Genomic DNA, 144,179 nt, shown 5'->3' on the forward strand with positions numbered 1-144,179 from the left:
CACATATAAAAAACATTTCTCAGAGCTGTCTCTTTGAAGAGCACTTGAAAAAGTGTTTTTTGATTACTGAACAATACTAAGCGTGGTTGAATCCTTTCTAAAGGACCTCTGATGTGTTACTTGTTTAGTTATTTGAGGAAAACATCACATTTGTCGTCTTTTGAGATCCCCAAGAAGATTGAGAAACCTTTGCTGACTTAGTGTTTTATTTTGTGGCTAGGTTTTATATTGACACATGACTCAACAATTTGAGGAGTTACTAAGTTTAAAGTCTTGTTCATCATACTGAGGAGGGAATTAACAGGTTACAGCAGAAACTGTCACTAAATCAATTTTTTGTTTATTAGTGAAACAGAAAGAGCAGGAAGTAAAAATAAATTAGATGAAGTGTGAAATAAGCTGTTGAAGGCAGTAAGAAAAATTAATATAAAGAGAAGCTGAGCAAACAAGCATCAGTATACAATTGCCAGCTCAAACAAAATTACTTATTCGGCCTTTCTAGCCTCCATTTCTTCATACACATTCTGTCCGTCTAGAATTTAAGTTTAGAAACTGCTCACAGTGGTGTTACCACCTGGATGATTAAGTGGAAGTTTTGTCATTTGCATAGATCAAGGGGGAAAGGTAAATCAATGTCATGAGCCTTATTATCATCTACAAACTATATCTGAGCCTATTGTGGGTTTGGAAACACTGCAGACAGAGGAGAATGTTTAAAGATCTCTTCCTTGCTTTACTGATAATACTCTAAATGAAGAAAATGGCTGAGCTCATATTTGCTGAATAAACTTTAAAAGCAACTGTTACTGATTCCTTTTTTGTGAGGTTCTGTATTATCAAAAACACTCAATACTTGGTACAGCCTCTGATGATTTCAAATCAAATTAAGTCTTAGTGTTTTTCCATGAATTCTAATTGCACATTTCTTAAAGGGCCCATTACCAAGTTCTCCATAGAATTTCATCACGGAATTGTGTCATCACTGTTTCAGTCAAGTTATATTCCACTGATTTCAGCAGAGTATTAACAACCTAAAACTAGAATATTGACTACACACAACAATCATATATTATTTCACTGTAAGCATTTAAACCTCTTCCATTCCCCCACACTCAGCACCCTACCCCACCCCTGGCTCATTCTCATCCATCTTCATGCCAAAGAGTATCAATCTCAATTCTTCCTACTCATTTTAACCACTTCCATGTTAACTTTATGCATTCTTTGAGCTTGTATGTATTTTTTTTTTTGGCCTTTCTACACTTGGTAAGAACCGTACTGGCTGGATTTTAATACATGAATCTTTACTGCAGTCAGTTCTATTTTGTAGTCCCTTTCCAGTTCAGTGATTTCCATTAAAAACATGTCCTCTCTCTTCCCCATATTTAAACAAAAGGAAAGCCAAAGAAAACATTTACTTAGACTGAGAAAATAGTCACAGAAGAGAATACAAGGGAATATTGAAAGGTGTTAAAATTGCTGCTGCGAAGGAAAAAAACCAAACACACGAGCAGAATATTCAAAGGTGAGTATAAAAAATACACAACCGGAAAGAGAATTTTCTCTCTATTTTAAACTATTTTGCATGCTCTGTTAAAGGAATATGCTATTTCCCTCACCGTCATAGGAAGTATGACTCCTGTATAGAAAAAACAAAGTATTAAGTAGACAGCCTGCATTTGGTCAGCACAATGAGAATAGAGAAATGTGTGGACTGGACTCAGTATGAATTTCAGAGTTTGATAAATAACAAAGCAGTGTAACAACATACATAAACAGGCAACAGCCTTGCAAGATAAGAATACCAACTGACAATCTGGATGTGCAGGTATGTTCTGGATTTTGGCAGAACTTAAATTTAATTGCAGGAGTAGCTCAACTTCTACAGTTAATGCTAGTAAATGGTACGTACCAGGCAGTGTCTGGAACTGCCCAGAAGGGAGGGAAGCAGAGCAACACATTGTCACAACGCTGCAAAATGTTAGCACCATGGAAATCCCTATTCTTAACGTTTTAAATGCAGACATGAAGGAAGCAGAGGGCAGTCACAAATAATAGAACATTTCTGTCCCCTCAGTGTACCAGTATGCAGTAGTACAGAGTGCCTCATCTAGGAGCATTGCTTGTTACTCACTGGACTGCTAACATTTTGGAATAATCTACATCAATCACCTCTCAAAAGCAGTTGTTAGGGACCAATATCCTGAAGAATCACAGGACAAAGAAATGGACAGGGCAAGGAAACAGGTCATGTAGTAAGCGGTACAGTTTGAGGTAAGCGACCTCACTCTATTCTTACATGTAACAAGTTAGGTCACTTAGTGTGATCTACCACTAGAAGCACCGATTTAATACACTGATGACAAAGCTGAGTATTAACTCAGTTATTAACTCTGTTATCTCAGCAACTTTGGTGTCAGACTACAGACTTCAGAAAGTATCTGTTTCCAATCAGAATTTATTGCCCTGAACCTTACCCACCCCAATCCTCTCAAGTTCAAAGTTAGCTCCCAATTAATTTTTAAAATCAAAATTACGAGGTAGCATGCTTAAAAGTCAGCTACAATATGCAACATTGCATATTCCTACCCTAAAACACAGATGAGCCAAGATTAATTGTCTTTTCTCCTTGCAAAGTTTCAAAGATAATTTTCTAATCATCCTAGATAATGCTTCAACAACTAGATACACTATTCTACAGTGAGAAACTACTATTGACTCCTCCTCAGGCCATTTCATGTTGCAAAAGAGGACAGTATTAATATAGAGAAGAGTCCTAGGACATAGTTCCATTTCTCCCTATCCCAGCCATATGGTGAATGGCATCTCGCCTCAGAAACCCCGAAGCCAGAAGCAGCCAGTGCTACAGAAGAACTGTGACAACAGCTCTCTCTGAAAGCAAAAAGTGTGCGCTAAGGCAATGCTGAATGAAGAACTAAAGAGCTGGCACATTTCCCATCAATCTCTTACATCATCTGCCCAAAAACAGTACTCACAGACAGGATACAATTTACAGTTATTTTAGGACTTACAACATGTAGGTGGAAGATGCCACTGATTGTAAGGGGAAAAAAACCCACTGAAATAAAAGACTTGTCACATAGATGCAGCAGGGAAAGAGAGCTGCAGATCACAAAATAAAACATGATGAAATTCCAGCACTCACAATCATTCCTCCAAAAGACAGAAGGAACAATAGCCAAATTCATTTGTAGTGCAGCATCACAACCAATAGTCTGATGTAATGAAGAACAGGTATCTCCCACCATGGGATGAGAGACGCAACATACTTAATGCCACACCAATTTTATTGTTGAGGCAGCGTCCCTCATGCTTACCCATAGGCATACCAGCAAAAGCTGTGTACTGAACATCAGCTGTCAAGGCAAGTTTGTGGGGAGAATGCCAGGTGCCTACCAAAGCCGCTCTATCTATCACTCCCCCTCCTCAGCTGGACAGGGGAGTGAAAATATAATGAAAAGCTCGTGGGTTGAGGTAAGGACAGGGAGATCATTCACCAATTACAGTCACAGGCAAAACAGACTCAACTTGGGGAAAATGAATTTAATTTATTACCAATCAAATCAGAGTAGGGTAATGAGAAATAAAACCAAACCTTAAAACACCTTCTACCCAGACTTTTTATTCCCAATTTCTCTACCTCCTCCCCCACCAGCAGCACAGGGGGACAGGGAAGGGGGGTTGCGGTCAGTTCATCACTGTTGTTTCTGATGCTCCTTCCTTCTCAGTGGAGGCACTCCTCACACTCTTCCCGTTCTCCAGCATGGGATTCCTCCCATGGAGACAGTTCTCCACGAACTTCCTCCAACGTGAGTCTTTACCACAGGCTGCAGTTCTTCATGAAGGTCAAGACTCTTCCACGGGCTGCAGTCCTTTAGGAACAGACTGCTCCAGCATGGGTCCCCCATGGGTTCACAAATCCCACCAGCAAACCTGCTCCAGTGCAGACTCTTCTCTCCACAGGGCCACAAGTTCTGCCAGGAGCCTGCTCCAGCAAGGGCTTCCCACAGGGTCACAACCTCCTTCAGGCATCCACCTGCTCTGGTGTGGGGGACTCCATGGGCTGCAGGTGGGTCTCTGCTCCACAGTTAACCTCCATGGGTGCAGGAGCACCACCTGCCTCACCATGGTCTTCATCACAGGCTGCAGGGGAATCTCTGGTCCAGTGCCTGGAGCACCTCCTCCCCCTCCTTCTTCACTGACCTTGGTGTCTGCAGAGTTATTTTCTTTCACATATTCTCACTCCACTCTCTGGCTGAAGTTTCTATTGTGCAGGTTTTTTCCTCTTCTTAAATATGTTACCACAGCAGCCCTACCACCATCACTGATGGGCTCGGCCTTGGCCAGCGGTGGGTCCAACTTGAGGCCAGCTGGGATTGGCTCTATCAGACACAGGGGAAGCTTCTAGCAGCTTCTCACAGAAGCCATCCCTGTAGTCCTCCCACTACCAAAACCTTGCCATGCAAACCCACTACAAGGACTATGGCAGCACTCTGCGACAGCAGCCCAAGTCTGGCAAATGTAACAGTGAAAGTGGCTTAGAACATCGCAGTGAAGATGAACTATGGGTTTCTTTTTTGTCCTAGAGTGCCCAAGGACCATCAGAATCATAACTGTCCTTCAGGATAATGGGGGAACTCTGAAGCTCTCAAAACAATAAGCTTTATTATAAAGAACACCACCAGACAGAATCTTCACCCACATAATTTAATGCTGAGCATTCAAATGAGCATCTGCTCCTACTCTCCACACTACTGCCTGCCACAGAAACACACTGCCACTTCGTTTACCTCATCCTTTTCTCCCTCGGCTCTAAGATAGTTTCTACATTTCACTACTGAAATGCCTATTGGGATTGAGCAGAACAGAGTCTGTATTTATGTATTTCATGCAGCTTCGGGGCTTCTCTGCAGAAGAGAAAGGCACCAGAACATAAAGGATATCAGAAGCTGCTGTTTCACTGCCACAGGCACTACAGCTTACCTACTTTCTTGTCCCACTACAGCCCTCCAAGGCCTTCCTCCCAGATTTGTGTCCAAGTCAGACCCATCCCAGGTATGCTATCTGCGTCATCAGCCTCCCCAGCTGTTCCCTCTGATGGATAAAAAACACGCAGTACCCTGATGAAGACTTCTCCAGATGGAGACAAGTGTTACACCTTCTGCCCTCCCACTCCATTCTCTGGCAGGCACCCATACCAGCACACTCTCAGTACTTGGTCCTGTTACTGACCGTCACATATTCCAGTCCTGCCTGCCAGGCAGCCTTCATTCTCTTACTCAGAGAACCAGCTGAATTGCTAATTCCTTCTTATGCTTGCTACATTTCCACCTATCTTTTCAGATGACCAGTGTGGATCCATTACCTCCCTCCACTCATCTGGTGTCCCTGTTGGGTAGCAGTAAGAGCTTCTCCACAAGGGAAGGCAAGCCAGGAGTCAAGTGAAAACACAGCACAGTCCCACAGGATACGAGAGCAGCCCATCCATGGTAGGATCAACAAGGAGACAGGACCAACATCAAGACTACAACATCAGTCCAAGGTCAGCCAGAAACAAGGTCAGAAACAGACTGGCAACAGGCACACCCCCAACGTAACTCAAGCAAAGACAAATCAGGGCTCTTCTAAGATAGACCAGAGAAGTTCTGTGTTTCTGCACATAAAGTCACCAAAAGCTGATTTGGATCTCTGCTAACTTTGCTGATTACAGTGAAGTCAACACTAATTTAAACAATTATAATAGGAGGTGACTGGCCCTAGCGATTTGCTCCTTCTCATGCCTTGATCACCTCCGTGCTGCTTTCATGCAAAGCATAATTTAACTTCATTTACTCTTTAAAAATGCATATATTGAAGAAAAATATAGAAAATGTGAGGAAAGGGAGGCCAGTCCCAGAGGATGTAACAGACAGTACCAGGTAAACTGCTTCTAAGACTGACTGGCTCTAAATGCTGATCGGTGTGAACTAGCCTGATCTTGTCAGAGCTGCTCCTCTGCAGTTTTCACAGCCTGCTTATCTGGGTGGCATCTTAAAGTCTCTAACTCTCAAAAATGTGAGTAAACACCTGTAAAACCTCAGAGCAGCATCTTTTCTTGTGAGTAAACATGTGGGAACTGAGGCATGTACTCTCCATTGAAGTGGAGAAGGAAAATCCTTTATTATTACAATGGTACATACTTAAGCTCTCACTACCTTAGCTCTCACTTCATGATAAGCTAATCAACAGCTAGATGGTCATCAATACTCTTATCCCACAAACTTCCATACCACACAGGCAGTCTCAGTACTGCCATTTTCTTCACCACACTAGCACAGCCTGGTATCTCTCTTCGAAGGCCTGCTTCTCCTCCAAAGCTTGCTGCTTCCCCAGGCCAGTGCAGAGTAGAGCTGATGCCTCTCCAAGCCAGCACAGGACAGAGCTCCTGGCTGGCTCACCAAGCAGAGTTCTTCTGGGCAGAGCTCTCCACTTTTGCCAAGCTCCACAAACAGAGCTCTCTGGCTGAGCTGATCAGACAATGTCTATTTGGCTCTTAAGTATTGAATCTCCCACAGCCGTGCAGGGCTGACAGGCCAATGCCGACTTGCCTCTTAATCATCTACCAGTAACCCATGATTTGACTCTTAATATATTGAATCTCCCACAGCTGTGCAAAGCTGACACACCCACAAAAACACCTGTAAAACCTTAGAGCAGCATGTTTTCTAGGATGAGGTGTCTCCATCAAGGTGAGAGAAGGGCAGCCCAGGGGGAATGGGAAGGTAGTCTTGGCTGGAGCTTGACCCATGTACTGATGCTCAGTTCCCACTCACCAGGAAGCAAAGTCAGCACATGGAGCAACAGCAGAAGGCTTCTCAATGCATCTTGGCCCTTGTTGGTGCTTAGCTCTTATAGGGCTTTCCAATAGGACCTCTCCAGTTCCCTTTTCAAGAAGCATTCCCTTCCCTAAGCACTGCTCTCACCAGCACAAGCAGCCTTTATGCCCAGGGTACACTCTTGTCACAAGACTAAAGTGGGATTGAGTGATGTCTCCATTTCCCTGGATTTCCCTGCAATCTAAATTGCAAACATGCGGCTGAACATCCTACCAATGAGACAAATGACAGCAGGCCCCTCGTGGACCAGATTCCCTTTCTTTGAAGCAAAATCCTGGGCTGATCCTCATTGCCACTCTGCTTTCTGGTTAAAAATATCTGACCTTGTAAAACTTCACAACTGTCTCTGGGCAGCCTCTCCCTGTCCAGTGAAACACCCCGTGAGGACTGCTGAGGCCCAGGCTCACGTGTGCCTGCCCTTGACCTGATGGCCTCCTGATACTGGCTCTCCCTAATTTTAATCTTCTTCCACAGCTTGATAACCTATTTGTATCGCACCTACAAGGACACAGACGCTGGTTTTCCTCTCTGCAAGATCACCTCCGGGGGGGGGGAAGGGGACAGGACAGGGTGTGCTCATCATCCCCCCCCGCCCAGGGTCTGCGACGCCGCGGTGATGGGGGGACCTACTGCAGCCTCCCCTCTAGTGCGGGCTCGCCATCTCCAGCGATGGGCTTTGCTCTGCTCGCGGCAGAAGTCGCAGGGGCTGCTCTGCAGTGCCGACACCCTTCCCCGGGCCTGCTCCTTATCGGGGCGGGGGGGATATTGAGCATTTTATGTCAATAAGTAATGAAATAAGTCAGCGCTCCCCCGAGGGAAAAAAAAAGCTCTCATGCACCTGCGGGAGGCTGATCCGCTGTGCTCCACTGCCCGCGGCGGTGCAAGAAAACCCCGGGTGAATCGGCAGCTCGGGATCTCCCCGACACCCCCCCGCCGAGCCAAGCCGGCCGGGGCTGCCCGGGGAAGGGGCCGCCGTCGCCGCCCTGCTCCTCCGCGCCTCTTCGCGGCTGCGCTGGAGACGGCGGCAGGCCGGCTGCTCCCGGCGGGCCCGAAGAGGGGGTTCAGTCCGGGGGGTGGCCGTGGGGAAGCGCGGCCGTCGGTAGCGCCTCGGGGTACGAGCCGGCGTCAAGAACCGGGCCCGGCCGTGCTGCCAACGGCCGCCGGTTTTCTTGTCACACCCGCCGCCGTTACGTAACGCGTCCGGCGGAGCCGCCGTTGGTCATAACGGTTTTTAACCGCTCATAACGATGGCTTTAACCATCACCGAGGGCTGCCACGACACGCATACCGCTGTAACCGCCGGGCGGCTGAGCGCGGGCTGCGGACCGTGATCCGGCGGCGGCGGCAGGAGCCTCTCCCGCCCCGCGCGGAGCCGCTGCCTGCGCCGCCCCAGGAGCAGCTCCGCGCTCCCACCTCGGACTCCCCCGCCCCCCCCGAGCTTCCGGGTACCCCCCAGCCGCAGTGCCCCACGGAGTGTTGCGGGCGGGCCCGCGGGGGTCGCCCGTGGCGGCCCGGGCTCACGGGACACAGCCTGCAAGCTCCGCGCTGCCCGCCTGCTGCTGTCCGGGATGGGAGAGGGAGCCCTGTGGCCAGTTTACTCGGGTGTTTTAAACAGCTTTACACCACGCAAGCGAGCAGATTCACTGCCGTTATTACAGCCAGAAGAAAATGCCTTTTTTTTTTTTTCTTTTCAACCGGAAGACCCACCGTTCGAGGGATGAGGGGGCATCCCCTTCACTCAACTTCACCTCACGGCTGGGCAGCGGCTCCCTGTTCCCTCCACGCTGCTTTTGGGGAACGGCGGAGCCAGACTCCGTGAGGCTCGTCGCTGCGGCGTGCGGCTCGCCCGCGGAGCCGGGGGGAGAAGTGGGGGGCTGCCGGGGGGGGGTGTGTGTCTCCCCGCCGCCGCCGTGCTCCCAGGACGCGGGTCCTCAGACACCCACCCACCCCCCCCCCCCCCGCGCCCCCGGGCGGCTTCGCGCGCAGCTTCCTGTAGCGGCACCGACCCGCTCCCCGATGGGGGCTTCTCTCCGCGCTCACGTTCCTGCGGGAGCGCGGCCTCGAGTAAAGGCAGGGGCGGAGGGGAGGGGAGTTCAGCGCGCGCCTAATTAAGAGAGAGCGTTAACCAGAAGAGCTAAAAATAGTCCCGAGCGCTGCAAACCGCGTAACCGCGGGTAGCAGCACCCCGCCCGCCCCTCTCCGCGGAGTGGTCGGGCGCGGGAATTGCGGGGGGGAAGTGCCGGGCGGGCGCACCCCGCGAGGGGGCGCTGTAGCGCTGCGCCGCGCGCGCAGCTGGCAGACCCGGCCGCGCACGTGCCGGCGCGGGGGCGGCTCGGTGTCACCTGGCGGCGGCGGGCGGCAGGGCTATAAAAGCGCCCGCCGCGGCACATGCACACTTGGGGGAAACTTCCGAGCCGGAGCGGCAGCCATGGGAGGAGCACCCGCTCCGCCCTAGGGCGGGTAGCCCCGCGGCGGAGGGCGGCTGCGGCCGGGACACCTGCCCCGACCACCCCCCGCGGGAGGCAGCGCTGTCGGGCGCGCCCGCCCGCTCCGCCGGTACCCGGCTCTGCCCTGGGAAGCGGTGGCAGGATGAGAGTGAACGGGAGCGAGCTGAACAGCTCCGTCCTCCCGCGGGAACCGCCGGCCGAGGGCGCCCCGCGCCGCCCGCCCTGGGTGACCTCCACCTTGGCCGCCATCCTCATCTTCACCATCGTGGTGGACCTGCTGGGCAACCTCCTGGTCATCCTCTCCGTCTACCGCAACAAGAAGCTGCGGAACGCGGGTAAGGGGCGGCCGGTGGGGCGCAGCGCCGTGCTTCTGCGGCTGCCGGTAAAACTTTGCCTGGGCGCGCAACTCTAGGGCTGGGCGCTCTGTGCTTTCATCCCCAGCCAGCGGTTATAGGCTGGGACAGATCCCAAGGGCTTCATCTTTCCTACCGAGTCGGCGATCGAGCGCGTAAGAGTATTTTTAGCGCCTGCCACCGAATCGAGTTGCTATTTTTAGCTCGCGTAAGTTCACACCTAGCAAAAAAGAAGGCAAGTAAGCCTTATTTTAGAATGAAATTTAGGCGTGGTGCTGGGGATCATGCTGTGTGTCTGTGCATGCTGAATGCTCTTCTGAGTGATTTTCTTTGAGTTACAGAAATGTCTCCAGTAACAAATACTGTGGTTGGAGCTTCAAATCAAGCAAATACTAAGTTATAGATATGGCAGGATTCAGACACACACACCCCCACACACACACACACACCCCCCACCCCCGACAGCAATTTCATTTTCTTTTGTTCGCCTCCTACTTGCTATCTAGGTCTTCGGAATGGGGAACATCTGACAGAAAACAGATTTAGGCACATTCTTAAAAAAAAAAAAAATTCTAATTTTGACAGGATAGAATCTGTGATGGTCTATTGAGTAAATCCCTCTTAGTTCATGGATTATTGGTCAGACAGGCAGGAACTTCTTCAGATTCATTCTGCTTTATCATGTCAGACCAGCTGCTGTGCACGTGTACCAAATCTGTGCAGTCAAAACCCTATGCATCTTTCATTGAAAAAAACTATGGGAGCATGTGAGGAGAGCTGCATTGTTAATGAAAACAGAATTTTACTCCATGATGATTGAGGTGCTGCTCTTATTTTTTTCACAAATGGTTGTCAGGTTCTTTATTATAACTCCACTAAGTTCATTAGCTAGTGGTTTAAAATTCATCTGAGGAGGAACTTGAGCCTGGGCTTTGCTATAAACTAGCCTAATAAAGGTAGCTAATACTGGATTCTGGCAAACAGTGTCATGCTTAACTTTTTAAGGTTAAGTCAGGTAATGCAAATGACTGTACGTTTTGGTTTTATTCAGTCACAGTAGAATGCCAACAAACAGTACCAAAACAACGAATAGCAGATTATAGTTTCTTTCTGCCTATGATTGGCACTGATGTAAATTCTAAAAGCTGTATTCTCTTCTCGCTTTCATTGACAGAAATTTCATTCACTGGAGCTGGCAGTTGCGCACTGCTATACTGTATATTTGAGAGGAGAATCAGACTCCAGAAGTCCAAGTTAGCACTTTGCCTTGTTCACTGGGAGATTTTCAGATGGAGGGAGAAAGGGTTGAGATAGGCATATTGCTGGGGTTACTCCAGGGGAAAGGTTGGTGTTCTCCTCCCCCTTAATTACTAAATATATACTTCAGCACTTCTGTGGGAGTTTGGAATACAGACATGCCTGGTAATAAGTCTGAAATAAATGGTGGTGCCTGCCTGTCTTCTGGAAGCATAACTGAATCATTGGACTCTATGCATGTGCGTATTCTCTACTGTAGATCTTGCATAATCCTGCTTGAATCCTGACACATGCTTACTCTTACTGCATTTCTTGTTCTTGACTTTTCTATCATAGTGGCTGTTAAGAACTGCAGCAAACTGACAACAGTCATCTCCTACAGCTAGAGGAATAGAGCATTCTTCTGAACATAAATTTTAGACTGGAACATGAACTAGATACTAGTTTACCCTCTGAAATTAAGAATTAGTTAAAACAAGTAGATAACTTGGTACAAGATGGGGAAATAGTTTATAGTCTGTTTTAGGAAAAAAATAAATAGTAACAAGTTTTTAAAGTTTTAAAGTCTGTTTTTCTTCAAAGTAAAGGGTTTTTTAGTACGTGGATAAAAGGAAACTTTTGAAGACCATAACTAATAAACTTCAAAAAGATGTGCAAAGTGGTTTTGACTAATCCTGCAAAAAGCTATGCCTGGGTATAACCTTACTTATGTGAGCACCGCTATTAAACTTGGCACTGAATTAAGAAGGGGATACTTGGATGAGTAAATTTATGATTAGGCATAAGTATTTAGAATACCCTGGCCTGATATTTGTGAATATGAAGAAGAAAGCTTCCTAAATCTTGCTTACACTAATTCAAATTATTCAGGAAGAGATTACATTGAAAATAATCTGATTTAGACATACAACTAATTTGTAACTTGCTAATTATAAAGACAGTTACAACTTTTTACAGAGCTGTAGTAGGAAAGAAGCTTCTGAGTTTATAACAACCTATATTAATAAGTCTTTTGCTGGCATATTTATTGAGGAAAAAGGACACAGGATGAAAACTCCACTGGAAAAAGGTCAGGGAAGAACAGAAGATACCTCCTGAAGAAAATGTATCTCACTGAAGACTTTCTTCCCTCTTTGCAAGAGAGGACTAACAGAAATAAGGAATATTTAACGCTACCAGAAAGGTGGAGTTGGTGGGGGAAAACATGTTGCATCTCTGTCCTACTCTCTATTATATAAATATTTTTGGAAGATAACCACAAATTGAACCTGTGGACTTAAGATTTAAAAAGTGCATTGGGGAATAGTAGGAAGGCCTAAAAAAACCTTCTCAACAAGTGGTGCAACCTTCCTGACAGAAGGTTAGTAAAAGACACTGATCAAAGCAGAAATCAGTATCTCGAAGTTTGTCTCAGCAAGCGAGGAGTGTCTGATACTACAGACTCCTTCATAGTCACAAGCATGGCTTCAGTAGATGCTCTTCTAGACACAGAAGCTGATGATGCAACTGGTAGGATCCTCTTTTATTTAATGTACTTGACTTGTAATAAGTTTCATAGTTCTGGTCTGTTTCTTTCTTTTTTATGGTGGCTTTGTAATCTAACAGGTGCCTGACACCAATTCAGTCCTGATGGGAGCAGCTGCAGTTTAATGCTGTCCTACACAAAGACTGGATTTGGTTTGATGTCTGTGATTTTTTTTTTTTTAACTTTGAAACAAAGTTCAAGGGAAACATTTAAGGCATAAGGATTTTAATGCCCATAGCTTGATAGCACATCCATGCAGCTTGAACTTTAAACTGATGTGCTTTCTTTAATAATTAATTTTAAAAAAGAATGAAAATAGCTCATTTTAAGTTTGGTGTAAACCATCCTAATGCATCTTGTTTTCCATCACTAATATTAATAGATCAGAAATAAGGTCATTCAACAGTTCCACCCCAAAAAGAGGAAATAACTAGCCTTAGGGAAGGTGGATTAAAGAACTACTAGTACTTTTTGCAACAAGTGGGATTTTTACTTGAAACTATCAACATTGGATTAGACCATCTCAGAAAACTGAAGAGATAGTGATTTATGTAGCATTACACACAAATTCAGTGATTGCTAGTATCCTTATGCCTTTGTTGTTACCCACACCAAGAAAAACAATGCATCAAGAACAAGGTGAGGGAGCAGTTGTGTGTCTCTGATTATGGAGACTAGTTTACTGCTTGTTACATTAAGATGTCAGTTACATGCACCTGTCATTTTGGTGACAGGGGATTTGGGTACTCGCTGATTGCAGGACTGGACCATTCTTAAGGTCAGTGAAGAAAGCTCTCTTGAGTGCTATTACACCTCTTGCTCTTTCTCTTCCTTTTGAAACTGTTCTCTTGGCCTGGTGGGTTGCTTTTGCCTGGGCACTTTATGTGCAGAGGTTCAAAGGTGCCCTGACTTACCATCAAAGCCCTGTGTTGGAAGGGAGCCTACAGCAGGCGAGAGTCCCAGCAGTCTCACCCTCATTCTGCTGTGCCTGTCCTGTCTGCTGCCACCTGGCATGAGCTGGGATAACACAGGGACTGGTGCCAAGCTGGTAACTAGCACCTACCACATCAGGGCAGAAAGCTGCATTCATTCCTTCTCACCCATCTCTGTTCTATACTAGATTCATTTGGGGGTTTGTACTTTTTCCCAGTTTCCCATGTCCTTGGCTCAAATGTTTTGTTGGTAAAACTTGTTACCAGTGAAGAAGGCAGAGAGGAAGTCTGATGTTGCTGAGGCCCTAGAGTAGCAAGATACAGTTAACTTCACTAGGACTGCACACATGCTTAAACTTTTGTATGTTAACTACGTTTCTGAATGAGATGACAATGAAAAAGGAAAAACCAATATTTGTATAAATCTGCCTCAGCTGCATTAGGTCCAAACCGTTCTGTAAAGACAGCTCTGTGAGTGCTTAAAAGAATAACGAACTCAAGAGTAATCTCTGACCAAAATCTGTACGATCAGTGAAGTCACTTATGAAAGAACTGAGGAACACAGCTACTCACGATTATTTTTTTAATTCCAATATTTGTTAAATAGTACAGCCTTTTTAGAATTGGGGGATGGGACCTATCAGAATTGTATTTTGGAGGCTTTTCAAACTGGCCCTGGGTTTTGGTTTGAGCAGTGTAAGAATCTATTTGAAGAGTGTCCTCTCAGTGCATTTTCTAGAATGTAAATTTTAAATATAAGAATGGAACTATCTTTTGATAATCAGTTTGGAGATCTCATCAGTCTTCTCAGAATATGATTGTTCTTGATGATGTTTTGGTTTTAGTTTAAAAGTAATGTTAAATGCTTTACTAAAGATTGTTTTATCTAATAAATGAAACTCCTGTTGTGAATTCAGACTAATGGAATCATTGTTTTTGTCACAGGTGATCCTTGGACTTCTTTTTGTGCCCCGAGAGACAATGGGTAACCTGACAAATATTTGACTCAAACTTGTAGAAGATCAAGTTGTAGCACAAATTCAGGGTTCTGATGAAAACTGAGATGTTGATGGCAATGAACATTATTTCAGACATGAATAACTTCCAGTATTAAAAATGGTAAGCTGTTTGGGAGAAGGGAAACTATCTAGTGGAGATGCTGAACTTTGCCAATTGTTGAACAGAACTGAGCATAAAAATACAGTTTAAATAAAGCTGTTCCTCAGACTGGTTTTGATTATTTGACTGAATCAAAGGCTTACTTCAGAAACCTGTTTAAATGTCACTGTGCTGTCAGTGAGCAGAGATGACTGTTTCAAATAATTAATGCTTTATTCTTACTAATATGTCTGTCAAACTCATTTATTCTTTCTGCAAGATTCTGCATTCTGAAGTTTTTAGAGGCACTGCTTTTTCTATTTTGCTGCTGCCAGCAGACAATGATACTGATATGCTATACTATTTACTGTCTCTTTTAGGTTATTTTTTTGAGGGGTTCTCTTTTCTCATTAAGATTTTTTCATCTTTTTTCATTAGCAATTTCCGATCTGCTTGTACTCTTTTCTATTTCATTTTACACTATCCACTTTTCTGTCTTGTAACACAGATACTTTATGTCTTTCTATCATAAGACTTCATCAGCAAGTCTAGTTTAGTGACAGAAAATGCTACCAACAATAGGCATCCAGTGCTGATATGACAATGTCTGTTCTGTTTGTACAATGGAGGCTTGCTTTCCTAGAGCAATAACCATGTTGCAGTGTCAATTCAATGCTATGCATCACAGTTTAATTTTTCAACCTTAATAAGAACCTTGTCACCCTTGCCATTGGCAGTTTTTCTTCTACTGCATTGATGAGCTGCCTCATATTCCACATTTTCCACTCCTGAGAAACAATTACCAACGTCTGTTTCAGGAGGACAAGTGTTACTAAGAATTCCTTAGGATAACAGAATACATTTTGTTAATGTTTTAGTGTTTGCTTATTTAATGAACAAATAAGCTTGTATTTAACATGTAGTTAAGTAATGCTTAGGACTATAATACAAATGCTGCTACTAAAGAAGTGTTCTTTCAAAATCTAGCCCTCCTGAAGTCAAAGATGGGCAGTATTACAGTTCAGAAAGATAATCAAGGTTCCTACCTTATATGACAGAATAAATGTCTGACTATCTTCTTGGTTTTAAGAATGGATAAAATATGCAAAAAAGCTTTATCAATACCCTTAAATTCAGGTAAGCATGCTGCAAACTCCTTAATCTGCTCTTTTTAAAGTAGAGCAGAAACTAAGGTATAATCAGTAAGTCTATTTACAGCTTTTTAGATAGTGACTTTTGTAGCTTCCTAATAGTTTTGTGGTAATAACTGACCAGTAAGTGTACAAAGTTTTCATGTCCTATAGTTCTTTTTTAATGAAGCTCATTATCCATAAAGAGGAGGAAAACTTACACCCCTTCCTTGAAGAAACACCTTGCACCAGAAGTAAAAGATTTTCAGCTCATTCTTTTCATTTCATAAATGGTCTAATACAGTACCAGATCATATAGTTAGCTGTGCTTTTTGGAGAATAGTTATTACCTTATTGATCATAAAAATGCAGCTCTTGATTATATCAGTCCTATACTTGAGTTAAGGACTTGAATCAGGTTGTCTGGGTTTTGGAGAGGGGGGTGGGTTGGGTTTTCTTGATTGTGGAGGACTCCTCATCTTTTCCATTGCTAGAGTTCTAAGAAAGTCCTTTAACACTTCACTCAGACTCTAATCTCCCCTAAGTCCTAAGGTCCCCTGCTCTCTAAAATGAGAGAGTAGAAGCAACTGATTTCAAACCCTGCTGTGTGTGACCAAGGACTGGAATTCTCTATTCAAATGCATACTAAGCAGCTGAAAATGTTTGTGGATGGTTTCAGGTTAGTTTATATTTTACTTTTTCTGTCCATACCTTTAAACAAAGGTAGCTAAATAGTCTGTTTTGGAAGTTGGGCGGGATATGTAATTTTTCCATTCAGGCTTACAGAAACCTGATTCTGCTTGATGTGTACATGTGACTTTACATGGGATGCTGAAGTATAAGTTCTATTTCTATTGTATCACCTCGACTTTTCTTTTGAGGTGCAGATATAAGGTTAGCAAAAGTAATTGGACTTCAGAGAGAGGTTACCAAGCAGAGATACTCTGCCCCTGTGCTGACAGAGGTCAGCTCCTCCCTTGGTGCTTGGTACTGTGTGAGGTCAATCAGTAACACTGCTTTTTTTTCAGCTGCACTGGAGTATTAGCCTAGTGTCGTTACAGTGCAACTGTCAGTACTATGTTATTTAGCCAGACGAGATGGCCAACTCCGTAGCCATTGGCCAAAGTGGTGAATGGGCATGAGTACAGGGATCAGCCTTGAAAATTGGTATCCAGTCACACCATAGAAAAGTTTTTCAGCAGATACCTATATGTGTGTGTTTTGGGGAAGAATCATAAATGTTCTTCCCCCCACCCCCCGGTGGTAGCTGTGGATTTCATTTGATGTTCCTGTTTTCCAGACTGAGTGATGAGTGGTTCTTTCTCCTTAGTCTTACTTGATTTTTAAGGACAGATTCATCTCCCTGTCTGTTTGGGAGAAAAGAAGTGATTTCATTTTCATAGGTGAAAGAGTATTCTTGGCCCAGTACAGTTAGAATATGGACATTTTTGTGTTAGAGATATTGAAAGGAAGGTACCTCTGTATGTGAATTTTCCTCATTAACAGCCACTATTTGCCCCTTCAGTCAAACATCACAGTCACTCATAAAATGAAGAATTGCAGTGCCTTTTTATCTTCCTTTGGCACTCTATATTTTTTCTTTCCTTAAGTAAGAGCATCCTCGGAGTTATTTTGAGACTGAATATTGTTGAAAATATGCGACTTACCTATTATGAAGAATCAAAGTTTGCATGAATGTCAATGAATCAATTACTTCAGTTGTATTTTTGTGTTGTTTTGGATGAAGAATTAATGTTCTATAAATAAAAACCCACCTGTTTGTATTAACAGCTTACGTGTCTTTTGCATTAGTATGCTCTGTCTTAATTATAGTAATTACTTACATTAAATGTACATCTCCAGATTATCTCTGGCTATGTAATTCTGGGGTCTGCCTTCTGTTATTTGAGTATTGTAATGTACTGTAATGCCTGCACCTAGCATGCAGGTTCATGTAATTGCAACTTATGTAAAAAAACGTAGGTTGTTCGCCACATTTCCATTATGCCATATTACATCTCCAAACCTTCCCTGAATCTCTGTAACTGAATTTGTTCTCACTTAGAACAAAGGATTGAAAGGGACCTTCTTGATCATCAAGTCCAATTTCCAGGTGTACTAGGTGTTCATACAAATCCTTTCGGAATCACCTTTCACCTTAAGTTAATCTTTTTCTCCTTATTCAAACTGAAGAAGGGTATTCTCGCTGCCTAAATGTATTTTCTGTTGATTTATATGCTTTTGCTATTGTACCAGTGTTACTTAACATTACTTAACATCTCTCTATTCTTGTAATGAGTAAGAATAAAAACATCACCTCTTGGCTGTCATTTTGCTAGTCCAAAAAAGGTAGATATCAAATTCTATTAGTCTATTTACAAAATAACCTTTCCCCTTCTGTGAGAGAGCACTACACCAAGGAGTATGCCTCATCTCTGGAAATATATTCCCTAAAAGCAAAATCCTGGTTTTACTGAAATCAACAGCAAACCTTTTACCAAGGTCGGTGCCTGTCGTCTTTCACTTTTTTGGCCACAATGCTTGCCCAGGGGTAAGAAAGCTGCTATACTGCTAATGGCCTTAAACCCAAAGTGTGATAAGCAGGGAAGTCTTTACTGTGATTTTGGAGTAAGAACAGGATTTTTGTTGGATCGCTGATATCCTTGCAATAGAGCTGCTTGCAGATCAGGGTCATAAGTGCCTGATCTGTGTATCCTGAGGTGGGGACGTCATGGGAAGCAACTTACAATTTCCTGTATAGTAGGTGTGCAAGCTATTAAGTCTGAAAATGGATGCTTCAAGAACACCCTTGGGAATAAAGAAAACACGAGACCATCTACTACTGCAATGCTGTCCTTTCTAGGATTTGGGGGTTTTTTTTGTTTAACAAATGGAAATTATGTTACTCTAGGTCAAGGACAGTTTGCTTGTGCTAGAGTTGTCTGGTCAGATCACATCAGTTTATCCTTGATATTATTTTTGTCCTCTTTGGCTTTCTAGGAACTTTGTAGTTCTTGAATATGTTCATTAAGCAGAATAAATTTCAGAATTGGGGCTTTGCTGCTGTAGCCTCGTTGTATGGATTGTCTGGTGGTTCTGTTGCAAAATATGATATCATATATATGTATGATGTTACTTTGGAAATGTCTCTTATCAATCTGACTATCTCCAACCACTATCTTTTCAGCTCTCCTTTTGAATTTTTTCTTCTTGTCTAAAGAGCTGTGCTGTTGAGAACCTCTGCAGTGCCTCAAACTCATTCTCCTTTCCTAATGTAACACATTTCAACACTGTTGCTAAGGATTTTCTTAGCATTAGCTGTGTCTTATTTTGAGGGTACACAGAATCACATTTATATTAAAGCATACATGAATCCTACTGGTTTTTACCATGTTGCAGAAGGTACTCATACCAAAGGTTGTTTCATTTAGTGGTAAACATTGGTTTTATGAATTTACAGATACAGATGCATCTAGAAACGTTTCCTCTAATTATTTGGGTATTTTTTCAAAAAGTACCTTTTCATTTTCCTTTTTTTTTCTCCTAATGCAACATCCACTGGCACATTGTAACTTATATTTTTGTATATTATTTGTGAATATGCATGCTCTCTTTAGAAATGAGGATCTGTCATGTGTAGGAGAACATATTCAGCATGTCTGACACGAAGGAAGGACAGTAGTGTTTCCTTATCTTTCCTCCACCTAGACACAGGTGGTGGGTTCATGGTATAAATTAGAACAGTTTCAGTGTTTCTGTAATTCATGCTTATTGAGACAGTTCCCATGGGGATTTTTCTGTCTCCTAAGTGTCATGTAAACACAGCTTTCATTGGCCAAGCTCATTCTAACTATTCTGCATGTAAGTTCAGGACTACACAGTTAACACAGTAATCCTCATCAGGCTGGGTAAACCAGCTTTTTATCTCCTCTGTATAACGGTAAGTATGGAGAAGACGGCAGAACCAAGTTTTTGTCTTGGTGTATAGTAAATACCTAATGTAGAGCTTAAAATGCAGTCAGATTTTCTTGCACTTTCTTGCAACAAAGTTTTTTTGAACATTGTTTTTAGCAAATAATTGGGCATTTCTTTTGCAGCTTCTCTTACAAATCTTACAAATTTACGTCCTGCTCCTGTTTTTTGCAGCTCTTCTCCACACTCCTTCTCTTGCCCATTCAGCATATCCCACTACTGAGAATCTCTGCAGTGCCTGATAAGATTGTCAACTATGAACATTTTGTTGGTTGCTGGAAACCTGCCCTGATTTGCATAGTTTTTGTGGCATAATACTTGTCTTGTTTACAGACACTGTCCTCCAACAATATTTTGTATCTAACATACCCACTTCTGTTCAATTATTCTTGGCTGTTCCTAGGAATTTGTCATGCTTCTATTCATCATACATTTGCACTTTGGACAGTCTGTACCCACTGGATATTATGCTGAAGATGGCATAAAGATGACCAGTTCTGTATTGAAGAATAACTTTGCACTATCCTTGGTAATTGTTTGCTGCTGAAGTTTGGGGTTTTTTTTCCCTGCATTTTTCCATTGAGGGTAGATCTGTCACTTTTCCTGAAAGGCTCTTGGTTTAGAGTTTTTATTGACTTGGGTCTGTCCCTTATGGGATCTATTACACATTCTGTGAAAGCTGTTTTTTTTACACACTCTGTAATAATAGAATACTGAGGTGCTGCACTGTTCTTAGGGGCATTATGAACACTAGCATTTTAAAAGGAGGTTGAGTGCTGCTTTTGCAGTTATTCCTGGTAAGAATTTCTAATGCATACTTAGTGATAGTCTAGGGGAGATTATACAGTTGTACAAAGTTTGCACTTCCACCTTGTTAACACTGCTTGCAGCTGTCATTATCTAAAACATGCCCTAAAGATGTGGCTGAATCTGACAAACATGTAAATAAAGAAGTGTGAATGGGAAAAAAAGAAGCAAATAAGCTAAGTTGAAGGAACCTTGTGGACATAGAATTTGTAACCTGCTTGTTGTCAGTGCTTATTTTGTGCTGGGGTATTCCAGCATTGTAAGCTTTTCTAGTGGGTTTTCTCTTTTACTTTTCTTAAGCTATTCCAGTGACAGGGCTTTGCTGGAAGCCTAGCTGCCTGAGCACATCTTTCCTGTGCAGAGATAACTTCATAGGCTACCACTGAAGTGGTGAATTGATTTCTAATTTGCTTATATTCAGATATTCATATTATCTCTTGTCCCCATATTTACTCTGAAAACTTTCTTGATCAGATTCAGATTTCACAGATTTCACCTGTTTCTGTCTTTTGAATTGCTGACCTTTCCTTGTGATGACTGGACAGAATGGTTTTTTACTTAAAAACACAAAACTTGCTTGTCTTGCAATTAAATCTCCAAATCATGAATTTGCTTGTGTCATTTTCTGGTCAACTCTCTTATACAGGTATTCCAATGAAGTAAATAGAATTTCCAGTAGTAACAGTGGGTGGCAGCTCCAGTATATGTTGACTTAATCTAAAACCTATTCTGAAGACATATTTATTAAGAATTACTTTTGTTAGGAGCATTTCTATGTGTTCATGTGACAAGTACAAATGTAGTATGTTGTTACCATAAATTCGGTCTCAAAAGAACCCTCTAAGACTTAGTTTGAAGTTTTAGAAGGCAGGTATTCTTTACTGAAGCGCTGGATGCACAGGAAATCATTCCACCTAACATGCATGTCAAAAGACAAAAGCACACTTATTATATACAATAAAAGAAATGAATATCCATGTAATTTCCATGAAGTACACACCTGTTTCCAGAGGATCTAATGCATATGTCAATACATTGTGCAAGCATACTAAAATTTGGGGAAGGGTCTCTAAGGGGCTTCCGTGGGGGTCTTTGATGATCTGTGGTGGTCCCTAGTGGTTGTTGAAGAGGTGTCTCTTAGTGTCCTTTCCATGAACTCTGAGGGGATTTTTTTATATAAGGCTTTGTCTTGGCTCATTGCTCTGTCTGTAAAGTTTCTCAGCTTTCTTATCTTTGACTACCACAGGTGTCTGTTGGTTTCTCTGCCCTCCCCAGGATGTACCCATCACAGTTGCAAAAATTATGTCCTTGGGTGCGTTCTTGTCTGAGGCCCCTTACAGCAGTTAGCACCAACTGCTTGCAGGCATCAGCTAGCAGGCATCAATATGACCAACTACTTTTTCTAGAAACACTAAAAAATTGACATTTTTAGTACATTGGAATGTTACTGGAAATAAAGGACTTTCTAGTGATCATCTATAAATTAAAATAATATTGCGTCTTCTATATTCAGAAACTCTGAGCCTCTACTGAGGTAAGAAAACAGTCAGACAATTTAGAAATGCAGTATAAGTGGAAAAGTTATATTAATGTCAACTCTAGTAGAGCACTAGTTAGGCAGTAATCTTAAAACCAACCTTACTCTCACAGGAGTAAGTGTGGAGTTAGAAGTAAGCTACTCCTCTCTTTGCATGTGTACCTACGTGATCACTTATGGGTAGAGTTTGTCTGTCCTACTGGAGATGGTTCTCAGGATTAAAAGCCCCACACCCCACCCAGTGATTACAGCTGCAATAATTACAGTACTCATGGTGGACAGAAAGGGCCTCACTGCAAACTTTCAGTCATTCAAGGTGATTAGTCCTCAGGGTGTCATTCAGCTAGCAGCCTCAAAATGGTGCTGTTCTCTCTCATGCCTTCTTTGCTTTCTTTTATTTCTCTTGCTCCTGGAAAAGAAATTGGATTCATTTTAGGTTGAGTTTTTCTACAGTTAATGTTATTTGATGAGTATCCTCAGTTTGATGACTATCCTGACTTATTTGCCTTGAAATTAATTATTCAACTTAGTTTTTAGCTCCAATTTGGAATTCTCAGCCACCATGCAGAACAGTACAGCTATTTTAAGGATACCTATGCATCATCCATGAGAGATGGGCATGCATGGTACTAGACCCCATCATAATCCTTGTCACAAGGAGGCTTTCCAGAATGACCTGTTCTTTTCTTCAGGACATCTTGATTCCACCAGGCTTCTGACCGTTTTAGACTGCAGTACTAAGGGAATACATTTGATTCAGTTCTCCTACCTGTTCATTTTCTGACAAGGATAATGAAATATTTTGCTGCTCATAACTAAAGCAAAACTGTATGTTATCCAGGATGCTCTAAAGTACTGAATAATAAAAGTAAGTGAGCATAGTTCATTTTGTCATTTTCTCTTGCCCTTTATTTCTCTGGAGTTTTCAAGCAGCTTTAGGTTGTTTTTCCAGCTCTTCAACATCAAATGGCAGCAAGCTCTCCAATGTTACTTGTGTTCCTTTAGAAGATCAGACTTCTACTGAATCTTCTACTGAAGTTCTAATGAAAGGCCATCAGTTGCCCTTTTCCTCATTGTCTTCCAGAACCATCTTCCCAGTCCTCTGTAGACTTTAATGACTCTATATCCATACTCAAAGTTCAGAAGTGACCTTCTTTCAGTCTGTGTCAATATATTGAATACTAAATTTCTGAGCATTTGTGTACATGTGACTTCTATTTCTTGTTCTTCCAGGGACTTTTGCTTTTAGCACTGTTCTCCTTTATTGTCTTTCTGTCATGACTTTCCTTTCATATTTGTTCCTAGCCAAAGCTTGTAATTCATTACATTTAATTAGATCTCCTCATACATCTTGCTTTATGTCATGGTTTTCAAGCTGTCAGTGTAGAAAATGGCTAAATCCATTGGCTTCTATTGCTTTTTGCAGTCCCTAGGCAATTTTTTTCTACATGTATTTTCTATATCAAACACTATTTCGTTTTAAACTGAGGAAACAATGACTCTAAAAATTACACTTTAGCACTTAATATTTATTCTGTCTCTACATCAAATCTCTTCAGTTTGTAAATCATTGTGAAATATCAGGAATGTTCAGCTATGAAGGTCTTTTCTACATAGGTAGATAGGCTTGATAGCATTCCAGTTAGTAACTACTACTATTAGTATCTGAAAGTGTAGCAATTGCATAACTTCAGTCAAAACAATTTCAGAAGATAAGAATTTTAGAGTTAAGTAGAGAAAAATAGATTTGAACCACCTGAAATTCAGTATTGTTCTGCAAGTGTCTTGGAAAGATTTGCTGACAAGTGTTCTTCACTTCTTGCTGTTTTCAAGTTCTTGTCTGGATTATGACCACTGGAAAAAAAAGTTTGCAGTTAAGCTGTTTAAACCAGTACCTAATACTTTGTTAATTGTCCAGACAGATTACTTATTTTAATGACTCAGCATTGCCTTCAAAATTTCATGGTGTACTGGCACTCTTCTGAGAGGAGGGGCTTTGGAGAAAGGGATTAAAATGAGTCTTGAAATTAGTCTCAAGTTAAATGGAGCAAATGGTAGGATAATATTGAACCTGAAACTCATAGGCACCTGAAATTCCCGTTTGCTAGCTTTGTGAATCCAGGAGAAAAAATCATTGCAAGTTTCTTCTTCACCAGTGACTTTTACTTACACAGCTAACTATTGTTTGGGTCTAAATGGTTTTCTTTGATACATGGTAAAGCCCTTTGAGCAGTAATAGTGTATACATTACACAAACTACTGACACCAAAAAGTAGGTGAAATATGTAATGAAATAAGAAGAGTAAGGCCCTTCTAAGTATGGAAAAAAAAATTCCAACCATATGAGACTTTTCAAAATTCTAGTATTAGAAAAATGTGGGCTCAGCTGTGGTTAAAAGTAGTGACTCTCTTCTAAAGAATCTGTGCATTCAGATTCCCTGGAGATGATTCTGTCCAAGCCTAACTGGACATGAGGCCTTTGGCTTTGGACCTGAAGATGTCACAGATGCTAAAGTATCTTATAGATGCTCAGTTTTCAGAGCTTGTGAAGTTCTGTAACAGTCTCTAATACTTTGTAAATGAGACTTGGACAGTGTAAAACATTAGTCCAGGACAAGAAAGATATTAGAACATGTGTTGATTTAAGATACAGATGGAATAGGCAGTTATGTATAGGAATGCCATAGGCAGAGTTAATCATATATTTGAAGAAGAAAAAGGACTAGGGTGACCTCTGATTCCCTTCTATACAAACTCAAATAGGAATATGACTTTAAGATCCATTTTTTCAACCGAAGTAATGCACAGCATAACCATAGAATTATTTTCCAAGAAAATTAAATATCACCTGGAATTGACTGCAGTCTGTTTTATTTTGACCCATATGGTCTATATATTTGTTGACATTTCTTTGAGGCATATGCAATGCTAAGTAATTTTGTCTCAGCTGAGACTCTTATTTTTTTCTCACGTCACAACTGTCTGTCTCCTGTTACACCTACTGTTGTAGTATTGTAAAAGCCCAGTTCCTAAGCCATTTTGGACTTCGCTGTTTGAATCATGCTGGGTTGTGTGTAGCATCCCAGTTCTGCTGTTGAATTTACTTGTTCCAATACTTTGTTATGTTCCCATGAACATTTCCCAGCTTCATTCTGGAACAGTCTTTTGTCTTAGCAGGGTAGTCAGTGATTCTTTATCTGAAATAAGTGCTCAAGGAATGTAATCTTCCACAGCACCTCTGTGCCATATAGAAGCCTTGTACCAGACTACAACTGCAGCTTTTCTGTCATTCATTTGGTTTTCCATGGAGAGAACATATAGTTAATGCATTTGATTTCTTTCACTAGGTCCTCAATGTTATCTGATCCAACTTGCTATTTTCTGTCACTGCTTTCCAGTGCCTCCTCATATTCTCACTGAATTTGTATCACGTCCTTAGCTATTGCATGGATGCCTGTAATGTCCCTGAATTAGTCTTAGTTCACAGAATCATCAAGGTTGGAAAAGACCTTGAAGATCATCTAGCCCATCCATTAACCTAGCACTGACAGTTCCCAACTACACCATATCCCTAAGCGCTATGTCAACCCAACTCTTAAAACACCTCCAGGGTTGGGGATTCCACCACTGCCCTGGGCAGCCCATTCCAATGTCTAACAACCTGTTCTGTAAAGAAATGCTTCCTCATATCTAGTCTAAACCTTCCCTGGTGCAACTTGAGGCCATTACCTCTTGTCCTATTGCTTGTTACTTCGTTAAAGAGACTCATCCCCAGCTCTCTGCAACTTCTTTCAAAGTTCTTTTGTGAAAGTATTCCACAGCTGACTTTATCCCCAAAAGGATATGAAAAAATGTGTAATACCGTGTATCTTGTGTGCCCGGTTTAGCTGATTCTTCATCTTTTTTTGTCAATATCCATTTTCCCTATCCAGAATAGTTAATTTTTTTTTTTCACCGCCTATTTGATTATTTATCTTAAATGTTTGTGGTTAAGTGCGTAGACTTCTTATTGCTTAATAGCAATGTTAGGATCTTCTAGATCAATACAAATTGTAGTTGGGAGGGTGCCTTAGGGCTGTGCTATTAACCTTTGTCACGATAAATTCACACTACTTATGGTTCTTCCCTTTCTAGGTGTATTTCTGAGCCTGTTGACAAAATTCACTTTTCTGAAACTTGTGTATTATGTACAATGCTCAGGAATGCCCCTAGCCCCTCAAAGAATTTCAGACACTGCACAATTAGATACATTTCATTGATGGATGCATTCGTTCTGAGCATGCCTAGTTTAGCATCTTTAGGCTTAGCAAAAAGGAAGTTTTTCAGCTTCAGTGGCACTATAGAACTTTTCAAGAAAAAGTATTAAAAACTGTCCTTATTCTGGACTGTTGCTTCCACTAAGGTCATCTCACCTCAGGCTTTTTGGATCCCTTCACATCTTACAAGCACAATGTCAGACTACCTTACCTGAAGGAGACCTATTATCTCTATAAAGTGAGTATCCGTAATAACGCAATACATTGGCTTCAGTCCCTTTAAAAAGCTTCAAAGATACATTCTCTAAATACAGTGAAGGATACTAACTTTCTCTGAATTCCAAGCTTTATATGTGATTTATTCTGTAGTGCTTTAGTGCTGACGCAGAAATTTGTGAATTCATTTTTTGGGTGAGTCATCTATTCTGAATATGGCAGATCGTGATTTTGTTTTCCACATTTGTGACCCATTACTTCAAAATTTGTGTCTGTATATAAACTCAGTTGTGCAGACTGTTGTATATATTCCATATATATAATTACATGTATTAATTTTTGACTTTCAAGTTTGGTACCCTCCCTACTCTTTTGTGAGTAGTCTGTGAGTCTGTCAATATGCAATTCAGTCTTGATCTTCCCATACATTTTTAAAACAATTTTTGTGCAGCTTGTGAAATTCTGAAAATGTGCCTTGCATGTTGCAAGAATAACTTTAAAACACTTCAGGTTTTTTCCAAATATGCTTCCTTATAAATGCCTTCTGTTCACAAAAGTGTTTTATTCAGAGAATATGTCCGATACACCTTCAAAAAAATTACCTTGAAATGAACTGTATAATTAGATGTTCTTTCATGATCACGTACTGAGGCAATTTCCTCCTTAAATTTGCACAGCTGTTTTTGGATGAGATGATACAATGACGATAAACATTAGAAGATGTTGGTTTTATTTTTTCTGGAATTGTTCCAAAACATACTATTTTGAGAGGCATCAGTTAGATGGCAAGCTAGTGGAGTCCACGAGACTGTAATTCACCTGATCTGGTGGGTTCCACTACAGGGTAGTCTTTTCAGTATAACTAAACATTTGTTACTGGATTACGGGTATTGGATACTATCAGGTAGATGAAGCGGCTTCCCTTCAAAAAGTTTATTTCCAGAATTTCCATATAATGCCATTTAACATTCTTATCTCCATTTAACTCTCTTTTGATCTAGGTACATCATGAAGATCATTGAATTAAATGTATGAGTTAGTCACTAGTGACACAAAGTTCAAAAGCTCATGTAAATTCTTTTAGTTTTCTGTCAGTCCCTTTAGCCATGGCATTAATTGACTTTTCTGCCTCATATTGCCTAGCTTCAGTGAAAATACAGCTTTTGGAAATTTCCACTCTTTGTGTCTCAAATGACAGTTCAAATAATGTTTAACATGCCCCAGAATGCATCTTCTCTTATTTCTTGCACTAGTTCCTAAGGTTCATGATGTTTCTCACAGAGTTTAGCCCTAAGATCTCCATTTTACCAAGTGAAATACCTGCTGTCACCTCTTCCACCACCTTTCCGTAGCTTTCCATACTGTTGAGATCAGCAACTTCACGAAAGATACCAGACTCTGCTGAAAGCAGGAGATGGGCTTGAGTTGCATTTTTGTCCTTGATAATATTGCTCACATCAATGAAGTTAACGTTGTTTTGAAGTGTACATATGTGCAGTGATCAGCCCCTCAGTTTGGCCAAAACCCACTTTGCTGGGAAGGCCTACAGCGCTTCTTATTTACAGACAGCTTTATCTGTTTTCTCTTAAGACCAGCATCTCTGAAGACCATGTTCTGAAGACTGCAGGTTATGTGTGAATACATTTACAGTAAGAAATTCAGGTCTCCTTTAGCCTATGAATTTTTAAACTTCTAATAAAATGGTTTATGTCCTTGTAAACAAGCTGAAATACCAGTTAATGGTGACTATGCGTGTGTGGAAATTCTACTGACAGCTATAGAGTAGTCATGCTAGTAGTGCCTGCTACTACAGTTATGGTCTTTGCCACATAAACTGCAGACATCAAAACTTTCTAGAAAGTTTCTGTTCTGCTGACGATTCATCACATTGATGTGAATATCATATGTGATGTCATAATGAGTGACTTTGACTTAAAAGTATTATTATCATAGAATTATCATGCTTTTTATATTAAAATATTAGTCTAGGACTAGCAGCCAAATATTCTCTCTCATAAAAGCAACAGCAAATCAGACAGACTCCTGAAAAAATCTTGTCCATGAAGAAACTACATAGCAAAGCTGAGGTCACTTAGAGTAAACCACAAATCAAGCTGTGAGCATGACTCAGAGATTTGTTAATACAGCTGTAAAGTGTAAACAGAAATTTTGTAAAAAGCATTGGAGTGGTCCGTCTTTTGATATGCAGTGCTTTAAATTTTGAAACTATCACAACCATAAGGGGGAAGCACAAATTTGGAAGCAGTCTCTTGTTTTCATTTCCATGAGCCTTATCTACTAATTTGAAAAAGTATTTTTCTAAACTATAGGAAAAAGATGAAAGAGACTTATGTTTATGACAACAGAAATGAAATTACATAGCAATAGGAATAATATTTACCAATTTCATGCTTATCTATACTGCCCGTGTCATGGATTGAGCTTCCATGTAGTAAACATTGCAAAAGCACCAAAAAGAGATCCCTATTGAAAGGATTCCAATCAAATAATTAGGAATTTGGTTCATGCAATTGTTTATTATTTGAGATCTGATCACAGCAGTATTCTGGAATTCTCTGCTCATCGTTCATTTCAGATGTGTGTCATACCTATAACTTGTATTACAATTGGGTAAGAGACGTGTCAGGCTGAAAGCCTGTATAGTGTATATATGTATGTATATATACTAGGCGTATCATATACTATGGGAAATGTATATCCCTGTTACATGACATCTTTTGTATTACCCAGAGCAGCACCCCTTACAGTAATAATTCATTTTTAATTAACACCTGCATACCTTTGGCTGCAGATGTTTAGATTTTCTGCCCTCTTAGTGTGTGAGAATACATCTACTGATGTATTTGCCTTCAAACCTAATTTCAAATGGACTGAGTATCTCAAACTATTCTTTTCACTTCAGTGTCACATTTCATCTATCGGATGAAAATCCAGAGCCATCAGTCCCATCAGATTCAGCTACGCTGTTTTTTTACATTGAATTGAGAGCTTCACAGTTGATTTTAATAGCAGTGGCATTGCCCACATTTTGTTGTGTGAAAGTGGGGTGTCTGTGCTACCACAGAGTTTGGTAGTTTCCTCCTTAATCTGCTTTAAGTCAAACAAACAGATCCTTAACTGATGTTAATGATCTCAGCTCCTACAGCTGTGACAGTCAGCTGCAGCTGATGTTGCACACCCCCCCCGTAATGACCTTTGCCTATTTAAATTCAGTTTCAAACCATAACAAGCTATGGTATTTTCTTATACCATAAGACATCTGCCTACTGAAGCCAAAACAGAACTTGATTGAATACTATCAGGTAGATTAAGTGGCCTCCCTTCAAAGAGTCTTTATTTCCAGCATTTCCATATAATGCAATTTAAAACTCCTTACACACTCTCAGTGTGCTTTACATCATTGTAGAGGCTTCAGAGAGGACACTGGGATTGGCCAAGCAGTCCTCTAGACATCTTTGTTTATAGCTGCAAGCTGTGTAGGGTGGATGAGAGTCACCCATAGTAAGATATGCACCTGAGAAGCTTCTAGAAGTAAAAGACATAAGTTGTGTACCAGGAACTGGAGCTTTGCAGTATGTGTTATCCATGTGCATGCTCTGCATCACCTTTTACTCTCCCTATCCCCTTTTTGAAGTCCCTGACACACCAGGACTCTGCAGTTCAGAAGAACTGAGAGGTGGAAGGCAAGTACCAACTTCTCTATCTCAGCTGCGTAGTAGAGAGAACAGCAGGACAGTTGAGCTCTACGGGAGTATTCTTGAGGTAAAGTTTCCAGCTGTATGGTGCACACACCTCCTCTATTGTTAAGGGCATGCATAGAGTTCTGAAGATCTGTAATTACTAGTGAGTGTCTTCTTTTTCTCTCCCAGAGATAGAGGGATTTGTGGGAACTGCTGACTGGGGAACAATCCATTCTGTCCACTTCAGGAAAACCTGGGTAGGTTAGCAAGGCTTTACAGTTTGCTAAGGACCTTTTTAGAAACATGGTTCCTGCTGTCTTTCAAATGTCACCTCACAGGGGACTCAGATTAAGTCTCTTTCTCTTTTTTCACATTACCTTTTCTGTACAAGTGAAGAAGGTGGAAGGTGGTCACTGCTGGTTTTTTTGTTGTTGTTTCTTCAGACAGTGTTCTTTTCCTGTGCAGTTCCATTTCAACACAAACTTTTTAAGGATGTGAATGCCCCAGTCAAACAATAGTCAGTGACCTACTGCATCACACAGACGTACACAAGTCTATGGGATGGGATACACCTGAGGGTGCTGAAGGAGTTGGCTGGGGTGCTCGCCAAGCCGCTTTCCATCTTTTACCAGCAGTCCTGGCTGACCGGGGAGGTCCTGACAGATTGGAAACTGGCCAATGTGACACCCATCTATAAGAAGGGTCAGAAGGATGATCCAGGAAATTACAGGCCTGTCAGCTTGACTTCGGTGCCTGGGAAGCTGATGGAGCAGCTTGTCCTGAGGACCATCATACAACACGTGTGGGACAGCCAGATGATCAGGCCCAGTCAGCATGGGTTTATGAAAGGCAGGTCCTGCTTGACAAATCTGATCTCCTTCTACAACAGAGCGACCTGCTTATTGGATGAGGGAAAGGCTGTGGATGTTGTCTACCTTGACTTCAGTAAGGCCTTTGACACTGTTTCCCACAGCATTCTCCTGGCGAAACTGGCTGCTCGTGGCTTGGATGGGCACACATTTTGCTGGGTAAAAAACTGGCTGGATGGCCGGGCCTACAGAGTTGTGGTGAACAGAGTAAAAACCAGTTGGCGGCCGGTCACGAGTGGTGTCCCCCAGGGATCGGTTTTGGGGCCACTCCTGTTTAACATCTTTATTGATGATCTAGACGAGGAGATCGAGTGCACCCTCAGTAAGTTTGCAGATGACACCAAGTTGGGTGGGAGTGTTGATCTGCTCGAGGGTAGGGAGGCTCTGCAGAGAGACCTGGACAGGCTGGAGCGATGGGCTAAGGCCAACTGTATGAGTTTCAATAAGGCCAAATGCCGGGTGCTGCACTTGGGCCACAACAACCCCCAGCAGCGCTACAGGCTTGGGGAGGAGTGGCTGGAGAGCTGCCAGTCAGAGAGGGACCTGGGGGTGTTGATTGACAGCAACCTGGGGGTGTTGCGTGACAGCCGGCTGAACATGAGCCAGCAGCGTGCCCAGGTGGCCAAGAAGGCCAATGGTATCCTGGCTTATATCAGAAATAGCGTGGCCAGCAGGGACAGGGAAGTGATCTTACCGCTGTACTTGGCACTGGTGAGGCTGCACCTCAACTACTGTGTTCAGTTTTGGGCCCCTCACTACAAAAAGGACATTGAATTGCTCGAGCGTGTCCAAAGAAGGGCAACGAAGCTGGTGAAGGGTCTGGAGCACATGTTGTACGAGGAATGGCTGAGGGAACTGGGGTTGTTTAGTCTGGAGAAGAGGAGGCTGAGGGGAGACCTCATCGCCCTCTACAGCTACCTGAAAGGAGGTTGCAGAGAGCTGGGGATGAGTCTCTTTAACCAAGTAACAAGCGATAGGACAAGAGGGAATGGCCTCAAGTTGTGCCAGGGAAGGTTTAGACTGGATATTAGGAAGCATTTCTTTACAGAACGGGTTGTTAGGCATTGGAATGGGCTGCCCAGGGAGGTGGTGGAGTCCCCATACCTGGAGGTATTTAAGAGTAGGGTCGACTTAGCGCTGAGGGATATGGTGTAGTTGGGAACTGTCAATGTTGGGTTGATGGTTGGACTGGATGATCTTCAAGGTCTTTTCCAACCTAGACGATTCTGTGAAGCTGAGTTATGTGTAAATGCTTTGCAGATCTGAGGCTCAGCTGTGTATGTCGCTATTGGAATGCCTGGAACTAAAAGCCAATATAAAGAATTTTTGTCTTACTTTTGTTTTGCTTGTCTAAACTGAACTTAGGATTCAACTGTTTTTGAGGGCACAAAATATTCAGGACACACAAAATACTGCCACTGAATTTGCAACAAGTCCCAAGAATACTTCAGTTACTTCAGATAATTCTGTTTTATTGCAACTCCTCCACAAAAGCAGAGCATGATTAATATATTAAACATCTAGGGGAAAAAAAAAAAGTAGCTTCAGTGCCAGTTACACTTGAGAAGAAGAGACAAATGTATTTTATTTTCTATCCAGATGCTCAAGGCACTTTCTGCTTGAATGACTCAACCCTTCTTCTGGTAAACAAAGTATTCAAATTGAAGTTCCTAAGACATGTTTTTAGCAATGGTAACTGGAAGATTTCTTATGTCACTGTATCTACATGATGAGTATATCCATGTTCCAGGCACTCAGATCCATGGATTTATCTAAAATCAAAATCAGTTCCAACACAATGCATTCCCCTTTGGCTTATCCTTAGCTGCTTGAATTATCACAAAAGTCTTATTAATAGAGGCAGCTGCTTTTCATCAAAATAAAGCTTGTGATGCTGTTCTTTCAGTACTGACAGGCCAAAGCTGTGCATATCAATTGCAATCCAAAGTTCAGCTTTCAGTGTTAAATTTTCTGGGGTTTATTTGTCTTGTTTTAAAGTTAATTTCCAGGTGATTTTATTCCACAATTTTAGTATCTGTTTTACCTTATCTTTGAATGTTTTTCATATGAGAGCTCTTATTGGTGTTATTAAGCAGCCAGGGTTTTTCTTGTTTCTAAAGGCAAATGGATGGTTTGCAAAAGACAGATTTGACTGTTTCCAGCAAGGAAATGACTTCACTGTTTTGTGCCAGTGATTCATTTCACTAATCAGGTCTTTTAAGCTAAATAGCACTTTTTGCAGATTTTTTCCTCCCAAAATTTCCAGGAGCATGACTGTCATAAGAGAACATAATCTCTCTTCAGAAAAAGGATGAGGTTACTACCTGTTGGACTGTCAAGCCAAATCTGCCTGACATGTATGCTTTGCCAATGATATCATTAACACCTGTACAAAGCAGAAAGTCTCTTTAGACTCCATCTATATTGTAGTTATCCAGAATGGAAAAATTTCTCACATCAGTATTTTCAACAGTTTGGAAACTACATAGACACAATGATTGCTGTCAGATTTCTACCTGGCAGATTGCAGTGGCTAAAAAATGATCTATGGCATTCTAATGACACTTGAATTCTGAGTGGGACACATAAGCATGACCTTAGAAGAAATAATTTAAGGTGCTTGGGAACTTACAACATGTATCGACATTTTTTTCTTGTTGAAAAATTTGATCTGTTCCACTCTATCTCCCTTCAACCTCTTAGGTCTTTTGTGCACTCAGAATGAAATATTAGTAGCTCTCAAAATACTAGATATGTCAAATTCTATAGGGATGAGACTGAACACCTGTTACAGGAATTTCAAGGGGTCATCCAGTCTGCCTCTTATCCTACCTAACACAGGATCAGCTCTATCAAAGTGACCCTGAAAAAGTATCTCCTAGGACAATTCATTATTGTATTTCAGAATCTGCTTATTTCTCTGCAGTAAGATTATGGAGTAAAGACTGACTTTGCACCTATGCGTACAGTAACTGCTTTCTCATTCTCTTCTGGAAGTGTTTCTATTCCTGCTTCTAATGACATGTAGAATTGATGAAGGGACCTCAAAAGTATTTTCATCAATCTCTGAGGGTTCTATCTTTGCCACATGTCTGCGTTGTGTACAGACATTAAAAACACATAATCATTTTTCAATAACACATAATCATTCTTCCAATGAAATGAGAAATATTCACTCTACCTTTATCCTTCACCCAAGACTTTATAAAGAAAATTCTCAAAAGAGTTTGACCAATTAGAAACCTACTTTGGATCATGTGAATCATCTTGTTGAAGTTTATGACAATAAATGTCAGCATATGTTGGACTGTTTACAGTTTTGGAAGGCAAAACCTTTCATTTCAAACTATATTATATTTTTATGCTTCAAGATAGATTAGCATTTCATTAAAAAAAGACTTTAATATTATTGCATGTCTTTTGAGAAGAATAAGGTTGTTTTATCTATAGTTTGAGAGTGGTAAAATATGGCTTAACCTTGAGCATTAACAGTGAAGGTTCCATACTTGTCCATTGAAAACAATCTTTGTCTTCTTATTGAAGTTTTGGGAGTGTTTTCCCCTGAAAGTTGTTTCCAGCACCCTACTGATGTTAATGATTCATAATTCTGTCAGAATTTTCAGAACCTCATTATGAAAGCGCAGTTTGATATCTTGCCAAATTCACCTTCAGATTCAGATTTGGTTTCTTTTTCTCTGGTTTAGGTTTGGGGAATTTTTTTGGGGTTTTGTAATGATGACCAAGAAGAGCACCTTGGTCTGTTGATACTTGAGTAGTGATAATAGGATTCAGGCCTGGCTGATTACACAGTCACTGTCTAGGACAACTCGGTGTGCTTTTTGCAGATGACATTTAAAAAAAAAAAAAAAAAAACAAAAAAACAGAGAAAAGGAAAGTAAGTCTCTTTTTAATTTCATTTTGCTGATGATAGGAAGAGTAGATGTTGTTTCTTCTATTGCCGGTTTCTGAGAGATTTCATGAATCTGTTTTGTGCATAAGCTAAACAATATCTCTAGAAGCAAAACTTTCTTTTCTACCTAACATCCCCTACATATTTTTTACTGATTCTAGGCCTGACAAAAGTCATCCAGCCTTTTCACATATGTCTTGCCACCTTTCTTACATAAAGTCTTAGTTTCATCAGCCATGATTTTAAAGACACAAAATGACACTTCTGGAAGAAAGACTGTATAACTGTTCTTTGGTAGATAACTCTTACTATTACTTAATATTGCCTCATTTCCTGAAATCTGATTTCAGGCACTCTGTTTTGAAAAAGTTTTGCAGCAAACTATGCAATAATATACAATAATATGCAATAATGTAATAACAAATTATGCAATAAATAATAACTCATGCAATAATATCTAATTGAATCTGAAATTATTTCAAAGACAGTATTAAGATGATGAAGTAAATTTTGTGTGACCCTTCATATTTGGAAAGGAGGAGTGAATGGCAATATTAGAACAATCCTGAATTATGTAGCAAATCATACCATTGTAAAGCTTCAGTTGCTTGAGTTGGGCTAACACATCAACCTTTAGTAAAGAAACTGAACCCCTGCAGTTCAACACCTAAATCAAGGAAATTGTTCCATTTGATCCAGCTTTGTTGGGGTGTTTTCCTAAAGTCTTAACCTTAATCAGCTTCTGCTTTACAGTCAGTGGACAGCTCAGCCCATTATCTTTGCACCATTCAACCTGTCAGAATTCATTAGCTTGCCATCTCAGAGAACTCCCTCTGAAACCAATTGCTTGTTAATTCATCTATAGCAAACTCTGAGGGATTTTGTTAAAGAGCCATTTTAGGCAAAGTATTTGATTTATACTTCCTTTGGCACTATTTAGCCAAAGGTTCAACAAACATCAGATTTTTACAGCTCACCCAAGCTTGGTAAGATTTTTTGCTTCTTGAGATTTTGAAAGTAATCCGTTAGCAGTGATTTTGGCAGTGGGTAAATACCACAATAAAAATCTTGAGTGTTATTGCATCAAACTGTTTAGAACTTTTTTCCCTGGAGGGAAATTATCTTCATTAAAGGATGCTAAAAGTAGTAAGTTGCAGCATCTTTCAATTTGTGTGTTCTGTAAGAGACATTAATTACGTGTTGTACATAAAGCATATTTTGCTGAGATTGCTACAGGGCATTGAAACTTTCTTCTCTTGGAATACAATTTCTTCATTTTTGTTAAGCCTGATATACTTCTGTAAGAATGTCTCCATTGGGATGACCAACATCCTCTTTAACTGAAAACTAGCTATTTGATTTCATTCATATACTGGAATGCTAAATAGTTTAAACAATAATGGACATCAGTATTGTATTTAAGTATATTTATAAACTGTCTCTGAAAATTGTACACCCTTTCTTGTTGCCTTCATAGGAGAGTCATAATAAAACAATTTGGCATATGGAGGAGTTCTTTCTCCAGAATGTACCCTCCTCTACAAATATTTTTTAGGCCAGAAGATACTTAGGCAATTACCTGAACAGGGAAAATACAGTGTTGTATCAAAGGACTAGGCAGAAGTCTAGACAAAAGTCTACAGATCTGTGACAGCTACAAACTTTTGAAATTTGAGTAATATGTTTGGGAGCTTAAACAGCAGTGTAGAAATCTTATCTTAGACTGTTTACTAGTTTTGTTTGTTCATTTGTTTATTATTAATTTCAAACTCTTATATCTCTGCTTCATAAACAAGAATGGGTAGTATTTGGCATTCTTCTTTTCTTGTATCTATGATTTATATCATAGTTGCTCTCTTTTTTGGAGTGTCATTCAAGTCTTCTGCTGTAGAGTACCAACCAAAGTACCTCAGTTAGGAGTACAGTATCTGAGGCCTCTATATACAAAGTCAATGGAAACACCTCAAGAAAGCTGGTCATCTGAGAGAATTCTCCATTATGTTTTTGCACAAGGTCTCAGAGGTTCTTAAGAGTGCCATACAGATGGTTGATGACAATAATATGACTTACAATGATAATAATGTTATGACTTATTCTGAGAGCCATCATTTTCTCATTAAACAAACATCTGGCTGCTCTTTGCTCCATTCCACTAGTAACTATTTCTGGTTTTTAGTTTTGTTACTGGGATAACTACTCATTCTTATATATATATGGCATGCCTGAGTCACTGAAAGGAAGAGGAAGGCCTATTAATTGTAACAGAGAAGGAGCAAGGTGAGAGGTTTCATTGAAAAGGTATGAAGTTTCATTTTTCCCACTAAATATATGACAATATAGTAGATCATTACAAAGAGATCAGAAACCAGAACAATGAATGCTAGACTTACAAATTGGAGCAGAGGTACAGAGGGATAGAGAAAGATTCAACTTCTTGCTTCTCTTTACTTTTTTTTGTAAAATTCATTAGAAAATAAAATAATTGAAGCTGGCACTCTTATTTTTCACCTCTGGAATCTTGTATGCGAACTTTAGAGTCCAGGGTAAAGACTTTTCAGAGATTTTTCCTTTATAAAGAAATATATAAATATATATATATTTTTTAAATAATTGTGTTTGACAATGTTCCCCTCATATAATATGTAATAAATATTACTACTTCTTAAATAGTATGAACACATTAATTTTTTTTCTCCTTATTGATGATCAATTATATTTTTTACTGATCTATTGCTCTGCTTAAAAGCAGAAAAGTAAAAAGAGAGGAGTAATAAGAGAAAAACATATATCTTTATAATCTGGCTAGAGAAGCAGATGGCAGGAGACACCTGACAAAGTTCATCAAGATGTGCAAAGTCCTGCATGTGATTTTCGCTCACTACTGCATAGCCAAAAAAATCCCTGTATTACCTTACACCCTTTGTCAGCCTGAGAGTGGGAAGAGGGAAGAAATAGTGTATGTGTACTTATGTACTATGAACAAATGAACATGAATACTTTTCCTTTTGGCTTTCCTGAGAAAGGTCAGCTGGAGAGTAGGCTGGGTATGCAAGAGTGAGCTTGCTGTCTTTGACAGTCAGTGCATCTTTAGCCAAAAAAAAAGACATTTCATCCAAAAAAACACACAACAAATTCCAAAAAACCCAACAGGAGAATCAATGTTCAAAAGTTGCCGTTAACACCAATTTGAAAAAGTTAAAGAAATTTGGTTATCTGAGGTAAGATTTGTGCAAAGGGATAATAAATTTCACTAAAATATGGGCTGGAGAAAACAGACAGACTTCCAAGAGTAGACTTTTCTCATGAGATCTGACAAGAAGCAGCAAAATCCAGGCTAAGTCTCATTTACACACAAAGGCTTTTAGTTTAATGTAATTAAACACTAGACTGTAAATTCTGTAGGAATATATGCTCCATGCAGAAGATCAGAAACATTCCATTGTTTACTCTGATTTCTTTTTATTTACCACTTTCTGGGTGTATTCAGAGAACTGGTATGTATTCAGACTCTCGGGCCTAAGAGAAAATCTGGTCACTGTAGTGATATTCAAAGCAGCAATTAATGGTTCTGACCATCTATTTTCCAAAGTCCAAAGTCCCCAACACAGACAGGAAAATGCCATATGCAAAACATCTACTGCAAATTCCTAGATTACATGCCTGCTCTTCTCTGTTGACTCTATAGGACTCGGATTTGACAGATACAGATAGCAGTCACTTAGAATTCTCTTCCTGATTTCTTGGATTTAGCTGCTCTAGTGGCAGTATCGGTCTATGGCTCCACTGTATTAAATTTATAGAGCCTAGAGAGGCAAGCTCGGATGGGGCAAATCAGGCTCTGACTGCCAGTTAACAGATGTTGGCTATTCCAAGAAACCTTTGCTTTGTAGTGATATCGATACATCTGAAGGTGTAGAACTTTTCCAAAAGTTAAATATTCACATTTTCAACATGAGTTCCAATCTATATTTGCTATAATTGCTTCTAACTCAGTAGTATGATGTTACTTTAACTCATCTGAAATTTCTGAAGATGTGTCTTTTCACCAGTTTCTCATTTTAATAAGGAATTTAAAGCCCATTGACATCAACAATAAAACTTTCCTTGATTTCAGTATGAGGATTGGGTCTGATATTAATTCTTCACTAGGAAATAATTTCAAAATAACCCATTAGGTCTAACTAAGACTTTAACATACTCATAATTTTAAAAAAATATTTATAAATTAACTAAAATATTGTAATTATTAAAAAAATGCATTCAACTAATTGTAATTTCCACTATCAGACACTAGAGGGGAAAAATGTTCTGCATTTTTAGACCATGGAGATGCAAAACAAACTGTAATGTATTCCATTTTATGCATCACTTCTCAAAATACGAATGCAGTCACACATTTGTTAAAGATTTTCTAGGTGTAGCAGGAAGTGATTAATTTTACTGTAGTAATGTTATTGAGTCATTGAATTAGCAGTCAGATCTGAGACAACATGGGATTCTTAACAGTATTCTTTACTAAGCAATCAGCTGGTATTAAGATGTGATACAGTCTGATTTTTTAATCCTTACAGAAGCTGAAAATCCATTATAATACAGTAACAATTTTGTCCAGGTAATGGTAGCTGGTTCATTTCATTCCCATCTAGAGATGAAATTCTCATGAACATTTTATAGGTGCATCTTCATTCACAGAAACTGCGGTTCATCTTTACTAGGAAACATACCTTAATTTTCATGAGCACAAAGAATTCTTTTATGTTTGTGATCATCTTTCTCCAAGCGAGTCGCCCAGCTTTTTTCTTGAACTCTATACTCTCTATGTTCTGCTTTTCCAAAAATAAAATAAAAAAAAAAAAAAGAAAAGGAAATTGGGCATACTTAGACCTTTGCAGAATCCAAATATTTTAGATATATATATATATATACACAAATATATACCCAAATATATTTTATTTGAAATCTGGAGATTTTAGAAAATTCAGTGGTGTTTTCTCCCAGATAGGCACACAAAGCAGAAGTGTGTAGCAGTCATGGGTAACAGGGAGAACAACAGATGTGTGCAAGTGTACTCCTCAAACTAAGCCAAAAAACATCCTAACCCAGATGTTGGAATGTTTCCAATACTAAAAGGCATATGGCATTATGGGACAGAGTTAAAAGCAGTGGCATGTTACCTGGTGTCTTTCTCTATGTACTGTAAGTTAAAGTTCAGTTATCTCCAGAGTTTTCAGAACCATAATTTTTTAATCATAGGTGCAAGTCATTTCTTTGCTCATTCCTTATAATTGCTAGAGTTTTATAAACTGTCCTTATGGTTGTTTCTATTACAACTGCTTAATACAACCTGCTGTTTGTACTGATGAAAAATGTGATTGAAATTCTCAAAGAAGTTCAAAGAAACTAGATTTCTTGTTCCCACTGAACTTGAGTGAGATGTGGGCATTTGTGTCCCTGAAGCCTGTTTTAGAACCTCAGTCCAGGGTTCTCATATGAAGACATCTGCTACCTTATTACTTTGATTTCTTTGCTTAGATTGACCAAATCTCAGTTGGCTAGTTTCAGGAAAAGGTGTAGGAATACTCTGGGGCAGAGATGTGCGTTAATCTGTTTTTCCTATTGATAGATGCAAGCAACAGAGTAAAAGGGAGGAAAGAGAGATGTCGGCCAAGAGAATTACTCAACGTATTTGGTTACCCCTTGTCTGAGTGCTACAGTATGGTGAGAGATGATGCTGTGCCAGTTCTACTAGGTGACAAAAGATTAATTGACAAGTGAAGAATAATATGAATTTTCATTTGATACTCATTTGGTAGGTGAGAAGACCAGGATGCAATTACATTCAGGGGCTGGGGGGAAGAAAAAGATGACCATAACAAGCAAAAGACTGACACCTTTCCCCAAAGTTATTTGGGTTTGTTTGGGCTTTTTTTTAAAAGAATAAATATAAAAAGGAAAGAATGGCAAGATTTTCAGAAGTCCCCAAATTCCTGATGAAGTTATATTCTAAAGTGTATATCTGAACTTGAAGGAAAAGAGTTCTTCAAACAGATCAGTTGGTTTAGTCATCTGAAAGTAGGTCATTTTATATATAGACAGCCAAATACAGAGTTTAGACAGGATTTTATATAGCTACTTTAAATAATTTGGAAGATTTATTTTTAGTTATCCTTTTACAAATGTAACTTTATAGAGATTTTTCTGACAGTTTTTAGCAATAAAATTCCAGTGTGTCTCTCAAATTAAGGGCTTAATAATTAAAGTGTGTAAATAATTAGACAAACCAAGGCACCACTGTCCTAATTTTGGCTGGGATAGAGCTAATTTATCTTTTTAGTAGCTAGAATACTGCTGTGTTTTGAATTCAGTATGGGATTTGGTATGAGAATAATGTTGATAATACACTGATGTTTTTAGTTGTTGCTAAGAAATCAAAGACTTTTCTTGTCCAGGTGCACAAGAAGCATAGGGAGCATAGCCAGAGCAACGGACCCAAACTGGCTAATGGAATATTCCATATCATATAACATCATGCTCAGTATATAGATGAGGGTTGGCCAGGAAACTGGCTCTTTTACTTCCAGGATTGTGGTTTTGGGATCTTTTCAGGGATCACTAGTGGGGAACAGGCTGGGCACCAGTCAGCAGGTGATGAGCAATCACATTGTGCATTACCTGTTTGTGATTTCTATTATTACTATATTATTATTATTAATAATAATATTTTCAATTATTAAATTGTTTTTATCTCAACCTACGAGTCTCCTTACCTTTACCCCTCCAATTTTCTTCCCCATTCCCTGGGTGGGGGAGCGTGAGTGAGAGGCTTCATGGTGTTTGGCTGCAGGCTGGGTTTAAACCACGACATGTAAAAGTAATCATCTATAATGGAACGGTATATAAAAGGGAGCGCTTCATATGTTTTGGACAGCTTCGTACATAATGTATAGCAAACATGACTACTTAGCAAGACTGAAATGTTCCAGACAATGATTTCCAGAAATTAGTAGTCAGATTATCTGAACACATATCCATACAATTGCTGATGCAGTTATTAAGTGTCATCTTCAGTTTTAAGCGTGCATAAATCACTCCAGTTAATAAGGCTCAACAAGGGGAAAATATATCCCTAATGAATGAGACTTGTCACTGAGATTTCTCAGTATGTTAAATAGCTTAGTTTTGTACTATCCTATCACATTGTTTTCTAACATTATTATTCAACAACTTTGGCTGTGCTATGAGTTATGATCAAATAAATGTACCTAAAAAAATTAACAGAGTTCAGCTTGGTTTGTAATAGAATCAGGCTTCTGCCATAAACTTGATATGGGCTTGAACTACTCTAATATTCATAGAGGTATCTATCACAACTACCTGCATTTTATTTCTTGTGCTGTATTTATACCAGAGACAATTTGGCATTATGTACCTGTATATAATAATATATATGTGTATGTAAGCATCATTGTGCATATGCATCTAATAAAAATTAGATTTTTCTCCTGCAGTTGCATAATTATACACAAAAATTGTAAAATTATTAACCTAGAAGAGAACAAAAAGAGGTCCTTATGGAAAAGACTGTATATATCCAGAAAAACCTTCATTTTGTTCTGTGACTTCTGATTTTTTGTGTCCTCCTATTTCCTAGAGAGTTTGTCAATTGCAAATACAGTGTTTTTCTGGTGTTGAAATCATAACCAATAAAGCTTTTGTTATTGAGCTCTAAGCTATGTCAATTCTTAATCTCTACAAACATTTCTATGTAATCTAGAAGAAACAGGAAAATATATTTTGTTCATCTACTAACAAAGATTAAGTGCAATTCAACCTGGATTAACCTGCATTCCACAAAAAATGAACTCTGCTGTACTCAGGGTTAGGCCTCCTGTTTCATAGTACTGGAGATAATCCTTAATGGCGCAGAATGTTACTGAGAGAATTAGTAGTACAGTAGCTGAGAATCAGAACAGAAGTGTAAATGAAGGATCTGTCATAGTCCTAGTTTATTCATGTTGCTATTACAGTGTTCCTTTCTTTTCTGATGCAGCAATGTGACATGCATACTTCATATAGAAATATCAATTTATCTTTGCCTATTTTAAATACTTTCTACAAAGAAGTACTTCTACAAAGAAGGTTGGTTTTGATATTTTGGGAAAGTTTATTTTGAGTATAGTCCATCGCATTTTTCCAAGAATGTCTCACCTTTGAGTAGATGTGGCACAAAACCCACTTGATTGCCAAGATCCCAGAAGTTCATGCTTATCTTTTCACTATTTTTGGTGCATATTTTAAGCCATCTCAGACAAGGCATGACACTAATTTTCTGAAAATTAAGAACATAAAAAAGAAAGATTCCATTCCTTTCTATAAATTATTTATTTTTCTTCTCTGTGTCTGTTCCATAGCTTTTTCAGACATTCATCTTACTTTCTTAAAATACTTACAAATGAGGTACTTAAACCTAGGTGCCATCTGAGGTGCCCTACGGTATTTGAGACAGATGTCTGCACAGAGCTGGGACATATAAACAGGACCTGCAGGGCAGGCACCTCCTGAGGCAGCTGCAAGAGGCTATTTAAGGCACCCTAGGGCCTCACAAATGACACAAGATCCCTGTGTTTAAGGAACTGAAGACCACCTCCTATCAGTTTTATGAGTGTTCATTATCAAGGAAATGCTGGTTTTTTGTTAAGTAACAGAAATTCACAGAATCACAGAATCATTTAAGATGTAAGGGACCTCCTGAGATCATCTAATCTGACACCCTGCTCAAGGAGGGTCAGCTAAAGTAGGTTGCCTAGGACAGTGTCCAGTCGAGTTTTGAATATCTCCACAACCTCTCTGCCAGTGATTGACCACCCTTACAGTAAGAAAGTGTTATGCTCAGAGGGAATTTCATGTATTTAAATTTGTGCCTACTGCCTCTTGTCCTATCATGGGGCACCATTGAGAAGAGTATGGCTCTCTCATCTTCATTTCGTCTCATCAGGTATTTATACACATTGATAAATTCCCCCTTGAGCCTTCTGTTCTCCAGGCTGAACAGTCCCTCTGGTCTGAGGGATCTGAGCTTCCTGAAGTCTGGTAAAGACTGAGGCAAAGAAGGCACTAAGCACTTCAGCCTTTGACATTTCATTTGCCACCAGTTCCCCTGCCCCATTCAGCAGCAGGCCCATATTTTCCCTGATCTTCTTTCTGCTGTTTATGTACCTCTAGAATTCTTTCCTTGCCAGATGCAACTCCAGTTGGCTTTTCTAACCCTACCCCTGCATGACTGGACAGCAACTTTATAATCCTCCCAGGTGACCTGCCCCTGTTTCCACTTCTTGTACACTTCTTTTTTACATCTGAGTTCAGTCAGTTGTTCCTTGCTTATGCATGCAGGTCTCTGCCACCATTGCTTGATTTTCTAATTGTCGGGACAGACCTTTCTTGATCTTCGAGGAGATGATCCTTGAATATCAGCCAACTATCCTGGACCACTCTTCTCTCTGGGACCATATCCTCTGAAAAGGTTGGAATCTAGGGCTGTGATCCTGCTTTTTGTCCAATTTCTTCTCTTAAGATCCTGAACTCCACCATCTCATGGTCACTGCAGCCAAGGCTGCCTCTGACTTTCAAGTTCCCAACAATTTCTTCCTTGTTCATAAGTATCAGGTCCAGTATAGCATCTTTCTTTGTTGGGCCTTCCATTGCCTGTGCCAGGAAGTTGTCTTCAGTGCACTCAAGAAACCTAGATTACTTGAGCCCTGCTGTATTATCTTTCTGGCAGATATCAGGGTGGTTGAAGGCTTCCATGAGGACCAGGGCCTGTGAATGTGAGGCTTCTTCCAGTTGTTTGAAGACCTCATCTAGTTTGAAGAAAACCTCATCTACTTCTTCCTGATCAGGAGGTCTGTAGCAGATACTGACTCCAACAGCAGACCATGCTGGTCTGCCCACTAATCTTCACCCATAAACTCTCGACTGACTCCTGACCCATGCCAAGGCAGTGCTTCATGCATTCCAGCTGCTCTCTGTCACGTAAAGGGCAACTCCTTGCCTTCTCAGCCTGCCCTTTCTAAAGAGCCTTATCCCTCCATTGCAGCACTCCAGCCGTGTGAGCCATCCCACCATGTCTCCATTATTCCAATGAGGTCATAGCCCTATAGCTGCACACAGACTTTCAACTCCTCCATTTTGTTCTCCATGCTGCATGCATCAGCAAAGAGACAGTTCAGAGAGGCACCCAAGTGTGCTAATTCCCCAGTACAGGCTTAGCTTTCCCCACAAGACTGTTTTGCAGGCACTTCCTTCTTTACATGCCTATGTTCAAAGGGATTCCACTTCAACTCTGTTGCTTTGTTGATTGCTGTGTCTCTTCTGTTCCCATCACCTTGGGCCCTTGGCTTGCCTACCCTATTCTTTTGGCCAGCTAGAATTTTTCACACAACGTGTAGAAACTTTGCAACAGTGTCTTTGAGACCCTCTTTCAAATTTGATTGAAAAGTTCCAAATGTTGGAAAAGGAGGACATCCAGACAGGACTGTCTTTAAAGTGTGTTTCTTGAGGCTTTATGATATCTAAAGATCTTATCTAAAAAAGGATTTCTTAATATTTAGAACCCAAGTTTGATCCTTCTTCTAGCAAGTGTATTTGTCAGTAAAATTTGCCTTATCTTGTTTTTCATTATAGTCTGTACAGCAAAAGACTATCAATAGGTATAAAATATGAAAAAGTCCAGAAATGTTCTGTTTTGCTTTCTTCATATAGATGGGAAAATATTTTTTTCCTCTACTCTTTCTTGTCTGTCATTTTGATTCTAACTCAGCAACTTCAGGATAGTGTCTACTGTAACAGCTAGGACAGTTTAACACAAGCTACTGGTAGAGCAAAATAGTAATTGGTGGATAATATTTGTAAAGCCACTTCAAGCTGCTAGATGGCCAATTCCAATTAAAAATGATGGACAACATCAGTCAAAACATTAAACACAGCTTTCAAAACCTGAACTAAAGTTATAAAAAAGGGCTATGATTTAATCTTCTGCAACTTCTTATCACTGTTGCCTCTACTATCAAATCATTACTAAACCCTCGCTACAAATGTTATAATTTGGCTGTGTAGCCAGCCTATACAATTGGTTCTGTATGTACAGAACTAAAACCTACGTTATGCATAATCTTAACACAGCTGGATGGTCCTTTCTGAAGTTTATATTGTATGTTAGGGCCATTTCAAATACAGCTAAACTCCCTGCAGACTCTTTGAGCCAGTTCCCCACAGAGTAGTAAGAATCATAGTGATGTCTGTGTCCTGGCTAGCAAATAGGTTGAAGAGTACTTCCTTTATAGAAGATGTATAGACATCTTTCTACTGCAGCTTACAGTGCAGGAAGCATGTTTACTTACTGCTTAGAATAATGCACTGAGTACTGTCAAATATTACACACAGCTTTCATAATACCCTAGTTTAAAAAGTAACGGTAAAGATTCAGTGCTACCATACACTGGGTTGCTGCTTTTACACTTATTTCATCAGTTTTGGAATACTATTAAAGTATTTTATTTATTAAAAAATAAAAGTACTTTATAGATAAGTTTTTGGTTTGGGTTTTTTTTTTTTTTTGAGAGGGAAGACTAGTGACTACTTCATCAACTGGTATCTGGTATATCATTTCTCTTATAAAAGATCAAAAACATCCAGTTACTTCTGCATATTCACAAGTCATCTCTCCTGACTGCGATCTTTTGAAGATGGAATGCATTTAAACTAAAGACACAAGCATTATGAGAGAGGTGTCCTGTGTTCAAGTCATTAACTTACTACTTTATTAAAATATTTTTTGTGGACTCTTTTATGGATGCACATTTAAAGTGCTAAATTTACAGAATATTGGCTCGGAAAAGATTCGTGACTTCAACTTGGACATCCATCTGTTTTTCCAACAAAGTTTTTTTTCAGAGATGTCATCACTACTCTATACTTGATTTTTCTTTGCTCATTGACTTTTGAGAGCATGCTGGTTATTAGCCTCACTTGAAATGAATAGAGCTTGGCAGGTATGTAAATGCTATGTGTAATTTGTTGCGTGAGAAAAGAAGCGCCTAAAATGAGGTCTTCCCATATATTTTAATCCACACTTCATAGCTATCTAGGATTTTTTTAACACATATTACAAATGTAAATTTAAACTTCATGAAGCAACGGAAATATTCTTTATGGCAAAATTATTCACTGAATTAATGGCATCCTTGAATTAAACAAAACAAGTTTCTGATGATTGCTCTGGCTGGCTCTTTGCAGAGTTTTTCACAAATAGGATACTACTAGCTCTCAAAAAATCAGTGGGAAGAATTCTGCTGTCAAATATGCAAATTTTGACTGATTTAATCATTTTGTCTCAGAAAAACTTAACTGAGGATCCTGAAGTTAGTCTCCCTTGGATATGACTAATTCCAGAGACATATCTTGCGTATAGATATGATCTGGACCTGAAACAAAGCCTTTATCTGTACACTTTCTAGTTTATGGAGAAGGAGAGGGTTTAGAAGCTTCAGTAAAATTCCCCCAACCTTGATCCTTGTCTATAGCAAATATTTAGGCATATTGTTGCTAGTAGACATGCTCTAAGGACCCTGAACAACTTACTTCTACTGTGTATCTCTTCCCTCCATGCAGATCTTCTTACACTGAGTCATTCTGATTTAGCTGACTACAAGATGATTTAGCTGACTACAAGTGTATAACTCTGTTCCAGTTCACAGTCATCTGCCAAGAAAAGTATTATGGATTAGCAATAATTGCTAAGAAAATAAAGATTTTTTCCTAAATTATAATATATGCTCTCTCTTTTTTAAAATTATTTTAATTTAAATATACAGAGTAAGATCTAAGCCAAAATAAAATGCTGCTAAAGAACAGGATTCCAAATGTTGACATAATTCCAGTATCCTCTGAAATACTATAGTATGTTTTTATGTGTAGCTTAGAAAGGGAAATATTTCAGCTTTCTGTAAAAAGCACTATTTTCCTTAACCTTTGCCAGGAAAACCAAAGAGTTGAGAGATCTTTTTTTAACCTTGAATTTGCTTCAAAGGTTTGTTCAGAACTTTATATGAGTGAATCTGTTGAGGTGCTTTTATTCACTCTTAGAAACACTTGAGTGCAAATAAATTAATTCCATTTGCAAAATAGTTAACTCTACAAGGAAGCAGGTTATGCCTGATTTTTTAATTTTGGAGACTGCATCATAATGAATTAATATGTTGAAACTTAAAAAGGTACTATGTTGAAATTTGAAAAATAGAGCAATTCAGGTCCCATTAAAGTTTTTTGTAACCATGCTACTTTTTCTGAATTTGATTTTAAAAATTCTGAAACAGTTGAATATAGCAACATTTTAAATAGCCAACAGCTAATATTTTAATTCTATTGCTTCTCAAAATTTTCTTCTAGAAAAGAACTGCTTTGAAGTCTCTACACTCTAGTTATTTTTTCTTGGGATGAAGTGACTAAAATAATAAAATGCAGCAATTACCGCTAATGGAAATTTGCAAGTGTCTTCCCTGAAGGGCTTGATTGTGTGCAATAATAATGACTGTGAGAACTATAAAATACAGGATGTATTCATGATGGTTTGAGAATTTCACTAGACTGCTAACATTGGGGTTTTTTGTGGATTGGAATTCACTCTCCATTTTTATGACATTTTTTATGGGTTACCAAAATAGTTACTTCTGCATCATGGTCTGATCAGTTTTACTTCACACAAATGAAGGCTGTTAGTCCGGGTTTACATATTTCTGGAAAGAGTGAAGACTTTTCAGATCTTCTGGGGAAGCCCTTCTGCTGTTACTTTACAAAACACATTAATCTGCTAAAGCAGACATTATTGTGCTCATACATGGAAACAGCTGTGAAGTGGCTTTCTGAGGAGCTCAAGCCATCTTTCACTTTCAAAACTGTTGAAGGAATCTTTTCACCTACAAAGCTAAATACAAATGTTTGTGAAACTAAAGTAAGAAAATCTAGGCAGCTTTAGCTGAGATGTGGAAAATACTTTTCCCCCCTTTTTTTTAGCATTCAGTCATCTCTAGAACATTTTACAAGAGTAATTAAAAAATAAGGTGATTATTCCCTAATAAAGTAAAGTAAAGCAAAGGCACCATTCAGTGCTGTCCGAAGCTAAGGATGCCTTACCACTTGCTCACCACTCTATCCTTTTCATAAAAACTTCATGTCAGGTTTTGCAACACCATATAAATATACTGTATCTTTGACATGCACTGATTGTACAGAACCTCTTCTTTCTGGCATCCTTTCAGCATAGGGATATATATTTTTTAATACCAATTGAGATAATTATCCTGCTATGCTTTGGGTGCCTTCTTTATTTTTAGCTTCCTAAGCAGAAGTGACTTCTGGTTTATTAAATTTTGTTAAATAACGAAGTATGCTTGCACACTAAAAACCTGTACCTAAAAAAAGATGAAGAACTCAGGAGTAAGGTTCAGAGGGAGAACAGGCAACGTTTTTACTGAATATTAAAAAAGATACTATATTTAGCTGTCTATATTTAACTTTTCAACTTGCTTAGAAGATTTTTTTTTCTAAGATTCACTCTAACATTTAAACAAAGAAAGGAGTACAAGAGAAAAGATAGGCATTAAAAAAGTAAAGGAGCTCCAACAGCCAAGATATTATATACATAATATTATGAGACTAAGATTATATTGGTGGTATAGTTTTCCAAATCTATTTTATTTTCACACAGAGAAAGTGTTTACATATTTTACAGTGGAGGTATTGAACTTGATTATACAAATTGTGTTTGGATTCTCAAGACGAGCAGTTAGGATATTTCTGAGTCATAACAAAAATCAATGGGTACAAGCACTTCAGATGAGATATCATAACACAACTTTTAAATTCTACCATACTGAAATTATCATAATACAAAATCCAGTACTTTTCACAGCAAATATTGGTTTCAGCAATTTATTTCATAATATTGGACAGATTTTTCTGGTGCTACAGGTTAAGTAAGAACCCTGAGTGGTAAGTTCTGAAGACATATGTAGATACTGAAAGTCAACAACGTTTATATATTTCTTTCCTATTAGCTAGTGGCATAGACTCATTGTCGTTCAACTACATTCATTGATATAGACAGTTTAGACTTAAACAATAGAAAAATAAGTGTTTTCTGAAAAATTCCACACCACTCTTCATGAAAGAAAAACCCAGAGAACAGGCAAGTAACTAAAGCAAGATAATAATTCAGTAATAAAATTATGAGATATATTCAATACACAGAGCCACTTATTTGCTCACTTACACTACTTCAACTTGTCTGAAGTCAGTGGAGTTAGCTAAATCTTTATTTTAGTCAATTGCTTCTAGTCAAAAGCCTACTTCTAAGGATGCAGTAGTTTGGCAAATTCATCAACATGCTAAATTACATCTCTCCATGTAAGTGAGCTCTTAGTAAAGAACTTCATTTAATACTGTTAAGATAAAAGACACAAATCCAAACCCCATTTAATTTCTAATAAGCATTAAATGTAAAAGTCATGTATTTGTTAATTAACTAACCAGGAAGATAATGAAAAAATTTGGAGTTGTATGTCAGTATTTAATAAAGAGAATGAAAATCCTTTAAGAGGTTGACCTCACTTATATAAGCTAATCAGGGTACTGTGTGGAAATACCTGAAGTCTTCTATGATGTCAAAGGGCAATCATACCTGACTATTTCTCATACTAGTTTCTCTCAAATAATTGTTGCTTGGAAATTTTATTCTGTGCTCTGTGAAAAATCCCATCACGCAGGGGAAAAAAAAGCAACAAGCAATAAATTAATTCCCCTCCTTATTGTAACTTCTAGACCCTGGTCAAACTAGAGCCAATATCTGTGGAAGTTTTATCATTCAGACTGATGGCAAAAAATGGATTATTCAGTTAAGATTTAAGATAAGATGTATTCATTAGCTACAAGTATAACAGTATATCCAAGCCAAGAGTCTGTTTCCGTATTTTGTCATAAGTGGTAACTATCGGTTGATCCATAGGTCACAATGCCTAAATGGAGGCCATTCCAAACATTTTGTACTATGAAAAACTTAGGTAGGATTATAATTCTTGTTCTAAATACTACTTTAAATTATTTGAACAATTTTAATGTTTTTTAAACACCTTTATGAATCCTGTGGCAGAATAACTAGCTGATGTACATGTGCATCAGTACTTCTCATATAATTGTATACTGCAAAGGTATTGGTATGAATTTAGAATAGCTTCATTATTTGCCTGCAGTGAAGTCAGTGTATATTTTAGGCTGCACAGAAGACGTATTGAAAAAAAACCTCATGTCTTTATTTGTCTGAAGAATTAAAGGAATAATGACTTAAGAATATTTTTTAAAGTTCTATAAATTCTTTATAGTCGGTTTGTCCCTGTTATTTTATCTGTACTGCCAGTTGCTTTTGTAATAAAAAAACTAAATTGTACAAAGATAAGAATCCTGAGAAGCCTTAAAATAAATGAAAATATTTTTATGGTCATTTAAATGTCATAAATATTAAAGTTTATCTTAAGATCTCTATAGACTATTGCTACTAGCAATGGTGATAGCATTAGAAAACTGAGAAACTGCTTTCTCCAAACTTTTTTTAGTTCTGTTAGAGCACTATAAATTAGATCTTTAGGGGAAAAATAAAAAATTTTAGGTGCAGAGAAATTCATTCTTCATTCCTTCTCCTCTAATACAAAATTCCAACTGTAGCTTGAGGTTTTATCAGCAAGCTATTTTAAAATACACATCTAGTATAAGCAAATAAACATTGTTTCTGAGTCAATTATACTATACAGGTGCTAAAATGTGATAAATACCTGTATGAACCCGGGCAATAATGAATAAACTACCTACCTTCTTAAGTTCTTATAAACCTATCCTGTATCATATATCTAAATCCTGTTACAAGAAACTGTGACTTTCAAAGAGATCCAGGAAAGGGATTTCATGTTTGCAATATTATATACAGTATAGAAGTCTGCTGTCAGTTATGTAGTTGCACTTTCCTGTATTATCCTATTTGTTTTCTCAAAATACATATTAGAACTTGGAAGGGCATAGGCTGTATCTTCCCATTTTCTAGCAACAACCCTGACAGATCTATGAGATCTTGTACAAATACATAACATAATTATATTTCACAAGCATCCCTCTCTGCCTTTTCCTGTTTTTTCCCTTTCATTTGTTTTAGTCTAAACTGTATTATTAGTTCTATTTATCTGAGCTGTGATATTACTGTGACAGTACCATTTTTGTCTTTCCATTTATTTCCAGCTTCTAATGCAAATACAGTTGAAGGGGGAAAAAGTACTCTTAGCTGATTCTGCTGTGATGCAGTTCAGTAGTGTGATCCTCTGACATCAGCAGTATTGTTATTCTAATCGGTTTCATACAGCTTGCTGAACTGGAATGACAACCTTAGTGTTCTGTAACATCTAGACAATACCTTGTTGGAAAACAGGCTGTTCTGCAGGAATTTTTTTCCTCCCAAATGAATCATAGAAATTAGAGATAGAGAAGATCAAGTCAGAGGTGGTAATATAATTCCTTTCTGTAAAAGTGGATAAGTTACTCAGGGAAATTTATTTGGTCTCTTGAAATATTGTCAGCACAGTAGAAGGGGCTGATGTTCAAAGGGAATACATGTCCTGATCTTGAAAACACACCAGCCCAGTGAACTGTAGAGAGAATAGTCCAGGCAGATACCAGAGCCATAACCAGGGTCGCAGAACTCAAGACATCCACATTTGCCTGCCCTGGTTTCTAACTTCCACCTGCAAGACAGCAGGGTTTGTCGATTCACTTCAATGCCATTACAAGCTTCCTTAATATTTTATGTTAGGTCTTAGTTCACCCTTGGATGGGTGGACAAACAAAACCTAAGATAAGAATGATTTAAACAGATTTACATCTGACTGGATTAGTTGTCATGACTTTGCATTTTGGTGAAAAACACCCATAGAACTGAAAAAACATATATTTACACACTGAATGGGGCATATAACTACAGCAATATTCATTCTGAGTATCAGGAAAAATGCATATGGCACTTCAAAATTTTGTTAAACAACAATTAAACTTTATCAGCATCTACTGGAGATTTGTCAATGTAGTGTTTAAAAACCTGAATTGTTCAATTTCACGACTACTTATTTAACAAGAGTCAGTTTCATCTATCATGAAATCATATTGTAAAACTACAACACTGTATGACAGTGCCAGTTTAATACAATCTTGTTACCAAAGTAAATACATATTATCTAGATACTACTCTGATAAAATTTTAGAGGCTTCCATGAAAGAACAGAAGTCTTGTTCAATTTGCTGCTGTTTCTAAAGCAAAATATCTTGGACATGAACCTGCAATGTAGAGTGTCAAAGGAAAATATTTCATGGTACTGCATAATGTAACAGAAAGACGAGTGTATCCTGAGGTTCACTGGTAGCTCTGACTGCTGTGATTTAAAGTCCTTTTAAAACTGTACTTCTTAAAAATTCTTAAAAAGAAGACCCAAATGCTAACCACCTCTAGGTTTTTAAGTTTAGGTCCTCAAAAGATCTTCTGCCAACTTCTGTCTACTCCCACATTAGGTACCTAAATGTGCAATGGTAGTCTAGGCCTTTTCTTTACTGCTGCTTTTTGCAGGTGCTTTATATGCCATGTCACATAAATTCATCCAGTGGATAGCATTACCCTTCTTGGCATACCCAGAAATACCTCAGTCTTACCAGTACTGAGATAATCAATATCCCATGCACCTACTAACTCTACTGCCTAGTACAAACTTCAGTACTCCTATCATGTGAGAGGTCCAATACAAGAGACATTTTCAAAGCAGCCCTGACATGTCATACAAAACTGCCAGAGGCAAGGTACATTCCCAAGTGTGTAGCACTCATCCAGCATATGGATTCAATTCCTTTCTCCGCCTGACAGTAAAACTTACATCATTTTCCTCTCATGACTGAGCCACCAAGAATAGCACTGACAAATATTTTTAGACTGTAAGGAGAACAGTAGCTATCTCACTCACATATGTGCCATGGGACTGGAGAAAAAGATGGTAGGTGATAAAGTCACAGAAAACCGTACGCTATTTGGCATATCTGCAAAACTGCTTAATCACATCTACATACTGTTTGGCTACAGTCAACTTGGACCTGACACCGTAGTCCTCCAATCCTTTATTCTGAGTATTATATAATTCCTCACTGCCGTTTTCTGCCAATTACTCTTTCATGCATCTAATTTTCTTGGCCAGAAGATGGCATAGGCATTTCAAATTAAATTGTTGCTGCAGCTTCACTGGAATTCTGTATGATAATTATTATAGTCTAAATACCATATAACATTTTCTTTTCAGAGTGCATCAGTATGATCTTTCACTTATGCTGTACTATATCAAATTTTCTTCAACTTGCAGTATACTGGAATAAAGTATTACAATATGGATTATTCTGATAACATACTCTTTAACAAATCTATTCTTCCACATCTCTCAAATATACTGTAACATAGTTCTCCAGCTGTCCAAACCTGTAAAATTCAGCCACCCAGAATTTCTATCAACTGCAGTTAGAAGTTGAAGTTACTTGGGTCATTACAGTATCTGAACTTATCTACAACACTCAGAATGTCTACCTTAGTAAGATTATAAATGAGTTGAAACCATAAATATTTAATGCTCTCTCCTCAGTGCTAACAAGCTACCTGCCTGACATCATTACAACTGTGGGCAATTGTCATCTCTGTAATTACACAGCTGGTTTCATTAGTGTCCCAACTAGATGACAGAGGGTTTGAAAATCCCTTCTATTACATGACAGAGGTGTACATTTGAATGAGGTTTTAAGAAAATTGCTAAATAATACAAGGTCCTTTTTCAGTTTAAAAGGAAAGAGAAAGGTCTTCCTACATGTACTTAAAGCTAAAAGGTTCATTGTGGGCTTTAAGCCATTTAAATTTCCCTGCATCACCACCTGCATCATCAGGGTTAATTTGCTAATGAGAAGCAAAACACACAGGCCCATCACACTATTCAAATTTAATGTGCACGTGGACTTCTTGATTCAAGCCAGGTTTATAAATAGTGACTTTAGTTTAAAAATAGGCTTTTCAGATTTAGGGGAGTTGATATTATGATCTGTAAGGTAAATGAAGCTCCCAGGAGTAACTGGAGCTTATGTAATATTTATTCCTATATTTTTGCTCAGGTGTTTTGTGCTATTTTGATGCTGAGCTGCAAGGGCTGTTAATTTGTTACACCTTTCAAATCTTTCTCTAGTGAAACTGGGATTGTTTGCACACTTAACTTGTCTCAGTAACCTTACTTGGTTTTGGGATTTTGCCCAAGAAACAATGGTCATTGACCCCACTTACAGGTATTTTCATTTAATAATCATTATTGCATGTGATCTTTGTGGAATCCCAAACTGTGGTGCTAGGTACAGCAGCTTTCCAATATTAAACTGATCCTGGAAAAATTATGGACAGATCTATCTCTTGAAACATTGTGACTGGTTAAGGTCCGAGGGAGAAGGGTTACTGAACCTGTAGACCGTAGCTTTGTCTCCAGATACATGAATGAGGATATTTTATTAATTTGTATTAAGCACTCACAAAACTGGCTGTCACTCATTGATTTTGTAGTTGTTTGTGATTTTTTACAAATGAAATACTGGTGCTAATGGAACAATGTATAGGAAAAAAATGTTCATGGAATATGAAACAAATGTAGTGTTAATATTTGTCATTGAGACACTATTTTGTGCATGGAAACAGCCATGAGAGAAGCAGAGGCCTAATGAAATGCCTTTCTAAGGAAAAAGTTCAGCTCTTAGTGGCAAAATGAAGCATATTGAATATTTTGCTTAGCCTTTTAATTTTGCTTTCTTCATAAACTAGGCCATTGCCTTATTTCATGTGATGTCTTATATTCTAGATTCATTCACTCCTACCATTCGGTTGTGAAGGGGAGTTACTAGTTTACTAAACCAGGTGTTTGCCAGCTATCTGTCAATGCTGTCACTTTTGCTAGATATAAATGTGTCAGTATGATGCTGTGTTCAGTTATTGTTGCAGTTAGTTCTGCTTCTTTGAACCTGCCTCTCCACGTGTCAGTGGCGCTCAGGTCGCAGAGACTAACACTGCAACACCGCAATTAGCCTGCCTCATTAAACCTGCCAATCCACATGTCAGTGGCGCTCAGATCACAGACTAATGCTGCAGGAGGTTAAGACCTTCACGGGGACATCAGTACAAACACCAATATGATGGATACAAAATGTCCGTTTATTAAACTGTGTATTTCACCTATATACGTTCACCAAGTACCTCCTTCATGGGTGTGCCCTTAACATTACAAGCCTATCCATCACCTTACCTCGTAACAAGGGAGGGCTACAGCTATTCCTTCCGTACATCGCGAGATCTTCCGAACGCCACTCCCTACAAGTTATAACTATGAGGTACCACATTTAAATTTGCTACTGCTGCAGGCATTTACTGGTGTGCATCTAACCTTAGCCTTATTTTCAGATAGCAGTATAAAATCCCAGATTAATATTCTAAGCAAGGACTGAATTAATGAGAAACGTTTCAAAACACCAAAAAAATCTGTAAACTATCCCTGAAGAAAATCAGTAGAACTATTTGAGTGATCAGAAATCAGTGCTTTAAAATGTAAATAAAAACTTTGGTGCCATTAAATACATGAAAACTGTGGACATAACAATCTTGGCAATATGGTATTTGAATACGTCATAACTTCTAGAAAACCTGATCTAAATTTATAGCAAAGCATCCTGTTAATTAAGCCTAGTTATGAAACAATCAGAAATGACTGTTTGCATATCTGGCAATATCTGACAGGTGATAAAAAGACCATAAATAAGAATGGCATGGACCTGGTAGTTTGAAGTTAAGTTTGATCTTATAACTGGTCAAACATTGCAAATGTTTACACTATCCTCTTTCCTTAAAGATATACTTAAGAAGTAAACATCCAAGGTCTGACTCAATGGCCACTGAAACAAAAGCTTCATATGTGACTTCAATGATAGCTGCATGTACTGTTTAGTCTTACCTAAAAGCACAAGCATCTCCCGTTAGCATAAAGACTTTAAATCCCTCTTAGCTAAATTTGGTGCAGTCTGAAGCACTAATGCATAAACAGGAAATGTAATGTTATATACTTCAAAATGTAGCAATGTGATGAAAACATGATGGTGTCGGGAAAGCATTTGTTATAAGAAGCCAATACATTATTTATACAGGAAATAATTTGAAATAAGTGAGCTTAAATAGTGGCCTAGCAACCAATATTAAAAGGTACAGAAATATCTTGGAAAAAAAGGAGGAGAAATAGTAGCCTTACCAATCTTGCCAGCAAAAGGAGATCTCTAAAATACATTCAGATTTCCTTAGTACCAAAAGATTCTAGCTGGAGTCCCTAATGCTTTAAAACATTGGTATTTTGTTCCATAGATAAGCTGTTTCCCTTTTTTACAATCTATTTTTTTTTTCCCAAGCTAAAAGTTTTGGAAGAGTTGAAATACTTCACATTCTCAGCACTTGAGAAAAGTGCTCTGTAGACCACATCTCCCTCAGTTCTCCTAAAACTGCAGAAAGAATTAGGCCTTTTTGATCTGCTGGCAAAGTGCTCAGCCCTCCAGTCTAAGCCTATGGGAGGCATTCAGCATCACTCAGATTAAGTAACTGTAATTTTCTTCCATTAATATCCTGCACTTATTTAACTTGCTCGAAATTTCTGGAAACTTTCTAATTCCCATTAACTTCAGGACATACTTAGCAGTAAATCTAGGGAATAACAACCCACACAGTAATTTGTATATGTTATGCAGATACAAGTTGCTACTGATACAACTACATCATGTAGTTCTTATTTGATCCTCTTAAATTCATTTTAACATCATGACACTTATGTCTCATAAGCATTTTTTTTTACAATCTGACAGTCACAGTTTCTACACTCAGTTTACTTTGTATTTTGCTCTTGGAAAATTCAAATTGTCTAGGAAATTACTTGTTTGTTTTCTGTTGATTTAATTAAGTTTTTTATTCAGCAGATAGGTCCTTTGTTGCTATGTGTTTGCTGAGCAGAAAGGCTTGTCTGAGTAGCCAGGGGTCAGGTTAGGAAGGCCAAAGCCCTGACAGAATTAAATCTGGCCAGGGATGTCAAGGGCAAAGCAGGAAAAGCTTCTGTAGGTACATGACATTGGAGATAGAAGGAAGACTAGGGAAAATGTAGACCCTCTCCAGAAGGAAACGGGAGACCTGGTTACCCAGTATATGGAGAAGGGTGAGGTATTCCACAACTTTTTTGCCTCAGTCTTCACCGGCAAGGGCTCCAGCCACACTGCCCAAGACACAGAAGGCAAAGGCAGGGACTGGGAGAATGAAGAACCACCCATTGTAGTAGAAGCTCAGGTTTGAGACCATCAAAGGAACTTGAAGGTGCACAAGTCCGTGGGACCTGATAAGATGCATCCACGGGTCCTGAGGGAAGCAGCAGATGAAGTGGCTGAGCCACTATCCATCATATTTGAGAAGTCGTGGCACTCCGGTGAAGTTCCTGCTGACTGGAAAAGGGGAAACATAAACCCATTTTTTAAAAGGGAAAAAAAAGAACACCCAAGCAACTACAGGCCAGTCAGTTTCACCTCTGTGCCCAGCAAGATCATGGAAACTATGTTAGGGCACATGGTAAATAAGGAGGTGATTGGTGACAGCCAACATGGCTTCACTAAGGGCAGATCATGCCTGATGAATTTGGTGGCCTTCTATGACAGGGTTACAGCATTGGTGGATAAGAGAAGAGCAACTGATGTCATCTACCTGGACTTGTGCAAAGCATTTGACACTGCCCCACATGACATCCTTGTCTCTAAATAGGAGAGATATGGATTTGATGGATGGACCACTCGGTGAATAAGGAATTGGCTGGATGGTGGCATTTAAAGAGTTGTGGTCAACAGCTCGACGACCAAGTGGAGAGCAGTGACAAGTGGTGTTCCTCAGGGTCGGTACTGGGACCGGTGCTGTTTAACATCTTTGCTGGAGACATGGACAGTGGGATGGAGGCACCCTCAACAAGTTTGTTCATGACACCAAGCTGTGTGGTGCAGTCAACATGCTGGAGGGAAGGGATGTCATCCGGAGGGACCTGGACAGGCTTGAGAGGTGGGACCATGCAAACTTTATGAAGTTCCACAAAGCCAAGTGCAAGGTCCTGCACATGGGTGGAGGCAATCCAAAGCACAAATACAGGCTGTGCGATGAGTGAATTGAGAGCAGCCCTGCAGAGAAGGACTTGGGGGTATTAGTGGATGGAAAACTGACTATGAGCCAGAAGTGTGTGCTTGAAGCCCAGAAAGACAACTGTATCCTGGGCTGCATCAAGAGCAGTGTGGCCAGCAGGTCGAGAGAGGTGATTCTCCCCCTCTACTCTGCTCTCATGAGACCCCACCTGCATTACTGTGTCCAGCTCTGGGGCCCCCAACATAAGAAGGACATGGACCTGCTCGAGAGGGGAACACGAAGATGATCAGGGGGCTGAAGCACCTCCCTTATGAGGACAGGCTGAGAGAGGTGGGGTTGTTCAGCCTGGAGAAGAGAAGGCTCTGGGGAGACCTTATAGCAGCCTTCCAGTACTTAAAGGGGGCCTACAGGAAAGATGGGGAGGGATTCTTTATCAGAGAGTGTAGTGATAGGATGAGGGGTAACAGTTTTCAACTGAAAGAGGGTCAATTTAGATTAAATATGAGGAAGAAATTCTTCACTATTAGGGTGGTGAGACAGTGGAACAGGCTGTCCAGAGAAGCTGTGGCTGCCCCCTCCCTGGAAGTGTTCAAGGCCAGGTTGGACGGGGCTTTGAGCAACCTGATCTAGTGGAAGGTGTCCCTGCCCCTGGCAGGGGGGTTGGAACTAGATGATCTTTAAGGTCCCTTTATAGCATTCTGTTCAAACTCAACTCTCAGGATAAAAATTAATTTTTTCCTGTATCTTTTTTTATGGTACTCACCTCTACAATACCAAGTGTTCAACAAACATAAAAGTTTAATTTCAAAATATGTCATTAAATATATGGGAATTTCATAAAATATAATAATTTTCTACTAATGGTGGGTGCCTAAGTCTAGGATCACACTTTTAAATTGTCTTTTATATAACACATGAAAGCTCAACATCATTTCAGATCCAACTTCAGAGTCTGAAACAATGAACCTCAAAATATACAACAAACATACTAATCCCAAATTTTTACTTGAATTTTCTATTCTATCTTAATGACAAAATTTCTGTGCTCCCATGGAAAATGTATCTGAACTCAAGTTTGAAGATAACCCTTCCTGAAAGGCAGGTTAAAAGTCCTCTCTGCAAGCAGGTATCTGGTTTCCAGGCAGTTTCTAGCCCAATGCTTTGGTCATCCAGCTGACATGCTAACCATGAGCTGGCAGCCTGGGAATTGGTTTCGAAGCTCATGATTTTTTTAGAAAGACAGGCTCCCAGGATATCCTGCTAGCCTTCAATTTCCATATGAAACAGCTTGTATTTCCAAGAATTTCAGTTTGTCACTCTACAGCAACCGACTGAGAAGATAAGCTGGGACAACCATGGTGCATCTGTTTATGAAAGCTTGAAATTTGGCTGATTCAGAGACAGAGCACCTACTCTTCCTAGACTCAGTTGTTTCCAAATCACAGGGCTGCTAAAACTATTCAGAGAAAAGTATACTACCTGTCTTCTTTCAACAAAGGGAAAAAAACCCCACACTTTTAGCTTTGTTTTTATACCTGAATCTTTTGGGTCAAGTGGGTAAGTAATGATAATATTAACAATATTAATGGAGAGCACCAGCAGAAGTTTCAGTGGATAGCAGAGAGAGAAGCTTGGGTTGCGCAGTCTCCAGCTAAGCAGAAAATTTATAAGCGAATACAAATAGGATTCTTTTAAGTATTACATTTAAATAAGTGTTCTGGTTCTGTGTCGCATCTGGAGTTTATATGGTGCCATTTCATCATGCCTGCAGTATTCTGGGTGGGGAAAAAAAACCTGCCAACAGCAACTTTTCATTCACTTTCCACTTCTTGATTCATAAGATAGACACAGAGCTCTGAGTTTCATATAGTCTCTTTTTCCATTCTTATATCACTTGCCACTATGTCAAGGGTAAATTCTGAAAGCAAAGGTTTTTTCCCTTGTCTTCTGCTTAAAGGAGCTCTGCTGTTTGTGCTGAAATGATCTGGAATTCTGCCAAAGCCTTCAGGATAAGCATATTTGAGTCTGACAGTGAATTCCTAGTCAAAAGAAGAAACAACTACAGACGTTTTGAAGTGTAGCACTTTTAACTGAGGCCATTTGTCCCAGCTGCCATTAGTATAAATATCAAATGTGGTACTTTGTGCATGTATCAAAATTTAAACAAAAGAGGATAAGTAGCATCCTGAGCCACATAATTTCTATTATTTTCTCTGTAGGTGTTTGCAGATTTTATATTTCTACCTGGTAATTTAAAGTATAAGCTTAGTGAGAGAATATGCATTTTAAGATGTTCAGGATAATATATTGAAAAAATAGTTTTGAGAATTATAGCAGCTAAAATGCCCTATTTGTCCATAGATACTTTTACCTTTTCTTTTAACCTATTTTTATCTATTTGTATTTTGTCTGCTCAAAATAAATGCATAAAACAGTTCACCAAGCCCACTTTGGATTAATAATGAAATTCTACATCATCTAAAACTAGCAGTATATTTTCTTACAGGTTGCAATAGGAGCTCATATTTCATCTTCAGTGAAAAATCTCAGAATTCCAAAATATAATCTCAAACACACACATACCTATGTATACATGCATATATGTGCATTTGTATGCATGCACACATGCAGGTATATAGACACATTTATAGCTTTCTGTAGATATGGACATGAATAACTAGACCAATACATGTAGTAGTTATTTTTGTTAAAAAGAATAAAAGCTATATCAATGTATTTTGTGACCACCTTCTTAGAAACTAGAATGGCTGGGAGGTGTTCAGATGAGTTATCATTTAAGCAACTAAAAAAAAAGTAATCTATGCTCAAAAGACTAATTTAAAACATGTAGTTATGATGGGTTCCATTGTCTTTGATGAACAGAGAGGGGTTCTATCAAGAACTAACACAGTCTAAAATAATCTCTCTTTTTTTTAATTAAAAAATTAACCAAGAGAATGGATCATTGCTTAATTTTCCAGTTTGGAGGCAGAAAAGAATGTGGCTTCAATAGTGTCTGGAAACTGCCTAGGTCACTGCCCAGCACCACTTCTTTTACTGAAGAGTATGTGTCTCAATTTAGGAAAGACAATTAAATTTGTGTTCAGCTAGACTCTTAGAAGTTTAGTTAAGTGCTAGCCAGCAGACTCAAAAGGAGTCACCTTAAAAGTCACGTTAAAGCCATGGAAGCTTGAAATACAAATGGGGGGAAAAAAAAAAAGATTTTCATTTCAGGACAAAAAGTTACAGGGTAATGTAAGGAAAGGGAATTGATTTAAATATAAAAGGTAAATGTGAGTTTTGAAATTTATTAGTAATCATATTGTTTCTGCTCATTTTTCAAGAGAGACTACCTATTTAAAACCAAAGCAAGGCTTAAAGTTATGAATATTTTAATTTGATATGAATTCTGACTCTGTGTAATTGGAAGAATCCAAATAAACGAGATGACAAAAATATTAGGTCATGGTAATTAAAGACAGTTTTCTTTTAAAAGGTGCATCTTTAGGTTAAGCTACTTCCTTTTTAGATTAAAAATAAGTGTCTTATTTCTGATATACAACAATGAATTTTGATCTAGAAAGTAGAAAATAATTACATTTACAGTGTTCCACTAGGGCTGCTCATTAATATATGGAGAGCAGAAGCAACAGAAGAGAGCAAAAGAAAAACTAATACTTGCCTTTTTATATTTATTTTACAGGAAATGTGTTTGTTGTAAGCCTGGCAGTTGCAGACTTGGTTGTAGCAATCTACCCATATCCACTGGTCCTCACATCTGTATTTCACGACGGATGGAATCTGGGATACCTTCATTGCCAGATTAGTGGCTTTCTGATGGGCCTAAGCGTCATTGGATCAATCTTCAATATTACAGGCATCGCTATCAATCGGTACTGCTATATTTGCCACAGTCTCAAATATGACAAGCTGTACAGTGACAAGAATTCATTGTGCTATGTTGTTCTTATCTGGATCCTAACATTTGTTGCTATCGTGCCCAACTTGTTTGTGGGATCGCTACAGTATGACCCCAGGATTTACTCATGTACGTTTGCACAATCTGTGAGCTCAGCATATACAATAGCCGTTGTGTTTTTCCATTTCCTGCTGCCCATAGCCATAGTTACTTTCTGTTACTTGAGAATATGGATCCTTGTTATTCAGGTAAGGCGAAGGGTTAAACCAGATAATAACCCCAGGCTGAAACCACATGACTTCAGAAACTTTGTAACCATGTTTGTGGTATTTGTACTGTTTGCAGTCTGCTGGGCTCCTTTGAACTTTATAGGCCTTGCTGTGGCTGTCAACCCAGAAACTATAATCCCTAGGATTCCAGAGTGGTTATTTGTATCTAGTTATTACATGGCATATTTCAACAGCTGCCTTAATGCTATCATATATGGACTCCTGAACCAGAACTTCAGAAGAGAATACAAGAGAATTATTGTCACTTTTTGTACAGCAAAAGTTTTTTACCAGGATAGTTCTAATGATGCAGGAGACAGGATGAAAAGTAAACCTTCTCCACTGATTACAAACAACAATCAAGTGAAGGTGGACTCTGTCTGAAAATGGGAATCTTATTATTGTAGCTCAACAGCATCCAAATAAAGCATCTGTTTTATTAGACCTACTGATAAATATTATAGTGAAATATCTCTTCTACACTGAAAGCACTTTGATCAAATTCCTTGGATGGTATTTGGGAACTCAAGTTACATACAGATCCTATTATACAATGTTATATCTCTCATATAACACAAGATATCCTTGAGGGAATTACAAAATTATGTATGGATAATTTTTTTTTTTTTTTTCATTAAATGGAGATAAACAACTAGAAAGAAATTGAAGTATCCACATTGACTGGCTCAATAAAAGAAGTCACAACACTATTCCTACCACTTTCTGCCTGCTTCTTCTGGCCAGGTTATGGTCCTGATTCTAAAACCTCTGAGAACTTCTTTTAAAAGATTAAAACAGACCTTTATGAAATACATTAGGAAATGTGAAGTGAGAAATCAAGGTAATTGAAAATTCATTAGGATTTTTGATAAGTACCTCTGCCTATATTGCTTTGCTCCTAACATGGACACATTTACTAATTTTTTGGAGATTAAATCTCACCAGCCCTCCTAGGAATGGCAATCTCAATTGACTTCTCAATTTTAAAATAGCTTTTAGGAGGAGAAATATATGTGACTGATCATCTTCAAAGCTACAAGGGCAGGAGGATAGACAGCAAGGAAAGAAAAGAGCCATGAATCATCAGCTCAAGCCATTTGGGCATGAAAAAATGTGTAGGAGGGTTGGGAAGAGAAAGATAAACTACCATTCTTTCTGAAGAGACAGTAATTCACCACATCAGGAAGTGCCGCAGAGGAGTTTCTGGGGAAACACCTCCAAGAAACATAAGTGAGGAAGGACCATTATTTCTCACTTCTGTGTGATACAGAAGTTCTAAACTTCTGTGAGAAGATTAATGCATTTAAGATGAACAGTGGGTGAGGATGACAGTTTTGTCTGGTAATGGAATCATAATCTCTTGAAACCATAGGATATAAGAAATATTTACAGGACGAGCATTTAACATCTTTCTCATCTTCATCTCCTGAGAATAGCCTGATGTCGTGGTTTGAACCCAGCCAGCAGCCGAACACCACGCAGCTGCTCACTCACTCTCCCCCCACCTGGAGGATGGGCGTGAGCGGACTAGAGGGGTAAAAGGAGACTCGTAGGTTGAGATAAAAGCGATTTAATAATTATAATAACATAAAACAATAACAATAATTGAAAGTACAAACGGGTAATGCACAATGCAATTGCTCACCACCTGCCGACTGATACCTAGCCCATTCCCGGCTAGCCATCCCGAAATACCAAGATCCCGCAATCTCAGTCCCAGAAGTGAGAGAGAACCCCTGCTTCCTGGCCACCCCTCCTTTATATACTGAGGATGATGTTACATGATATGGATTATTTCATTGGTTAATCTGGGTCCAGTGCTCTGGCCATGCTCCCTCCCAGCTTCTTGTACACCTGCACACAGGCAGGACATGGGGAGTTGGAGAGTCCTTGATCTCTTAGCAACAACTGAAAACATCAGTGTATTATCAACATTCTTCTCATACGAAATCCCATACTGAATCCAAAACACAGCACTATTCTAACTACTAAGAAGAATGATTAACTCTATCCCACCCAAAACAGGACACCTGAGACTATAGGCTATTTTGTAATCTGCTACAGATAAGCTTTTCAAAATAATAATTAGTTGTTTACCACAATGATGAACATAGTGTAATAACCTAGAACAATTAGACACCTTTAAATAATAGAAAAGAGAAGATGCTACTTAAGACCCTGGTACAAGGAGGAACATGTGACTCTCAGGACAGGACCTGCTACATGGTCTTTCCACAGAAAGCAGGCACCTCTTCAGTGAGGGGAAGCATACTGTGAAGTGAGGAAGAATAGCTAGACAGGCTGTCTCCTGCAAGAATGAATCTCTGTTTATAATGAAGTCCTCTGGTGGAGAAAAGCAATTTACAACAATAATGTTCACCTTCAAATTGAATTTAAAAAGAAGGAGCATTTAGTTCTGGAAAGATATTCCAACTGTCATAACTTTTTATGCTCAAGTATTTGTACCTACACTGATGTTCAAGTGCATTTGAGCTTTTCCAAACCAATTCCAATCGTTTCAACTGGACTAAGATTTTCTGCATAGCGATCAGATTTCTGTTGATTTATATTAAAATGTGGACTTTACCTAAATGTGGACTTTACCAGTTCATTTAAATTACTACTTTCTATACTGGAGATTTTCTTGAGTTTTTATGTCTTAGAAACCAACAGTCACTCTATGTCATATGATTTCTTAAACTGCCCACAAATCTAACAGCATTTCATCTTTCTTGGATTATAGGTTAGTGTACCCTTGACTTAATAATGAACTAAAAGGGAACAGATTCATATTTACTTGAAAACCCTACTGACACTTCGTCAATTGACCAGTTTCTTACCTTAAAAATGGGTGCCTCATGTCAAATTGACAGCGGAACTAATAAACATTGTAAAACCCTGGAGATGAACTAGCCAGTCAGTGCATTGCCGAGGTGCTTGACTCATCTTTGTTTACATTTGCCAGTCAGAACCACTGTGTAAATAACCAGTTCTCTTTTATTGTGGTGTCATCATATGATGTGATATGATACAACATGATTAACAGCGTAAAGTATATCACAGCTTTCTTCACTGTGATTTCATCCTTGAAGGATGCTTAGCTCTGTAATTTTATTGCTTTGTGTGTAGTGATTGCAGAATAGCAAGGGAGGCATGACCACTTTATAAGAAGTTTTTCATGTAAGAAAAAACACTATTTAAATTCTTACAAAACCTGCCTTATTTAAAGCATATTTTCGATGAAAATAATGTCTTATGATACATCTAATAAAGCAGTATAAAATAGTTTATGTAGCTTAATCATTAGTAAATTTAGAATTCTCAAAGGTCTTTCACTTGCCATTTCCAACAGAAAATGTACATGTTTATCATTGCTACATATTTACGAGCCAGTTCAAGATACTGTATCAAATATTGTGGGTTATCCGAGGAATTAAAGTCCCCTGTAATTCACAAGTGCTAAAATATATTTTTGATGATAATGAAAATGGTTTGCTATATGCAATAAAACATATTATACCAAAGGTATATATTTTATTGAATAGGCCTGTAATAAAACTGGAATGCATTTTTCAAATCTGATATTTTGAAATATTTGTACTAAATCTAAATCACAGAAATGTGCATGTCAGTGATGTTATGACCTGCTAAATATAGCAATAATTTTAAGAAATTAATCTCTTGTTCTTCTTTTGGGGGAGGAAAGAGTGTTAGTCTTTAGAATTTAGTTTAAATTAATATGGATGAAAAATCTGGGCAATATCTACTGCCCTCTTCAAATTAATTTTGCATTTACTGCCATTCTGAAGTACATTTTAGGTAAGGTTTGCAAAACCACTCATTGCAGAAGTGAAAGAATAATGATGTTTAACTCTGCAGTAATGATTTCTTTTAATCACATTCTATTGCTTCAAAGGAGTCAAAGTGATTCATGTAAGGCAATCAGCAGCCTCGTCAGCTGCTCATCGACAATGAGCATGATAATGTAAATTAGCACCTCACAAGAACAGACTCTTTATGGTCAACATAAAAATGCCTGATGAAAATAATCGTGATTTCCATACATTCTAAGGAGATGGAGATAGAAACTTACCCAAAATTAGTTGTGTGGGTGAGCCACGACATGTTTTTTACATTCCAAGTCATTAAATTTTCCACTGTATGAAAGGCTAGCACAGCACAAATGTATTATTTAGCGTTCTATCTGGAAGTTTTAGATAGTGTACTGGTATTGTAGCAGTCATCAGCCCTGGATGGGTTTAATTCTAAACCATGGGTCTTAGCAATCTACCATACCTGCAGGGACCCATCCCTTTCCTACTTCCTATCCACTTCTGGTTTGAGCCCCAGTGAAGCCAAAGGCCCTCTGTGAGGGAGTATATATGCAACACACTGAAGACATAGCTTAATTGACCCCGACCTTATCCTACAAGAATTTCTTTCTTATATCGCAATCTTGATTGTGTTGACAATCTGAATATGATCTTATATCAACACATCTTGAACCCTTACAGACAGATGGTTTTATTGGTGGTCATCTTCATTGCAAACTTCACATTAACAATGAAGTTTGGCAATATTTCATATTTACCAGCAGAGAGAATATTAATGAATATATTAATATCAATTAACAGGGTATTTATTGTAGTTAAACTGTAACTGTATGAAACAATGTAATTTAATTTGGAATAGCTCACTTAAGGCTGCTTTGCACATTTTCTTCTTCCACTGGGCTAGTGGAAGTGCATAGATATGAAGCAAATATATGTTATTTCAATAGGCATAATATATAGCAATGATTTTATTATTTTTCTTTTTCTTCTTGTTTGTTTTAGAAGGTAAGTCTTTGAATCATCCATAATAAACATACTATAGTACTCAGTCTGTATTGCAGTGTATAGCACATCCTTCTATAATCAGTTAATATCGCACCTTTTTAGTTCTTCGGGACCACTTTCAAAATGATATCATGTTAAATCTGATTAATCTGATTATTATGACATACTGAAGGGAACAGTTATTTCCCTTAAACTGCACTGAAACAAAAGCATAAAAAGAGCTCCTTGAAATATAATACACAAGTACGTAAGTATATGTGGTCACCAAATTTAAAACAGAATCTCAGAAACTCTTCTATTTGAATGTCTTGTTTACAAACTGCAGTAATACAGATGGACTGTTATTCTTTAATTATTTTCTAATAACTGCACTTTCTATGTATCATTAAAACAGTTTACAAATAATTAAGAGCTACAGATGTCTGTCATCTTGTCACTGAGGCTTGGAAAATCACACATGCTAAAGCTGAATTCCTTATAAGAAAAAATATTCAAGTAGTGGCCTGACTTATAGCCCATGTACTGTATCTCAGATTTTTTGCCTGTGTTAAGTAAGAATTCCATTATGTGGTTTATAAATTTACTCATTAAAAATGTTATTCCTACCTCAAATATGTGTCTGAGAGATTGCAATAAATAGCAAGCAAAAGACTCACAGTACACATCAATAGCATTTAGAATTTTTAATAGAAAGGAAAGTAAATTCAACAAAGAAGTAAATATATTAATAATGATCACATAAAATATTTTCTCAGTTCAATAAAATACTCATCACTCAAACCATCCCTATTACCAAACACTGACCAAAGTATGCATATGTTGAGAAGTATGTTATTCATAAATGTATATACTGATTATTTCAAAATTTACAACCAAACAGTATTCGAGACACAATGTCTCATTTTCAGTTCACACAAACCAGCACAGCTTCACTGATTCACGTCAGCTGAGGATTTTGGCATATTACATTTCATATATCTAAAAATCAGCTATTTTTCACTGTTAGACAAGCAATATATGTTTTATTTCTAAGGAACTCATCAATTGTCAGCTGTCCAGGTTGTGGGAGAATGTGTATTTGTCTGCAAAATTAACCTAATCTGGTAGAACTCTCTCTATGATTTTTCATTTTTATAAGTAAATATATAAACACAGCAGTGTCTTATTTGGCTTCATAAATAGTATAAATAGTATCTATGTAGCAGAAAATTGTACCAACACAAGAGATCTGGACAATCCAGAGACAGGAAGTCTACTTGCCATTATTCTTTCTGCTTGTATTGCATGTGTGCACAAGGGTTTCATTTAATCACAACAACAATTTTACTTTGCATGTTTGTTTCCAGATTCTAAAAGTGCTTATACTCAAATACATACTCCTCACTCTTCTTCAGTATGTACAAATATTCAGTTTTTCATAATGTATATAAAAGTCTGGGCAATACAATAAGATTATCAGGTGCATGATTCAGACCAAAATATTTTTCCACACAATTCAGGCTGTGGAATTTTCTGCCAAACAGCACTGTCTGTACAAACCCTAAACAGATACAGAAAAAACAATTTCACTGATTCACTGCAAGAAGATTCCCTAGGGCTGGCAAGCTCAAAAATACAACTTCAGCATCAGGAAATCCCTAAACCAAGGATTATTGGAATGATACCTGGAGGAAGTATCACTATATTCTTACCGTATTCTTATCCTCTTCCTCAGTATAGGTTTTGGCCAAAGGATCCTGGAGTAGATGGACATTTTATCTGACTAACTACTTATGGTCTAAGAATGTAAAACAGAACTAATCCAACACAGTGCATTTTGAAAGACAAAGGGCCTGATCATAATTTGTTTCAAGAAACTAGCAATGTCCTTTTTTTTCCCCTACTAACCAATAACTCCTAATACAGTAAAAAGTATGTTTTAAAAATATAGCACAGTCAGATCCTTGGAAAGTAAGGCAGGTTAGGATGGGACAAAGCAGGACAGCCACTCAAATTACAAGTTACTAAGCAGGCTTAGTAACAGCAGAAAAACATATGTGGGCAAGAATGATATCAAAATCATAATTAACGTCTACTAAGAGTAAATTAATATGATACTTTTGTTCCCTTTTTAATGATACAATATCAGATGCTTAAAAATTCACATGGAAAAACTTCATTAAGCCCTTTGTGATTATGCTTAAAGTTCACAGATGAGAATGTATGTTCAGAAGGCAAGCCAAGAGACCGTCGAACATTGTCATAAATAACTCTGCAGAGTGTCATTGGGTCACATCTAAAGAGAAATATTAGTTATAACAAACTAACTATCTAATCATAGTTAAGGGCAGAATGATGATGGTGTGGGCAGATGAAATGAAAAAAGTTCCATTAATAGTAGAAATACACAAACAAGGAAATTTAGAGCAGTGGCTGTGGTCACATGAAAGCATTCTTAAACAGGAGTTCAGTCTCAGCCTCATCAGTTACTTTATTTTTGAGTTTTCTTCTTCAGCATCACAACCTTTGGGCAGGGTTCCATGATACTAAGAACAGCCATTTAGCATCTGTCTGTAACATTCTTGGTTTCAGTTCTTCCTTCTATTTTGAAGAAGAAATTGTTCAAGGAGAACCCTGATAATGCATTCCAAGTATGTTTGGATATAGCTGGGTATACAGCAGCTATGAAAATTAAGTTTTAATTCAGTAAGGAGTAACAGCCATAGGGAATGACTAAGGCATTTGAAAATCATATGTATTACATTTGTTTTGTGAACACCAAATAACAAACTGAGCTATACTGACCTATTGGACTTGCATTTCTCTTGATATCCTACTCTTAATTTCAGAAAGTGAATCTAATTGGCAGAATTTCTTTAGTTTTCAGACAAGGAAATTTAGAATTTTCTGAGTTTGGTGCTTCTAAAAAGCAAGTATTTTAACTCTGGAGATGAACTGAAATAGAATGTAAGCAATTTATACTAAAATAACACCATTCCTTTTGTTGAAATTTGCTCTCACATTTCTGTCAGCGTATCTTGCAGGTAAGGAAAGTTTGAATTGGTTAGTATTTGAACTGGACATCTGCATGAAAGCTTTTCAGGTGTTATCAGTGAACTTTATCCAGTCATGACAGTCAATATTGGTCCAAATTTATTATGGGAGATTGGAGGACACTGTGGTCTCATTCAGACAGATGTATCATCAGGGCACCGCTATTTGTCTTTTTTTTGAAGGACATACCATGAAAGAATAGGTAAATTATGTCCAAATTCAAGCCTGAGGAGTTATATTCTCCCTACCTAAAGGTCCCTCCTCTGTCTTAGAGCTAACCTAGTATATTTTTCCTTTCATGCACTAACACTGATATGCATTGTTATTCCACTGCAACGGGAATTACACTCCCAGGATGGCTATACTTCAGTAATAAACAAGAGGCAGCACAAACCATCCATCAGGTACATGTATGCTTTTGCTTGCAAATATTGTGGGATAAATTCTCCCTAGTCAAATCCACAGCATGAATTTGATTTCTTTCTTGAAAAAGAGTGAGATTTAATCAGGATTAAAAGCAATGGACTGCAATTGGTCCCCTGGGTCATTTTGAAACTTGGGATTGCCAGCCTAATTCTTCACAAACCATGACTCATGCACACAAAAACCTCAGAATGACTTTAAACAAAAATGTGATTTCAAATAATAATAAAAATAGAGTACTTTAATTTGCCTTCCATTTTCAGATCTTTAACATGAAATCATAGTCATATTTTCAATATTTCCTTAAAACCTGGAGGACTAGATGTGTACTTTTCCAGTGAAAAGTGATATTTTCCTGTAACTGTTTATAGGTGAAAAATGCCAAATACCATAATCATGCTGAAATTAGAAGACTTGTATTAAGATACATATTTGAAAACCAGGAAAAGCACTCTCCATGTACTTCTCCCATGCTAAAAAGCAGAACAAGAAGTTTCAATAAACTTCAGTGTTCCTTTATCACTTGAATGCAAGATAGCTTGTGAATAGTTGGGTGGATAAATCACCTGACTTATCTTTTAAACACACCAGTCTGTCATTCGGCTCAACAGAACCTGGTTCTTATGGGTGACTTCAACGACCCAGACATTTGTTGGAAGAACAATACAGCAGCTCACATGTTCATCAAGTTCCTCAAATCCATAGAGAACTGCTTCCTCATACAAATGTTAGATATGCTAGCCAGGAATGAGGCACTGCTGGACTTCCTACTCACAAACCAAGAAAACCTGTTTTGTAATATCTCAGTTAGTGATATCCTTGGCTGAAGCGACCACAATATTGTGGAGTTTGGGATCCTGCTGAGCATCCTGAAGGTTAGTACTAAGACAAAGGTTTTAGATTTTAGAACAGCAAACTTCAGCTCAGTTGGGAGGAACTCCATGGGAAGCTTCCATGGAGGACAAAGCAGATAGTGAGTGCTGTGAGTTTTTCAAGAACGCAGTCCTGGAAGCACAAAAACAGTTCATCTCCTTTAAAGGGAAGGGAAGTAGGTGGAGCAAAGACCCCCTTGACTTAACTGTGAGCTTTTGAGTCTGCTCAAAACCAAAAGGGAAAAATACCAGAGATGGAAAAGTGGACAAATACCCATTGAGAACTGCAAGGGCATTGCCAGGGCGTGCAGAGATGCAGTTAGAAAAAGCTCAGCTCAAATTGAAATTGGCCAGAGATGTCAAAAACTACAAGAAAGGATTCTTCAGGTACATAAACAACAAGCAGAAACAGAAGGAAAATACTGGCCCATGGTTAAACTGGAGAGGTGAATTAGTCACCAACAATGCTGAAAAGGGAGAGGTTCTGAATACTTTCTTCACCTCTGTCTTTACCAGCCCTGTTGGGGCCCAGGCCTTGGGAACAAAAATCCAGGTTGATGCAAACACAGACCCACTGTCAGTGAAGGAAGAGTTGGTGTGTGAAAGACTACAGGAGCTTAACCCCTACAGATCGATGGACCTTGACAATATCAACCCAATGGTGTTAAGAGAGCTGGCTGACATCATTGTGAGGCTGCTCTCTGTAATCTTTGAGGAGTCTTGGAGATCAGGGGACATCCCAGAAGACTGGAAGAAAACTAATGTCACCACCATCTACAAGAAGGGCTTAAAGGAGGATCGAGGAAATTATAGGCTCATCAGTCTTATTTCAGTCCCTGGGAAAGTTATGGAACGACTCCTCCTGGGGGCTATCACAAGACAAACAAGCACCTGATTGGGAAAAGCCAGCACAGATTCACCAAGGGCAAATCACACTTGACAAACCTGATCGTCTTCTATGACAAAGTAACCTGCTAGGTTGATGTGAGGTGAGCGGTGGACATTGTCTACCTGGATTTCTCCAAAGCTTTTGATACAGTTCCCCACAGCCTCCTCCTAGAGAAACTGATGTGTTGTGATCTAGACAAGTGGTCTGTGCGGTGGGTGAGGAACTGGCTGACAGGCCACACCTAGAGGGTGGTGGTAAATAGCTCCTTTTCAAAGTGGCAACCTGTCACGAGTGGGGTCTCCCAGGGATCAATATTGGGCCCAATGTTGTTTAATATCTTCATAAGTGATCTGGATGATGGGATCAAGTGTACCCTGATGAAGTTTGGCAAGGATGCCAAAGTGAGTGGGGAAGTGGACATTCCAGAAGGCAGAGCCACCCTGCAGGAAGACCTGGATAGTCTGGAAGAGAGGGCTAACAAGAACTTTATAAAGTTGAACAAGGACAAGTGTAAAGTTTTGCACCTGGGAAAACATAACCCAGGAGTGCAGCACAGGCTGGGCTCTACGTGGCTAGAGAACAGCTCTGTGGAAAGGGACCTGGGGGTCCTGCTGGACAACAAGCTCAACATGAGTAAACAGCATGCTGCTGCGGCACAGAAAGCCAATGGGATGCTGGGTTGCATCAACAAGGGCATCACCAGCAGAGATGAAGTCATTGACCTACTCTGCTCAGCGCTTGTCAGGCTGCAGCTGGAATACTGTGTTCAGTTTTTGTTCCTGCTATAGAAAAAAGATGTGGACAGGCTGGAGAGGGTCCAGAGGAGGGCCACAGAGATGATCAAGGAACTGGGAAGCCAGCAACATGAGGAAAGGCTGAGAGAATTGGGTTTGTTCAGCCTTGATAAAAGAAGGCTTAGGGGAGTAGAGACTCCTTTTTTACAAGGAGTCACATGGAAAAGCTGGGTGGTATTGGGTACACATTACTCCTGGAGGGATTCTAGTTGGACACAAGAGGAAAATTTTTCACAACGAGAACAATCAGCCATTGGAGTAATCTCCTCAGGGAATTGGTGGATTCCCCAACACTGGACACTTTCGAGATTCAGCTGGACGGGGTGCTGGGCCATCTTGTCTACACCATGCTTTTGCCAAGAAAGGTTGGACCAGATGATCCTTGAGGTCCCTTCCAAACTGGGATTCTATGATTCTATCATTCTATAATTCTTTTCATCTATTATTTGGAAATAATCATAGGTAGGATGAGGCAGTGTGAGGAAACCACAGTGAATGAACTGCATGTATATCATCTTTACTGAGAATTTTATTGTTATTCAGTACTAAGGAAAATTTGTTTATTAAAATGCAATCAGAATAAAATAACAATAAAATAAAATTAACACTATTACTGAAATAGTCACCTAAGAATTTGGAATATTACATATATTAAAAACTATTTTCTCATAAAAAATAAGCACAGACGATATTCTTCCAACTATTTAGGGCTTTTTTTCCCTTAGATAATTTCTAATCCTGTTTTTTTTCTACCCTGAATATTTGTAATATTAAAATAGAGCAATTGTACAACAAAATTCACTCATTTCGATTATGGATCCTATAAATTCTATAAGGCCCACAGAGCATCATGAGTGCATGCCAATTGAAAAACCTGGAGGAGAGGCTTAAATTCAGCTAGCTCATTCACCACTTTCAGCTCACGTGCACATCTGGATGAGCAAAATACCGATGAAACTCTCCTTTTGTACAGCTCTGCACAACCTTTTGTACAAATCAAGAGCAGCAGCTAGTGACAAGTTGTAAAATTCCCTTTCAGATTTTGTTTATTGCAAGTCAGACCCAGAGGTCTGACTGTGGAAGCATGAGGGTACTTCAAGACTCCATGTGGGAACATTCCTTAGTAGCAACCAGCAGAGAAGACATGTGCCAGTATAATAAGAGAATCTTGTAGATTTGGTTTAATAAGATCATTCAGGATTTTACAGCAGCATAACTCTTGACAAATTTAGCTATACTCTCCTTACATAACAGTTCCAGGATTAGGAATTATTTCTAAGAGTTTCAGTGGTTTAGAGCTATCAGTTTTGATTTGGATTGGTTTATCACTGCCTTTACATTGTATCCAAATTATTGCTTTGAAAATTAAAACCAAAACAAGCCATTAATATACAGTAATTTCGAATATGCATAACAGTTGTTGGCTAAACTTTTGCCATCCTAAAAAGTACACATTGACATGCACATATAAAAGAAATGGGTTTAAAAATATAGGAGTATATTAGAACTGAAGCAAGAATTCAAAACAAAATAAAACAAACCCAATTTAGGATGCCTTCTTGAATAAAAATTATAATTTTCCTCAGTCTGGTTTTGACAAGGCTTAATTCTGCTATGGGGGCAGTCTAACATGTTTAAGATATGCAGGGTTTGGTTGATTCTTGAGAACTACCAGCATTCGTGAAGACAGTACAATATTTTTCTAGCCTTAAGCAAATTCTCAGATAATTTCCCTAGCCTTGTTTTCCTTTATGAGAAGCACTAGCCACTATTTTTATACACTCAAATTCCCATGGATAATTATGTCCTATGCGTATTGTAGACGAGAAGCCTCCAAGCTCTTGCGTAGGACCTTTCCAGAAATAACAAGGGAGTGAGCCACATGCTAAGTAAACTGTTCTGGCATGTGGCCCATAACTGCAGCCTCTCCAGTATGGAAATGCACATTAAATTCTTATATGACTTGTGTGCTGTTGTTGTTTCACCTGGCAAATGCATATCTACTCACACTATGCACTAAGCATTGAACTCAGTAAGATTCTTGCACTGTAAATCAGCTTAATCAAGGCTGGAGACACCCAAGATACAGTAGTGGAATAACTAATCTGCTGCTTATTTGGAAGTTCAAATTCTTCTAAACTAACCGAACAACTAGAAGTGGTTCTTGAATCTATTGATATTAAACTAAAGACTTCTTATTCTTTTTGTTTTCTCTTTTTGCTAATATATCCATGCACTCCCCAGGATACTTAAACCAAGGTGTTTGCACATCATTCTCCTACTCTTTTTAACTAAAACATGAGTCTGAAAATACCCTTTTAATTGTAACTATCCACAAGATGTTAACATATAAGCTATCCAACATTAACTCAAAACTTTTCAAAATTAATGAAAATTTAAAACTTCCTCATTATTAGCCTAATATTGTAATTGTTGCAATCTTAGTTATTCCTAACACATTATTAACAATCTCTCTTCATGTGACACTGTAATAGGTCATAAAATCAGTTATGGCTTTTTTTAGTTTTCTGAATTGTTAGGAAACTTCTACAATATGTAGAATTCTAAGCTGATTTATGTGAAAACTGAGACATATGCTTGTCAAGTGTTTATGTTTGAGTAGTGTTAATGCAAACTTTTGGTGCAGTGAAACACCTCTGTGGTTACATGAAATGACATGAATTTTTAAAAGCTATCTGAAATTTATAGAGCCTGCATAAGTTGAATATTCCTAATGTAGAAAATGGTGGAGACGTCTCTATGAGAGAAATTTTACTTACTGGAGGTGAGAAAATTGTTGTAAGTGTACATTTGAGACTCAATTCCAATAAAATTATAATTTAATTTGCTTTCTATTGCCTGTTTTAGTTCAAGTTATTTTATTTTTTTTATTTCAATGTGTTTGGCCCAGTGTGCAATTATAAAACTTGTAGTCCAGATTTGCATCACAGTATGACATACAGACTAGAGTGCAGAGGACAATAAAATGTATATGCAGTTTGGACTGGGATTTAATTATATCTTTTAATGTAACAAAAGATATGCTGTCATTTAAGATTATTTAAGTTATAGTAAAAAGTTTTGTGACAAATTACTTCTTTAATTTAAAGTACAAGGTTAAAAATTTGCTGGCTTAGAGTGTCTAAGAAAACTAGCTAAATTCAAATAATGAGCATATGACTTTTTAAGACTTGTTGAACAAAAAATAAAATTCTTCAAAAAGTGTAAATAGTTCAGTTTTAATTTCCTACAAATGTATAGGTACTGTAAAAGTGAAAAGTGCTACTCAGAATTAATAATACAACTCTATTTTAGTCCAGGCATGAGTTATTTTGATTCCAGAATGCACTTTTATCTAATAGATAGCAATTATATTGTGCATTATTTTTTAATTTCAACCAGCAAATTTCAAAAGAGCACTGGAAATATTCCAGCCATCTAAATTGTTAAAGAGCTCTTTTCAGAGGCCACAGAAAATGTTGCCATTGTCAGCTTGCCTGTAACTGTGTACATTTGCTTCAGATATGCACAACATTAGTAAGGTTTGATGAGTGTGCCCCTCTGAAGGAAACCAAACTTTGGTAAGATCTCATGGAAACTTGTTTATTGCTGTACTTTCAGTCATAAGGTGAAGCACACAAAAAAACCTCAGGAAGCTCCATAATAAAACACAGTAGGAAGGAATGCTCTCCAATTGTCATATCTTGAACCATCCCCCACTTTTATATCAAAGCAATGCTGAGGTAGCAGAATGATGAATCAGACTCAAGGGCCAAATACACTCACTGTGTAGGTGATAACAGCTTTTTCTACCCCAGCAGAGAATGAAATCTTGTCTTTTATCTAACTAAGCTTTCCCACTGCTGCTGAGGTCTTTCTGCAGTGAATCACAAATTAAATATAATTACGAACACCACTATAGATACAACCTGACAATATGAGTATATATACCTCTGCAACTGCAGAGTATGGAAGTCGACAAGTGTGTTCAGGATTGCTGGAGCTTCTGCGAACCCACAGGGTGTGTTAGTCCTGTGTATCCCAAGCAAGCTAACAGTGTGCAGACCTCCACCCCTGGAAGCCTGTTACCACCTCTCCAGATAGCAGTCTGTGCCTTAGCTATGTGGCTCCAACTCCTACCACAACCCAAGCCAAAAGCACACAGTGAGCACTGGCTCAGCTAGCAATTGCTTCAGCTAGCAATGCCATGATTCTGACTGAACCGGGCTTTTGCCTTTTACCATGACCAAGATGGCTGCGAAATGTTCCTGTGCAGTGTCTAGTACATCTGCTGCTTCCCTGAAGCAGAAGAATATCAGGATGTTAAAAATTAAGACCAAGGTTGTTCTGCAGAGTGCTGGAGCAGGTACGTACTCCCCAAAAGCCAAAGTGTGGTGTGTATCCATGAGCATTTGCTGAAGAGAAGCAGTAAGTAAGAGGTGCAGCCCATGGAGAAGTGGGTTTCAGCTTGATCAAGCTACAGGCCAGGCAATGGCTTATTTATAGAAATTTCCTGGGGGGTTCAAGGTATGTGTGGGTGCTTGACAAGAATGTGGATCACAGAAAAATAGTTAAGGTCAGTCTGTTACAGGAAGACAAACAAGAAGGCAATTTTCAATTAAAGTCCAGTATATTCTTTCAGGCAAAACATGGCAGGCCAAGCAGAGCACCTGCTCCTGCTGCAGCCCAGAGGCACTCTGATGAGCCAGCTGAGACTGACATCACCTCAGCTAAAGCAGGTTGAGACTAGATTAAAAACAGAAACGTCACTGCTGGGAACCAGGCACAGATCTCTCCTCACTGGCGAACGACATTGCAGATGGCCCTTGTGTCCCCAGTGTACGTTTGCTAACGTCAGCACCAAGGTGAGGGTGTCAGTATTTTGTGCATTTAAGGAGAGCTTCCGTATCAGATTGGAAGCTCTCATTCCAGACTACCAGCTGAATTTTAACCAGAGAGTGATGACACACAAAAGGTGGCTGGACACAGACTAGAGAGCTGTATTGACGGAGTCCTCAATCTGTGTGAGACAGAGAGTTTAGATGGCAAGAGACCTTTAAGCCTTTAAATTTGTTCACCTCAATTTAGCTATGTTAGTGTGACGGGAAAATGGGTGAGTTGGTAGGAACTGTAGTGTGGGAGGTAGTTGCTCAAACATAAAGCAGATGGTTAGTTTACCTGTGGTTAATCTGGATTATTTCTGCAGAAGAACATACACTCAGCATGCACTAAGCAACGCTTTGAAATATGGAGTGAAAAAATTTTGAGGAAAACAAACCTCAAATTTATAAACAGATTACTTGTTTTAAATATAACTTATAAACTAGGAAGGGAGATTGAGATGCTATCCAACACTTAGGAGAGCCTACTATACCAGAGAATTTGCACAGACGTCTTGCAGTGGGAACAGCTCTAGTAGAATATCCTTAGTTGCTCCCATGAATCCTAGTCCTTGCTTCACTGTGTGTGTCATCACCATTACTATTTGCATAGAGCTGTCATTGTATTTTTTGCAATCTCAGAACTATCATTGTAACAAAATGAACCATCTGTAGAAATCACATAAGGATGTGTCTCTGCATTTAAGATGATGACTAGGAGGTTCATGTTCACAGGCATTTGAAAAATTTCATGCATTCTCTTTTGCTTTAAATAAAAGTCATTCCCGTTATAGCAGGAAGACTATTGCTATTCAAAATATATAGATCTACATTACTGTAACAAGGTCATAATATGCTGTGTAATGCAATATAGCTGGGGGAAAAATCATTCAAAACAAATAGCAAATTAATTCAAAGCAAACAGGCTTATTCTACAACAGGTACCTCCAGATTTGGGGCTGCGTGCCAACTAAAATATATTTTTAGATTTCTTAGTTCTTCTATCTGGCATACTTTTCAAGGAGACATCTGGAAATATGTGTCACGGTGCAATTACTGATATCCCAATCTACAAAAATACTTTTTGGAGACCACAGAAACCCTTACTACATTTTATATAACTAAATGGTCATGCGTTCTGATTTTGAATGAGTTGAATGAGAGGATGGCTTCAATGCCTCACAGACATGCCTGTAATTGCTGTAACACTTTCCATATCATGTTGGCCTTGATATTTGTTTTATTTTAATTTCTGAAATAGCATGAGCAGTATTGAAATAAAGTGACAGCTACATTTAATTATGGCATGGCTGACACATCAGCAAAGAATCTTAACTGAGAATTTAATTTTTCTTTTGGAACATTTGCAGCAAGAACATGATTTCCTCTGGCTTTTTTGTTTAACATTCTTCTGCTGATTTTTCTACTGCTTAAGGAAAATAGTATCCCATCTCAGATCAAATATTTAAAATATTAAGCGCTACTAAATAGCTGTTTCTGTCTGACACATGAAATTGATTTGATTAGTCACATCTTGGTGTTGCTGGTCCTGGGTTGTGAATGCAGGCAATTCTAACAAAAATATTTCCTGTGTACATTAAAAAAAAATTTCTGGCACTTCAGATCTGCATTTTTCATATGAGCTTCTTGTAAACATTCCTACTACTAGAGACTGGTCAGAGAATACTTGAAGAAAATTAACAGAAATAGGGTATGGCCACAGCTGAACAGAATTCACTTAAATATTCAGGAAACTATTAATAGAAAGAGCTGGTAAAATCTGCCCTGCTCTAACATCTGGATGACTTAGGTAAAAAAAAAAATTAAATCCTACTTTAAAATAAAATTTATTAGTTACCACAGTATTCTGAGACCTCATGTCAGTTATTCCAGAAATCCAATTTATTGCAGATATGTTGGAGGATCACAGAAATGTAAACAGTTGCTGTGGTGAAACATGCTGTGGGAATAACTAGGTAGAGGATAGAAAAGTTATTTGTTCATGTTATCTGCATTAGGATATTAATTTCATGCCCAAATTAAAACTGAGCAATAGTATTTGCATTAGCTGTTCTTTAGTGCAAAACCAAATCACTTTGTTATTATGAGTTAACAGTTTTTCTTCTTAGAGGAAATAATGAAAAGCCCTATTTCTTGGACATATAAGCAGATGATCCATCACCATAGCAACTGAAGGACCTATCCATCACGTCATTCTGTCAAACAGCCCCTGCACGTGACTCCAAGCTCACATTCCTTACTTCTGTCTGAAAGTAGGTTTTGGTCCTGCTATCCAATAAAATCAATACTCAGTAGGATGTTTTCTGCCTGCCATAGTTTAAAAATAGGAAGCTACTTAAAGTAGCTTTTTTTTTTTTGTCTTAAAGAAACAGCAAAGGTTGTTTGTCTGTCAATATACTGAAAGTTAATGAAAACCAGAATTAGTAGAAAACAGATTGCTTGTTTCCACGAATTCTAAGGTTCCTTTTGCTCGTTATTGTGTTTAGTGATTCAGTCATGTCTTTGTTACAGAGAATTATCACAGGTTCTTTGGACAGCTTCCAGAAGTGAGTCTGGTTTATTTAAACACCATATTTCTCTCCTAAAGTTATGAAAGAGGCTTAGATTTCTCCATCACAAGGAGCAGAATGGCACTGTAAACATGTTTTATAAATCAGACAGCAGGGACCAAATACAAATTGCATACTGTTAAATGATCATTGATTTCCCTTGCAAACTCTAAAGCAGGATTTTATTTTCCTGTTCTCCCCATCTTCAAAAGTGTTACAAGTCTAGCTTCCCTCTCTAAAAGTCTCTAAAAGGTCACTTTCACCTTGCCTCTCCTTTCCTCTTTGTAACCCTCAGATTCTAACCTTCTCTATACCTGCCCTGTAATAAGAACCAAGACATTTGGCCTCTGCTTTCCCGGCCTAATTCTCAAAACAGCCAGGCTGAGCTTTTCCAAATGTTACAAAAACAATTGGCACTTATGCTTGTGTGGGTTCTGCAGTTTACCTCGACAAAGTTAGCCCAAGTTCAGTTTCTGTAAGTCGAATGACTACTGTGATATTCTCTGTGAGAAGGAATTAAATTGTTGCCTCATTAAGTAGATCTGGAGGTAACCTTATTACTTATGTTTTGAGGAAGTATCCTTTGTTTGCTGAGTGGTTTGTGATGAGTACCAGTGGTGCGTAAAAGTAACACATAAATCTTCACTGAAATTCAAAGTCTGAGTTTAACTACAGAGTCATCAGACTCCAGGATCACTTGTGTCAATGCACCAGTATGACAGTTATGAAAGATACAGAGAATAAGAGATGGAAAAAATCATGATGGAGAGAAGGCACCATCTCTGTGTACAACTACATTAAAGTCACGGAATGGTATACACTCCACTAAGATATGTGGCTGCAGAATTTGAACTTTTTTCCCCCAATAATGCTTTCTTCAGTCTTTCCTGAGTAAGACTGAAGGAGGTATGTCAAAACTGTGCTCTGTCTTTCTCTCTCTCTCTCTCTGAAATATGCAATACATTTAGGTTTAGAAAAATGTAAAATGTATTAAAATGTACATAATATGTAGCACGATTCTATACTCAAGTGAATTAACAGCTATGTGCAACTGTGATTTGCAATATGTCAATTTGCCATACCGGAATAATGTTCCTGAAATGCTATCTAAACAACTTCTGACTGTCAGTTTCAGTTAAGCTACATAGAGTAATAGTTTTCCAAAGCAGATCATTCAGAATCACACCAGTGAAACTGTTTCTTATAAGTATGACAAATTAGTTTGGTGACCTCCAGTAAAAAGTAATCAGGCAAACTATGGTGTGTACCCTTTCTGTGTTAGGTGTCATTAGCAAAACCAATAATCAATTCAAGTATGATGTCTAGCAGTTGATTTTTTTCAGATAAAACAAAATATTTGGGTTTTAATTTTGAGCCAGAAACTTTCAGGTGTTAGGAACTTCAACTCTAAATCCAAAGAACAACTGTTTTCTTCTCACTTTCAGTCTAGTTAGTAGTTCCTGGGAAGATGAACATCTCATTGAGGAGTGGGAGGTAAATAACTGTTCTCATAAAGAGAAATCAGCAAGGCTAAAAAAAATGGATGACAGCCTGCACAGTTTGTGCTGGCTCAGTTGCTTCACAGTAGTGTTCAGAGAGAGTGTTCACTCACACAGGACTCCTTCATGAATTTGATTAGACTGCTTCTACCACCAAATCTGATTCTCCTTAGCTGCCATCAAGCCAGGTATGTCTAGTTCAAGATTTGTGCCAACAGTCGTACCATATTTATTTCTAGTCTTGATTAGACTAAATTCCCTTAGTTTTGCTTTTGCGTAGTTATCACCTGACACTAAGGGGACACTAGTCCTTCATCAGAGACATCAGCCTTATCAGTTGTCCCACTTTACAAACACTGCCACTATGTGCTGATCTAATGAAGTTAGTTCCATATGTCTTCTCAGCTGATAAATCTGGTTCAGAGGAGCCATCTTCCCTCATTTTATGAGTTCCTGGTTCATTTGTGTTAAGTCTCTCAAAGTCCAGATGCAAGTGGAAGCCTAGGCTGTCACTAGATCTCATTGTGCCTGATTACTTGGCCCTTCTCAGTCTGAGTTTATGCACATGAACAGAGTATCAGTTTTCCAAGGTTCTTATTAATCACCTTATCTATACTTTCAAAACTGTTATCTTGACTGAAATAGAAAAACGGTTACATATAAACACCATCCCTTGAAGAAAGGACTGCCATGTCTTCTCTTTAATTCAAACCCATTGTGTTTAGGAAGAAAAAAAAAGATAAGTGGAAAAAAATATTGATATTTTGAAGGCCAGACAGTATTCTTCTGAAATGTTTTCTGTAAGATGTGTTCAATATAGAGAGAATCAAAAATTAACTTTAAATGAAAGTGTCATGTCTTTAGCTAATGTAATACTAAGAAAATAGATCTGTGGATATGTTCAGAAATATCAATATTGCAATTTGATTCAGATATGCCATTACTTCCCTTTTTTTCATAGATTTGTGGACATTAAGTCATGTCAGTTTCCATTTGTGAGAAGATCACAGATGTATATACCCAGATTTAGCCTGTAATTTATTATTATTTTATATTTAAAATTTGGTAGCTTCCAGTGCCCCTGATCAAAGCTATGGCTTTGCAGTAACAAGTGCAAAATCTCAAAATTGTAGCCCATGTGCAAGTGATTCCAAAAGGGTGTGCTGTGGTATATGGTGTGCTGCAGAATAGTAGAAATATGTCAGCAGCCTGTGTGCTCTGCCATTTGCTTTTAGCATCTAAACTTAAAAGCCTGATGGAAGTGAGCAGTGGTAGGCATGCCATGTGAGAAGTCCATGGCCAGACTTGAGGCAGTTTGGGAAGATCTCCTGTGTACTGCGAATTTTAATCCAAATTAAAGTGCACTCCAAGTATCGAAAACCATGTGCCAACGAATCTGCATAGGGATTCACAATCTTTCTATTTTTGGAGGCAAGTTAATTCTATTAGTAATACTTCACTGCCCTGACATTTTCAGGCAGCAAACAATGCATTTCTGGCTACCCAGCAGCCCAGGTAACAAGCATTTTGGAAACGGCAGACAAATGGCTTGTGCACTTATCTACATCAATAGCTTATACATAAAAATTAAGTTCTACCCAAGATGCTGATGTTGGTGGATCTGGTCACTAAAGATATGTTATAGGTGTGCAAACAGTTCCTGGTTTGCTTTTCACTGAGTTTTTATTTGTTTCGTATGCTGAAATCACCTGAGGAGAAGAACTTGGGCGTATTGGTGGATAGAAAACTGACTATGAGCCAGCAATGTGCACTCGCAGCCCAGAAAGCCAACTGTATCCTGGGCTGCATTAAGAGAAGTGTGGCCAGTAGGTCGAGGGAGGTGATTCTCCCCCTCTACTCTGCTCTTGTGAGACCCCACCTGCAGTACTGAGTTCAGCTCTGGGGACCCCCAACATAAGAAGGACATGGACCTGCTCAAGCGGATCCAGAGGAGAACATGAAGACGATCAGGGGCTGGAGCACCTCCCATATGAGGACAGGCTGAGAGAGGTGGGGTTGTTCAGCCTGGAGAAGAGAAGGCTCTGGGGAGACCTTAGAGCAGCCTAAAGGGGGCCTACAGGAAAGATGGAGAGGGATTCTTTATCAGGGAGTGTAGTGATAGGATGAGGGGTAACAGTTTTCAACTGAAAGAGGGTAGATTTAGATGAGAAAGAAGGAAGAAATTCTTCACTGTGAGGGGGGGTGAGACACTGGAACAGGTTGCCCAGAGAGGTTGTGGCTGTCCCCTCCCCGGCAGTGTTCAAGGCCAGGCTGGATGGGGCTTTGAGCAACCTGATCTAGTGGAAGGTGTCCCTGCCCCTGGCAGGGGGGTTGGAACTAGATGGTCTTTAAGGTCCCTTCCAACCCAAACCATACTATGGTTCTATGAAAACCAGGAATTATTATTGTATAAGGTGATTTGTGTTTAGAATTTGCCTGCTGGTAATTGCTTGAAATGTCTAGCATACTTTCTAGACATTATCACTGTAACACATGCTTTTCCTTAGAACTTGTTTTCTACATTTGCTGTCTAGGGTTAACACCTTTCATGTTAGACCCTGTTTTTCAAGGGTGTATAAAGTTGGCCATCAGTTTTTGTTTATTTATATCAGTGTATTCAGAATGAAAATGTCTTCCTCAAACTCGCTTATCTGTTTTTGAGATGGAGGCTAAACTGGAAGATGGGCTTGTGTAGGAATTCCACAACTGGAGTTTCTTAGATGTGTGTAAGGATTTGAGCGTAATCTGGTAAAATGTAGTTGATAGCTTAAAGCTCATGCATACCAGTGGTATATGCCATGACATTTTTAAAAGAAAAAATAACAGTTACTATTTCAGAAAAGTTTAAGTTTATATTTAACACTTCTTATATTGTTGGCCATTATGAAGAAATGAAGGGGCCCCCAGAGTAGTCATTCATACCTTACAAGTTTCTCCTGTGACCCAGGAATGAAGCGCTTTCCCATACTGGGAGGCAGGCAGATTGTCTAAATTAAGACTTTCATCCGTCATGGGCAGTTCAAAAGCTTATATTTGTGGTTGAGGATCTCAGAGCTTTCAATATGGTTCCCTTGTTCTATAAACTTTGTGCTGACTCTGACAGTGGGACTGTGTGTACCCAGATTCTGATGGAGAATTACCAGGCGTACTGTCTGTGTGACTTAAATAAATTGCATGCACATTAAAGATAGTATAAGATGAAGTTCTGAAACTTTAGAAGATGTTTTGTTGGAATCATGATACTTAAAGTGACTTACTGCTATCTAGTATCTTCACCTCATCTTCTCAAGACTCAGTCCCACCCCTAAGATCCCAGTTTCGTCCAGTGCCAGTAAGAGTTGCAACTTGCAAACTGTCATGCTTTAATTTTATTTGTCCGCTTTCATCTTTGCCCCTCATTATTCATACTGGGAGACAGAAATCCTTGTAAAGTAGTGCAGATGGAAGCAGCTTAAATGTAGTAAATAAACTCAACAATAGTAGCTTGTATCAATGTAGTCTTTTCTGTTTTGCTTTAAAAATGTAAAATACAGCTCAAATGAACAAGCACTGGCTAATCATACTGCCGGTTTTTAGCAAGCAGGTAGTCTGCAAAGCTGCCACTAATAGCAAAAAATCATATAGCCTGCCTATTACAAAAAGTGTCATCAAGAATAGCTCAATAGAACAAAAGTTCAGATGCATAACCAGACATGGGACATTGGTAAACTAATTCCTCGCATTCAGTTCCTCCAACTAAATAACTTTTCCTAAACACAGTTCATCCAGAAATTAAGAGGAAGAGGAAAATTACACATCTGCACAGGAAACCAGAAAAGCCAAGTAGATCTGGAACATTTAGCATTAAATCTTTAATCACAAATAATATTTTTTCAGCATTTGAAAAAAGAACCAAGTTAAATACAAGAACTAAAGATCAAAAATTATGCATATTGCTAGTACTGCATAAAGAGCATCTGTTCTCATTAAAATTGTATTTTTTTTTTCTTCACAGTATACCACTTTAATGGATCCAGCAGGGAAATAGCAACAAAAACTAAGCAACTAGAATGACAGTCTGATCTCTGTGAAAATATCAGCGCTTATTTGTCACATCTGCAGTGCTATAAGATGTCACTTAGAGAATTTCTTCTGAGATTTTTCATTTTCTAACAAGGATTTTGTTTAATTTATATGCCTGACATGTAAAATTCAGCTTTATTGGTTTAAATTACATGACTTCTGTACCTCTCTGCTTAAAAGCCCTTTTTAAGAGAAACAAAGTGTTTCCTTGCCTTGATCACAACTCTGACCTAAAACAACAAAAAAAAAAGATTTCTTTATAGTTTCTTCAACTAGTCCTGCATATCAGACAATAGTGGCACTGTTAGTGCTTTTCTTTCCTTCCCCGGGGTTCCTGTAGTTCTTCTCTCTATATGCTAGAACTTCAATATTTCATTTAAGCAGATTTAGCATTAAATCCTCCATAAACTCACAGAGAACATTGGCATTGCTAGTGCCTCTATGTGATATATTTCATGTAATTGTCACCTATTTGTTTTTTATCTCATCTGATACATTTTTTCAGGTTATTATACAGTCTGGCTAAGATAAGAAATCATTGCCTAATAACAGTAGACCATAGACTGGTAGTAGCGCCCAGAGGATGAGTCTGGCTCAAAGACCACCACCTAGAATGCACAGGATTTCAGGAGATATGGCAGTGACTAGTAAAGCTAAATCGCTGTTATACTGGATCATAGAGAAGCAAAGATTTGCTGTGGTCTAGGGACAATTATACAATTACTTTTCTTTATAATTAGACATAGCATGATATTAATGAAGAGCAAAAAATGCTTGTGCACAGACAGGGCCAAATAGAGCATCAATCACCTCCCTTAAACTGTGAAGTGCTGTCAATTGCACTATAGGCTGTCTCAAAAAACAGTGATAAATATTCTGGGTTGGCACAGTGAATAGAAATGTCTTGCAAAGAAGTCTTGTACTTTGAACTGTGCATGTGTAGTCTATAAAGTGCTAAATATTATGTATTCATTCACCCAAAAATTTACCTGGTAGAAGAATATAATGAAAAGCTCATCATCTGCATACAGCTATATGCTGTGGTGTATGACATCCTCTTGGGCTTCTACAGCTATAGCAGCAGAGGACAGTAAAAGCATGTTAGCAACAATGTGTTGGATACAAGTTACGTATGCTCATTAGAAGTGTGGTATATTGGGTGGTCATGGAGAAACAATTGAAATAATTTATTTTTATTTCACATCTCTAAGTAGAATTGGGAGTCTCTATGTTATTTACAAGGTAAGTCATGCAGATTGCAACCTCTTTGCTATGACCTGAGGTTGTTTCCAGTGTTGAATCTTTTTTGTATATGATCCAAAGAGATGAGATTTGCAAAAGCAAAGGGATTTCAGTATTTGTAGACAGGAAATTATGTCAGACAATGCAGAGTATATTCCCTAGCATACATTCAGATGAGGTTGGTTTTTTTCCTGTATATGGAACATTGCTTCTTCGTCACATTTATCCGTACTGAAGCTAGGCCATAAGCCTGTTGCTCCATTTCAGCACAAGTATACTCTACAAGCTTTCAACCTTTAAATGCTTTTAGACTGAAATAGGCCTCCAATTTTCCATGTTCTTCATACGCCCTTTGAAAAGATAATTGGCTCACAGCAGTGTGAACTACATTACAGACTATTGTGGATTTGCCTTGTTTGTTGAGGAAGGGAAAGTATCCTGGCTGAAAGAAATAGATTTTTCCTCTCCTCCCATCTTGTTTCAGAAATTTTAATGTTTATTTGTCATAATTTAAGCTATAGGTGAAACTTCAGATTCCCTTTTTTGTAAAAGAATACAAAGACTGCAATGCTACCTACATGTTTGCCCAGCTTCCAGGACTCTCTCGCACAGGACTGAGGAAGCAACATTACAGGTACTGTCATTTCAAATATATTTTTCCATCATGCATGTGTTTCATGTGTTGCAGCTTGTAAAGGTTTTAGGTCATTTGCTATGTACTGGTAGGTAATTTTCTGTTTGATTTTTATCAGCATTTTCAACATCAGTGCTTATGTGATTTACTAATCTGCTTTTGAGCCTTCCAATGAACAGCATTTCAGACATGGTTTCCCCATGCTTATGGTGAAATATAATGAACAACAGTTCCTTCCTTACTCTTTTTTTTTCCTCGTCATGACCTGAAAATATATTATCAGAATCCTTTCCAGATTTTAGAGATCTGGATATATGAAACCGCTGGAAATGTGAACAGCTGCCAAATTACAGTCTTCCTGAGGGCTTTGGAAGAAGGCCATCTGGCACAAATGTCTCTGCCTTGGGGTTCAAAGCAGTAGGCACCTAAATGCATATATACCTTCATACATACCCTCCAAAATGAGCTTGTCCTGCAGCAAGGCATGGTATCTGGATGGAATTATACAATGTCCAGAGTTTCTCAAAGGGCTTGCACCAGCATATCCTGCAACTACATTTTCATGGGTCCACATTTTCTGAGAAAGAATCAATTTTATTTACAACAGAAAACATCCCTTTTCTACCAGAAATGGTATCAGCTTTCAGAGGCTTCCCATTTCCAGGCGTCATGCTCCATTGATACTTCAGAACACATGTACATTACAAAACATAGCCACGTTGGCATATCTCCTCCTGGAGATGTAGCATAGGCTGACAGAAGAACCTTTTCAGCTGTCATAGCAACTCTACCTACCCTGCATAGTACAACCTATAATGGCAAAAGCACTTTTGTATTGGCATGGCTGTGACAGACACCAGGGTGGTATTAATAGACTGTGTTTGCTAAATACCCAGATATAATACACCATATCCTATTTTCAAATATAACAAAAGGTGCTTCTTACACTGACTATTTTTCTGTATGGTGGTGCTTTGAAACTATCATACAGAATGTTCTGAATTAGTGCTGCAAAACATAGTCCTTATCACAGAATCACAGGATCACAGAATGGTTGTGGTTGGAAGGGGTCTCCAGAGGTTACCTGGTCACTTACACCAGGCATCAGCCTCAGTCAGAAAAGGGCCATGTTCTAGTCTGTATCACAGCCTTCAATTAGACCTTTGAAGCTCAGAGAATGAATAGTATTAAGATGGAAATGTCAACTAAATGAGTGAACTAAACAGACCTTGTCCAGATATAGGATCCTCTTTACAGAAAGCAGATATAAACAGAACATATAATGATGCTCTTCATGCACAGAGCTGGCTGTCAGGAGCACAGGTTTGGTGCCGTGAGGAAAGGGTAGGCCGCAGTCTACCAGAAAGAAATTGGGACGTGCTGAGATTTTGCACAGACTTGAGAGATGGAAAATATTCCACACTGCCTCTGCAATCAAAAGGATATGGTTTGCTTTCTGAGGCTTTCAGGAGGTTGCAAACAACAAGCAAACAAGGAAAAAGGTAGTGCGATGAGACTCAGAGCATGATGTCTAGAGAAACAAGTGCAAACATCTTTTGAAACAAACAAAACTTTCAGTTATCCTATCCACAGTAGGTTGACTTGGTGGATGTGTAGTAGTTCTCCATATATAATACTGGATTTAAGTATGTCCTTATAATGATGTAAATTGTAGCCAAATTTGCCTAAGCCTTACATTACACACATAATACAGATTTATACCATATGTTGATGCACCTTTGTTTTGGATTATAAAAGAAGATTGAACTGATCTTGCTAACAGGGCAGCAACGGTTCTAGCAAATTATCCAACCTCCCGAGCAGCATTTTGGCAGCAGGCTTAATTGGAGCTGTCGTCTCAGCACTGTCATTGTATAGCTGTGTTTTAACAGTTATTTCTTTTTTTCACTCCACCACATTCAGTTCTCTGGCAGTCAGAGTCCACACTGAGATTAGCCAGAAACTTGCAGTACCAGGAATCATTTGATGTAGCCCTTATTACAGCTTAGATGCTGAACGGGGGAGGGCTTTGTCAGAGTCCATAGGTGAGATGTCACTTTCTGTAACTTCAGTCTCGGTTTTATCTTCCAGTTGCATGCTACATCCAAGGTAATTTAATTCTACATTGTAATTTAAACACACCTCTGGTTTTTGGAGAAGAATTAGTGCCATATGGTACTTTTCTACATTGTAATCTAAACATACCTCTGTTTTCTGGAGAAGAATTAGTGCCATATGGTACTTTTGCATTGGAGAAGCATTAGTGATTTGTTACATGAAATTTAAAGAACTACTATTTTACAGAACAAATATATGGTATTTTTCTCTATTGTTACTGTTTCTGTTAGATATGACTCAGGCATTAAAATTACATGACATTTATTTTTGATCTCTCTTCTGCTGTGTAAGAAACCATTACAGCACAGTAGTAAAACACAATATCTATTGCCTTCATAATTGTGCATAGAAATAAAAGAAAAAAGATTATTTTCTGTCTAAATCTATTGGAAAACTGCAGTCTTATTTTAAAGCATATTGTAATTGTTACAAAGTTAACACACAATATCTTTTAAGTATATTTCAAAAGTGAATGTTTTCTTTCTGCTTGTTAAATCTATCATCTTATGCTTTCATTTGGTACTGCATCATGTATAAATTGTTATTCTAGACTTAGGAGGACATGTTTAGTTCCTACAGGTTTCAAGAGCATAATGCTCTACCAAGCTGTCTTGTTGTCATAGCTGGCAAGACACTGAACACCTCTATAAGTAACAATTTAAAAATAAAATGGAAGGGAAGGACAAACTGGAAGAGACAGGCCACCTTTAAAACATCATGACTTACATTTAAGTACAGAAACATTAATTCACTCATTTGTGTCATAAAATAGTTTCAATTCTTTTGGGATTATATTTCAGGGAAATGTATTCCCCTATTTAAAAACAGTGAAGTAATTCTATGTCAAATTCACATATAAAGGTAGAATCTTTAGTGAGGTCAGTGGAAGATTACTGCTGATGAAAATGCAAGTGGCCCACTTTATACTTATATGATTTCTAGGACGTTTCATTGAACTAAACCAGTTTTCCAGGATATGTGTCTGATCCTGCATACATTTTTCTGTAGACCTAACATTGTTTACAGTCATATTTATGCTTATTTTTCATCACTGATGTCTAGTTATTTAGGCATCCATTTCTATGCAGTTACTATATTATTTATAGAAGTGTGTCCAATATAGACACTGTTAAGACTGGTGCCAATTATAAAGCCTTACCTAACATTCATATTTGTACAAACACTATAATTCTAAAATTAATCCCCAAAAAGGAAACCAAATGCTTTTTCCACAAAAAACTATTTCAAGGTAATTTGAATTTATAAGAAATGGTGGATATTTATGATGAATTTTTAACAAACAACTACTCAGGCAAAGATTAATTAAGAAAAATTATTCTGAATAAGAAACAAATGTGTGAAAATGGCAATCTGTTCCTGGACAAATCTCAGGCAGAAAGAAACAAGTGAGTTAGCTAATTAAATCACTCTTTATGAATTATTCATTCAGCTCAAGATATCATATCTTTTTTATAAATGATGTTTTGGTAGTAGATATTAGTTTTCCTGAGGCTGTTTAAATAGTATGATTACTAATAATATATCTTGTTTCAGTGGGTGCCTCAATCCCATTCATAACCAGGGCTAGTTACTGTTAGGTAGGCAATAATGATTTTGTTGCCCTGTCTTGGACACATTCACATGTACTGTTATGTTTTTATAGGATGAAAAGATCCTAGGACAGTTTTCAGTTTGTCCATGCTGACATGGGGATAGATATTGTCCCTAGAACATATATACTTTCCTCCAAGTTTTGAGGACTGACTTTATTTTTTGCACTAAAAAAAAGGCTTTATTATCTAGTGGGGAAAGAAATGAGATTGATCTTGTCAGATCTTTCAGACTCTGAAATTGGAGTGAAATTGAAAATGTCTATCCCTTTCATTGGATACTTTACTTGTATTAAAGTACTGGAGAGAGTTAAAACAGCTTATAAAACAGATAAAAACTACTAAAACCCTAAAATAGCAGTATTTTTTCTCTTCTCAATTTTGATTTCCATATACTTTTTTTTTTTTTTTTTTTTTACTGGAGAGGAAGAAGGGAAGGAAGAAGGCAGAAAAGGAAATGTGAGGAGCCAAAAGATGCAAAACTTGTTATGGTCATAAAGTTGAATTTTATGGAAAAGATACACTTTTAATGGCTCTCCCTTATCAAAAATGACAAAAGTCCTGCCAGGCCTCCAGCATCTTTCCAGAATTTCGATCCTGCTCTAGCTGTGTGTTATCACTTAGGAAACCTGTAGCTCTGTGGCCTTCTGGGTTGATTATTGCAGTGTATCTTGTAAATTTGTCTACAGAGAGCAAAATGTTTACATTGATTTGAAAATAAAATTCATTCAAAAAGGTCTTTGAGACTGTATCTACTGTTCCTGCACTGGTTTTCAGTTAAATATCAGTTCAAAATCAAGGTCCCATTTCTCTTCAAAATTCTCTCATCTAGTGATTCAAATTACTTTCCTGCCTACATGACCCACGTGAGTGACCATAAAGTCCTGCAGTAGTTACTTTCAGCCACAGTAATGGGACTGTCAACTTCCAAGTGCCATACATCTGCTCAGGACATAATTCTTCCAGCAACCATTCCACAAATGTAGGACTCTGCTCTAAAGAGAGATTAGACTGGTCTTGATCCCTAGTTGCTGCAAAACAAAACTTTAGAACCACTTGAGTAGAAAACTTTCCCTAAATATGTCTATAGACTGTGTGGTTGGTTACAAGAATCATTGCAGACTGGGGATATGAAGGTAATCAAAGGAGGACTTTTTATATTTTCCACAACAAGCAGTCACTTCATATAAGGATTAAATATTTGAGACTAATGTCATTTCTTCAAACTTCTGAATTTACTTATTTCTAAGGTAGCTCTCATAAGTTTGTTTTTCAAAGGAGAAGTGGCAATTTGGGTGTAGTATGTGGTAGCAGGATGTAAATCATCTGAATACATAACACAAAACATAATTCTTGGCTGCAAACAAGTCTCGTAAGAGTTTACCAACAGATTATAATGGGACCATTATGATACACTGCAAATGGAAGATGATAAATTATATAACTGAGGGCCAGGGAATTCCAGATCACCATCAGTTCTGGATAATGGTGCTTTGGCTAGGATTATTGCTTTTCCTCTAAGGAGTATAAAAATTCTATAGCTCATCTCAATCTCTCATATGTATGGAAATTGTGAAAATCTGGAGGTGTAACAAATGGCATAGCTTATTTATTTTAGTAAAGTACATTGAATATTAGCACTAAAGAGGAAGGATTTGTATTTTTCTTTTTGCCCTAAATGACTGGTAGTATTTTCTAGCGTTGAGGATCCATATTTATTATAGATATCTTTTCTCCAAATGTTGCTTCTTCTATCTCATTACTGAAGGTTTGGCAGCCTATCTAAGATCAATGCAGCTGAAAATCAAAGTATAGACTACTGGATATCTTATTGTGTGTCAGACTATTGCTGTTTTGTATATTTCTTTCTCCCTCATGGTTTGTATTTAAATTCAGATGCAGCCATTACTCAAATGCGTTATGGAGTGCTAGGATCCAGTTTCTCCTCACAGTCTTTTCCAGAGTGATCTACACTCACCCTGCCCATGCTGAAAATTGATCAAGCCCTGTAGCTTTGGCTTCAGTAAGGTTTACTGGAATATAGCACAATGTCTTCAGAAAGGATGTGTTGGCATCCAGTATCACCCAGGAATGATGCAGGCATCATGAATCTAGTGTTGCAAATGAGTACATGCAGACATTCCTGAGGGATTTTAATAGTGTTTGCTTGCTGGCTAGATTCAGAGGTGTGATCGCTTTTCAACATTAATTGAGCAGCTATGTTAAATGTCAAAAAAATAAGCTTACATTGGAGATGGAGGCCTCAACTTATGTAGATGTTAAAATGACTTTCAAAGATCTTATGATAATGAGATGTAGCTTTTGACAACTAAGAAACCTTTATACTTGTAAAATCTCTGGAAAGGAGTCAAGTAGTACATTCTGGAATTACCGAGATGCAAAAGTCACATCAGAAGTGTCTTATGTGGCTTTCTCAATTCACTTATAGTGTGTGGTATGCTTGACTGCAGAGCTGAAATAGCTCTAGAGCTGAAGTGAGGGCCTTTGTGAGAAATGTTTGGCCTTGCTGCTGCTACTTTTCAGCTTTTGTGTCAATGAAAAGGAGTACCTCCAAATACAGATATTACAGATGCAGTGCAGGGTTGGAAAAAAAGAATCATCTCCCTATCTTTCCTGTAATTCATTTGAGAGAAAAATTAGGTGTTATACAAATGGATTTATCAGCTTGTGAAGATTGTTTTTGTCTCATGATATGTGAATCTCTGCAGTGACATTTTCTGATAATAGCAGCTGATGTAATCTAAAAATGTATAGTACTAGGAAGTGAGAAGTCCTTTAGAATAATATTTCTTCTAGTTCCTTTCCTACTCTACTTCATGATGGTGTACACAAAAGAATTCACCACTTTGTGAATTTCCTTACCAAAGAGATACAAAGCCTTGAGAAATCCTAGTCTGCCAAATACTTCTTAAAGCAGAATTGAAAGTCATATAGTGATGCTGGTGACCAGTAAAAATAGCATGAACCGCCCTAACCTCTTGTTTACTTATCTCTTTAAAGTATTTAAAGACAGAATGACACGCACCAGCGAAGAATAACACTTAATATAACTTGGAAAAGAATAACGGTTATTGTATCCAGTCAGAGCCCAACAGTATATTTTTTCACATGAAAAAACAAGATGGAAGGTCTACACTGAATATTCAGGAGACATCTGGGTTTTTTTTCTGGAATTAGCCAAAGACTTTGTATTTTTAATTGTATTAGTGTGCAATATTGCTTTTTTGTGGATCAGATTACCTCCTAAGAATGCAGTGGCAAATAACAGACATATCCATTTGACTTTTGAAGCTTAACTGATTATAACATTATTACCATGTTAATAAATGGATAAATAATATACATAACCTTTCTGACTTGGTAATAATAAATGTGGTAGGAAAGAAAGCTATCCATTCCCCTCCTTCAAGCTCCATGTTCTGACACTATTGCCTTAAGTCTTACTCCAGACTAATGCTTTCAACAGGAGTAGAAATGAGTCTTTAAAGATTAACTCTGTTATTAGAGTGGCTGTTTAAAAATAAATCATGAGATCTTAAGTTTTGAAAGTCTCACAAACTTGTTTTTCTACTCTGTACTTTCTACAAGTAAGGAAATGTGTTTGGCTGGAGCTTTTTTCTCTTTTTTTTTTCTGTCATTTTTTGCAATCTTGCCTTGGAGTTTTGCAGTTAACTGTGAGTTTTCCTGTTCCTTCATCATCGCCACCGCTGCAGGTCCAACAGGGCAGTATCTATCTTCAGGATTCAAAAGCCAGGGCACATGAACTCTCATTAAATTCTTTCTTTGGTTACTTCCTTCATAACTATGTTGACTTCAAATTTCTGTAGGAGTATTTCTTTACAGAAATACTTATTGCAGATATTAAGAAGTTACATATATATATTCCACAGACTAAAGCTTAAGTTTCCCAGCAGTTTCCAGCCAAACAAAATGTATGTTAATAAAATCTGTATTGAATTTATAAAATAGACCTTTTATCTAGTGTCATATTTACACCTTTGTCTTAAGATCCCAGTCCTTTCCCTAAAAATGTAACAGGGGGATTTGTCCTTGGTTTATTAAAGACAGAATCATGAAATTTAGAAGACTGCAAGTAATTGTCCTACATTTTTACAAATAAAAAGTACTTAATCATGAATAGATCTGTAGACAGAATAACAACAAAAGTACTTGGCAAAAATGCTGTAGTTCCAAGGGAGGAGCTCATATGTTTTGAAATGACATTGTAGTAAGTGTCATGAGTGTCTGCTTTAAGCACTTTTCTTGTTCTGACCATAATCTGTATATGAGTTTCACTATTTCCTGTGAAGAGCCCTTCCTGTGCTACATAAATGCCTCCCCTCTTTCATGTACAGTTTTTGTGAGGTTAGTTTCCTTTCATGAACAAGTAATGATACAAATTTCTGTGGTATTTACTTTGTGGCTTTTGTATGAACTTTCTTTAGTACAAGATATTAAAGTTCCATAGACTATCGCAGAATATTTTTAATATAACCACCAAATTTTTTAATTGGCTGAACATCTGTACAGATTTCATCTGCTGTTTTTGGGGGATGACTACAATAAAGTTTGTATGAAGTTCTGTATGGCCATACAACCAATTGTGTGCATGATGGCTCATTCAAATCCATACTTTAAGCTGTGCTGTGGTATAAAACCAAACGCTCAGAAATCAGAAAGTTTATTAATAATAAAATAATTGTCATTGCCATTGCTTATAAGCAATTTCTTGTATTAAGAAAGATGCAGAAAGATAATTTTTTTGTGTATGCTTACAAAAAATTTACTGCCAAAAGTTAGGAAGTAGACACGACTGACAGTCTGAAATGAAAATCAAATCAAATTTATGAGGGTTATAATATATCTTAAATATAAATGCTTCAAAAGGTGTAGAAGGCCAGAAGAAATTTTTTAATAGCCCTTCAGTTTAAAAGCTCTTCAGTTCAGTATCTGAAAGTTATATTGATCTAATTTTAAATGTTTATAAATATTCAAGTCCACTTTAAAAAGTTTATTACAGGGTCCTTTTTTATTTGATAAAAATATGAATAATCCTTACTTTCATTTTTCTAAGGCCTTTTTACACAAAACTCAATTCAAAGTTTGCATAAAACTATACTGAATAATTAAAATGCATTTGAAGGAAGAAATGACTTGTCTCTGGAAAAATCTGTTTTTCTGGAATGTTTTTACTTAATTAACTGAGGTACAATTTTGTTATCTTGTATTTGTTTGTTTGTCTTTCTCTTTTCTGTTATTGTTGATAACTGTTTTGGGGAAAAAAATTATTCACCTAGAGTATGTTCTTTTACTAATAATTCTAGTTAAAAATACTGAATCCATATGGGAGATGTTTATAACTGTATTTCAAATTTATTAATGTATTATAGTTGCACTTAATACATCAAATCTTTATACTTTTCCGGAATTTAAATTAATTTTTTTCTTCCCCTTTTTCTTGAAGTGCAAATAAAGCACCTTCTCTGAAATAAGCACAGTTCTCAGACACAGTGTATCTCAACCTCCATCTCCATCTGTATTTATTACAGTGTATAGGTATGTGTGTGTGTATCAGTGTATAGATCGATATGAACACATTGCTGTCTTGAAGAGCTTACAATCTGAACAGAGAAGACAGGATGGGAAAACAAAAAACCACTTATTATCTTACACTTATAGATACCAAACTGATGCAAAGTGAATTCACACAGGAAATTGCCAGCAGGAATCCTGGAGGAAAGTTTAATCTCCTGGATACCATTGTTCTTACCTACCTTCCTTCCTTTCAACTGGTACATTAATTCAGCCTGTGAGCCAATGAAGTGACAGAACTGTTTCAAAATATACAGTAATATCTGCTGATTTCCATGAGTATGTAAATTCATCACTATTACCAGATTATTCTGCCCAAAAGGCAGAGCCCAATTAGAAATTATTTCTTACAAATAAAAGTGTCTTAAATGTATGAACAAAAATACCATTTTTAGCTCTGAATAGTACCCACAAAATCTGTATTTGTTGGACAAGGACAGCACTTCTCCATAGTAGTTAAGAAGTCTTTCTAACAATAACATGAAAGTGATAATCTTATCTTCCATAAAGTTGATTATGTATGTGGGTAAACACCCACCAAAATCACGAATGAAGCTCACATGAACTGCTGCATATTCATTATCATGCACTACAGTACTGCGCTTGTATTGATGGATTAAAAGTGAACACTTTTCCCTAACAAATTTTATCAAATCTTTGATTTGTTACAGCTTGTTTTGAAAGGCAGTGCTTTTGGCACTGAGGGAAAAAAAATAAAATAGGTCACAGCTCATCTAAATTCCAAAATGCAGTTAACTGCTATTTCAAAGCCTGTAGCAACAACTTAGGAGATGAAATATTAAAAGGACAGCAAGTTTAACATTATGTAAGTATAAGAAGACAGGCACAAACAATTAGATTGAAAATATATTTAATTCTGGCAGTAGTTAAAAACTATTTCCTCAATTATGTCTCACTTTTCCTTTAAATGATGCTGCAGACAAATGTGAAAAAAGAGAGTCTAAAGCACAATTAGAAGAGAGAAAAATTCAATTTTTGTCTAGTCTGAGATGGGAAATACTAATTTAAACTTCTGTCAGACACACTAGTGTGGATTTAGCTGAAGCAGTTTCCTTGCCCTTTTGCCAGAGATCACCACCATCTCAGTAGCTACAGTAGAACAGGGTGCTTGTCAGCTGCTGCACTTTGACATATTGATAAAAAGTTTCCTTTATTAGGAGTTGGAGACACACAGCCAGACTGTGAACCAAAGCAACTGTAAGAACACGCAGTCAGTTCTCTGCTCTCTGCAAGGCACCCTTTTGCAGAAAGATGATTCAGATAGGTTAGGGCAGTAATGTCTTAAAACACTCTACAGAAGATAAATCTATCCAAGATTCTCAGGTTATAAATTTTCCTTTCTCACTTGTGGATTCAGCTGCAGCTTTCCCAGACTCAAATTTATCTAAATTGCCATCTAATCTTTGCCTATATCAAAAAGATGTATGCTTTGTTGTATAAAAATTAACTTGATCTGTCTAAATCCTATGATGTGATTCAGTAACTTGAATTCATTTGATCACAGTATATATTACCTTTTTTCCCCGTTTTACTTTCCAGGAAATTGAATCAACGATGTTAAATTTGGATTTTGCACCTTTGACTACACTGATCCAACTTTGGTTCCCCCTGCACACTCTGCCCCACAAATATTCTTCATGTGATGAAGATTAGTCTTAGTGCCAATTTAACAATGCTTCATGACATTTAGAGAAAACATTTGGGGGGCACATCTGAAGCTTATACAGATCCATTGGATATATAACATTTGCAGTTGCCTTTCACATCCTTGCCATTTTCAAGTCCAATGCTGTAAACTTAGGTGATGCTTCTCCATTTCACACCAGTAGCCTGTCCCCTTTTCTACCTTCCATACACATTCCATACACAGTTTCTTGCACATTGGAATGGACCATTAGAGAGTGCTTTGTGAAGGTTGTCCTCCTAGAAGATCAACTAGCTGTCCTGGTCCCCTTTCTCCTGGATCCCATGGCTTCCTGTCTGTCAGTTCCCTGACAATGCCAAAGTCTGCTGTGCTGAAGTCTCCTGCCCCCCTTCCCCGAGAATATTCTCACAGTCACTTCAGCAAAGGCTTTCACCAGCTATTATGCATCGGGCAAATTCATCCTTGATTGTGAATAGCAGATCCAGTAAAGCACCTTCCAGATTGTGGTGTCCAGTCTGCATCAAAAATTGTCCCTAGAAATTGGCTGGATATGGTGCATCCATTATGTAACAAATAAAAAAAAGTATTAGAGCAAGTTAAAGTCAGCAGGCAACTTCTTGTGCTGCCTGGTTCCTGGCACTAGGTCCATTGCCCTTTCTTTCATCCTGTCCTGTGCTCCCCACATACTCTAACTTTACCGACGATTTTTCTAAAAACATGTAGATAGTTCCTGAAAATTTACTTAGCACCCATCTGCTTCATCTTTGATCTAATAATAGAGAAGTTTTAATCTGAGAGTTTAGACAAAAGAATTATTACTATCAGTAATCCAAGGAGTTCTCTTTTATTGCTAACAATTTTAATAATCCCTTCTTGATGTATCAAGTGATCTATCAAGTGATATTTTCACTTGTTGACAACCTCAGCTTCTATTATTCTCTTTGAATGTGCAATCCATTGCCTTGCTCTATTTTTTAAAAGCTACTCGAACCCATCAAACATGAGTCTCACTTCAAACAAAGAATGTAATGGTCTATAAGAAGGGGATATCCCTTAATTCATCACTGGTTCATTGAAGGAAAATAAAAAAAAAAATTCTTTATTTTTTCCAGAGTTCATAAAAGTAAGTCTTTCTCTTTTAAACATTCAGGTTTAATTTTTGTAATGCTGTCTACTAAGCTGTTACTAGAAAGATATGGACATTTTTATATAGATTTCAAAGTGCTATACAGGGAAACCCATCATGGTTAGCATTGTTTATGTTACAGATAGGGAATCTGAGGCACAGAAAGGGGTTCTGCTTTTGAGTACAGAAGTTCTTGCTATATTAACTTTTGGAAGCATAGTGCTTATTCTCATAGTCTTTTCTGATCCATCAACAAAGCTGTTTACATTTCCTTCCATTTTATCACCTCTTTATTCCCATTATCTATTCTAATTCAATGTATGGTTTAGATTACTTTTCAATCCTAATTAAGTAGTTAACAAATCTCTGAGGTCACGCTTTGTTTATTACATGGGGACTGTTTATTTTGGTTAGGTTTGCCTTGAAGACTCTTTTCACATTGTCTTTTCAACATACAAATTAAATGAAGGGACATTACCAGAGTGTACAGACCTTTAAGACATTTGTTCATTGTATCTTAAGCATGCTCATTAATTAACTTTCCTTATGTATAAAAAAAATCCCAAACTGGAGAACACAATCAGAATGTTTTGTGGTCACAGACTCCTAACAGGTCTGTATAAACCTCGTGATTTTGACAAGCGTAGATCTAGAATACTTCATATATCCTTAATTGACTTCACAGTTATCTAAAGGCTAAAACTTTTGTGATCATCAGTTTCTCATACTTAACCTCAATACCGAACATGGACAACTGTAGTAATTATTTAGTATATTAAGATCGACAAAACCATGTAAACATAACCAAATTTTCTCTTTTGATAATGCAAGCAATCTCTGACTTGTACAATTGCAGGTTGTTATAAACTCAAGTTTGATGATAGTAAATACTCTAAAGATCTACTGAATGCTATATCTATTTTTGATTACCACTGATTACACTGTTTATTAAAATTCACCAATCCACTGTGTTATAATCCCATTTGTCCTATAAAGTGTAATGGCATGTGGCTTAAGTCAGCTGCCAATGAAATAATGTTAGTGATTTAAGGAAAGTAACTGGCAGACATAGCATGTGCTTATCTGATTTAGGGAAAGTGTCTGTCTCAAGTTTAAGGTATTGGTTTTCTGTTACAAAGTTCTGAAATATCTATGATAATATTTCTAGTTGTGGTCATTAAAATCAGATGGTAAGGGATTACCAGTAGGATACTTTCCAGAATCAAGAACTTGCTGTGGATCAAAAAGAGCTTGGAGGTTTTATCGTCCTCCTACATGGAATAGAAATAATTTTTGGTTTTGTTTTTGTAAGCTTTGAAAGAGACTAGGGGCTTTCTGTGTTGGATAAACTGGGGACTGAACAGCAGTTTATATGACTCTGCTTTGGCAGAATAAATTGTTTGTATTTGCTTTTACTGCTTTTACACTTGGAAAAAAGATTAATTAAGGTATTGTACTGGAAAATCACAAGATGCCTTAATTGTTATTTCTAAATGTTATGATACACCTAAGAACCTGGAGAGAGGCCAGAGACTGCAATTTTAAGTTGTACAGCATACACTGTACAAAATACGCCAGCAATCTAAAAAAAAAATTAGAAGTTCACAGAGCCTTTGCTATATTTGCTTTTTTTAAGGGAATTTAAGATTGCAGATGTTCTGGAAAAATGAATAAACCCAGTGATTTAAATTGGTTAACACATCAATTAGTTGCCTTCACCTCAATCCACTAAAGAAAGAGACAATACCATGACTTCTTGATAGCTGACTTTGATACCATGTGATTATTTCATCAGCTTGAAGCTCTGGTATTTTCTGAACCACTTGAATCATAAGTGACACTTTGTGTTTATCGTTTCGTTGCTGAAAAGTGACTAGACAATGTGTGGTCTGCCAAGCTTGCATATGTCACACAGCTCCATGCGTAACGCAATTAGGTGGAGAATCAGGAAAATCTATAAATTGCTACTTGGTTGTTCTGTATGCATTTGCAGAGTAATTCTACCCTAGTATCTAAGGTTTGGGGCTTCTCTTTAAGTATCTCTAAGCAAGTGGATTTGAAGAATAGTTGTAAAAGACTGAACTAGAGGTAAATCAAAAAGTGGTGCTTTCCCTTCCATGAAAGCAGCTGCAAGCAAAGCCATGAACTATATGAGTTTGCACATCTCTTCTTGTCATCAGATTTCCCTGAAATCACTTTAACTACTAACATATTTAACATCTCCCCATGTAGTCCAGTAAACACCATTACCAGGAGAAGGTGCCAGGCTTTAAACTCACCTGGCAGTCCAGGGTCTCAGCACTTACCTTCGCTTGCCTTGGCCTGAGCTTGATTTAAGATTGTGCAATGGTCAGCAACTGTTGTCTGACCTGTTTTATCTTGAGCCCTGGGAATACCTAGATTAAGGCATTTGTCACATTCAAAAGATGAGAAATGAGAATTCTCTTTCTGTACTAAAAGATTAGTTGTCTTCTGACAGCTTCTGATATAAACATTTCCATATATTTTAATTGCTGCTGATTAGTTATTTTAAAGTACATTAACTGTTATCTCTAAATCAGCCTCTTGAAGGAATGCATAAAAGGTCATTAGTATTTATATTCAGGCATGCTTAATCTATTTGACATTTGCTAATGCTTTATCAAATATCTCTGAATTCTGAGAGAGTTGTAATTATTCTAAAAATGAAAAAATAAAAAAATCTACAGATAAAACCAGAGGAGATTTAGGGTTTTTTTAATAAACTCTGATTGGTCTTACTTGTAAATGTACTGCAGTTTCTATAGCATCCAAATCAGGAAGATAATTATGTACATTGACTGTGTCTAGATTATTTTTGAATCTTTAACAAGCAAGTGCTTCGATGGAGTCTGGATTGAGACCTTTTAACATCAAGTTTTATATGACTTTGCTCTCAAATGGTATAAATCATCATATCTCCACAGATTACAGTGGTTTAGATTACCATGTATGTGCATATCTTGGTTGGCTTGTATGTAATAACATATGTTCGGTGATACTTGTACATTATGATTGTGCAGGAATGCCTGAGACAAATGGAAGTAGTGCTTCATCTTGTTACTGAGACCATATCCTGCATCATGTATTGTCCTTTGTGACTGGTCCAATTACTTGCCCAAAAATTTGGGCAGATATCTACCATGAAAGAGTGATTTTTTTAGGAAATTCAGTCTCCTTGCATTATCAGAACTTTTGCAACAATTCATTTGGATAAAATGACTGAAGAATGAGACCTTTTCTCTCAATCTTTTTATTTCAAGCTGGAAAGATTGATGCAAACTTGGTATCTGAGAACCAGTGGAAGAGAAAGAGGCTTCTGAAGAGCAATCCAAAATTCTGCCATAGGATCTCATCAGTGAGGAATAGACATTACAATGCTATTTGGTCTTCTCTGTTGTGGTATACATTGTTCAAACACATGTAATCTCTGTTCAGCTGAACTAAACATAATACCAATATCTTGATTTCCTGTTTGAAATCATTGCAACTTGTTCAGTATAAATCTTACTGAGTGAGGTTACAAAATATCAACTGATTTTTAAATAATTATTCTTTCATATCAGCTTTGGTAATTATAATTGCATCTTTATTCTTCTTGACATTTTTCTCTTGTCTGAAGTGTTTATTTGAATAAAAAAAAGAGAGTCTATGACCTTGATGATTATTGTTTCATGTAATTTGCAAGAGGGAGCCTAGGGAAATCTGCAACACAAAATCAGGAAATTAGCAAAGCACAATAGTGGAGAGCAACAGACCGGTGATGTGAAGCAGATTTAAAATGTGGGGACAAGTACAGATAGAGAAGAAAATCAATTAATCCAAATTCAAAAAAAGATCAAAAGACAGGTTCAACTAACTTCAAAATCGATGGATCCAAAAAAAGCTCTGAAGTGTTCTGTAATATGCAACAGGCAAGCTATGTCTTAAGAGCCAAGTTTAACAAAAGTTATACAGTGACCTTTTCAAATTCAGGTACACACATAGCAGATTAACAGAATGATGCCTCTTCTTTCAAACTCTGTGGGTGTTTTTATTTTAGAATTGGATTTCTTTTGGAATCAAATATATCTATATTTTCCTTATAATGAAGATGAAAATTACATTAAGCAATTACATAATTTTCTTATTATTTTCTCCCCAACAGTACATCAGGTATTATCCTGGTATCTGTCTGATAACTGCATCAGTTTTGTTTCTCCCTTTCTGTAACTGCTAGTCAACTTTTGTGGGATGCTTATTCATATAAAACCTTATCCTTATCACTATGCAATATCCTTTTTGAATTAGGTTTATACCTTGTAATTTAATATTGAGCTAGACAGTCTGGCCATCAATATCTATCCATTGTTCTGCCTTAACCAAAGAACAGTTACTCAGCAATAGATGTCTTAATTTTTACAAATGTTCTTATGAAGCAGTCTATGTGCTATTGTCCTGCTGAAAGACAAATTGATCCATCCTATTCTTTGTATTTTTTGATACAAATCCACAAATAAAAACTACTATCAAATAGTAGTTTGTAATATTTATGCAACTGGCTCTTCCTGACCTTCCTCAGTTTCTCATATATCGTATCTTGCTTGAGTGATTGCTTGAAAAAGAATACATCTTTTTTATAGTCCTATATAATTTCTTCACATACCCATAAACCCACCATTGCTTCTGGCCCTGCTGTCCCATATAACATATTCACTATCTTAGTTCTGTATTTTGCTTTAACTTCTTTGAAAGACAAATTCTACATTTTTCTTCTATTTTCATTTCACAGATTTGACCAAATTCTGGTTTCACAAACTCTTTTTTTTTTTTATTCTGTTATAACTCTATTTACTTCAACACAATTTCTTCTAATTTACTATCCATGTGGAATAATACAACTTATTTTCTACCAACCGTATTTTTTACTTATTATTGTGCTCAGAACTCTAGAGTTTATTTTCCCATTTCATTTTATCATTTTATCATTTCAGGTGTATTTTATTCCCCAGTTTTCCATTACTCTCTTCATATGTATGCATTTGTTTACAAAGATTCTGCTATAACTTCTCTGGTTACGTGGTGTCTCTGGTTTAAGATTTTTTCCACCACTTATTCTATGTCTCAGTTAATCAGTATTTAAAGAACTATTTTGAGAAGTGTTAGATCTTTTAAAAAATCACATATTTTTTTCTCAGGACTGAAAAGTATGTGATTAGTTTTGTATCTTCAGTTTTTGGCATTGAAATCTCTTTAGACTTACTGAGTTTCCTTGCAGGTAGGATAACTTTAAACTAACTTACATGCTTCCTTACGTGACCGGTCAGGAAATGTTATCTTAACCCAGCAGATACTAGCAACTCAGACATACCTTTATGACCTCCAACTGATTATTTCAATTGTATTTCATCTACCCATGCAACCTGCTGGCACTAAATACAACCTGCTTGCTCAATAAAAAAACATGTTGCCAAAAAGTTACTACAAGGCTCTTTTTCTCTGCTGATCATTTCCCTGATTGATCTTTTCCTGATCAGTCCCCAACCTAATATTTAAAGCATTCTGAGGAATTAGTTCAAACTTTCTGTCCTAAGCATAACTAACATTTTCTATGATTGTTTTTCCATCTCAATATCCAAAATGTTAGTAACAGAAACATTTTCATAAGTGCTGAAAGATGTACTAGAGATTTGTTACTTTACGACTGACATACATACTTATCAATAGATTACACAGGAACATAAGAATAGGAAGCCACCACCATTTGAAACTAATGATTTGGTCCTTAGAAGAAAGAAGAGAGAAGCTTGCAGCTTTGTTAGTATTATCTTCCAAAGAAGTATTCGTAAGAGAAGCTTTTAAAAGATACTCGGTTTTATAGTTGACTACATCAACAGTGTAGCAAAACCAGTGATAACCGATGAATACATCTACTTCAAGATCATGAAGTAAACTTTCTTTGCCCTGTAATTTTTGGGAGAAAGGTGTCTTAGATTCTTTAAGGTTTTTCTATAAGTCCTAGTGTTTTCACTGACTAGAAGCTGTGAAAATGGATAGAGGTATCCTACATAAAGGATGTAACTTTACTAAATAATTCTGTGGGAATAACATTAATTTCTTAACAAATATATAACAATTACCTTTTAAGATATATTAAAAAAAAATAATTCAGAAAAGGACTAAACAGTGGCTTTGGTTGATAACAATCTGTAGCACTGTGTAGGTTGTTCTCAGTATGTCTGGCAGCATTGTAGTTTCCAAAGCTGGCAGTGTTGGAAAAAGGTTAAAGTGTATTAAAAGTGCAACCTGTTCCTTCAATACTGGGTTTGAAATTTGCCTTTAAAAGAATAGCATCTGTATAGGGAGAGAAAGAAATTCTTTAAACTCCTACACGTGAGCAGTTTCCAAGCTCCCTTTGAGAAAACTCTAAAAGCTGTTGGTCTGAACAACAAGGGGACTTTAGACATTTCTGTTGGTAATGCTGTTGCAGTTTACCAGCTCCTCTTGTGTAAGTTTACACAGTGTAATAATACAACAGCTGCTGTCAGCAGATTAGTGCAATCTCTTTCTGTTGTGTTTCTATCCATAGCATGAGATTATAGAAATTCACCAAATGTCTTCGCAGTATGAACTAATGACTTAAAATTATTCTCACACTTGTCAGCACATCTTTCAAAAGAATTTTTAATCTTAACTAATGAGAATTCATTGCTGAAAATTTTACAAATTATAAGGTGACCTCAGGTATAAAAATATATAGGAATGTATACTAAAAAATGTATAAGAAAAAAATTAATCTTTTAGAAATTAATAGCACTAGTCATTAATAAAATTTATTTAAACTTTACTATATGCACACTATATATATTATAATTCTAGATATTATATCTGCTCTCTCTATATTGTAATTAGGTGTATATATTTAAACTATGTGTGACTAAACTACACAGTCCCAAAGTTTATTAGAATCATTAAAGCAACCGTTGTGAGAAGTGACACCTTTATATTCAGCAGGCATTCTCCCTCTGGGGGAATTTCTGTACTTTGGCTAAGTAAACTCTGTGATAAATTCACTGGGTTTGCAGGGAAGTGCCTCTCTCAGGCTATTAAAAAGAAAAAAATACTGCAGTAATTTTTGCCATATGGGAATGCCATGACCACAACAGTCAGCTGTGCTTATCCATACTGAATAACTACTAAGGAAGCTCTACAGAGAGATACACAGCTAATGTTCTTTTTTCAGTCCTATGATTTTCTCACACCATCCCTGTATACTTTAGAAGGTAGAAAACAGAAAACACATGGGCCTCTGTCTTCTGGTCTGCCAAGTTTGTGAACCATTGTATGCAATAAATTAACGAATTGCTGCAGCAAAGACTAGAAAATTTATAAGTCAAGAAATGGTTGGCAGTTTTTAATGAATCATCACAACTGCTCCATTTTGGGGAATTTTTTTTAATACAAAACTAGATCCAGTTTTTCCATATTCTGCCAAAGATCAGTGGACTTGTATGTTTGTTTTGAAATCAGTCTAAATTAGTGAGTGATTTGCTCTCATAGGATCAAAGTTTGGCCCACAATACTATGTATTTTCTGTCTGAAAAGACAAACATTCTGAGCATGAATTTGATACAGTTTTTTCTTAATTTTAATAAGGTGAGGCAGTTCTTCTATGAAGATGGGGATTCTGGGCAGCACTTTTAAACATTGCTATGAGCAGTCCAACTGAAGCAAAACCTGTTCAGTGAGCAGGATAGGGTCCTACATTCTTGTAGTAATTTTGCATCCATGTTTTCCAGCAGCAGTTCAGGTGAAAAATAGTCCAACTTTTCAACAGCATAACTGTGCTGGTAAAAATGCTTACTGTGTCTTTGGCCAATTCATTTTTCCATATTCTTAGATCACTAGGTGTAAAATGGTGTTATTATCCATTATATTATTAATATTATTATCACAAGAAGAATAAGGACAATAAGCTATTCAGATGATAAAGGTAAATTTTTCTCATTTATTGATGTACCTACTGAAATGGGAACCTTTAGTCCCAAACTGTCACTGTAATATGAAAACAATTTCTTTTGACTCATAAATGAAGCCTTCAGAACCAATTTACCTCAGGAACTCATCAGTGATGACAGTGTCGTGTTGCTGTGGTAGTGAGTGTTTAAAATATCACTATGCATGTTGGCATGTTACTTTTTACAACCCAAGCCCTTCTGATTAAACAAAAAATAGAGTAAAAATAAATCAAAAGTAATTTTCTGTTTACAAGTTCAGATTTCACTTCTAAAAATCATGTATTTAAAATCAATATAAACTCTATTAACCTGCTCTTATACAATTTTATGTACTGTTTGTTGATTAATCTACAATTGATTTAAAGATTGCTGAGCAGAACAAAGTCAGGATATGAGATGCCGCAGCAAAACTGAATGGTTATATTATCATTTTTATATCTTTGAGTGTGTATTGTCCAAGTATTGTCGAGGGCAAAGCTCCTAACAGGTTGTGAAAAGATTATATGACTCTTGGAAAGCATGATTTTAGATATTTATATCTATTTCTGTCTGTGTGTCTGTGCCTGTTTAAGTACAAATGTATTTCAAGCGCAGTATTCTTCTACAATCCTCTCCCCTCCAAATGGAATGATCTGTTGCTATGACCACTGTTGCAGTGAGTCAACATCTATTTAAATATAGTAGGTTAGCAACATGCAGTCAATCACTAGATTTCATTGGCTGAATATTCCCAAGGGTTTTCTAATAAGTAGAGTATTCCTCTCCAATTAAAATGGCACATAATTTTTCCAGGCATATAGTGCTAATTTAGAGCATTCTCTCCTTCTCTCTTTTTAAAAAAAGAGTATTTTCCTTCTCTAATGTCAAGGATGTTGTTAAATAAAGAGCCCATATGAATATGTGGAATATAGGCACAGAATTGTATTTTTAAGACACACATACTACCAAAAAAATAATGTGCAGGTCAGCTATGAAAACTTTATCCCATGCTCAGAGAAATAAGAAATTAGGTATCATTTAAGGACACTTGAGATTGTTTAACTGACACTCTAGCAATATACTAGAGAAAATTTAATGTTCTTTTTTTAAAGTAAAGTGCTGGCAAGTAGTATAGACAAGGGAACAGTTTTCTTACAGAGGCCAATAGATCTTTTCTCTCAATCACCATAGATCTCTTATCAACTTGTTGTACACTTAAACACTCGCCTTGCATAGACAGAGGAAGAAAGAAATGCCTGCCAACATTTTATCAGACTCAGTTGGAGGAGAAGAGGTCCCCAGAAAATTTCTTCTGAATTCAGATGTGAAATGAGACACCATCAAACAGACAGAAGTGCAGAGTGGTGAAGTAGCTCCTTTTAGAACATATGAGCTATATTTAGAGTACACGATCCAGGAGCACATCTTAGTCCCTAGGCCCATGTAAGTGATACAGGCATATTTTAATCCCATATTAGAATGGGATCAGATGCACAAAAGCCCCTGTCCATACATTCCTTTCCCTGGCAAGAAAAGCACTCCACATGGACTCTAAGAGAACCACAGCATGCTGCAGCCAAATCTTGAAGACCAGGATCTGCCCTGTGCTATGCATCACTTTCTTACATGGCCAGAGAATCTCTTGAAGAGATCTTCTCATAAAGATTCCTAACCTCTTTGTTCCAATTGTCAGCATGTAAGCCTTCATTTACAAAAGTGATTCTAGGTTTTAGATTGCTCATATATGTCCAGTTCTGAAAATGCAGTAATCTTCTTTCCAGAAAATCAAATCCCTTTAATGCATCTTAAATTGCTACTACAACATCAATAAAATAAGAATATGGTCTCATTTAAAAATGTAGACCACAGCCCTTGACTCTCTGTTTTTAAATAATTCCTGAATCCTTCTTTTTATTATCCCAAACTTTTGTTTTCCATTTTGCTAATTTGTTTTCCAGTAAGTCTTCTACTATAATTGCAAAAGAAAAAAAAAAAAAACAAAGGACAGACTACTGATTTTTTAATTAGTAATCCCAGGTTAATTTGGAAAAGATAATCTAAGTTTTGCCATACATCACATATTATAGTAGGGAATATTAATAACAGTTTTCCATACCATCCAAACCTGTAACAATAAGTATTATTAATAAAAAAATTCATCATAATTTGTACATCATAAGCCTGAACTGTGATTTGCAGACCAAGTAGAAAGACACCTGCCCAAAGGCATGGTCTTTTGCAGCCACATCCTCATTACTATTAATTTTTATAAAACATTGTATATGAAAATGATGTCATAAATCTGTTTTGTAAGAAACTGTAATCAAATCAGGAAATATGTATTTCATATTCATGCCTTATTAATAGGAGGCCCAGAGAGGAAGCAAATTTAGAAATCAAAAAGACGAGAATTCAACCAAACTACATTCCATGAGACACAAATTCATTTTGATGACACTAACAACATTAACAATTAAATGTAAAAGGGCAACTGCAATAATCAAACCAAATAAGTGGCCAGGTGCACAGGGGAATACACATCACTGAAAATGAAAGCTAATAAACATGACTTGGACTGTCAAACTGATAGAAATGGGAATTTATATAGTCATGAACAAGCAAAGGTTGACTCCAGGCAGTGACAATGTTCAAGCAATTTATTCACAAAGGCTTTCTGTACTCAGAAAAATTTTGCTACTACTTGTCACTTCTCCTAAGACACTGGTCATCCTGGACAAAGAAGGAAGACTCCAGGGGAATCACAAAGCATCACAGCTTCCAGCTGAGAAAAAAGGTAGTATTTGATAGTCAGAGAAAAATAAATGAGAAAATGCTTGAGTGGAAGGTTAATCCCCCAGGCCCAGCAAAGTGATAGTGTCATATAAATGTGTCTGTTACATTAAGGGTAGAAAAGAGCAGAGTAAACTGCCCAAATACTGTATTCCACAGTAATAATATATAAACTCATGTCTTTGTCTATCCATGGAGCTGGCCGATGCGTCAGTATTTTTTGTTTCACCTACTGAATTGCCCAGGTGCACTGGCATACTGAGTCTCCAAATCTTTCTTTTACCCCTCTGTTTCCCCTCTCCATTTCTCCTAAATTCCACACTCAGATGTATGGTTCTGCTGTTCTAAGGTTTCACAACTGTTTCACTGCTTTGATGGTATGTATTCTAACATCTTGGTTAAAGTAAAGATTTACAGTCTTCTAGCGCTGTGAATCATTATAGAACATAAACATTCTTGTTAATAATATCAGTTATGTAGTTTAGGTTAGGGTTTCTAAAAATATTTCAAAGAGTTAAGTATTATTCACTTTCTTTAGCAAGTAGACTTTAAGAATATAAACTGGAAAAATGATAAACTTTATCACGAGCTTATTAAGAGCTGAATTTCCCAAAGTATTTGCAGATTTATGTGGTTTTATTTGTTTTATGGACAGGATTATGTATGCCATAATTTAAACCAGGTTAACTCCTTTAGCCAAGAAAGATGAGATTTGAAGGCTTTTTCTAATTGCATCTTATATGCAAGGATGTGTACACACTCAAATAATATAGTATGTAGCTACAAATCAGAAATTTTCTCTCAAGTCTGCTTATAATTTTCTCTCAAGTCTGCTTATTTCTTCTGTAGCTGAAATAGCCACAGGCTATTTACATCTAAAAAATGAGGAGAAATGGCTATTGCACTAGTAATTTAAAGCTGGCTGCAAACTGGACCCTAGGCTACTGTAGCTACATAATTTAACAAAAACTGAATTAACATTAAAAGAATCAAAAAAACTCAACCCCCCAAATTCCCAAAAAGGTAACAAATATAGGAGATTATATTTTCTACTGAAACTAGCAGCTGAAAAATGCTAGTTTAATTCTCAACTCTGCCACAGGCTAAGCAAGCCATTTACTCAGTGCCCCAGTTTTTCTGACTATAAAAATCTGGATAATCTTATTTATATGCTCTCATACAGTAATTTCAGATCCCAAAAAAGAAAGAAATGTTGAAGAAGTGTGAAGTATATTTTTGGAAGAACACCATAATTGCCCAAACAGACAGAATCTGAATTTTTAGTCCATTACAATGTCTCCTAAGTGCTACAGTCATCATCCCCATCATCTGTTAAGACTTACCCCGGTATCTTGCTTCTAAAAAGTAATTAGTACTTGATGATTTCAAAAAAATATTTTAAAAAACAGCTATAACCAAGACCCTACAAGTCAAGTTTCTTTATAATCCCCAGTCTGCCCTGTTCTTTTTTTAGAGGATTTGGGTTTTGTTGGAAAAAAAAGAAAAGGGAGTTTGGGTTCTGTTCTATCTAGGTCTGTTTATATAATTTCATGGTTGTCTCCATGTTAACACATGAGCATTTCACAGAAAAGATAACAAAGCATTTTATCTATATCTTTCTCTTCCTTTGTTACCCTTCTCCAGAGGGACCTTCTTCAAGTTCCTACTTCTTATATTAGATGAAAAAAAACATACCTGAAATGTTTCTCAACATTTTGTGAGACTTCAAGTCTTAAAATCATCAGTCACCAACAACCCTCTCAAAAGCATTGGGGTTTCCCATGGTGCAATAATTTGCAGATTGCATCTGCAAATCTGAGTTGCAAAACATTCCTTTCTAGTCTTGACATATCCACATAATTACCAATGACAAAACTTAACCCTCTCTTACCACAAACATGACTCTGTGTTGAGATATTCAATCATATTTGATGATGATGGTCTTTGGCAAGGCTTAATATCAGTAAAAGAGATAAAAATTGTGAAAGTAACAACACTGATCTTTAACAGCTGTTTCTAATTACCCACAGCTTGAAGACTTAATGGAAAATCCTTCCAGTTGAATAAGCATAAGTTGAAATGAAAAAAAAAAAATCAAACTTTCCCTTCGGTTTTTATGGATCTTATTTATTATTTTGCATTTTTAATTTGAAAACAATCAACTATTCAAAGTTTTTACAGTTGATACACTGTATCTTGTAGCTCTTTAGTATTTCCACTTCAAAGTGCTCAGAAATCATGGAACAACTTTCCAAAATTAAGGAAATTTGCTACAGTGTCATGAATTATTAATGAAATAATAAATGGTGAGTTGTTTTCTTTTACTTTTTGGTTTTAGAGCACTTAAAATACTTCAGATAATGTTTCCCACCTTTTTTTTCCTCAAAAATGGATTAATTTTCCACCTTTTCCCCTCATTTATGAACTAGAAACATTTTTAAACATGAAAACATTTTCCTATATTTAACAATTCTAGAAACAAATCAAGAATTAATACAAAAACACAAAGTATTGTAAAACCTTCATTACACATTATTTTTCCAGAGCTTTAATATTCTATGATAGGAAAGGAGAAGAGCATAGGTCCTTGTATGACAATAAAAGATAGCTGGTAATAAATATTTGCATAAACTATCACAACTCAAAAGTCTACTCAGGATTCCCCTAGGCCACTCAGAATTCCCTTCAGTATTCTACTTTAAGTGACTACAATGTCCTCACACAGGACTTTCAAAAGAGTAATCATGGAGGGTATTAGTAGCTTTCAGGAGCTATATTTTTGTTGTACCTTAAAATGACAGCCATCTGGAAAAGTGTTATTGGCACCTACCCTGATGTCAGTGATTAGTATAAACATTAAGATATATGTGGGAAGGCTGTGAGGGAGTCACTTTGTTATCGTTAGGCAAAAGAGGGGTTTATATATAAGTATTTTATTTAATCTTAAACTTAGGAAAATTTCAAATCCTAAAGATTTCAAACTTGTAAATGTCTTCCCATCGGAAATATAAAAATATGGAAAGTAAATTATATTAATTGTAAAAATCTTCCCTTTCATACCAGAACATATTCCCCCTACCCCTGGCTGTATATGAAAGAACAGTTCCTTTGCAAAAAAACCCAAACCCAAAACCCCCCAAACAAGCTAAAACAAGACACTGACTCTATGCCTCTTCAGCACATGATACACTTTAATGATAATGAGTAAATTGCTACATGAAACTGTAATATTCCCCTGTGAATTTTCCTAGGTTATAAAATATTTAGAATAAATTCCTGAGTTGAGCAGTCTTTCTGTATGACAGCAGGATTAACAGTTATTTGTAGGAACTTACACTAAAGTATAACTTATACACTAAAGTGTCTTTTTATAGTTAAATAAGAACCTTACTATATATATGGCTTTAATAACTCGAGAAAAATGTTTGGAGTTTTGTTGTTCCCAGTTTCTAGCTATAGTGCTAGCTGTTTTAACTAATGCTGCAATTATGACTACTAAAACCTGCAGGTGGAACTTGAGAAATTCCAACCTGATCACTCTGACACATAATTTATGCTTTTCTTTGCACGCTCCTCTTTATAAAAAACGAATCCACTAAAGTCTCAGATCAGAACATTCTGTACATAATAAAAGATCAAAGGGCTCTAGTCTGAAAAAAAGGTTGCGCACCACAATGCAGAGACTTTTAAACATGGGATTTTGAAGTTCCTGCTTCTTTGAGTAGAATTCAGATTAATGTGTTAAGGATAGAGACCCTCAGTATGATGCCTGAAGAAAGTTAAATACAGGACAAGCTAGGTATAGAGCACCTAAAGACAGAAAAGCTGAAATAAGCTCATATGCCTTTTCTCTGTAGAACTGCAGTGTATTATTTGAACAAGGAGAATACTTCCTTGAAGGACTGTCTGCAGAAACTTCTCTGTAAGAAAAAAGTCTGTGTGCTATTCTTTTCTTTCAGAACATGGTTGAGAGAAAGAAAAGAGTCATAGAAAAACATAACTCATGTTAGAGCTGGTGTGGTTTGAGCTCCCTTCTTTGGTTTACATACTTAAAATATCACAGTCCAGGAGACTGTCATAATTACTAAATGACACATAACTGTTCTCCTGGCCCAGCTGGTTTTCATTCACAATTACATGACTTTAACAGGAGGAGTTTACTTCCAGATCAGGGAGGCAGGCAATTTGAATTCACATCTCCCCAGGGAAAGAAGAAAACTGGACCTGAGTCTTATGGTCCTGAATGAGAGCTGTAGTCACTGAGATAACAGTAGTTTAAAAAAAATCCTCTATATTCCATGTGAACTATATTCCATCCTACAGCTACTACTTCTACTCTCCTTTGGTAAACGTTGCCCCATTCAATTTGTAGATGTGGATTAGATTTAGGCACCATATAAACAATGAGCTGCCCCACAGAGTCAGGCCTGTAAGATTATGGTCATTTACACAAATGGAACATTATATGCCAATGGAAACTGAGGTATTATTTGAGTTCATGGACCTCAAGGATTAGTCAGGAATTAAGCAGAGAATTAAGAATCATAGTTCAGACTTTAGACATCTCCCTAAGTCCAAGGCCATCTTTGATGATCTAAAAGGCCTTTTATTTTCACTACCTGTCCTAAAATTTGAGAGGGGACAAGGCACTCAGACAGAACATATGTTATTGAGTAAATATCCCGTTTTCTCTCTGCGTTGGTCTGTGTGGCCAGCTGTGTTAGCAATGTGTGTGTGCTACTGGGAATACATGCTCAGCATTGTCACTGGCTGGACCTGGGGACATGGAGCCAAGGCAGCCTCACATCTATGGGGCTGGGACTGGAGGGGGCCACCAACATCCTGCAGTCCACCAGATGTGGCATCCTTTGACAACATAAATCACAGAAAAACAAAAGGAATCAGAAAAATAAAAAGCCATTAATGCTAGGGTATCCTTTTCTCAGAAAGAGAAACTCAGCTGAGTGCACTGCTTGGTTAAAGGGAACTGTCCACATTTCTTGTTGTTTCAGGGAAACTAAATTGTTTCACAGATTACTTACTGCAGATATTTCAGCTGAGATATGAAGACAGTTCATTTCCTCCTGGCCACACTTTACATTCTTTCCTAGGGCAAAAGCCCTGTGAAGCTGTCTTAAACACTTAATGGAGAATTCACTTTGTGCATGGTTTTACTACCTGTGTTGTACCCTAGAAATACACATAAATCAAACTGAAACCTGCATTATTTATAACAGAAGTTGGCAGGATAGATTCCCATAACTTCATTTTGGTGATCTTCAACAGCTACAGCCAGGAAAACAGAATGCTTTCCCTGAAGTCTCTCCCATGAAAGAAAACGTCTGTCCACAGACATAACAGCTCGCATATACATCACTTTCCTCCCTGAGGAAGCAATTAGTGTAATTTCTAGAAGAGACAAGTCATTCTTAATCTGTGGATGTATCGGGGAACTAGATTTACTTGTGAATAGTTTTACTTGACTTAGGATCTTCATACTGTGCCCAAGGCATGGACCCAACATGTTTAATTTGATTTTATTTCCTCCTTGTTATTATCTTCTAGCTAGTTGCTATTACTTCTGGTCTCCTCTGTTTTCAGTTTGTCAAGCAGCAAAAAATCTAGAAGCGGTAACCCTGAGTTACTGAAAGCTTCTGTAAAATGAGCAGACTAATATGATTGCATGAAATTACAGATTAATATGGATTTTTTTGTAAAAAGTTAATGGGCTATGAATAGGAGTTCTTCAGAAAGATAAAAACATTTTCAAAAGGGTTTAATGAAAGCTATCTTAGAGGCCAGAGTGTCTCAGAGACCCTTCTAAAAACATGGCAGAACAGGATAGCTTGTGCACACACACAATATAATGGTAATGGCAGAAAAACATTAAGACAAGCCAATGTACATAACATACAACTGATATGCACTAGAGCTGGATGGGAATGTCCCCTTAAATGAATCCCTAATAGGAAATACTTTGTGTAGAAAAAATTGGTGATACTTTTTCTCTAAAACAATTCATTGTGTCTGGAAATGGATGTGAACTGAAATATTTCCATTTATTGAACTGATTATAAATTCTTGGTTTCAAGTCATTTAATAATAAACAGTACTCTCTTCTTATGGCAAAGTGTCTCTTGAAAATTGTGGCTTGAACCATTTTTTCTCATGAGCTTTCTCGATGACTTTTTCTTCTAAATTACAATGTATCATTTTTTTCAGCAGCGTAGCTAGTCTTGAGAAGTATAATTCAGCCAAGGACTGAAGACATTAGAGAAAAATAAAATAACAGTTCCTTAACTGATGATTCTCAGGACATCATAGGAAAGTGTAGTTTTATCCTGAATTGACTCAAAGTGAAATATTATTTTGTTGCATATATTCATTCATTGTCATGATTTCTTAATTTCCCAGTACTTTTTCAGTCATGCAAAGGTTTCCATATTTTATTTTAGGTTCCATTTAGCCCAACAACAAATACTACTAAAATGCTTTTCCACAGGATGGAAATTTCAGTATTTGTTAAATTTGTTAGTAACTTTTGTAGGTTTATAATTGGTTTTAAAATAACATATTTTAATTATAACCTTGAAAGGGGCAAGTGTCAACGTAATTAAAAAAAAAAGTTTTAAGGTGAAGGATCAGCAATTAGTGGTGCCACTACCATCTAGTGGGAATCTTTGTTGCTGCACTATGTCTGTAGTGGTGCTCTGGAGTTGCAAAGGGATGTGCTTGCTTGAAGGACTTCAAGCATATTTGGTTGTAGAGGAGCAGAGACATTAATGTTCATATCAGTTTCTCTTTTAAAATGTTTTATAACATCTCTCTTTTATTCTATTTAATAATTTCTAATATCATAATGTCTTTTCTGTTGTCCAAAACATTTTTGAATACATAAGTGCATGTCTCCCTCTCTTTAAATTCCTTTTTTCTTCTCTATATTCATTCTCATTCGACCTGTTGAAGTCAATAGATAGTTTGGGTTTGTTTTCTTTGAATCAGTTGTCTTTTAAATTTTTCTGATCAGAAGAAAAGAAACAACTGTAAAAGATATGACTTATGATCATACAGGCTAAATCTTACTTGGTGTCCTTTATAAATAGTCCAAACAGTGTCTTTTATAGAAAGCTCAAAATTTTTCTTGATATATGGAATAAAAGATATAGGAAAAGTAGTTCAATAATCCTTTTGAACAGAGCATGTAACCTTCCTGACACTTTTTCAGTAGGACTTCAGTGCAGTGTGGAAAAGCAACCTTTGCCGATCAGCTGTCACAAAGTATGAACAGAAATATCAGTGTACAGTGAACAGTGTATCTTCCAGTTCCACTGTTGGACAGGAACCACAGAGAGCTGTCTTTCTGTGTTCCTGAAATAAAAAATCCACAAAAAATAGCTTCAGATGAAAATCAGACTCAGCATAGGAACAGCAAAACCTCATGAGGTTCACTTACTGTACAGCATAGTCAATTCCCACCTTTAGAAAAGTAATGCACCCACATACTGCAATAGTGCTTCTAAAAAGGATCCCAGAGGGGTCAGTTACTGTTTAATAATGTCTTGTATCATTGTTCTGAATTTATTTTACTGGTAGCTAGCTACTGCACTCTGCCTAAAAGCACTGATTGAACCTTTGGGCTTAAATTAAAATAAAATATATTGAAACAAAATAAAGTATTTTTTCCGTTCTAATTAGATGTTAAGAGAAATGTATTTTTATAACATCCTGAAGGACAAAACCCAAACTTCTAAACACAGAATATATGATGTATAATCTAGAGATCATTTAGAGAAATGAAAAATGTTTAAATAAATTTCAGTAGTTTTCCTTTTAAAGGGAAACTTTTCCCATGATTTACTATAAATTACAATTTCAACTTCTACCAGTGTTTATTACTGCCTCCTAAATACATTCCTTTCTGTTTTCCTTTCTTAAAGAAAAAATGGGATAGTGAATCACGAATTTAATTGAGCATATACAAACTTTTAGAGTGAAGTTACAGTCTTGTTTAAATGGTTAATATCATAATTCCTGGCATAAGAATTTCATTCATCTTCCTAAAAAGTCGCATATTTCTCATATTATACATGTATTTCTTAGAATGTATTTTTTGCTTACAAATCTTTCCAGTTGTGAATATGATAGGAGTAAGTTCAGGTTAGGATAAAACTGAGGACCCTATTCTATAAGTTGACAAATTCCCCATTTATTTTCAATGTTGAGATTAAGTTCTAGTCAAATTTCTGTCATGGTAATGTCTTTGATTCCTGCACTGGACTTCTAGCAGTGACAGTAAGGATGTTAACAGTGGTGTGACTGCCATCTCTAACCGTTGTCAGATAGGACGATGAATGTCCATGAACAAATGAGTAAATCTTGCACTTCCAACCTGAAGTACTTCTTTTCAGCAATTTAGGAGAGTAGAATTTTTTAGGAGAGTAGGATTTTTTTCCTAGTTGAGAGGAAATCTTTAGTTGCCACATCAGCTGAAGGTGAGAGGAACTTGCTGCACAGGTCAGAGAGGAGACTGTATTATCTGCAAGAGTTACCTAAATAAGGAAATAAAATAAGGTTCAGGACACAAGACTGTAGAAGGACGGTGCTCCATTTCTAGAATAAATGGGAGCAGCGAGGACACCAAAGTAAGTAGTTGTACAGCTAGGTTTTCAGAAATTCAGTAGTGTCCTCTGTATGGTGTGTTGGGTTTGTGTGTGGCGGGTTTTTTGGTAACAGGGGAGGGGCTACAGCAGGGGCTCCTGTGAGAAGCTTCTCAAAGCTTCCCCAGCTCCAAGTCAGACCCACCTCTGGCCAAGACCAAGCCAATGTGATGGTGGCTGTGCCTCTGTGATAACATATTTAAGAAGGGGAACCTTGGAGGAGGAGTCGTGAAGAAGGCACCTATGCAAACACCAAGGTGAGTGGAAGAAAGGAGAAGGGGGCGAGGTGCACCAGAGCAGAGACTCCCCTGCAGCCCATGGTGACAGGGCAGGCTGTCCCCCTGCAGCCCGTGGAGGTCCACGGTGGAGCAGGTGCCCACGTGCAGCCTGTGGAGAAACTCATACCAGAGCAGGTGGCTGTGCCCAAAGAAGGCTGGGACTCTGTGGGAAGCCTGTGCTGGAGCAGTTCATCACTGGGAGGACTGCCACATGGGAGGGACCCACACTGGAGCAATTCGGGAAGAGCTGCAGCCCATGGGAAGGACTCATGCTGGAGGAAGTTTGTGGAGGACTGTCCCCTGTTAGAGGGACCCATGCTGGAGCAGGGTAAAAGTGTGAAGAGTCCTTCCCCTGAGGAGGAAGGAGCGACAGAGACAACAGGTGACGAACTGACTGCAACCCCCATCCCCTGCCCCCCTGTGCTGCTGGCAGGGAGGAGGTAGAGAAATCAGGAGCAACGCTCAGCATGGGAAGAATGGAGGGATGGAGGAAGGTGTTTTTAAGATGTGTTTATACTTCTCACTGTCTACTGTGTTTGATTGTTAAATTAAGTGGTGGTGATGGTGTTTGAATTAAATTGATGTTCTTTTTCTTCCCCTAACGAATTTGTCTTTTGACTGTGACCATAATGGGTGAGGCATCCCTCCCTGGCCTTATCTTGATTCCCAAGCCTTTTGTCTTATTTTGTTTCATTTTCTCCTTCCCATGCCTGAGGGGGGAGGAGTGAGTGAGAGGCTGCGTGGTGCTCAGCTACCCTGTGGGATCAAGCCACAACATATGGGCATCTCAATTGAGAGCAGGGACGTTATGCTGTCACCACACACACAAACATGAGCAGCAAGGACAACTTGATCTGGTTCCTCTGGCTTCTCAGGACTGAAAGGTGCTGGTAGGTGAGAAAAACAGAAAACCTTAACGCTGTGCAAGCACTGTTCAGCAGTAGTCAAAACACCAGTGTGTTATCAATGCTGTTTTAGTCATAAATCCAAAAAACAGCACCGTATGGGCTGCTGTGCAGGCAGTTAACTCCAGTCCAGCCAGCTTCAGTAGAGCTTCCCATAATGAGTCGTTTATTCCTACAACCCCTTTAAGCCATATCAGAAGCTTTACAGAGTCACAAAATGCTCTTCCTCCTGCATCCCTAGTAAGTTCTATACCCACTCAGGCAATCATCCCTGATAGCCTGGATGACATTATGGAGAGAGGAGTTTTGGCTGACTCATCCCGGTGGGTTTCCCACTGGACTCAATGGTCTAATTAGTCTCCTCTGATGGTCTTTGGAAAAGCTGGTTCTGTGATGTCATTTCACTTATCAGGTCACCAGGGCCTGTGTTGTTCCCGTGATCTTTGCTGGGCAGCTGTGTTCCCTGTGATTAGCTTTTAATCACATAACCTAACAGATTTAAAAGTAAATATTATAAGTACAGTTGAAATTTATAATTTCAATTAAACAATAATCATAATAACCGATGTTTTGATTAATTATATTAATCTTCAATTTGTTTCAACTGCCATTTTGACAAGTTAATCTTAATGATATATAATATGGTATTTCCTAATAATTTGAAATAGTATAATAAAATTATGCACAATGAAATATTTCAAGAACTCTGAAACAAAACGTGTTTATATTTTTTTATGGGAAAGTTTTGAAAATTTATTTTTCTTTTTCCAATTCAAAACATCAGAACGGTTTTAGTAGCTTTCAGAGGGTTCTTATTATTTAAGGTTTGCAAAGGCTAGGAAACATATTAGCAATTAAAAAGTTTAGTCTCATTGTAGAATATGTACTTTTATTTACATAATAGTAAAACTTGCAACTTTCATATTTCTGCCTTTGTAGAAAATTTTAAAAAGTTAATTTCATTGCAAATTATGAACATCAGGAAGTTTGCAAAACTGGTCCAGATAAAAAATTAAAATTAAATCTGATAAAGAATTATATTTTGAGACATAACTGTAAGGTAACCCTGCTGAATTTCTCCCTTAAATCTTTAAAGTGAGAAAATCATAATATTATTTGCATGTATTACTACCATTCCTTTTCTTTATGTACACTAGTCTCCCAAAAATTATAGTTCTTCTACATGACTATAGTTTTTCTACATGACTTGTGACATTGCTTTATCCTTCCACAATATCACACTGCTTACAGAGGGGTCTGAGTATTTGTCATACAGGAAATGAATATGGCACAAATTCAGATTTTATTAAAGCTTTGGCTTTGGCTCTCCATCTACCACCAAAAGTTTTAAAAACACTCCTGAATTGATGATGCAGCTTTTCTGTTTCTCCTTAGATTTCCCAGACCTACCTAATGCTATATACATTGACAATTTGAGCAACATGCTGAACTTCATTTTTACTTCCTACTTTCAGATGAATTAGATAAGGTTAATGCTGTAATAGGGTCGTATTAACATAGGTGCTGTGCCTACAAGGCTAGGGATGCATTTGGTTGTAGTGACATAGTATTTCATCACTTAATTTTTGGGTTTTTTCAGTCATCAACAGGTCAATGAAACTAAGGTATACATAGGGTCTGATATTTCATATTTAACTCTGTTCATGAACAAATCCTGCTTTTTTCAAACATTTTCTGCAAATTGTAATTAAAGGCACAATGTGTGTAAATGTAAGATAAAGTATTGATCATAATTTATTTGTTTCTCTTGCAGACTTTCCTCAATCTCTGGTTTATATTTATTGTGTCAAATTTATCATCTAACATCATATTGTTTCTGCTCCCTAATTAAATGAACAGAAGACAAATAAATAATTGCATAGAAAATGATGCACTTAATGCTGAGAAGCTCTCATTTATGCTAGAATTAGACAAATGAAGGACATCTTGGCAATATGCAAACATTTTCAGGTACAAGTAAATGACCATATGAATATTAATAAATAATAATTAATACCATAGCTCTCTAAGAAACACAGAAAAATCTTGACAATCTCTGCAGATCACTTTTTCTACTACTCAGATAAATCTGTTGTGTGTAGCAGTTCCAGTATTGTGCTGTTGTGGCAGGTGCACCCGCCCAATGAAAGCAGAGCTTCTTGGCTGGTGAAGTGTAGCAGCTCCTGATTGCCTTTGTTCTCAGGGCTTCATGGCAGTTGGGGCCTTTGGCCAATGGGAGCCGCTATTGACTACAGGTCAGATTCGGCCTGGGTATAAATGGAGTCCCCTGGGGAGCCATTTTGAACTTGTCCCCTGGAGCAGCACACTGCAGTCGAGGACTCTCCCCTTGGGTCAGGACGCCGCCCAAGGAAACTCCTCGAGGTGCCTTGGGTCGGGACGCTGCCCTGAGCAGGTCCTCGAGGTTGAGAGTCCTCACTGGTTAGGTGAGTGATAGAGCGTTTTGGGTTGCTGTTAAACCCTAGGGAGTGGGGCTTTGTTCTGTGTTTTGGGTTTCTGTTAAACCCTAGGAAGTTATTCTGTTCTCCTCTCCCAGACATTAGAACCTGTAATTTATGGAGAGCTAGTTAATTGTGTTAACAATAAATTTTTAAGTGTTGGTGGCTGGTTTATTTGAGAGCCTCTGTAACAGCTGTTCATCATGTCACTGATGTACAGTTGTTGTGTCATGTGTTTAATTACATTTACTACAGTATGAGCTGCCCCTATCCATCAGACACCATTGTTTTTAGCTATTTACTTGTATTTTTTGGACAGATGAAACGATAATTTCATGAGCTATAAATTCACATACATGAAAAGCTATGCCACATACCACAATAACTTCTGAACTTAGTTATTTCCTGTGAAACCTATGATATTTATTTTACAACAGTTACCATTAAAATCCTGGTCCCTCAGGACTTTATGGTTAGCATTAAATTATAATATTCTGCAATTTATAATAATATTCCACACCTTAAATATAGCCAGAACAGCCAGAACTATGGGAAAGTTTGTATACTTATAATCATAAAGCCCACAGAATCAGAACAATGCAAATCAAATTCTAACCAGGCTCCTAACAATATAATTTTCCCATTACAAAAAATAGAAGCACAAATTGCATCTCAAACCCCTTCTTCCCCTTTTTTAACCAAATCAACCACCAGTATGCAGTTTGTCCTGGTGCACTTCCAGTGTAGCCATATCTGTTGCATGGAAGTATTCAGTGCTGATGTTTTTCTTCTGGCCATGCTGATAAACCAAGTACAATCTTAAAATTCTGGTCATATTGTTCCCAGAGATGTCAATATCAAGTAGATCTTAAAATCTAAACTGCTGATTTTCTCTCATTGACAGGATCTTTGGGTTGCTTATATTGATTTACAGAGTATTTTCAGTATATAATGGATAAGGGCTTTTATAGTCACAGACTATAGTCACAAACGAAAGTCACAAGGATTTATGAAGTTATAAAAATAAATATTCCAAGCTGCAAAAATAAAATCAAATAAATTGTCAGTTGTGCAAAATTGCAATCCTTATAGCTCCCATTGTTCTGAAAAGTAATCTGGAGCTTCATATATTGATTTGCTCAAACCTACTATCGCATGTGTTCAAATCACACAGCTAGTCAATATTGTGACTCCTACCTGGTGGTGTCCAATTATTTGAATCTCTAGTCTAATCACTTTGCACTTCTCTCTGCTGAGATGGATGAGCTACTTGAGAGTAATCCATGAAAATTAGTTTGTCATCTTTGTACCTATGCATTTGCAGTTTCTTCCTTTTTCTATTTTCTGTCGTCAGTAAATTTTACTGCCTCTGAACTCTATTCTTCACCAAATCATTTACACCCTAGGTAAAAAAATGAGGTATGAAGTTGATGTTTGCAGAGCCTTTCAGGTACTCACCTCCACCATTCCCTTTCACATTTTAATTGTGTAACCCCAAATATTCAAACAGCAGGTATATAGAGTTTGTCCATAAGCACCCAGCTCTTCAGTCTCTACAAGCCATATGAAAAATCAGGATAATCAGTCTATAATGAACGTTCTTCAGTTTTTATTCTGAATTGCTGAAAAGGATTAATAATGACTCTCTGCTCCCTTAGACTAGAAGTCAGTCTAAGTATGCTGTTATCATATAGAATATCTTTTCCACATCAGTCAGAATATCTCTATTGATGAGTGAATACAACAGATACCTTCCTTTTAAGTAAGTTCTATTTTTTCAATGCATTTTGTCCAATTTGTTTTTCTTATGCCTGCAAGATTTTTGTTAAGAGTACGTCTCACGGCTTTTTGATATATATGCTTAAATTTAGTCTAGGTAACAATTATGCCTAATTCCTCACACTTTAAATACAATAATGGAATGAATATGCTCAACATGATTCAAATTGCAGAAAGTTGCATTTGCTTTCATAAGTTCATAGGATTCCGTGCTTGTTGGTTGTCTTGGTCTGGAAATATGACAATGCCCTTTGGCAGTTTTTTCCATCACCCTTGTATATACCACACTTATCTTCATGGTATTTTGTTCATATTCTAATCAGAATATTAAGAAAAATAGAAATCATATATGATATCTATTTATAGATTCACATATTTCCACCTGACAGGCAGAGGTGGTATGATCTCTATCTAAACTACACGCACACAGAATCTCTGTATGAGCTGAACTTCGCTAATCAGTCAGGCAGATGGAGAGCCCACTGAAGGCATGGGGCTTCCAGTATCTTCCAGTTGAGTATCTAACATCTATTTTAATACCTTGCAATGTCTTTCAAAGCTGTTATTAGGTTTCATAATGTTTACATAAGTTTTATCCATCCATGGTCATTTCTCCAGAAGCTGTTTTACTTCCTCTACCCTATCTATATTTAGTAGTTTTTCTTTACCAGACTTGTTTTCCAGTCTTTTTTCCCCCTGTAATTTGGCCCTCTAGGGTAAACATAATCACTGTTCTGTCTGATGTATACTTTCTAAATCTTGCCTAATAATTGCCACTGTCTACTGTTTCTTTGTTATGCAAGCACTCATTCGTAGATCTATTAGCGTCTTTATAGATTTGCAGGTTTGATGAGGGATCGTCCACGTCTCTTCAATGATAATATTACTTTTTGCAGACATATCCAGACAGACATATAGATCCATTTAAAGATATTGGATACATCAGTACTGATTCACCAACTTGGGTATTTTGTATCAAATAATGACTGAAATCTGAATGTTTTTATGTAAAAATAACTGATTTGTGTGTGTTTGCACAGCATTGAACACAACTAGATTTAATCATTATTAAAACATCACATATTAATTTACTTTAACTTTAGCAGTAGTTATACCTATAGATCCTTAATTCGTTAAATAGCTCACTTTTTACTATGGATGGGTTTATAGTGCTTCAGGGAATGAGGCATTTATCCTTGATTAAAGCTTTTTGTACATGACCATAACAGAGATAATAGAAACTGGCATACTGCTGATTTGGTAATAGGAGAATGTTTTCTGGATCACATTTATGTTTAATATTATACAGATTTGCAGAAAAAGTTATTGAAACTGTTTCTTCTTTTCTTTATTCCCTAGGCAGTTGTATGCATTGATGTTGAAAGTACTACTTCACTGGTATGTGACTAGCAACAGGAAGCATTTAAAAAGCTTCTGTGGTATTAAATTTTACTTTTTTTCCATTCTGTCAGGCAGAAGGTGTCTTTCAACTTTTTCAGTCACAGAAATACTGCTTAGTTTGGTGCAGGTTCTTGGTGCTGTACTTTCTTCAATTAATAATGGAGCTATTTTAATTTACTTACACTGCTGAAATCCATACCATTCTGCCAATTTTCTAAACTTGTTTCAAAACATCAACTCATGATGTATTGTGGGTGAACTGTGTGGTTTTTCTATGGAAGATCTAGTCTGTGGTACGACACCACACAATTCAAAAGATATGCTTTTTAACCCACCGCCACAGAGCTCCACCCTGTGTCACTGAAGCACAAAGATGAATTATTTCTTCTCTTATTTTTATTTATGTGTGCTTTTTCACAAATCGTGGCTGTCCTACTTTCCATGATACATAGGTTCTACTGACATGAAACTTTAGGTACCTGAATATTCATAGGTGCATATGTTAGCAATAGATTTTGGACAATCTACTGAAGATTATCAACTATAATTCCCTACATTTCTAACTATATTTTGAGAAAATTTATGAATGAAAAATTTTACTTTGCTTTATTTTGGAGAAGACTTAGCTTGAGTCGAAGAGAAAAGAGTAAATGCTGTGGTATGCAAAATGCAAGAAATAGTAAGGACATTTAGTGGAAGAAGGAGAGATATCTCACTAAGAACAAAGAAGGAGCATGGAAGAGGCATGAGTTTACTTGGGAATGGGGAATTTTATTACTACAGTGGGGAATGAAGAAATAATAATGGTGAAAGGGTAAAACATGAAAGAGTGGTGTTACAATAGATTCCCAGCAAAATATGCCAGGATGAGACAGCTCTGGGAAGCATAGCACCATTCAGTGAAACAAATATGAGACAAAGAAATGTAACAGAGAGAACACTCATTCTCAAGAAGAACAAATGGACTCAGAAGTGGTGGTTACTAATAGTTGTAGTATTTGAACCTGCAGCTATCACAACTGATCCAGTTGTATCTCTAGGAATGTGATTATCTGTCATAAAGTAAAGGTGACGATGTCTGTCCCTTTCCCTTACCACTGTTTCTTACGTATAACATAGACTGTAGGGACCCACCACACGTGTAATAAGTGAGTAAGTTCCTTTGGATACTGATCCCAGCTCAGTTACTTATTTAGATAAGCTAAAGCTCTGAAACTCCTTCAGTGACTGAAGGATTCTTGGGATACTAATTTAGGAATCTAGGTTGAAATTGGAAACACACACTAGTCCATAGTCTTTCCTCAGAGTTTTTCAAGTGAAGATTGTTACAAAATAACTGAACTGATGCTCTGATTTATTTGTGGATAAAAAGCAGTTCATATTTTTATTGTTAAGTATTCTTCTCTGTGTAGACAGTGACATTTATTTTAAAAACAAAAGGCTATATCATGAGCAGAACTCTAGGATTCAATAGCTGATATCAAGTTGTTCTGTTCCATTTTTTATTTCAATACATAGAGTCTTAGAGTTTGCCTTATCTACTATCACTTTACTAGTTTTACAGTATATGAAAAAGAAATAGTGACTCTCTGGAATTATGTTTATTAGCTGAAGTAATTTAAGACCATATTTGATTAGAGTAAGAAATAAATTCTTATCTGCCTATTTTTAATTATGGTATTAAATTATTGCAGTTGGAATGAGTTCTTTTCGGAGTCCATGTGATTTTAAAATAGTAGGAAAAATTCAGGCCAAAAGGAATGAGATTTTAATTTCTTATCTCTAGTACTCAGATGAAACACGGCAGCACCGAGTGTTCAGCTGCCATGAAAATCTTTTGAATAAGTACCTTTTAAATGAAAACATACACATTTGGTCTGTTCAAAAGTTCTATGGAATTAGAGGCAGAAATCTCATTTGACTGTTGGTAACTTTATGTGAAAAGAAGATGACCATATATAGGAGAAAATTGCACCTTGCATGTACCACTGACATTTCCCTTCCAAGCTTTATTCTAACAGCAGACTGCGCCTGAAAATAGAATTAATCTAAACCGAGTCTTTAATAAGTAGTCAGACGCAACAGCATAAATAATGAAATGCAGAGCTTGACACAACCATCATTGTGTATTCAGAGTACAATCAGCCAACTGACTCAGCATGGAGAAAGAAATGCAAGCAATTATCTAGTCTGTAGATAATTTCTTACCCGTAAGTGTATAATTCAGATACTGTGGGGGTGGGAATCATATAACTCTAAGGAAAACATATTTTAAATACTAATGCAGTAAGAAGTTGGCAGCTTTTAAAAGGTCGCCATTCTGCAAGATTGTAAGGATGATCCCCCTTTGTAGTATTGCTGTTAAAAACAAATTATAAATTGTGATAAAAAGATCTTCACTCTGTCATTTATTTTGGCAAGTAATAATATTATAAACTGGTTTTAATACATGATATCATTTGTTGGTCTTATTCAAAACCAAACAGCATCTACCACAGTGGTAGGATGTCAGATATGTTTAATAGTGAATATGTTAGTAAGTTTTGTATATAGTATGTAGTATATTGCATATAGTAAATATATATATTTAGAAAAGCCAGTAGTAGTCTCTTTGCATGCAACTCCTGTACAAAGTAGGTACTTAAAAAATCTTAACAATATTTTAAAAAATCTTACAGTTTCTAAAAGATGTTAAATATTTAAGCAAAATTATGATTTAGTCTCAATGGTTCACAAAGTTGTATGTGCAAGTGAAATTGCTTGCATGATAGTGAGACGTCTTTATCATTTGCAGCTTTATAGATAGATTAATCAGAAGAGCCTTCACAGGAAACTTCTCATAGAGAACAATTCTGCTATTAAGATTATAAACAAGTTCTATTACAAAAACTAGTTTTATTGCATCGGTGACTTACCCCTCTATTATTTTTAAAGGTGAAATACATTGATTATCCTATGCTCTGGTAGCATACATACTAAAGCCATTTCAGTCTGATGCAACTACATCAGCTTTTCCAAAACGGGCTTGTGTAGCAGATATTTGACATAACAGAGATTCTTGCTTTGTGTGTCTTATACATTCTACAAATATTGTTACTGCTGCCAGTATAAATTTTAGGTTTTTTCATTGCTCTCCCCTCCACTACCACCACTGTTTCCAAACTTGCTAATTAGAGTTTAATTCAAACCTGACTGCAATGATTTACATGCCTCCAAGAAACGCTTCATGCCTAATTTGTCTGAAGATGTTGGAATCAAATATAACACAGTGAAAGAGAGAAATTCGGATACCTTAAGAATTAAAAATAAGCCCACTACAGTTTGCCTTTCAGGTCACCAAATGACCTGAAAGAGAAGTGTCATTCTAGGATTTCCAAGCCTAAATCTCACTCCTGTCATGTCATTTCTAAATAGTAATTTTCATTTTAGAATGATACAGTGATACTCTATGCTTCACATCATTACATTTTACTCCCTTTTATTACTCTTGCTGTCACCAACAGTGAGTTTTCTCTGATACTTTGCTCCTGTACTGCATAGATAATGTCTCCTAAAATTAAATGCATTTTATTAGCTCCCTTCTACTTTTGCCCCAACAATCTTTTCAGAAGACTTTTGCAGTTTCTTCCTTTCAGGAGAGTTTGTCTTCTCTTTTTGAGGAGATAATAATGTAGTTCATAATTGTTCTGATTCTACTATCTGAAAGGTGAAACCTATTTTATTTCCTTGTTGAAAAAAATTATCAAAGAAACCTTTGAAGTTAGTATGGCATGAGCTCTTTCTAACAAATTCATGTCATCTTTAGTCCCATTTACCATTTATCTTCATCTTGGTTGTCTTTATTTTTTGAGAAAATTTGCTCTAAATGTTTTTCCCTTAGCCTAACATGCAGAAACTTCTAAACATTACATCTTAGCATATTTATCAAAAATATTAAACTGGAACCAGTCAATGAGAATTACATTTTTTTCACTTGAAAGATCTGAAGTAAGGAATAATCATTGGCAGTTCAAAATTGACACATGACAGAAGCTGTGAACCCGCCTTAACATTTCAATCTCTTACTAGCTTTAGTTATAAATTAGTACTGAATTACTTTCTCTGGGTAACATGGTGGTAAACTAATTGTATGATTCAGAGATGGTTCCATTCACAATAAAATGTATGCTGTATGTCTCCTCCCTATATTTATATAACAAAAACTATTAAAATATTATTAAAATTTTGAAGGAAAATAGCAAATGTTTTGAATCATTAAAATTGTTGATTTGCAATCAGAAGAGAAGAAAAAAAATGAATTAAGAAAGAGTCTAAGAAAACTGGTTTTTTGGTCATTGTTTTGAGAATAAGTATTTCCATTTGCAATATTGTTTAGTGTTACATCCGATTTTAAGTATTTCTATCTGCTAGTATCCTGAAAGAACATGAAGCTTGAGATGTACATTTGCGTGACAGGTTATATTCCGTTCATTAATTATGCAACATAAATAAGTCTGTGTATTAAGTATAAAAGCAAAAATCATTAGAAAGAGGTCTCCTAATATAAATATAAAGAAGATTCTAAATTGCAGAAACTGACCTGAAAACCCTATTTTTAAATGAAATCTTTTATCTCTGAGAAAGCAACTTTTTGCAAACTGTTTTTCTTGGTACTATTTCTCTTTTGTGGGGCACATCTGTTAAAGTATTATTAGTTTTCGCATTTTCCAACCTCATAGTGGATGATTTTGTCATCTTAAGTCTTTTGCTAGAAATGATAACTACTTTCAGCACATACCCTTTCATTTATCCCTTCTTTGAGGTAAACAAATCCAGTAGTTTCAGTCTCTCTTCACAGGAGATTGCTCTGTGCCCTTGCTCTTTCTCACTAGCACTGTCTGAATCTCTAATCCAAAGCCAAATTATCCTTTGAAGGAGGAGGGAGAGCAGACCCCCATCGTATCCAGTATACTAAAGGCATAATAATATAATGCATTCATGTAGCCTGATTATTTGTTTGACTGAAACTGCTTACTGAGCTGTAGTTTTCACTGAGCTGCCTGCAGTGATACCCAGGCTCTTTTCTGAATTAATACCAGAATTTTATAACCCTATAAATTGAAAGAATGAATCAATTTATTTGCTCTTCAGCATGCATTTATTAACATATTCTGTCTTCATCCCTATTCACCTGTCTCAAGGAGTCACTCTAAAATTTCTCAGAAGCTCTTCTGGACTTGGCTAATCAAAACAACTGCAAGCGTTGTTACTGGAGCGTTTTCATCTCTTTTCTTGGCATTGTAAAGGGTTTATAACTTTGATCACTGAAAGTATTATGGGAAGCTTGTTAAGAATGTAAGTATCAGCACATTGATATTATTATTTTACTATTAAACTTGGACTGGTTTCCATACAAAATTACGTAACTTCATTCTGCTCTGCAACTGTGTGGGGGTAGAGACAATGTAATTCTTCACTTGTTAATGATGGAATCAGTCTCAATGAACCTAATTCAATGATGAACTATTTCAGTGGTTACTACTATTGAAGAACTTGTTTAGAAATTCTGTCAAGCTTACAATTCTTTTTCATATTTAAACAGAATGCAAAGAATTTTCTCCCATTGGAAAACTATTGAGATTAGAACAACATTATTCTGAAGTGGGATGAAAAGACAAAGTCTGAAAATTTCAATAACTAACATTCCTCTTCTCCAGTCAAAAGTGTATTTTGACTTAACAAAATTGTGCTTCAGCAACTTTTTACAATTTAAACCTTTGCATTTGTATCGGAATTACTACAATTAACATTTTGAAAAGACAAAATAGGTAAAAAGTATTGAGCCAGATTTTTAACATTTTTTCCTGGAGTGAGAAATTTTCTAAAACAAGGCTTTTTGTATGAGAAAAGTGGGGTTTTTTTTAAATTGTCTGTTGACTATTTGCTGTAGCTGTAGTCATTGCTGGTAATCTGTATGTTAGAGTTGTAACACTGGATATGACAGTACCAGAGTAACTGCAGTCTGGAAACACCAGTGCTAATTTTGCCTCATAAAGAATGAGTTCCAGCTCAGTGACAGTCTTATTCAGGATTGCAGCCTGCAGAACTATAAGAAGCTTTGATGAGGCATTAACTCCTGTTACTGTCATGACATAGCATCATATTCTCTAAAACAACACAGAATTTACACAGTTTCAGACTTTTTTCTCTACAATATTCAAATAAATATGTATTAGATTCCACCTGTGTCCTGATCAAGACGTTCAGATTTCATTCCAACCATAAGATCTTATATTAGGTATAATGTACTTATTAAATTTCCCTCTCCTCCTCTCTTTTGGCAGCACAATGTTGTACCATTCTCCTGACACTGTTAGCTCCTTCTTGTGTAGATAGTGTAACTACTAGCAACAACTTCAATAGCAGAGAGACCTTGGTTGACTAAAAACTTTGTAATGACTATAAACACTAGTTTCCAGCTAGACCTGCATTGCTGCTAACAGATTTGACGCTTTCAATTTGGGTGTCACAGTTAAAAGCCAAAGTTTGTGAGATAATCTTGATTCTATTGTAAATGAAAATGAATACCAGAGGGATAAAGAACATTTTCTTTAAGGAAGTAATGAATAAGATTCCATTTGCCTTCTTGTCATACTCTTATCATGTAACAAGTTGTCAAAACACAGAACTGCTTTAAATATCAGACAGACTTCAGAGGGTCCAAAGGAGGGCCATAAAAATGATCAAAGGGCTGGAAAACCTGCACAGTGAGGAAAGACTGAAGGAATTAGGTCTTTTCACCCTGGAGAATAGAAGGCTTAAGGGGGACTTCATCAGTTTTCCAGAACTTCAGGGGTGACTACAAAGAGGGTTGAGGGTCTCTCTTCACAAGCAGCTGCATGGAGCGGACAAGGGGCAACAGGTGCAAGTTGCATCAGGAGAATTTTCGTCTTGATATAAGAAAGAAGTTTTTCACAGTGAAAACAACTGACCACTAGAACAACCTCCTCAGGGACATGGTAGAGTCCCCATCACTAGAGGTTTTCAAGGCATGACTGGACAGGGTATGAAATAATCTAATCTAAGCTCCCATTTCCATGAAAAATTTGACGAGATGATCATTTGAAGTCCCTTCCAACCTGGGCTGTTCTATGTTATCAACCATAACTAAGTTTATCTACTTGTTTGTGGTCTGTCATTTCCTCAGAATACTAACCAGTACTCAATTAAGCTCATGAAGGTGCTTTAGATGTTTATTGAGCTAGTGACTCCATGACTGGCTTCTTAGAGTGCATTTCTGCAGGACAGGGTTTTAAAACAAAAATCCATATTATTATAATTCTTTCTGAATATATTTTTTTGACAGCTATCAGAGATTCTGTTATCATAGAAACATAGAATGGTTTGGGTTGGAAGGGACCTTAAAGACCACCTAGCTCCAACCCCCCTGCCAGGGGCAGGGACACCTTCCACTAGTCCAGGTTGCTCAAAGCCCTGTCCAACCTGGCCTTGAACACTTCCAGGGAGGGGGCATCCACAACTGCTCTGGACAACCTGTTTCAATGTCTCACTACCCTCACAGTAAAGAATTTCTTCCTTGTATCTAAACTAAATCTGCCCTCTTTCAGCTTAAAACCATTACCCCTCATCCTATCCCTACACTCCCTCATAAAGAGTCCCTCCCCATCTTTCCTGTAGGCCCCCTTTAAGTACTAGAAGGCTGCTCTAAGATCTCCCCAGAGCCTTCTCTTCTCCAGGCTGAACAACCCCAACTCTCTCAGCCTGTCCTCATAAAGGAGGTGCTCCAGTCCCCTGATCAGATCTTCATGGCCCTCCTCTAGACTCGCTCAAGCAGGTCCATGTCCTTCTTATGTTGGGGGACCCAGAGCTGGACACAGTACTGCAGGTGGGGCCTCATGAGAGTGGAGGAGACAGGGAGAATCACCTCCCTTGGCCTGCTGGCCACACTTCTCTTGATGCAGTCCAGGATACGGTTGGCTTTCTGGGCTGTGAGCACACATTGCTGGCTCATAGTCAGTTTTCCATCCCCTAATACCCCCAAGTCCTTCTCCGCAGGGCTGCTCTCAATCCACTCTTTGCCCAGCCTGTATTTGTTCTTGGAATTGACCCAACCCATGTGCAGGTCCTTGCACTTGGCCTCGTTGAACTTCATGAGGTTTGCACGGGCACCACACAGCTTGGTGTCATTAGCAAACTTGCTGAGGGTGCGCTCAGTCCCACTGTCCATGTCATCAACAAAGGTGTTAAACAGCCCTGGTCCCAACACTGATCCCTGAGGAACGCCACTCATCACTGCTCTCCACTTGGACAACGAGCTGTTGACCCCAATCCTTTGAGGGCGACCATCCAGCCAATTCCTTATCCACCAAGTGGTCCATTCATCAAATCCATGTCTCTACAACTTAGCAACAAGGATGTCATGTGGGACAGTGTCAAATACTTTGCATAAGTCCAGGTAGATGACATCAGTTGCTCTTCCCTTATCCACCAATGCTATAAACTCATTGTAGAAGGCCACCAGATTTGTCAGGCACAATTTGCCCTCAGTGAAGCCATGTTGGCTGTCACCAATCACCTCCCTATTTTCCATGTGCCTGAGCATAGTTTCGAGGAGGATCGGTGATCTTGCTGGGCACAGAGGTGAAACTGACTGGCCTGTAGTTCCTTGGGTCTTCTTTTTTTCCCCTTTTAAAAATGGGTGTTATGTTTCCCCTTTTCTAGTCAGCGGGAACTTCACTGGACTGCCACAACTTCTCAAATATGAGAAATAGTGGTTTAGTCACTTCATCCTCACCTAATATCTTCTGACTTTTAATCTCAGTTAGTTGGACTAACTATGTACATTCAGAACTTACTTAACCTTTTATAGAGGCTTTGAAATTGTAGGCCACTTGAGTGAGAATACTATATTCTACAAAAGTTGCTTTGTGTCATAGGACATATGTAACTTCTAAAGCCTGTTCTACATAAACTAGGAGAACACACAAAAAACATCTATTTTCCTCTTTCTGCTGATAAGGGAGATAACTTCAATTGCAGCTTATGGAAAGGTCTAAGGGGACTTAACTTTCCCCTTCCCCTAGCTAATACTCTTTCCTGCATACCTGCCACCACAGTGGAAAATCAGATGATCCCAGTGTCTGCATACCAATCTGGCCTTTGACTCCTTCAAAGCTACTTCGTAATGTCTGAAAGTCTGTCCATGTATTTATGCATGGTGCGTCCTATCCCATACTCTCCATATATTTTGCAGTCTTGCTATATGAAGCTATCCCAATAATATGGTTCCATTTAGGAACTAGAAACATCTCATATGACAAGAAGTGAGTATAGTACCTGACTCATGTAAGAGACGTCTACCACCTCTTCCTGCATTCCTAAGGAAGTCCTGTTCCTATTCCTAGAGGACCTGTGTTGCTATGAGACTTCTGAGCATTAGAACAGTTGCAGGAAAAATAAAACCAGAAAGATTCAAGGTTCCAACTCTTTAAATGAGTAGTGTGCACTTCCCCTTGGAAATAAATCTAGGTGGAAAACTTCTTTGGTATTTACAATAAAGTTCAGTGGGACACACTGTATTTTGCTCAGAGAACAAAACCAGTCTTTTAGTCTGTCTACTTCAATCTGTATTTATTAAACTTCTTAAAGCAGAACTGAAAAAACTGTGTCTCAGACTAGCAATCAAAATAGATTTAAGTTTTAGGGGTATAACTTTGGTGATCTCCTATGTCTTAATTTTCTTCAGCACCAACCAATGTGTAAATATCTGCTCTGATATGAAATACTTTTATATCTGCTCTTCTGTAATCTACTTCTGCCTCTGCTAACAGAGACTGAAAGTTGCCTTAAAGATAGCATCGAAAAACACCAATTATAATTTTTATGGCAAATTTGAGTGGACAGCCTTTCTAAATCCAGTATAAGCAATGACATAATATTGCATCTGTTCCAAAAATATGACAGGAATCTGTTGCCCAGTACGTTGTTCTTTCTTCTTAGTCTAAAGTGAAGGAATAGAAAATAGTTCTCCAATTTTTATCATCTTTTAATTTCCAAATGTCTGTATATTTTACTCCATAGCTTGACAGCCAATCTCAGATTAGTGATTTAGTGGGGTTTTTGTTTGGTTTGAAATATTACTGGACATTAGACACTCCTTCCCTGCATTTGCTTCTTTTTTTCTTTTTTTCTGTCCCTGCCAGTTGAAGATTAAGATCCTAAGTTTAATACTCTGCATGATAACATGTTGCAGCTGCACAGTCAGATTGATCTATACAGCAGCAGCTTTTTCTCAATAAAACCAAGTCACAGGATGTTTGATACCCATCACTTTTCAAGTTCCTAAATAACAAAGAAATAAGTTAATTGGTTTGTGTAGTTCTAGAACAGCATCTGTAAACTCTGTACAAATGGTAAAAAGTAATTAAACTTGCTTCAGTGGTGAATAAAGGTTGAACATAGAGAAGCTTTAAAGGAAATCAAGTTCCCATTGAGGTGTGTTAATTACTACATTCACATTCTTGCTTTACTTGAAGAATACTTCAGACTTAGCTGAAGACATTAGACTTTCAATCTTAGGTCATGTCATTACTGTTTCTTATAGTTTAGTTTGTCTAGAGCAAATTAAGGAAGTGTTGTTTTTTATTAATGAAGAAGAAAAACATAATTTAAATGCTTCAAAGAAAGAAGGAAATAAAAGCAGACATATCAAAATGGAAGTACTACTACAGTCAGTCTTTTGCAATTGCAATTGTTAAGAACAGGACTGTGCTACTAAGGATTTGGTGCTTTTCAATTGTAAATATAACCTCATTTCAACCAAATATTGTTAATCACAAGTACTAATAAAACCTGTGCTGATGTCAAGGGAAGAAAAAAAAATGAGGTTGAAGATTATAAACCAAGGGCTGAGTCTTGTACTATCTCCTCTGTCAAAACTATCCCCTTTTTTGTTGATTGCAGGATTTGACTCTAGGCAATGCTTTCATAAGTGACAGTTGACTGATAGATGGAGACATAAAATTAGATGCTCCACCAGGGAATAGCTTGCAAAACTGAAGCACAAGGAAAAGCCTAGGAGGAAAATTTAACAGATGTTTACTACAACATTTGAGGATTTTTCCCCCAATCTGTACCTTCATATCGTAGGCTTTCCCTCCTCCTGCAGAGCCCAGACTACTATAAGCTAGATGGTGGTTATGTATGTGTTCTCACACTCACACCCCCATACTCTGAAACAGTCTTTTTTCTGCTTCCGCTCACTCTTAATTGCTTTTGATCAGCTCTCCTTTGCTTCTCTGTGGGGATTTGGAAGGAGTCCCTGCAAGAAGGTGGACGTGTGAGCAATCCTGCATATGAGCAAGACTGGCAAAGCCTCAGCTTCAGCAAGGATGTGATGAGGGACTGACCCTGAAAGAATGAGGAAGAACCCAGGAAGGTAAACAACTTCAGGGTGTTGGTCTGGGCAGAGAAGAAGTTTGTACAATGTCGATGTGGCAATTCTCAGCCAATCAAAAGAGAGCTTAAGGAGCATGTGCAAAGCTAACTGTCCAATCAGAAAGAATTGTACCATGTGATTATATCTTGTGATTTTCACCTGCATTATAAAAGGCTTATCCACCATATTAAAGTAGGCATTGCTTAATCACTGTGTGATCATCCGCATGTCTCTATATCCCGCACTTCTCCATTCTCCAGAAGCACCTCACTAAGCCAGTAGAAGAGACAGTGTGTACTGAAAGCACATGAACAGCTAGAATGTCTCTAGGCCCTGTTGCCTAGACAAATACAAGGACATTAATATAAATTTCTCTACTTGAAGCCCAAGCATTAGTTCTCAAAATCATGTCTTACAGATAATAAAATATGTATCTTCATTCTACTGAAATTAGTAGCAAAATTCCTAGTGTGTCCAGTACTTAGTGGAACAAAAATTTTAGGTTCTGATTAAGATTTTTTGAGTGGTTTGGGAGACATTGAGTGAAACAGACCTGTTTTAACCCAACTGAGGAATTAGTACTATGCCAAAAGTTTTCTAGGGGTCCTCTACAGGGGACAATTGCAATTTGCTATTCTAAAAGCAGTCATAGTACAAACAAGAGCAGTGGTGCACACAAAAGGGTCCTTTAACCATCATTCAGGAAGATGCTCCAGTTCTGAAAACCCCCATAAACACATTTAAGTCCTACTCTTTTAAGGACATATAAACAAATACCAAATACAAATCACATGTGGATGCTATAGAGTATAGGTGAACTTAAATACATATGCAAGTGCTTTACAAAATTTAGGGCCTGGTATGTAGATTTCAGTGTAAATTTTATTTATTTATTTATTTATTTATGCCTACATACTGTGGTTGTGCTGTACCTTTGCCTTCACCAAATTTAGCATCAAGATAAATCTTGGGGGGAGAAAACCCTGAAAAATAGAGTCAAGAATATGATTTCATAATCAGAGAAGCCAATTATAATTCAAGTTATTTCCACAGAGATGGTTTCTCACTTGTCACCATCCTCATTAAAGGTTCTTGATGCTTTTTTTGCTAGCACTTTGTGTCAGTTTAGTCATCAGGATTAGAACCACACCTGTCTGAAAATAATTTTGGTTTACTGCTAGTTTTTCTGTGGATCTGTTTGGTGCCACAGCTGGCAGTGCAACCACAGGAGCAGGCATGCCAGGACAAGCAGGTGACAAGAATATCCAGAGAGGGGTGGAAAGGCTGGACTGTGTTTCCAGCAGCAATACAGGGTTAGGTTGACTGAAACCAGACATGAAGCCAAATATCATAATTTTAAAATAAACCTTACATTTTAATAGCAATTATTTATTTCTCAAGTATTAAGGGTAATTGGCAAGACATTTAAGACAACTATTTCTCCTGCAAAGGGAGACAACACAAAACCAGAAATATTTGCTTAAACTCAACATGAATTTGTATAGTATGCAGATATGCTTCCTAATGATACAATAGTTTTTGCATTCCAGTAGCTATAAAAAGATAGTTTTGAAAGTAATAAATGTTAGAAGGTGGCATATACCAGTGTGGCTCCATTACTGATAGTTGGTCTGCTCTGAATTATATAAATAGAAGGCCAGATTTACAGTAAGTTAGAGGCCATACAGGAGACATATAATCTCTAAGGATAGGAAGGTAATTCTGCTTTAACATAGTGCTTCCAGAAGTTTCTTATATCCTAAATAGTACTATGGTGAACTGTAGTTCCTAATGTGACCCTTTCCTCTTCCCATTAGGGTTGGTGCAGGAGACTCAGAGAAAAAACTGAAATGTAAAATGCTTTGTAGTCTATTTGTTGAATTGTTCATCTTCAGTATTATACAGATGGAATATGGAAAAAAAGAAAAAAAGTCTGAGTAATGAACATTCCCATGCAAAACAAAAGTACCCATAAAGGTAATAATTGAAATTCTAAGGGAAATAATCTATTTGAACAGGGAAAAAAATGTTTTTGTAGCATTCCTTTTTTTCCCCAAAACATTGTGTTAGAACTCCCTAAATAAATATGTGTATTAACAAATAAAAAAGAATAAGATTGATCAGCTAATTTGCTTCTTCATTTTGTCTTGAAAACACAGTCACTGTCTTAGCTGGGATACATTAGCAGACTTGTTTGAACTGATTATAGGTTTTCAACAGTATGCTGCAAAAAATTCCCTCCCCCGTCAAAATTCCATGCATTGAAAGTTCTCTTTTACCCCAGCTATTCATTTTTTTTCCTTCAAAAGAAGCTATTATGATCTATTATACCAAAAATTATAGCACACTTAATCTACAAGCCCTCAAATATTCTAAACTTCTGTGTACTAAAAAGCCACATGACATTTTTGTCAGCAGTGATTATTGCCTACGAATGCAGGAGACTCACTTTCCTAGACTCCATCAACCAATTTAGTCCTTATATAAAGTACTCAGGAAGCTCCACTGGTGATTTGGACTACCTACCTACTGTGTTTACTTGTACACCTATTTCACACTTTGGTGGAGTAACTGTCATGCAGTACTATTGCTGTGAAATGTTATAAGTAGTATGTAGCAAGTACAGTGTATTCACCTCTGTTCTTTGTTTACATTTATGTTGTTGGTTTCACCCAAGAATAAATCATTTGATAGTTTCAGAACTGCAAATGTTTGTCCTGTGAGAATATCCCCTGTGGACCACTCAGCAACAAGACCTGTGCAACACCATTTGTTCAAATAAGATCAAAGCCATTTTAAGTCACAAGAATACTGAAACATACCAAAGAAAAATAAGTACTGCATTTTTGCCCTTCACTACTTGCACAATCTTTTTCAAGTTTTTCAATACTTTTATTTTTAAAGAAGCTTTCTTGTTTCTTCTAGAAACCTGTTTCCTAAATTTCAACCCACAACACTACTTGTCAATATTATAACCTGAGAAAATGTTGCATATGAATATATTCTATTAGCATCTATAATGACTAAAGTTGATTCACGAGTACTGTTTATTGATTATCCAGTTGCTGCAAAGTAAAAATAGACATTATAAAATTCCAATATGCATTTAACAACTGATCAGATACTATTCTATATGTAAATAGAAAAAGACACTGAGAAAATACTCCAACAGGGTGGGGAATATGCAAGGGAATTTATTATTAATATGGAATGACAAAACAAAGTATAAACCCACTTTGGAAATTTCAGTCTAGTTCAAAAGGGAGAATCAAAGGGAAAAGGGAGGGAATTTAATACAACAGAAGTAAATTAGAACTGATTGCAGGAATAAAATTATTTACACCATAAACAAAAGAATGTTATAGATCTGAATTTGAGTCCAAGGAATTGTCTACTGAGATAATTGAGGAACCTTAAATTGCAGAAAAATGACATGTGGAATAAAATAAAAGTGAATACAATGGTACAGGAGCTCAGGAGTACCCTTAGCTGGATTTTAAAAATGACCTCATTGTAATATTTATTTAATATCTTCACAGAGGAGGTCTCTTATTCCACTAAATCTTTCATTCTGTGCAGTGGGATTTTTTTTTTCCACAGTCCTAGCATATCATGTTGTAGTCATGGCTTAAAGATATAAAGGAATCAAGAGAGAAGTAACATCAGGGAGGAGTGGTGGTATTTTCTTTTGGAACAGCTGGTACACCTCCACAAACCAAATATCTGCAGATCTTGTGTGATTATTAAAGTTTTTCATAATCAGAAACATTCAAGTCAGATAGACAATACCTTCTTCATGAACGTAAAATGAAACATGAAGATAAACTTTTTACAATCAAAATTTAAATAATCTGTGCAGTCCTGAGGCAAAGAGTTGGATGAATTCAATCCCTGTACAAGAGGCTGCATTATTAAGTAATTAAGAATATAGATGGTACGACCACAGCAAAGGAATTTTAATTCTTGCTAAGCTTTGAAACACAAATTTAATGAGTTTAACTGCTAGTGAAGTCTGTATTTGTACAATTACTTGCCAGCTGACACAGAAGATTGAGAACAACAAAGCCGGTCAATAGGAAATTAGAGGCATATTGAATTACAAGGGCATGTTGTCCAAATCTAGACTGCAGTGCCTGGTACTGCCTTTGCCAGAGCACATCCAAGAGGGGCAGCTCACATTTTAAGTAGATGAACATTTTTAATGTGCAGAAAATTACTATAATTAATTAATTTAAGGGTTGAATTATTAGGTACGATTCTAGATGCAATGTTTCAAAGGAGCACTTGTATTCGGTCTCCTTTGTCTTGGACATAATAAAATAACCATCTTCACTTATTGGTGCATCAAACATTAAACCTTTATATTTAGTAATTATTGACTTAAGAGACCTAGCAAATTAACTAATTTTCATTACATTATTCAAATTATATTATGCATACTATAGTAAATTTGATGTAATACAGTTTGATATTGCTGTAAATATCCAGAGGTCTTAACATTTGTTATCATAACACTTATTAAACATATGTAGATTCGACAACATAAATTAAATATACTTCAGATAGTTTTTTTAGTCACGGTTTTCATTGTGTTCCCTGACAGCACTGAAACAGATCTAATCGATCCATCTTCTCATTCAGGATTAAGAAGTGCTCAACTTAGGGCTTATACAGCTGTGGTGACTCAGTAACCTGTACATGCTGCATATAGCAAAGAGTAACAACATCTTCACCAGCAGTCAGGAATTGTTATGGGGCCTGCCTACGCCAGGTGTTTTCATTACTTTTTCATTAAAGCCAGCAGAATAAATTGTATGAGCGGTCTTCCTCACTCCACTGTAAAATTAGCCCTGTTAACTTAAAACTCTGGGATAATATAATTCTGATTTCTTAAAGGTTTTTGTTCACCCTGTTGGATTTTCACAGAAGTGCATGAGAAGATGTCACACAGTCTATTCCAACTGCTTGAGGACTGTTTAAAAAAAGTAATGGCATGAAATGTCATGTCACGTAATTATCATGAGACTACAGTCTGCTTTTTGGGGCATGTAGCTGAGTATCCATTCCAAACACTTAACCAACACTGGCAAATAGTTGAATCATGTGACAAGAGAGCAATATGCAACTAACAAATGCTATTTGAATGTAATATTAATTAAAAGGTTTCCCTCCCCAACAA

General features: G+C 37.5%; 1 protein-coding gene and 1 long non-coding RNA gene across 2 annotated transcripts; both read left to right on the forward strand.

Annotated features, from left to right (window-relative positions):
* Positions 1–9,331: 9,331 nt before the first annotated feature.
* Positions 9,332–64,058, forward strand: MTNR1A (melatonin receptor 1A). The gene is made up of 2 exons (XM_074821399.1): positions 9,332–9,678; positions 62,950–64,058. Exons 1-2 carry the CDS (start codon positions 9,486–9,488, stop codon positions 63,816–63,818), a joined length of 1,062 nt encoding a protein of 353 aa, XP_074677500.1. The 5' UTR covers positions 9,332–9,485; the 3' UTR covers positions 63,819–64,058.
* On the forward strand, positions 11,931–14,637 carry LOC141922259 (uncharacterized). Its single transcript, XR_012622924.1, has 2 exons — positions 11,931–12,462; positions 14,356–14,637. It is a non-coding gene; the product is annotated as an uncharacterized LOC141922259 (long non-coding RNA).
* Positions 64,059–144,179: the final 80,121 nt, after the last annotated feature.

The sequence above is a fragment of the Strix aluco genome, chromosome 4 (assembly GCF_031877795.1).
Source record: "Strix aluco isolate bStrAlu1 chromosome 4, bStrAlu1.hap1, whole genome shotgun sequence".
Classification (NCBI taxonomy): Eukaryota; Metazoa; Chordata; class Aves; order Strigiformes; family Strigidae; genus Strix; species Strix aluco.

Bases quoted from the DNA above. Each gene is read 5' to 3' on its own strand.
- MTNR1A (XM_074821399.1), top strand. From the start codon at position 9,486: ATGAGAGTGAACGGGAGCGAGCTGAACAGCTCCGTCCTCCCGCGGGAA. The intron at 9,679-62,949 runs GTAAGGGGCGGC...TTTATTTTACAG, and splicing joins CAAGAAGCTGCGGAACGCGG to GAAATGTGTTTGTTGTAAGC.